The sequence below is a fragment of the Neolamprologus multifasciatus genome, chromosome 4 (genome assembly GCF_963576455.1).
Source record: "Neolamprologus multifasciatus chromosome 4, fNeoMul1.2, whole genome shotgun sequence".
Taxonomy (NCBI): domain Eukaryota; kingdom Metazoa; phylum Chordata; class Actinopteri; order Cichliformes; family Cichlidae; genus Neolamprologus; species Neolamprologus multifasciatus.
In genome coordinates, this window is record NC_140442.1 from 15,474,762 (window position 1) to 15,615,081 (window position 140,320).

The 140,320-nt window shown below is 40.9% G+C and overlaps 13 protein-coding genes and 1 long non-coding RNA gene across 15 annotated transcripts in view; 5 read left to right on the top strand and 9 right to left on the bottom strand.

The window, feature by feature from the left end:
- Nucleotides 1–12,720: 12,720 nt before the first annotated feature.
- On the bottom strand, nt 12,721–41,735 carry mosmoa (modulator of smoothened a). The gene is made up of 3 exons (XM_085156941.1): nt 40,628–41,735; nt 26,809–27,021; nt 12,721–16,404 (listed from the first exon to the last, which is right to left on the bottom strand). The coding sequence occupies exons 1-3, from the start codon at nt 40,731–40,733 to the stop codon at nt 16,220–16,222; spliced, it is 504 nt and encodes a 167-aa protein (XP_085013067.1). The 5' UTR covers nt 40,734–41,735; the 3' UTR covers nt 12,721–16,219.
- Nucleotides 41,736–43,131: 1,396 nt separating this feature from the next.
- Nucleotides 43,132–52,519, bottom strand: uqcrc2a (ubiquinol-cytochrome c reductase core protein 2a). The gene is made up of 14 exons (XM_085156939.1): nt 52,372–52,519; nt 51,295–51,396; nt 50,927–51,076; nt 50,699–50,763; nt 50,529–50,585; nt 50,302–50,426; nt 49,684–49,781; nt 49,503–49,560; nt 49,214–49,309; nt 48,925–49,124; nt 48,489–48,569; nt 48,337–48,413; nt 48,101–48,254; nt 43,132–43,451 (listed from the first exon to the last, which is right to left on the bottom strand). Exons 1-14 carry the CDS (start codon nt 52,402–52,404, stop codon nt 43,368–43,370), a joined length of 1,380 nt encoding a protein of 459 aa, XP_085013065.1. The 5' UTR covers nt 52,405–52,519; the 3' UTR covers nt 43,132–43,367.
- Nucleotides 52,520–53,922: 1,403 nt separating this feature from the next.
- LOC146520109 (kelch-like protein 24) lies at nt 53,923–58,768 on the bottom strand. The gene is made up of 11 exons (XM_085156938.1): nt 58,478–58,768; nt 58,240–58,374; nt 57,971–58,162; nt 57,700–57,843; nt 57,313–57,499; nt 56,738–56,884; nt 56,484–56,612; nt 55,409–55,585; nt 55,170–55,316; nt 54,917–55,082; nt 53,923–54,750 (listed from the first exon to the last, which is right to left on the bottom strand). The coding sequence occupies exons 1-11, from the start codon at nt 58,766–58,768 to the stop codon at nt 54,594–54,596; spliced, it is 1,872 nt and encodes a 623-aa protein (XP_085013064.1). The 3' UTR covers nt 53,923–54,593.
- Nucleotides 58,769–59,123: 355 nt separating this feature from the next.
- On the top strand, nt 59,124–60,864 carry LOC146520110 (uncharacterized). Its single transcript, XR_014873706.1, has 3 exons — nt 59,124–59,235; nt 60,367–60,469; nt 60,778–60,864. It is a non-coding gene; the product is annotated as an uncharacterized LOC146520110 (long non-coding RNA).
- Nucleotides 60,484–63,047, bottom strand: anks4b (ankyrin repeat and sterile alpha motif domain containing 4B). The gene is made up of 2 exons (XM_085156940.1): nt 62,887–63,047; nt 60,484–61,883 (listed from the first exon to the last, which is right to left on the bottom strand). The coding sequence occupies exons 1-2, from the start codon at nt 63,045–63,047 to the stop codon at nt 60,779–60,781; spliced, it is 1,266 nt and encodes a 421-aa protein (XP_085013066.1). The 3' UTR covers nt 60,484–60,778.
- Nucleotides 63,048–64,442: 1,395 nt separating this feature from the next.
- slc25a17l (solute carrier family 25 member 17-like) lies at nt 64,443–68,253 on the top strand. The gene is made up of 9 exons (XM_085156857.1): nt 64,443–64,875; nt 65,048–65,108; nt 65,423–65,489; nt 65,747–65,901; nt 66,167–66,283; nt 66,376–66,521; nt 66,690–66,785; nt 67,418–67,503; nt 67,611–68,253. Exons 1-9 carry the CDS (start codon nt 64,801–64,803, stop codon nt 67,756–67,758), a joined length of 951 nt encoding a protein of 316 aa, XP_085012983.1. The 5' UTR covers nt 64,443–64,800; the 3' UTR covers nt 67,759–68,253.
- Nucleotides 68,254–71,144: 2,891 nt separating this feature from the next.
- On the bottom strand, nt 71,145–75,451 carry dxo (decapping exoribonuclease). Its single transcript, XM_085156856.1, has 7 exons — nt 75,226–75,451; nt 74,244–74,703; nt 73,858–74,084; nt 72,426–72,645; nt 72,209–72,344; nt 72,026–72,120; nt 71,145–71,949 (listed from the first exon to the last, which is right to left on the bottom strand). Exons 2-7 carry the CDS (start codon nt 74,699–74,701, stop codon nt 71,808–71,810), a joined length of 1,278 nt encoding a protein of 425 aa, XP_085012982.1. The 5' UTR covers nt 74,702–74,703; nt 75,226–75,451; the 3' UTR covers nt 71,145–71,807.
- Nucleotides 75,452–75,509: 58 nt separating this feature from the next.
- Nucleotides 75,510–78,573, top strand: LOC146520114 (winged helix repair factor 1). Its single transcript, XM_085156858.1, has 7 exons — nt 75,510–75,625; nt 75,948–76,043; nt 76,134–76,276; nt 76,369–76,604; nt 76,918–77,015; nt 77,107–77,254; nt 78,115–78,573. The coding sequence occupies exons 2-7, from the start codon at nt 75,950–75,952 to the stop codon at nt 78,158–78,160; spliced, it is 765 nt and encodes a 254-aa protein (XP_085012984.1). The 5' UTR covers nt 75,510–75,625; nt 75,948–75,949; the 3' UTR covers nt 78,161–78,573.
- An 865-nt stretch (nt 78,574–79,438) lies between these two features.
- LOC146520115 (ras-related C3 botulinum toxin substrate 1-like) lies at nt 79,439–83,540 on the bottom strand. Its single transcript, XM_085156859.1, has 6 exons — nt 83,384–83,540; nt 82,769–82,840; nt 82,226–82,343; nt 81,888–81,950; nt 80,165–80,333; nt 79,439–80,059 (listed from the first exon to the last, which is right to left on the bottom strand). The coding sequence occupies exons 1-6, from the start codon at nt 83,416–83,418 to the stop codon at nt 79,929–79,931; spliced, it is 588 nt and encodes a 195-aa protein (XP_085012985.1). The 5' UTR covers nt 83,419–83,540; the 3' UTR covers nt 79,439–79,928.
- A 426-nt stretch (nt 83,541–83,966) lies between these two features.
- LOC146520116 (ras-related C3 botulinum toxin substrate 1-like) lies at nt 83,967–89,870 on the bottom strand. The gene is made up of 6 exons (XM_085156861.1): nt 89,721–89,870; nt 88,597–88,668; nt 88,225–88,342; nt 87,640–87,702; nt 85,656–85,815; nt 83,967–85,548 (listed from the first exon to the last, which is right to left on the bottom strand). Exons 1-6 carry the CDS (start codon nt 89,753–89,755, stop codon nt 85,418–85,420), a joined length of 579 nt encoding a protein of 192 aa, XP_085012987.1. The 5' UTR covers nt 89,756–89,870; the 3' UTR covers nt 83,967–85,417.
- A 1,080-nt stretch (nt 89,871–90,950) lies between these two features.
- On the bottom strand, nt 90,951–94,843 carry LOC146520117 (ras-related C3 botulinum toxin substrate 1-like). The gene is made up of 5 exons (XM_085156863.1): nt 94,726–94,843; nt 93,999–94,116; nt 93,397–93,459; nt 92,282–92,441; nt 90,951–92,179 (listed from the first exon to the last, which is right to left on the bottom strand). The coding sequence occupies exons 1-5, from the start codon at nt 94,824–94,826 to the stop codon at nt 92,049–92,051; spliced, it is 573 nt and encodes a 190-aa protein (XP_085012989.1). The 5' UTR covers nt 94,827–94,843; the 3' UTR covers nt 90,951–92,048.
- Nucleotides 94,844–100,546: 5,703 nt separating this feature from the next.
- On the bottom strand, nt 100,547–111,105 carry LOC146520118 (ras-related C3 botulinum toxin substrate 1-like). Its single transcript, XM_085156860.1, has 6 exons — nt 110,766–111,105; nt 109,678–109,749; nt 109,043–109,160; nt 108,742–108,804; nt 102,357–102,516; nt 100,547–102,260 (listed from the first exon to the last, which is right to left on the bottom strand). The coding sequence occupies exons 1-6, from the start codon at nt 110,798–110,800 to the stop codon at nt 102,130–102,132; spliced, it is 579 nt and encodes a 192-aa protein (XP_085012986.1). The 5' UTR covers nt 110,801–111,105; the 3' UTR covers nt 100,547–102,129.
- A 1,566-nt stretch (nt 111,106–112,671) lies between these two features.
- Nucleotides 112,672–116,642, top strand: smim10l3 (small integral membrane protein 10 like 3). 2 transcript variants are annotated; one of them, XR_014873695.1, is made up of 2 exons: nt 112,672–113,251; nt 114,277–116,642. XR_014873695.1 is itself a non-coding variant. In XM_085156864.1 (2 exons), exons 1-2 carry the CDS (start codon nt 112,876–112,878, stop codon nt 114,295–114,297), a joined length of 201 nt encoding a protein of 66 aa, XP_085012990.1. In that variant the 5' UTR covers nt 112,679–112,875; the 3' UTR covers nt 114,298–116,642. The 2 variants fall into 2 exon arrangements, 1 of the variants encoding a protein (XP_085012990.1); XM_085156864.1 differs by having other exon boundaries at nt 112,679–113,055.
- A 10,189-nt stretch (nt 116,643–126,831) lies between these two features.
- cyth3b (cytohesin 3b) overlaps nt 126,832–140,320 on the top strand; it is a 47,162-nt gene continuing 33,673 nt past the window's right edge. Inside the window, exon 1 of the mRNA XM_085155876.1 lies at nt 126,832–127,206. Within this exon, the coding sequence (XP_085012002.1) occupies nt 127,188–127,206 (19 nt within the window). The 5' untranslated portion in view covers nt 126,832–127,187. The remainder of the gene's footprint in view (nt 127,207–140,320) is intronic.

Below are 140,320 nucleotides of genomic sequence, written 5' to 3' on the forward strand. Positions count from 1 at the left end.
TTTCTACTACAAGTCTAATTCTCCTGCATTTTGCCCAAGGGTCCTTTGGCAGGCAAAACAAAAACATGAACTATGAACTATGATCGGTCAGTGGCACTGGAACACAGAGAGATAAATGTCAGTGAGTGGGGCGATTGGTCAGGTAAGTCAGAGTAAGCAAACTTAGAGTGCCTTACAGGTTTTGCAGGACCGAAGCGGTCCGGGTGAGTGTCCAGAAGCTGGGAGTCCAGACGGAGTGTTTTCCGTGAATCCTTTAATTGTGGCAGGGAGGCAGGCAGGTGAAACAGATTTCCAACAGAGCTTGGGCTGTGACTTTGATTACCAAGAAGACCAGCGTCGGAAGTGATGAGTATTGCCAAAAGTTTATCAGTTTTTAAATGGTAACAAAGCCATTTCTACGCTTTGGGACTCCAGTGAGAGACATTATCCACAAACGGAGAAAACTTAGAACAATGCCGAACTTCAGAGGAGTGGCAGCCCTATCAAATTACTCCAAGCATGTTTGAGTGACTCATCCAGATCACAAAGGAACCCAGAACAACGTCTAAAGACCTACAAGCCTCACTTGCCTCAGTTAAGGTCAGAGTTCATGATTCAACAGTAAGAACCAGCCTGAGCAAAAGTGGCATCCACTGGGAGAGTTCCAAGGAGAAAACCACTGCTGACCAAAAATAACACAAAGGCTGATCTCACATTTGCCAAAAAACATCTCAATGAAACCTTGAAACCTTTGGGAAATTATTATGTGGGCTGATGAGACCAAAGTTGAACTTTTTGGAAGGTTTGAGTCCCGTTAGATCTGGCGTGAAACTAACACAGCATTTCATAAAAAGAACTTCGTGCTAACAGTCAAGCATGGTGATGGTTGTGTGATGATCTGGGGATGCTCTGTAAGTGATGGAACCACCAGAAAATAAAGAGACTTAAAAGTTCCTCCACAGTGATGCAAAAGACTCATTGCCAGTTATCGCAAATGCTTGGTTGCAGTTGTTGTTGTCAAGGGTGGCACAACCAGTCTTTAGGTTTATTATTATTATTTTTCTCCTTTAGTATTTACAAGGTTATCAAAATTAATTTGCTCTGAAACATGTAAGTGTGACAAAAATGCAAGATAATAATTCATCAGGAAGGAGAAAATACTTTTTCACCTGACTGTATTTAAAAACTCTCATAGGCTAACCCAAGACTATTACACATAAAGACCGACTCCAATGTGTATTTAAAGATCCAGGCATTAGTTACATCAAATAAAATAACATGAAACATTAATCTGAAATTGTCCCTGAGTAATTTTTACTTTTAATACTTTCATATATTATAATATTGTTATAGTTGCTGCACATTTAATTGAGTAGAAGGTACATCGGAGGAAAAACAGAGTTAAAAAAAAAATAAAAGCAGCTGAAGTGAACTCTCGCACGCTGTTCTGCTTACTGCTGAACATCATGTGGGAGTTCAAACAGAGAGAGAGAAATGTCTGAAGGTTTAGAGGGCACGATCTCCTGATACAGCTCAATCAAGAAACATAGTGGGAAATAGTGTCCATCCTTCTGTAAGTGCAAGCAGGTGTTGTCCTGCTCAGCCGCCTCTCCTGTGTTGTTCAGCTTGAGTTTGAGTCTTGTCCTCAGTTCGTCATCACTGCCACTGAGGATGCCAGTGTCCACAGTTTGGTCTGAAAAGACAGATGACTCAAGAGAGGAGTAAAGGAGACCATCTACATCATCTTACAACACCAACTATCAGCCACCTGAAAGAGTCTGGAGATCCCCGCCCAGCTCCCACTCGCACTACCTCAGGTGACCTCAGCAGCTCACTCAGAGGTTTCACACCTTTCCATCTGCGATGGCAACGATCCACGTCTTTTTTTCACGTCTTAGCTCATGTGACATCAAGTATCCTCGGGACCACCGCCAAGGGGCCATCCCCCACTCTGAAGCAGCCTCTTGGATGAGAGGTAAAGCATCTTCAAGAGTCCAGTTGCCTTCACTTCAAGCACTTGAGACTACACTGTTCCAAAAAATAGTAATGTCAAAGTATCTTACTGTATATTTTACAGTTTTGTACTGTCTTTCTAGAATATCATGAAATCTACATAAGTAGACTGTGATTTTACATGTCAAAGGTAAAATAACATAACATCACTGTAAATATAGTAAAACACAATTTACTTGTTTTGTAAATATATTTTTTTGTACATATGCATATTTAGATTGTAAAAATACATTCAGAAATGTATCATAATTTCACAAATATTTGTCTGTTATGTGAGAGAATGATCTGTTAAATTCAAATGTAATACTATGGAAAAATATATAAAATGATCGGAAAATAATGAGAATAATCAATAATTAAAGGAGTATTTGAATTATAATTTTGCTGAAAATTTCATGTCATCTACGTCTGATTCAATAATTCAGAGGTAACAAGTGAAAATATAATTAATAGGAATAAAAACTAAAAAAAACCATAAAACATTGCACGACCACGCTGTGCTAATTATATATTTTAAAAAATAAATGTAGAGGTAGGAATTGCAATTAATATAAATCTCTTAAATAATAATAATTTAATGTCTAAAAGCACTTGGGTATAGGCAGAATCCCACGTAAAATTAGCGCAACAAACTCTATTTTCATTACTGAAAATAACTGTATTTTCATGAGAAAGCTATTTTCTGTTATTTTACGGTAGTATTTTGGCGCCCCAGCTGCCGGAATATTACCATTTTTTTAAGATGTTTTTTTTAACAGTGTACCATGACGTGGATGACTGAGAACTGGCACCGATATACTCCACCCTGTCCAGTTCCCTCAAATTTCTTTAAGGACACACTTTGCACAGTACTGTATTACTCTACTATTCTTCTAATGTTAGCATGGGATCTTGAAATGTGGAGCCTGGCTTATGTTTAGCATCTTCTGCATACTTCCTTTTATTAAACTTTTTAAAATTGATTTTCTTTTCCACAGACTGTTTTTGTTTTGTTTTGTTTTTTTGCACAAAGACAGAAGACTCTGTAACAGCTTGGCAGGGTCAGCATGCTAATAATCCTCAACTCTGGAAAGGTCTATTGATCACACAGTAGCATATAATCAGTAACGTATGCTCTTGCTGATCCATTCACCTTTGATCTTTTGATTACCTAGCTGGTGAACTTTCTAAACCCTCACACTGTCTGTGCTGTAAGTAGTGAAGATGTGTTTTTAAAAAAGATGAAAAAGGATCCTGGCATGTATACAGCGCTCACAGGTGCTCTGTGGGAACTGTGACAGCTGTCTCACTTCCATATATGTGTGTGTTTGTGTGTATGCACTGAGCAGGATTTGCTCAAAGACAACAAATGTCCTTTAAATCCTGGTGTCAATTGTGTGGTGGTTTATTTGTTGTGTGTTTACCATTGGAAATTCACAGTGACTGACAATGAAAGTCCAGCCGACTGCCTGAGACCATTAGGAAAACGAGAAAAAGATAAGAGAGAGACAGCGCAGGGATTAAATTTAGCAGCTGCTGGTTTCGATCTGGCGCTCTAGAGCACGGCTGGGAATTTGAAATTAAAGTTCAAGCAGCAACAACTGATTATGCTGCTCACTGGATACTTCTTCTGGATAGTTCTTTAGGTAAGTTTTAATTCAGTTTGTTAGATACACTTATTCAACTGCTCACTAACAAAAATATCTAATCAGGAACACTTTCAACAGCCAATGTATGCAGACGAGCATATATGAATGCATGAATGAATGAAGATGTACCTAATAAAGTGTGTGTCTGGCTTTGGATGGATCTGATGGGAACAATGAAAGGGAAGCAAAACTGTAAAATATGGGACAAAAACAAAATAATGAGCTGAAATAGGCCAAATAAACCTAAGAATGAACGACATCAGCAACATTTTTCACATTACACATTTATTTGATCGATTGTAAGTAAGTAAAAACTTCAAAAATGGCTTCATAATTAAGATGGAAACAAATCATCACCGTGAGTCTTGAAAACTTGTTAAAAATGGGTATTTGGATCGACTAAGAACAGCTGCATCAAGGCGTTTTGTATTGCAGAGTGAAGAAGCACCAATACATGTTACTCTGAACCTGAACATCTCCTGTGATCAAGGACAAACACAACCCACTGGAGACAAAAGATAAAAGTTAATGACATGCAGTACTGGCGTGTAAATGCATGGGGAGAAAAGAAGAGGCGTGGATAAATAAATGTTTAGTGCATCATGGGAAATCTTCAGGATGTGTCACCAACATCACATAACCGATGTTTCCTAAACTGAAGTGAAAAGCCGATCACAATGAATCCTTCAAATACACTCACACAAATTAAGAGTTCACTCTAACTTTAGCCTTCATTAGCCTCTTTGCCTCATTATAACACAGGTTAAAACACAGTCGTTCACATTACAGTAGAACAGGTACTGTTGCTGCGATGCTGGGATGCTTCTCCTGCCCTCCACTCACAGCCTTTCCTGTCTTGTTTGTTTTTCTTGGCTCAGCAGCAGCTCTGCTGTATGACGGATGCTGACGAGCAGCAGGCAGACATCCATCTGGGAGGAAACAGCACTGCATCCTCTGCTGGGCTCTATCGCCCACTTAAAGATCAATCAGTACTGAAGGCAGCTAAGGTTAGCACCAGCAAAGCATCCCCGAGGCTTCAGAGAAGCGTGTCTCTGTGAAAGCGATGTGTATGCTGCACTGTTACTGCTTATAAATAGCCTTTTAGGAAATGCGCACATTAACGTTAACAAAGCCACTAAATTGAATTTCTCACTCACAATATAGTGTGAGACGGGGGGATCGTTTTATAGTGTAAAATTCATGTTTGTGGGAGCCTGGTGTTGTCTTTGAGATAGCTGTCAAAAGTCATTACACTTTACAGTTTTAGATTCATGCTCAACCTTTTTTCTTTTTTTTTTTGTAGCATCAGTAGGTGGGATCCGGGTGCAGTATAAAACCTGAAGCCTTGAGGTTCACATTACACCCACAAGACTTTCATATGCAGGAAGCATCCTGTGTAGATTCAGCCGGCACTTAATTAAGTGTGCGCCGATAACACTGGGTTGGATCACCTTTTGATTTTGATTCATATTGACATGATGGCATCACACAGTTGCTGGAGATTTGTCGGCTGCACGTTGTTGCAAAGTGTGCAGAGAAAATATCACCCAAACCAACAACCAACTACGAGCATGTGCTGGATCTGACTGAGAAAACAGGGACACTGCAGACTCATAAAGTAGATAGTTGTCATTCAGACAGACAAAATACATGAATCTGACTGAGAAACAGAGGAACACCAGACGCCATGAGGCAGGGAGTCATGTGCTTTAGGGCTGTCATAAAGCACATCATTGTGGTTTTGTGACTCTAATAAGGACTGTAATTTAGAAAATGGCCATAATGTGTATTCAGTAAGACCTAAAATTAGTGACTGAGATGTCACTGTTTACTGATGTCATAGATCAAGGGTGCCTAAAGGTAGCTTTTCCATAAACTATGTGATTGAACTTCTTTGTACAATCAAATGGGTCACCCCCATTAAGGTTTAGGGAATTTCTCCAATGAGTGGGTGCACTGCGATCATAAAGGGATGGATATGTTTAGCAGTAATATTCAAGTAGTTGCTTTGTAAAGTTTTTTTTTTTTGTATTTCCTGCTTTTTAAAAAAGCAAAAATGCACCTTACATAACACAGCAGCCAGACAAACACATGACATTTTCATCATAAGGCAACTCTTCTCCACAGGTGGAGCTGGAACAGTCTCTCTGAGCAGATGGTGACCATATTTCCATCTAAGTGCACTTGGCATCGTGCTGTCACTGTAATCTGTCACACACACCCATGAGCGCACGGACATCCATGAAAGAAGCACGCATGCACACATTTGCAAGTAGGGGATATAAAATAAAGGAGTACGTGCAGCAGCAAAATATCCGCTGAGACTTCTCTCACCGCTTCCTCCACCCACACAACTTATGCCATGATAATGCACTTATCACTGCGTGTGCTGCAGTGAACAGGAATCAGGATTCAAGGACTCTGTGAGGTAAACCTGCTTCACGGGCTGAAAAGCTCTTGGTAGCCATGTTTGAAAGCAGACTGGAGCATTTCAAGCTTCCTGATAGATGATTTTCATTTCCAAATACTGAATCAGGAAGTAAAAAGTCTGCCATTACAATAAAAATGCAGTTTCATACGTAATAAAACTACAGCACAAAATGTGACACTCGTGTGGCCTCGGTTGAGCAGATGGCTGGCTTGTTAAATGACGCACATTTACACAAAATTACAAAGTGCGTTATAATGTCCAATTAACCACACTGAGCTCTCAACAGGAAGTTTAATATTTTCACAGGAAAAACTAATCAACTAATCATATCAGTCGTATGGGAACAATCCATCACCATGTACTACAGGGCTAAGGGCTTCTTCTGAGCTGTTTAACAATCCTCTGAAACTGAAAACTTTCTTAATTAAACCTCAGCGAGGTCTGGATAGTGAGTTGAAATCCAGCCTGGGTCACATACTGCGTGTACTGATGCTCTGTTCACAAATTCCTTATAGATACAGCTAATGATGTGCTTAACCTTTAAAGGCGAAGCAGTGCATATTGTATTTCAGTGGATTAGCTGGTGAGTTATACGCAGTGTTGGGTAAGTTACTTTAAAATAGTAACTTAGTTACATTACTAGTTACTTCTATCAAAAGTAACTCAGTTACTTCAAGTTACTCGTTACTTTCAAAGTAACTAGTTACTAGGGAAAGTAACTTTGGTTTTACTCAGAATTCTCTTGTTAATGTGTTGCTTCCATAACTTTGCCAGTCTTCTAGCTTGCTTACTTGCCACAAGTGCACTGTGCCACCTACCAATAGAAAGGAAAAGATAATGTGCATGTTTCCACGAGAGAAATCCCACGCCTGGACCGTCATTGACTGCTGCCATGATTCTAGCCTACGTCACAGCGTCATGTGCGCCTTTTACATCCAACACAAAAACTGCAGTCGTGATGCTTTGATTGTACTCAACTTACTGTACAGTAACTCGGAAATTCTGCCTTCTGAATAGGAAGATGTAGGTAACACCAGACTGCAGATGAGCTGCATACAGGGCTGGACGGGGACAAAAAATCGGCCCGGGCATTTTGACTAGAGACCGGCCCACCATTAAAGGAAAAATCATAAAGCCTTTGAATGAAAACAAACGCTGTTGTGACAGTGATGTTCACTGTTTTGATGGTATATATGCATCAATCGTTTGTTGTAAGATTGAGATAATTATTTTTTAAAAGCTAGACATTTTAAATGAGAATAAGAAAGAAAAGTATTTCTTTGTCCCCACCTCTCCCTGTTAATGCCCTACCTGGCCCCCCTGGTAAAACTTTGCTAGATCCGCACCTGCACAGTTACCAGCTGTCAGCTACCTAAAAAAGATCCTGGGGTTATTTGTCTCTCAGAAACAGTTCATAACTTCCCTTCAACTCATTCATGTCACCTAAAAGGTAAACCTGTTTCTCCATCACCTGTTCAGCTCTGATGATTCAGTAAGGACATCTCCTGGTTTCATCTTCATGTTTCCCCCTCACCAGATAACCAAACCGATATCATGACCAGCAGCTTTTTTGCAGCTGTGGCTCCAGCAAACATCAGCTGATACTAGAAATTAATATTAAATAAATTCTAACAACAGCTGATCAAGCTTAAACGTGCTGCTGTTGTTTAACGCGACATCGGCTGGTTTCCTCTTTCTGGCGCAAAGTGGGCGATAAACAAACAAGAGAGCCGATCAGCTGATCATTGATCAGTTTTCATGATTGAAGTAGAAACGGGAGAGGGAGGGGGGAGAATGAAAGAAGAAGAGGCAGCTGTGCAGCGTAAAGACAGAATAACTCCAGCTTTGTGTCTTTTTCATTGTACCTGAATTACGGGACAAACTGTTCCTTTTCGCCTCAATAAGAAAGGCCTAATATTTTCTCTGAATACCAGACGGGACGGTTGGCAACTCTAATAACTTATGAACAAAATAAAGTTCAACATCATTAACTTCATAGTACCCACCCAGCTGTATAGAAACTCCGTCATGCTAGCTAGTACGCAGTACGGAAAAAGTCAGAATAATGAAAATAAACTCCACCTAAACTTGGTTTATATCTGACCCAGATAGACTGCAGGTCACAACTTCTTACCCGAAGTTCAGTTCACACTTGGACTGGCGGGCGCCTCGGGTCTCTTTTCCTTCTGCGTCCCCTTTCCCTCATCCACCTGCTGCCTCCACCACTTGCCAATGTTACAGAATCTGTGGTGGAAGCTCCGCGATAGCCACCACACGAAGTAACGAGTAACGACCCTATCTAAATCCTAGTAACGACTAACGCGTTCCTGATTTTGGCATAATAACTAGTTACCGTGCTCGTTACCACAATAATAACGTAGTTACTGTAACGCGTTACTTAATAACGCGTTAGTCCCAACACTGGTTATACGAAGCGCTGACGACTCACCTCCATCTGGGCTGAGAGCGCTGCCGTTGGATCTGTCAGTGCTGATCTCTACTCTAATAACTCACTATTAAGCATCTGCTGCCGATCAGGAGGTCCAGAGTAAATCAAGTCAAGCAGCCACGTCTGTGAGTCCTCTTGGCTTGCTTTACTCTCACCCCCCTCACTTTGGCTCAGTAAATACAGGGTGATCTATCCATGCGTGCAGTGAGGGAAGGCAAAAACAGAGACAAAAGCACCTACATGAAGCATAGCCTGACTTTGGTTATTTCAGTTGTATTAGATTAATGAGAATATTTCTTCAGTCATTTTTAAATACACGTTACTTTTTCCATAATAGGTTTCCAACCTTTCTTTCTTTCCATTTTTTATACATAAGGTGATGTGATAAAAGAATACATCCTTTCTGCTTCCAAGCCAGGTGCTCATCATGATCATCAGATTGATGATCTGCAAAACGGGAGCACCTCTATAAAAGCAGAAGTTTGGGCAGTTTGCTGGTCTTGAGCATTCAGGTGTGTTTTAACACGATGTCAAGGAGGAAATATAAGCTCATCAAGAAAATGCCACATACCGACTGTTCAGCGTGGTGGAAGATGGGAGACGATTAGGATTTGTTTTGTAGTCACACGACCTGGGCACTTTGCAGTCACTGAGTCTACCAGGAAGTCCTTTGTGCACCAAAGTATTCTAGAGTCTTCAGTTGTCTAAAGCTAAAGCTTACCTAAAATTTGGTAACACAAAAGGTTAATGATCCCAAGCAAAGCAGCAAATCTCCAACAGAAAGGGTGAAAAAGAAAAGAATTAAGGTGTTGCAAAGACCCAGAGAAAGTCTAACTTGATTGAAATGCCGTGCTGTGACATTAAGAGATCTGTGCAAAAATCAATGCCGACAAACTTCAGTGAACTGAAGCAACATTTTAATGATGAGTGGGCCAAAAATCCTCCACGATGATGTGGGAGACTGATAAAGTCAGGCAGAAAATGAGCTGTTGCTGCTAAAGGTGGACCTACAAGCTAATAAATCACAGCGTGTGCTTAGTTTATTCACATTTGGAGACTCCACACGGTTCAGTGAAAGCATTCAATTTAACATGAGATGATATGAAACGATTCAATAAAACGAAAGAAATTAAGAAAATTGAGTTCAGAAACTGAGCTATAAACTGAATTAGCAAAATCGTTAGCATAATCAGAATGCTAACATCCTAAAATGATCAAAATCATAACTAAACATCGGTATTTAAGCTGATGTTAGCTCTGCTGATGTTAGCGTTCAGCTGTGATTGAGAACAACCTCACAGACCTGCTAACGTGACTGTAAATGCTCAAGTTTTATTTATTGTTTACGCATCTGTAATTAGCTTAGATTCATTCCAGGACCCTCCTGAAAGGATCTTGAAGCCAGGTAGGAAACCACTGCAGTAGCAGACAGCACTCATAGATTTCTGCTGTTGGTTCTTGACATAAATTTAATATTTCCAAAAAAAGCATCAGCAGCTGGTTCTTTCAGCCACTGAAAGAGTTAAATGGTTTCCAGCATTACGATCACTGTACTAGAGAAGCTTTGCAAGTGAAACAAGTGGGGAAAGGCACGCAGACTTCATTAATAAATTAATCTTATGACAGATGACTGAAGTTAGTCTATGCTGGTATTTAACTCAATTCCAGTGCTGTGTTTCATCAGTGAACTGTCCCATCAGACAAGTGGAAAAATTCAGGCTAATTAAAATTTTGTTAAATATCTGTTTATTTTCCTTCCTTTGAATTTGGTTTCAATGTCATTATCCAAACTGCGGCCCTTTTCTTACTTTATAGGAGTCAGCACGGTCCTCTGGGGAAAAAAACAAACATGCTGCCCACCACTGATTTTCGTGATACTTGAGATCAAATTTCCAGAAAATATATATTTTTTTGTATTTCTACAAACATCCCTAAGCTGTCATCAGAAAGCAGAGCAAAGTGGCCTGATGTGATGCACTGAGCTGAATTGCTGTGACCTTCTGAAATCCTAAATGGAAAGACCACTCGAGCTGAACTTGGCGCTGCAGGTCACAGAGAAGCTAATGGGGGGTGTAGTCCTGGGAGGAGCAGTGCTTTTTCATCTTCAGCTGTGCACCGACAAGGAGAAAGTGAGAAATGAATGAAGGAGACTCTTCCTGCTGAATGAATGAGAAACATGAATAGAAAGACCTGCTTTAATGGGCCTGGGTTGTGTGCTTATTTGTAGATTTTTGTGAATAGTCCTGAGATTGATTTTGTCAAGTAAGTGCCATTATTAGTGAATGAAAAGGAAATTCTATTTAGGAAAACCAATGAATGTCAATGCTGCTCGTGTTTTCCCATCAGCTCTAATCTTTTGTAGCAGGTGCTGGATATTCATTTAAAAAGATATATCTAAATCAAAGGCAGGAATCTATCTGCTACTTGTGTATATACACTCAAGGGCCACTTTATTAGCTACTTATTGCTAGTACTGGGTTGCTACTGCTTTAATTCTTCATGGCATAGATTCAACAAGCTGCTGGACTGTTCCTCTATGGAGATTTTGCTCCATATTTACATGATAGCATCACACAGTTGATGCAGATTTGTCGGCTGGACATCCATGATATGACTCTCCCGTTGCATCAAGTCCCAAAGGTTCTCTAAAGGATCTGTGTACAGTGAGATTGACATCTTCAAGACATCAGTTGTAGAGGATTAGAGCTCGTGACATGGTGTGGTATCCTCTCAGAAGCACCCATTAGAGCTGGTGTGTCAACCTCCAGGCCTGATGTCCTGAAACTTTTAAATGTGTCCCCGCTGCAACACACCTGAATAAAATTAGTAGGTCATTAGCAAGACTCTATAGGACTTGACTGCACCCCAAGGTGGCAACCCCTAATCCTACTCAAGTAAAACTAAATAAATGTAAATAAATGTAAGCATTTGGAAAAATTTACTTTAATTGCACCATGTTCATGCACTCATGAGCTGCAGTAACATAAATCAAATGGCTGAATTGCCAGTTGCCTGTTTCAGGACACCGGCCCTTGAGGACTGGAGTTGGATGGGTCATAAAGAGTTGGACCTGGTCAGTAATGATACTTAGGTAGACTGTGATGCACAAAGTGTGCAGAGAAAATATTCCCACACTAGCAGACCAGGATAGATGCATGCTTTCTGCTGTTTATGCCAACGACTCTGCCAGAAATCCTAGACTTATCAGACCAAACATTTCCATTCTTGCTGAGCCTCTGCCAGTTATATCCCGTTTCCTCTTCTTAGATCACAGCAGTAGCACTTAGTTTGGTCTTCTGCTGCAATAAGGTTCAATGTATTGTAACTATTGCCTTTCATATCAAACCAGTCTGGCCATTCTCCCAGAACCTCCGGCATTTCAATCCAGAGGACCGTTGCTCACTAGACATTTTTCCTTTGCCTGAGTAGTCTCTGTAAACCCCGAGGTGGCTGTGTGGGGAAAATATCAGTAGATCAACAGATCCCGAAACACGTCTGGCACCAACAGCCATGCCACATTCGCTTTATGTCAAGTTGAACTTCAGCAGGTCATCTTGACCAGGTATACATGCCTATGTGTACTCAAGTTGCTGTGATGTGATTGGCCGATTAAATAGTTGTGCTTGAAGACATTAGGGTCATGCTGCAATCAAACGATGCAGGGAGTAATGTTATGATCCATTATTTTTCTAATTTAATCCAGTCGGGCAGTCTACAAAGGTCAATATGTGACACAGTTTGAGTGAAATTTATCCCACTGCTTTGATCTGGGTGCAACACTTTGAGGGGGACTAATAAATTAGAAGGAGTAAAAGTGACTAAGCTCAGATAATTATAAAAATAGATTTCCAGGTCACTGAGGGGCGAGCAGAAAAAGTGAGACACGATCTTCACAGGTCCAGAGGAAATGTGCGCCTCTTGTTTATGACACTGCGGTGCTGGAGGTCTGGCTCGGCGTGAGAGCGAGAAACCATTGAGTATTTAACAAAATGCACTCAGAAAGCACTTCACTGATGCATCATGGGTAGCTGCTCTCAAATCACAGCAGGTTTGTGTCTGAGAACAAGCTCTTTTTCGATTTAATGAAGTAGGAAGAGGCGAAGTACATTTGGGCCACATCCTACAAAAACATAATGAGATTAAGCTCTGCTCCGCTTCGCCCGTCATCCTCCTCTCGATTAGATTCACCCATTTTAAATAAGCACAACACAGAGACCGTGTCAGAGTCACACACACCCACTTTTCTCTTTTTATTCAGTGATAAATAATTTCCTATGATCATAGGCTTTACGTGTAGACATCCGATCAAGGCAAGAGACAAATTAGAGGGCACACATGTTGCCACCATTAGAAAATAATAGCTGAAACAAAAAAAAAACCCCCAACAAAAAACCAAAAAACAATGAGGTAAGAAGTTCTCTTTTTTATACATTTGTGGTGCTTCTATGTCTGTTACCTATACTGTTGAATGCACAGTGCTTTCTAATACAGAAATCCTGCCTCTTGTGTCTGTACATTATTTTAAAAAAAGAAAAGAAAAGAAAAAAGAAGTAGGTCATGGCACAATACTGAACCAACCAAGACAGGGCACTGCAAAGTGTACAGAATAGCAGTATACATCATCAGACTGAGAGTAAGAAAAGTTGAGCAGGAAACAGAAAATACAAAACAAAAAGTCTAAGACTTGGCGAGTGAGCGACTGCGATCTGGTCAACACACACACGCACACACACACACTTTCCAGGACAGGTCCTAGGGTCAGCAGCTTGCATGCTCCCTACATTTACAGTATGCTATGAATGTGTGAAAGAGCTGCAATGACTGAAGGAGAATGAATCAGCAGCTATTTCAATAATAAATCAGAAATGCTAATCGGCTGCTGGTTCCAGCTTCAGCAGTGACACCTCTTTTCCCACCAGCACAGCACTGGTGCGGGGGCCAGCTCTGCCTTGGTGTATTTTTGAAGAACTGGCTCACATTTTGACAGGTTTGATGGGGTAATTTCCGTGGGAAGAAGATAAAAATCACATTGGACAAATCGGTGGGCTGCATTTGCCAATCACTGCTGAATTTCTTACAGTAGCTCCAAACGCGCCCAGTGGGAACAGTAGTTCCAACCATCCTGCGCCGACACCCCAGTGCTGGTGGAAAACGAATCATTTCTGCCTCTTGTGACTTTTTTTATTTTTATTTGATTAGTTAAGGAAAGGCTCTGTGAAGGCCAATGGAAGATAGGATGGATACACTGTATCTGTTTGAATTTGGTGCCGTGTTTAAACCAGAAGTGTGTGAGCTACGAGGTTGTGTCGATGGACAGAAGTCAGACTTATCAGTTCAATCTCAACATTCACTGATATTTATTTTTTATCTTTCGAGAGACTCTCACGTCCCAAGGATGTTATCCATAACAAATCAACCTTGATAAGTCCACTTCTAAATCCTAACTAAGAGCCTTCTAGTAAATTCAAAACTTGCCTGAGGATCATTGTGACTTTAAACCTTCGTCTGCCAACGTGTACGACAAAATTAACGTGACATCTGTTAGTGCAGGCTAACATATCCAGTCCTGGACTTCTCAATTTTTGTAGCATTACACTGGTGCTACCACTGCCCAGCTGGGCTGAAGACACAATTGTGTTGGTTTTTACTTCCTTTAAAGATATATCAGTATAAAAGTTCAGAAATTAACAGATTATTACCTTTACTCTTATACCAGTGCTGACGAGGAGGATGTGTCTGAGTGGCAACTACTGTAGTTGCACCCTCACTGTTAGTATAAATGGTACAGAGCACTGCAATATTGTCCCATTTACATGGTTCAAACCTCCTAAATGATTATATTTGTTAAAGGAACACTATTTTTGTTGTATTTTATGCAGTTTCTATTTGTAGGAAGAGACCAGAAACAACCTCAGATATCACCCTGATGAAGGCAAGACAGCTAAGAACTTGTGGTGAGCAAAGAGTGGTGCAAATTAATCTGGACACTGATAAAGTAATTACTACAATAAAACCGTGTTAGCTTGCACACAGTGCAGACTGCGTGCAGGGCTTTCCCCCTCACAGAGGACTTTTTGGGCTCCTTTAAATGACCTTATGCCAGAATCACCAAATTATTTTTTTAATTAAAGGTTTAATTTTAATGCGAAGTGTTCAAACCTACAGGAAAATAACTCACTGAAAGTTCACTGCAGGCCAGGAAAAACCCTGCAAGGGTAAATATATTTTTGTATTTGTGTGCGTTTATGTATGTGTGTGTTGCATTCACAGACATCACGAGCAGCAAACTGAGGCACAGCCCCCCTATGCATGGACCTGACCTGCAGTCCCTTCACTGATGCACAAAGAAAGAAAGAAAGAACAAACTGCTCCTGGCTCACTTACTTCCTGTCCAACATTAAAGGAGAATACCACTGATTTTTTTGCATTCGCATGTTATTTTCACACCACTTGTAACTTCCAGCTTCCACTCAGGGAAGCTCCCAACCCACAGAAAAATGCAACACTGCAGTGATCCCTACAAAATACTTTGAAAAGGCCACTAGGCGTGTGGCTGTGCTTAACGCAATTAAGTGTATTACTATAAATACGAGGTGCGTTTATGATGATTATTCTCTAAATTCACAGTCTTCTAGTTACTGGCTGTGGGAGTGTATCAGCATGATGGCGTTAGCTGATGGCTTAGCAGAGCTGTCTACACTCACTAATACTTTGCTGCTATTAATAACACTATGCAAGGTCTTACAGTAAGTGGCATTCTCCTTAATGGTGCTTGACCTTGTATTCTGCTGCCCAGGGAGGTCAGCCTCCCCTTTGGGGCTACCTGTTCCTCAGCAGTAGCCGGCTGGAGACAAAAGAGGAAGCACACCTGCATCTTCCTCTCATCCACAGCAGCCTGTGTGTGGCCCCCCGACAGCTGTGACCTCAGCTGCTCACCTCTCCCACACACCTGGGGCTGTGCAAATGTGACAGGAGAGAATAAACCCCACTCTAAAGCCAAGCTTTTGCAATCTCCCACCTCCCCCGAAGGGTTTCCTTCAAGGGTTCAGCTCAGTGAACCTCAGTAACACTCAAACAACTTCAGTGGACAAAGGTGGTGGGGGAGGAAGAAGAAGAAGAAGTAGAAAAAAACAACACAAATTGTACAACAACAGAAAAAACACAAAACTAAAAATAGCTAAGAGAAGCCAAAAACAGCAACAGAAGCGGTCGTGACGGCGCAGATGATGCTGAGAGCGGCGAGGTGGGGCGGGTGGCTGGAAATCATGTCTAGGAGTGACTTTAGTGGTCCTCAAGAAATGTGCGCCAGCGTTGTGGTCGCGGTTGCCATGACAGCAGCACATTAAGCACCCTTTCCAACAGAACAACAACAGAGAGACACCATTTTTCTTTTTTTTTTGTCTTCTTTTTTTTCTTTTAAATCAACAGTGGCAGGGTGCTGCAGCAGCCTCGGCTGCCCTCGCACTCCCCCAACCTTTTGCGTCCATGTCCCCTTTTAGTGTTTTGTTCATTTATTCGTCTTTTTAGTCGCTGGGTACTCCACGGTGCTGCGGTCCCTCGACACATATGCAGAAACTTCCCCCGTTTCAAGCTTCTGGCCAGAGTTAGTCGTTTTTGATTTTCAGTCATTTTTGCATGTGTGTTTGTTTGTTTGTTTTTAAATCCCATGACATTTTCAGAGCCTCTCGTGTCAGTCCAGAGGCGACAGCGTTGGAGTCCTCAGCCCGGGAGGCAAACTTTGCCTGCAAACAGCAGTCCCACTATGGTGAAGAAGATGGAGAGGACGAACAGCACGTATGAGGAGCCGACCACCGTGTTGTTGGGAAGCTTGTACGGCTGGCCTCCCACCTCGTTGATATAGAAGCCTATTGGGAAGATGAGCGCCGCCATGCAGAACAGGATCACTGGAAGCAAGGGAGGGAGAGAGGAAAAATATTAGTTCCTTAAAAGATGACTCGAATTAATCTGTAGCTTTTCCTCAATGCACTGAAATCTTGTGTGTGAAATAAGCTCTGGGGACAGACTGAACTGATAAATGACACTAAAGGAGTGTCAGCTCTTATTCTAGTCTTTGTTCTCCACAGTGGATTCAGAAAATTAAGCCTAACCTCATCAGCTTGAGCAGAAAGCATAGCCTCAAACTGACTTCAATTTTCGGGAGTTCATTAGTGAGATACAACACCGCCTTTCAAATGGTGTAATTGTCCCTTCAGAAGCAAACAGACCCATGGCATGCAGATAATTCTGCCTCGCATTTTCACAAAGATGGGAGGCAGAGGCAGTCAATTATGTAATGTTAATGTGCGTCATAGATTATACATTAGTCTGACAAGCATACACTAGCCTGAGTCCAAGCTCGCCCAAACCAAATTTCGTCTCCTGTAGAAATTAGACATTTCTATTTTTAGTTAAATCTTCCTCTGAAGAGGAAACAAAAAGGGCAGCTGCGCAGACATCACTGAAAATACCTTGAAAACTTCAACATTCAGTTCATGATCAGCAGCTGACTGCAGAAAATCGGAGAAATGAAACACTCAGAGAGAGACGTGTTCATGGAAGCAGCAGCTGGAACTTTCTATAGACAGAAGATTGAAGCAGGCACTGAAAACACTTAAAAGCACATCATATATGACTACAAGGTAAACGCAGCGCTACAATCATTAGAGTGAAACTTAACCAAGAAAGTGGAAAAGCAATAACTTATAACTTTTCGGTCACATTTTAATACACTGCTCAAAAAGATTTAAGGAGACACTTGATCCTCAGCAAACGTCAGAGATGTCCGTCTGTCCAGTGAGGAAGCAGAAACCCCGATTCAGTGCTTACTTATATAAAAAGTATAAGTTAAGGTGACAAAAGGATTTTTTTTCCCTTCATCTTCAATAAACCTGTGAGGTCATGAGATCACTGAAGAGCGTTTGGGGGACTGACAGTACGGAAAGGCTGGAAACCACTAATGTGCTGTGCATTTATACAGAGTAGCCGCATGCATGCACGCAGTAGAGGTTTGTTGTTCACAGATGTGCAGCTCAGCATCAAATTCTTGATAAAATACTGATTAACTTTGTTTGGACTTTGAGTGATGTTCTTAATAAATGTCCAACATTTTCTAAGGAACCATGTCAACGTCCTCTTCCAAACCTTTGTCTCAAATATCCCAGAAATCGTCCTCTTTGCCAGTTATGCTTGCATTCTGCCATCGTTTATATTTAAATAATATTTCTTACAGCACCTGAAGGCAGCATTTTTCCACAGTTAAATGTTTTAGCAAATCTCAAAAAAAAAAAAAAAAAAAAAAAAAAAAAAAAAAAAGAGCCACCCAGCAGTAACGGGCTTGATTTCAGCTTTCAAGTTTGTAAAGTTTGTGTGTGAATTATTTGTTGGTAAATCATTAACTTCTTCCCTCGAGCTTAAATGAATTGACACCATTTCCCAGACTAGCAGAATGTAGCATTAGTTTCAGTAAATGCTCCTCAGAAGAACCATAAACAAGCTCTTTATGCCACCTCAGGCTGATTAACACAGTACATTTCTCTACAAGCTTAAAGGTGCAGATCAGTAATCACGTTTTAAGCTTTCTAAACAAGCACACTGCAGCTCTGTTTATACGCTGCAAGTCAAGTCAAATCCAGAAAAGGGATTTACCAAATTTACAAATGTTAGAAGCTGCGGTAGAAATGACATGTTTGCAGATGTTGTAGTTTCCTGAGACTTGCACTAGATGTTACATGAGAGGTGTGATTTACTGATTGAACCTTTAGTCAGGCACAAAAAACCTGTTCATCAAAGTAGAAAAGATATAGTCTTAAGATTTTAAGTTAGAAAAGCAAAAGCAATGCTGAAGGAAACGCCATCGACGACCAACCAGAACAGAACAAATACACAAAGTTCTGAGAAAGAGAGAAGATTTCCAAGGCTGAGGTATAGGACAGTAAACTCCACTCCATCAACTACTTTACCCACAATGCAACTCAACCATAATATAGACCCAAAATAAACCCCTCAAAATCTGCAACAGCAAATACATTAATTGGATTTCATACAAATATTGACACTTTCGTCACTGAATAAAAACCGAGATTAAATTTGTTCTGGGGAGACTAGATCCACTCAGAAGTGTGGAAAGGCAGGACAAGTTTGGAGGCGATCCAATTAGTTCAGCTGACTCCTTTCCTCACAGTTGAATGAAAATGCGACAAAATGTCAACATTTAGGAGGAAGAGATGGGTAGATGCATTTCACATTTGATGGCTAGGAAAATAAGATGCTTTCTAAACTGTGTGGAGCAACTTTCCCTGGTAAAACACAACAAAGTTTACACTTTAGATTTTAGTCGCCTTCATCAACTTCCGATGACATTTAGTTGACAAAAACTAAAAGCATTCAGGAGCTTGTAAAACCACATTTAGCAGCAATAGCTTGAAAAGAAAGAAAGAAAGAAAGAAAGAAAAAAACTTTTCTAAATGACTTTATTGGTATCTCACATCATTGTGGAGAAATTCTGGCCCACTCCTTTTACAATGATGCTTCGGTTCATTGAACTCTACAGGCATTTGTTGATGCACGGCTCTCTTCAGGTCCCTCTGCAGCATAACAATCAGGTGAAAGTCTGGACTTTGACTGAGTCACTGCAACACCTTGTTTCTTTTCTTTTTCAGCCATTCGGTTGTATATTTGCTTTGATATTTGGGATCATTGTGCTGCTGTATGACCTGTGTTGCCCTCTTCTCTTTAGAGAAAAAGGATTTCTTCTGGTAACCCAATTCTGCTGCCATGAATTTTAACATCTAATTGGCCTGTAGAGTGAGATATAGCTCTTGGGGTTTCCCCCCCCCCCTTTTTTTTTTTTTGCAGTTTCTCTGAGCAGCTATGAAATGGATGATGATGAAGTAGAGCTGTAGCACTAAGGTTTAAAAAAATAAAAAATTACAGAGCCACTTGAATCACAGTATGACCTTGGGGTGGCACTTGCTGGGACAGGGATTTCTGGGAAGACTGTTGACTGTCTTGAATATTTTTCACTTGTGAATTATCTCTCGATGCACAATGATAAACTTCAAATTGTTTCAAAATGGCCTCATAACTCCTCCCAGCATCAGCAGCAGTGATGGATTTCTGTTGGCACCTCAATGCTACACATCTGCAAACAGCCAAAGCTCTCACTTGCTGATGATCAGTTAATCAACTGCATTTATTTCTTGTTAAATGGCGAGAGTGTAATATTACATATACTGTATTTCATCTACGACCTGCTAAGGACCAGATAATTTTCCTTGTTTTATTATTAAACAGCTACATATCGGAGAACTCTGTGAATTTAATGTCTCAGTGTGTCTTCCGAGTACATGATGTAGAGGTCGGGCCCCTACAGGAGCTGAGCTACCATGGGACATGTTTTTCTTTTTCTGTGTTAACCTGGTTTCCTTCTGCAAATCCAATTCCACTGATTGGTGAGCTCTGACAATCACCATCAAGCCCAGTGGGATCAATTAGCTCGGTGCGTTGACCGCATGCTGGGAATCGCTGCATTTGCAACAAGCACCATTCTCAATAAACAGTGAGATGTTCTGATCAACACATAGTGGGCAAGTCAGCGGCTGCAGAGCAAGCACAGCAGAGATCAGGGATGAAGCCATCGTGTGGTTTTATTCAACTGTCCAGGAAGTAGGTGAAAAATTGAATAACAAAGCTGTTGCCAATAGCAAAGGTTCCCTTTTCTCTTCCTTCTTTTGAAAGTGTTGTAACTGAAGCTCGAGGTCCAGTTGAAACAACTTATGTAACTCACAGTGACGTTAAGCAGCAAAGCAAACTGTGGCTTTTGAATCCAAATCAATGGCTGTGCAGAATTTGTGGAATAGCTTCAAGTAATTGAAAATAACTGATCTATCAAAGAGCTTTTCACCATTTTTGTGTATTTCTTTTGCTTTAGATCAACACTTCTTTCTGCACTGCCTGAAGCAGCAACACCGCAAACGGAAACTGCATTAGGTGTCCTTTCCTACATCAGTTCAGAGTGACTTCCTTGTTGTTTAGAAAAAGTTGTGTGTCCGTACTCTAGAAGCCCTGTTGACTTATTGAGGTTATGTCATAGTGAAATGTTGTGAAAGCATACAGAGCCATTTTCAGATTAGACAGACATTATAGGAGAGAAATGCAATGCTCAAAGCACCCTGAATAGAAATCAATGCCAGACGGCGAAGATGGCAGTTTACCCCGAAGAGCCAATAACAAATCCGAACTGTGAAATATATGAGCCGGTCCTGCTCTTGCACTGATGTGTGAATACAAGTTCAAAACAGCATTAACTGTGTGGTGACAGGCGTATCAACTCATTACTGTCACAAAGATGCAGATAAGTGGTGGCAGTTTGGCTCACCTGAAAAGGCAGGTGACCATGTGTCACGGAGGTTCGATGCAGCGGTTTGGGTTCGATTCTAACCCAGAGATCTTTGCTGTGTGTCTTCCCCAAAGCTCTAGCCGCACTTTCCTATTTAAAAAAAGCTTCACTGTCCAAATAAATAAATAAAAGGGAAAAATGCCCCAAAACATCATGTTTTAAAAACAAATTATAATACATGCAGTTTCATCCTTGTGAGCTTTAAAAATTAAAGTTTAGAAGGGCTTTAAAATAACTGCCTGGAGGCAACACTAGGATAGCTGCCCAGCAATGCTTGCTTTTAAAAATGACTGGGTTACAAGTAGCGTTGTCAAAGAATGAGAATTTCATACTTTATACCAATACCCAGAAAAATATTCAATATCATTTTCTATACCACGGGGTACAAAAGCATAGAAGATTTAGTTTAAAGTAACCAGTTAAATTTTTATTTGGAGGTTTTATTCATTTTAGAAATTATTTCCATAGTTTCATTTCAGATGGTGGAGGTAAAATATATTTTAAAACTTACTAATAAACAAATACCTAACGCATCTAAATCATTAAATTATTGCACAAAACGTATTACGGTAAAGTTAAAAAGGATCTTTGGATAAAGTATAGTATTAGTTATGTTAAAATAAAGAGGTGGTAGACCGTATCAGTCACTGGATGCATGTTAAAGCTGACCTGACACTTCGCTACAGCAAAAATAAGAAACGCATTTTAATCAATTATTTTAAAGTAGAAAAAGTAGAAAAGTTTATCATCCTGTCCACATCTGACTGCAGCCTTTTTCTCATCCACGGTTCACCCTGATCCACCTCGGTCTGCAGCTCGTCACATCCTCCGCTCTGCTTTTCGGGCTTTAACCCCGCGTAATCACTCTGCTCTGGATTTCACTATTTGCTTGGCTTTGTTCTCCACACTCTGGACTCTCTCCTCAGTTTATCTACGGCTTCGGCGCAGATCTGCACAGTCCTGGCCGCTTCCCCATGTGTCTGTGACACCAACAAGACTACACCACCAGGACTCTTCCATCCATGAGCTGCAGTCCACTAGCCGAATGTTAATAACAATTGGCTAATGTGGCTATCGGGTAACTGCTAATAGTTAAATGGCTAATGTTAACATGAGCTTTACTGGCCTCTTTAAATTCTTCCTGAAGTATTGTTCAGTGTTAATAGCATCAACTACTTCAGCTGTTAGCGAGAGAAGGAGCTGTGTGCTTTGTGTCAAGCGGAGGAGGCAAGACAGCAAAGTTAGTATCGATATTGTTGCAAATGAGTTTCTTAATGTTAATTTTAGTATCTGAGTCTCAATTTTTTGGGGACAAACCTACTAACAAATTTTAATGTTTCGCTATACAGTTTCCTGAAAAAGAAAAACTTGAGACTTAATTCCTGCAATTCACAGATTAAAGGTTTTACTAGGATGTAGAATATGCATAAAATAACAGACTGACTATAAACTGTTAAAATAAAGCAAAGAGTCTGTTTTTAGATTCTCCTGCAATTTAAATTTCAGACAGTTTAAAGTTTTATACGCTTTATTCCCTTTAGGCAAAGATATACAAATCCAATAAGTGAGTCGTGCCTATCTGTTTGCCACATTACCCCAAAAATATAATAAAACTAGGAATATTTATGGGTTGGCAACCAAGCTGTAACTGCGCCTGCATTTAATCTAAACAAGATTAACAGAGTGTGACATTCACGCAGGTATTTTACTAACTAATAAACCGGTTTTACAGTGTTGTGCTCCTATTAGCAGTTTTTCATCACAAATAAAAATTCCTGCGTCATCTGATGAGGTTTTACTCATAAACGTACCGGTTTGCTTGCCTCCCGTCTGTTAGCGAGCACAAAAGATCCCAGCAGAGTAAACTTGCATCACAATTCGAGTTTAGATTCATGCCCGCTCATTACTCCGGACATGTGTTTATTCGTGAGGCGAGCTAAAAGGCAGCCAAAAATACACGACTCAGCGTTATACCTGAAAACTTGAGCAAAGTGCACTTCACGGTCAGACCCTTCTCTTAAGTGTTTCAACCAGTGACATATGGAGCCTTCAGAGAAGCAGTCATTCTTTGCACTCAAACAAGAGAGCTGCAGCAATGATCAGATTAATTCTTTAGTTGATTGACAGAAAATTCATCTAAAAACAACCATCAGCTACTTAATCATTTATGCACCTTTTCTAAAATAGTAAATGCACAATACTTGAGCTTTCAAAGCACTTTCTTTCCACAAGGCTCATTTACCCATTTACACATACTCACTCATACATAAACCCCTTTCTCTGCCTAAATCCTTTTAACTTAATAATCTCTCACACACACACACACACACACACACACACACACACACACACACACACACACACACACACACACACACCCACCCACCCACCCACCCACCAATGGATGCATCCTAGAAGCTTGCACAAGGATACTTCAACACATAAGACTGAATGGGACAGAGATCGACGCTTCAGCAGCAATGATGCTTCCAATTAGCAGAAACCTGCTCAAATGACAAAATATGCAGTTTTTCTTTCTTATGGCAACAGAGCTTTAGAAAAATAATTTATGGTTTAATCATTAATACAAATACTTGTAAAGAGTAACAGTTACCACATTACTCATGCTACAAGTAGTTATTTTGCTCCCTTGTTCAACTTGCTTATGCATACATTTTCTTTTCTATAGGATGCTGATTTGATTTTTTTAAATACTATTCAGAATATTATTTTAACATATTTATATTATTTCTGTGAATTCACCGGTGCAGCGTTTTCCCTACATCTGGGGAGAAGTGTCACGGTTTTCATGCTGTAGACTGAAGTGTTAATAAATCCAGACGATCGAATATACAGGTCTAATCTGCAGCAGTAACCACTAACAGCAACTATGAGAGTTGCACTTGCTTGTTAGTGTATCACTACAGAGACCGATGCTGCTCATTAACAGATGACTCTTTGCATCAGAAATGTGACATATTTAAATAACAAGATACTGCAAAGATAAGTTAGAGGTCATTTAGAAGCAGGCAGCACAGGTTGAGCCAACCAAACAGCAGATAACGAAGATTTTCATGCACAGCATATACTCTATATTTCCATAAGTAAGTCCTGATGGACGAGTCTCACTGCTCGTGTAAACTTTGGTGGAGGGGGGATTTTGTGTGGTTGTCTTTCCAGGAGTTGGGCTCAGCCCCTTACTTCCAGTGAAAGGAACTCGTAATGTTTCGGCATAACAAAACTTGGTCTCTCAAGTTCATATGTGTGTGAAGACAGATGAGAGAATAATTTTGGCAATATAGTGCATCTTTTGGGCTCTAAAAGGATAATTTAGTAGCTCTTTCTGTGAAATGTTTCAGTACAACTGTTGTATAGGGAGTATAAGCACATGCTAGTTTTTCAGATAGGACTGCCTGAATAAATCAAACCTGAATTTTGATTCCATTAAGCTTGTTTGATGGTTCTTCTTTCAGCAATCAGATTCTAATAACTTCTTGTGCTCTGCAGTTTTACCCCTGGAAACATGTGTCCACATCAGAAATGGTTCAGTGCTCCACCACCAGTGTGAGCACCACTGGTTTATGTTGCTGGTAGTCTCTGACTCTCCCTGAGTGCTAATGTTTTTTGTTTGTTTTTAATTCAGGTCTTTAAACAGTATCTCTTATTGTGCACCAGCAGTAGTCACAGATTACGTTTTAATCAGTTAGACACAACACAATTCAGCTCTGACATTGCAACTCATAAACCTGAATCACATAAATGTGCAAATACCCAGAGAAGGACCATAAGCAGCAGTTTAACCCCCTTTAAGAATGAACGCAAGATTTCCTCAACTCATATATTTGAAACACGACATTGATGCCTTGACTCACTTTTCTCAGGATGGATCACAGATTTTTAATTCAAAATTTGCAGGATCTGGGTGGCTTCTCTTGCAAAACAAACAATTAAAAAAGGATCAATAGGCTATTTAATAAAGTTGGCATCCATGGAAACCAGTTCAGTGTTAAATCTAGAAGAATGATTCTGTTTAAAGTGGTAAAAAAAAAAAAAGAAGCTGTAAATAGTATCTAAAGAGAGAGAAAAGGCAGCTTTGTTCATTTTCTAACTTTATTAATTAGCGAATGGTTTGCAGTTACTGTTAACGAATCTTAACAATGACATTTTCTATAACTCTACATCCACTCCACCCCCACAGATGACCTTCATACTTTGGGGAAAACGCTGCTGGTGTGCACACAGCGATACACAGAGGCGGGCCTGTGCCAGTTACACAAAGCTGTCCATTCACGTCCCGATGGCCTGGAGCCAGTAACACTACACACTGCCCACCTCCTCTCAACCTTCATCACCTGTTTTGCCCAAAATGAACCAGCCCTGCCTTCTTGCTACCAGCTTCACTCTATTCCTCTCTTTCCATTTGCATCCTTACATGGGCAACAACCTCTCACTTTATGTCTAAAAACAAGATTACTCGCTCAGCTTGCCATCTTTACCATCACACCAGTTTTTTTCTCACTTAATCCCCCCCCCTTCTCTCAACCACATGAAATATTTTAGACATCACAGCAAAGATTCAGCAACATCAAGCACTTTTCTCCCCTTTTCATCCACCTTACCCGCTCAAGAGTTACAAGAGAATCCCAGGTAGACCATCAGTCTCTAAAGTGCCAACTAATGGGGGTACTAAAAATAGAAAAAGTGATGCTTTTCTATCACTTCTCCCTGTGTTGCCACAGGCGTAGCTTCATCTCTCAAATAGATCACAAGTCTTTTCCTCCTCCAACCTTTTTTTCCCTCATTTATTTCCTTGCTGGTAAACGTTTTCATGCTTTTAAAGCTGAACTAAAAATATACCTCTTGTCTAATATGCCCAGCAGAAGCTGTACATGGGAAGGGAGGAGGATGGTGGTGGTGGGGGTAACAACTGCTCACAATTGCCATGGCAACGCTCTTACTTTCCTTTGAGTACAGTCGTTAAACAATGACTCGACTGCTTTCATTTTAGCATGTAACACTGTTTTGTGATTAGCAGACAGGCAGTTTGTGCAGTGGGGAAAAAAACATAAATCGGGATTCTGAAAGGCGGTGATTCATCACATGATCGGGAAAAAAAATATAAAAATAAAAAATATGACTCCGCAATCGGCCAGGCAGGCAAAAGAAACGTCAATGTTTATGGAGAGAGAAAAAGAAATACACAGGCTTTCAAACAATTTTTGCAGGGCATTGTGACTTCACATACCACTGCAGCATCTGTACGAGTACGTTCAGTTTGTCTTTGTCTGACCAATCAAATACCACCCTCCTACGCGGCCTTATGAAACCAGCCCAGCCACAGTCAGTACGCGAGATGGAAGTTCTTATCGAATGGTGGAAGCGTACCTTTACAAAAATCATGTCTGGGGGGGGGGGGGAGAATACAGAGGAGCTGCGATTTCAAGGCAAAGAGGGAGATTTAAAAAAAAAAAAAAGAAAAAAAAAAAAAAGAATTGCCGTGGCACATAAGCCACCCACTCAGGTATCAGACAAACTGCATTACTCAATATCGGCTTCAGGGAGAAAGCATAATCGATAAGAATGCAACAAAATAAAAAAAATTAAATAATTCTCATAAATGTGCAAATGCAACAAAACACACACACACAAGCAGGTCCTCGCATCACTCTGAAAAACACAAACTGACTGATATCCTGTGCGTAGCCTCGGATGTTTCTGCTGCCGTGCACATTATCGCACATGTAAATGAGGAAGTGCAAGACTCGGCTAAAACCAAATTTCCACATCGATTCAACCTAACCTCCTCCCATTTTATTATTCACTGCTCTGCACAGATGCATAAATATACTGACATGGTGAAGGGGAATTTCTAAAGGTCGTCTCATCAGTTTCAGGGAAAATGTTCACTTACTGCCAGTGAAGGCGATCCAGCGGGCATATTTGGTGGCTTCTCTGCGCCAGTGTGATGCCACCAGCAGTCCACAGGTGACTGTGAGGGAGATGATGCCCATGATGATGAAGAACAGTGTGGTGACCCACTCTGGGGGCAGCCTTGGTGGGATGCAAGTCCGGTCTCGTCCGTGGATCGTTTGACATTGCCGGACCAGTCCGACTGTGAGGGCTCCTGCAGAAAGACGACGAGGGTCAGTGAAGCAGACATTTTAAGTCACCCTTCTCACACAAATAAATAAATAAAATGAAACAAAAGTATTTGCCGTTTTCAGATGATCTGCATCAGGACTCTTAACGAATCCAAAAATATATTACAAAGCTATGGGAGGGGGAAAGGTTTCAGCTCCACTGCTAATCACTCGCACAGCAGGGTTGCAGTTAGGAGGGAGACAGAGACACACTGCAGACTTCATTTCCCACTTCCAGCATAAAGAGGATGTAATCTGTAAATAAGACAACGGGAAATCACAGCTACTGTCATTCACATACAGCAATAAATGATAAATGATGTGGAAACCTGACCTCACAGACCCACAGTCCTGATTCAGACTTCTGTAGTGAATCTTCATAGAGGCTATAATATAAGCTATAGAAGTGGATGATAAATCAAACTGGCATTTAGTTACATTGACAGCACAGGGTTTCAGAGAGGTTTGCAGTTAGTAGAGTTGGGTGGATTGACGCAAATATCGATAGTGCCAATGCTGGTATCGGTATTGGATCGATACTAGTGCAAGAGGATCAACTGTTTCAAAATACACAAAAAGCTGAAAGGTGTTTTGTTGTATTAACTAATTATTGTGGAAAGTAAAAATTATTTTGATTTAGTAATCATTAAAATATGCTCAGAATTTGCAAATTGATGACAATTCATCTCATTAATCATGACACGCTGCTCCCCCTACATATAGAAGTATCAGTATTGGTATCTGTATCGGCAATGTTGGCCGTGCTGATAATGGATCAACACCAAAATTTGTAGTATTGCACAGCACTGACAGTTAGGGTGTAAATTTAATGCTGAAGCATAGATCTCCAGTAACTGTGCCTCTAGAAGTCCCAGTAAGAAGAAGGACCGAAACCACAGGTGAAAAAGTTGAGAAAAAAGAAAGTAAAGAAGTAACAAATACTGTAAGTACCCCCATCACTGACTGCAGAGGAAAGTGTGACGCAGGTAAACTGAGAACACAGTGAACAAGGAACAGGTGAAGGTACGATGAGAGGAAAAAAAACGTAAATCCTTAAAATGCCACTAATTCACCCACGAAAATGAAACAAGGACTAACTTTCTTCACACTGGTGGGCCCAATTATTTCAGTGGCCAACATTTTTTTTCTTGCATTTTCACACTCAAGCAGAGAGGGTGAAGACTAAATCAATCCAGCCAATTACTGGATGTATCCCACACAGGTTTGTTGCTAATCGCAGACATGCTGTAAGAAACTGCAATAATATCAGACAAATTTTGAGCCGCTTTAACACACTCAATATCACACAATTGGCAAACAAGCAAAAGATCCCCAGTTTTCCCTGGGAGGAGACAGAAATCCTTTTGGGGTTGCATTGGAAGGCCATTCAGTGCAAAAATATGAGAAAAAAAAATCAAACATACAGAGCTACCCACTGTGTCGAATATGAATAAGGTTTTTTAAAGACTAGAAAATATACCTACTCTTTAAATCCACCCTCTCAATCTTTCATCTTCTACACACAATTAGAGCCCAGAGACTTTAAGTAGTGCACATCTGCTATCAGAAACATGACATTGCCTAATGTTCCACAGTACCTATCCATCTTTGATCAGGCATGGGAGACAAATAGATTAGCTCCTCAGGCTGAGTCATTAGCAAACCTCTGCCAGAGTGTGAAGGCCAGTACTCAGAGCGGGATCATGCTCCAGCAGTACAGCCACTTTGGAGACACCATTCAATTAAAAGCACATCCTCGAGGGGATTTTCTACCTGAGTAAGCAGAACAGCGTCACACTGCTCAGGTCTTTGCTGATCACAGGTTCAGGGCAGACGACAGACTGCAGGGCTAAGTAGTGTCTATCTGGAAAGACTTGTGGGGTGGAGGGGGATTCAGGGTGGGGTTTCATCAGAGGATAGTGCACACTGGCATAACGTGATGAGCTGTCATGTAATTTCTTCCATGTGTAAATAACTGAACGGGGATGTGTTTAGAAAGCTGACAGCTCATCAGAAATCAGACAAGCAGGGTTTTGCCAGCATCCAGCAAAAAAGAAAAAGAAAAAAAATACCCAAAGAAACCTCCGAGAGAGGTTTTGGCTTTGCACTAAGGAAGAAAAAAAATCAGAAGGGTTTCATTTACTCAAGCACAAAATACATATTTATTTATTAAATGGCCAGTAATAACAGAAATTTTGCAAAATAAGGTAGCACGGGGTTACTGCAACTATGTGGACCAATCATGCTTTCATGTGTAGTCACCCCCCCTAAAGACCAATTATGAGCCAGGAAAAAGTACTTCAAAAGGAAGTGAAATAATATTTGTTCTTCCCTGTGAGCACTCTTTGTCCGCCAACACCTTTACAAATAACAAACACTGAGACTTCTTTAGATTTAAGTCATCCAAACAGCTTTGGGTGGGTTTTTCTGTGAGTTGGGTTTCTGGAAAAGATGACTGTTTTGGTGAAAATAATGATTTTTTTTTTTCCCCGCAAAAAACAGCAAACACTGAGATTTAACTTTCTGCAACATGGACAAAATAATTGTGTAGTTTACCTTTTTTTCCTTTTTAACAAATAAACTGATAAAGCACTTTAATCAATGCCTTAAAGGGATTTATACAATCATGCACACACTCGCACTTCATGGTTTTTGGGTTAAGAGTGTCGCCCAAGGACACTTTCACGTGTGGACTGGAGGTGCCTGAAATCAAACAACTGGCCTTCCGATTAGTAGATGGCACATTCTACCTCCCAAGCCCCGATCAGTGTTCCTAGCTCATTATGGCTACAGTAAGCCAACGATACAATAATCACAGTTACGTCTTTACTAAAATAAATACAAATGCCTCAGTATGGGTTTCCCAGTTCGGTGGTTGCCTCGCTCAGAGTTCTGCCACAGATTTGTCTTCAGGATTATTTGTGTGCCGTGTCTCTCGTTCATGTCTTTATAAAACTTCCTCCAAAAAGTGACTGTGAACTGAGCACCACTGTAGGCCAAATCTCTCGAGAGTAAATAAAAACACCATTTGTATATGTAAAACTGCTAAAAGAAAGTTAAGTAATTGTTAGCTGAAGCTCTGGTGGTGAAAAGTATGCTCAGAATAATTCTACGATAATTTTCTCTGCTGTTTTAGGACATAATCTGAGAAAAGAAAAATAAAGCAGTGGTAAACACTGACCACAAAATAACCCCATTCAGTGAAAAGGCAAGGCTGTGTGGGCGACATCATAAAAGTTCAACAGTGGCTCGGCAGGTGGGCGGACGCGAGCGTGAGACAAGTATGCAAGCTGGAATTTCAGAAGGTCAAGTGTGGCACTTTGTTCGTCTGGCACCCAAATCTAGACATTTTCTAACCTTGGTACATATTAAATATATGATGCTTAAGTGCTTGAATCCAAACAGCCTGTGTGAGAGAAGTGCTCTTGTTGACCCTGGGGGCGTAGTAAGCTCTGCAGGCTGTCCAGAGGAAATCCTGTACCCTTTTTAACAGCAAACGAAAGCATAGCTTTTACGCCAACAACCAAACACAGCCCAGCCCACACAAACAATGCCAGTGGCTCAAAAGAAACGCCTCTGGAGTCTTTAAGTGTTGCATTATAAAACTCACAGCTCCAGAGAGAGAGATATCCACACTGGAACACCACCGATGAAACATATGCCTCACTCCACCAAGTAAAAATGTTGTTTTCTGCCTTCAATTTTACCCCGCAGTCTGCCTTATTGCTTTGGCAATTTAGTTCTCACTGTGCAGAACACTTACGTAATAACAGCGAAAAGAAAAAGAAGAAAAAAAGCAGGAGGTCGTGGTTTATGACAAAACTGGCACCTGAATGACTCACAGCTTACTCAGTCTATTCCTCAAGTCAGCCCAGTATTATAGAGTAACCTTGAACAAATTAAAGAACAGAAGGTGAGTGAGGACTGGTGCTGGGAACAGCAGAGCATTAGGCCAACGTTTGATAGCACATCTTAATGGCACCGGTTTACGACCATTTCCCCAGGATCCTCTGGCCTCCTGCTGTTTCACAAGCTCTCTGTGGAATTTCTGCCCTACAGCAGGCAGGCACGCTATGGTACATGGACACAGGCAAACAATTCAACAAACAGGCGCACAAACTGTTCTAGTTTAAACTTTTACAGTTATAAAGCAACAACAACAACGTGTTGCGCAGCTTTTTTCTGAAGATACCACATGATGTTCTACCTCAAACTTTGTCCAAACACACCAACAAGAAACAAATTTCAGGTGGATCAACTGACGAGCGGCACCAAGATAAATAAGGATCGCTGTGAGTTGTGAACAATGCAAAGCTTTGCTAACAGAGCTTATGGAAAATGGAGCTGGAAATAAGTACAGTAGGCCTCCTTTTGAAGTCAAGAGCTGATCTGGGTTCAGCGAAAAACTAACCTGCTGCAGCGTGGGTCTACGTGCCCTATATTGTGATGCTAAGTACACCAACTTCAATCAGTCTTGTGGGTGAAAAACTAGTTGATTTAGTCCATGTCAAAAAGTTCTGCAAACAACCCCAAAAGGTTGATTCTGTTCATCTGGACGTAGCATCCAGATTCTGATCTTCTGGATGCTCCGTCCAGATGAAGTTACCTTACTGAGTACGCATCAAGAAGTTCTACAAACAACGTTTCTTGGTTGTTACAGCCAGCATATCTGCAACTTCAACTCGAAGGTTTTGTGGGTTTTTTGTGTGCGTTTGATGTTAAAAGAAATGTGACACAGTAGTTCAGCTTTGGCAGCTGTGGAAACCACTAATCAGACCTAAGGCTCTTTTCAGCCAAAGCAATGTTTCCACATGACCTAGACAGCAAGTCAAAAAATAAATAAATGCATTTTTTAAAAAAAAAAAAAAAAAGAGTCCTTGTTCTCCGCTGTGGAGCAGCACATGAAGTGTTCTCCACTTGCTCAAGGTTCTTGTTAGTTCCCAATAATTCTCCTGTACAGAGCAAGGACTGTCTACAGATGGAGTCCAAGATGGTGGAACAGGAGATTTGAGTGTCTCACATATTCTGAATATATTAGCTATAATGGCCAGGACTGGCTAGCAGAGGCTAAACTTTCAAAATAAGAGCAAAGGGGGATCATCCACTACTAATACTAAAAGATGACATAGTAATAATTACAACAACAAAAAAGAAGAAGAAGCAGCTATCTACCTAAGTAAGTCCATGTGTATAAAATCCTGCAATGGCAAGATAAGAACAGGTCAGAGTGAGGATTAAAAAACTTGAAGGTGCTATAGGAAGGTAAAGTCACATTAAACTTTCTTTAAAACCAGTGCCAAAAAGTCACAGTTCTGCTGGGGGTCATAAATAATGCTGAGCAGAGAGATCGCAGTCTAAGAACGAAGCCTGAGCTGCTGTAGTTTTTGAGCCACATAGCGAGTGCATGTGCGTTTCTTTCGGCTGATTAAGCACATCACAGCAAGACAGCCCGGTGGGCTCTGACTTGAGAGCCCACCGGAACCAGAAGATGATTACAACCAGACAGGAAACGGAGGTTCGAATTCATGAGTCACACTACATACTTCAATTAAAAGTGAATACAAGATGGAGCAAACATTCACAAGCTGTAACGTGAACACATCCTCACCCTGCTAGAAACAGGCATAAATCAAACGCCAACAATTCTCACGTGGCTTTTGCCCTCTTTCATTAGCGGAAAATAATGGGCCAATTCTCCATTTGATGCCCTGCTTACATTCACGCTCCCATCACGCCCTGTTACCCCGCAGTCAGCTCTGTGCTCACTATGATCAAAACACTCCTCTCGCCATGTCTCGGGCCAAATGAGAGGAAATGAGCGCTGTGTCTGCTTATCTTCAGCATGATGATGCTGTCATTAGTAGAGCACAGGGGGAGCTGATGTTTGTAAGCTCTGGAAGGATGAGTCAAACAGGCCTCTGAACTGTGGTGGGCGTCAAATAGGCAAGTCAAGGCAGTCAACAGCTGCTGCTGCTGCTGCTGGAGGCTTTTCCAGTGCCCACTTACATGCAGGGGCAGTGGAGCACAGCTGTGTGCGGCCCAAACGCACATGTAAACCAAGGCAAACCGACGACAAATGGGATACAAACACCGACATGAATGAAAACGTATGACCCAAAGGGTAAACAAAGAGAAAAACACTTCTCAAAATATAAAACGATGCTCGTAGCTGCAAAAAAAAAAAAAAAAAAAAAAACCAAAAAAAAACAAACAAAAGAGAGAGAGAAATTAGAGTAAACTACATAAATCCCCAAACTTAAACACCAGCCTGACAAAGCAGTTTTCATGAAGACCTTCCTCACTACCACAGTCAACAATGACTGTATGCTAAATGGACAAACCTTACCATCCAGAGTAAATTTAAAAGCATTTAAATAATTTAAAAAAAAAAAAAAACATTTACTAAACACTCACTAATATAAAAAGGACACCATCAGCCCACCAATAAGTGATTGCTAGTGTGTTTTTATTATTTGGAATCATTTTGACTTTTAACCAGAACACAAGAAGGACCCAAGGCCCCAGAAACCAATCAGCGACTCCCTGATAACTACCAGTTGCTAGGAAAACACCTGCTGGTTGTTGTCGTCGTCGTCGTCAGGTGAAACTGGTTGCAAAAAAGTATACAGTGCTGCACCAAAAACCTCTTTGGATTGCTTTGGCCACTGCCGCCCATAGCTTGCAATTACGGTGACTTGTCCCCAGACACTCTCCAAGCTGTAGCAAAGCTGAAAAGAGTAAAAGCAAAAGTTGCGTCTTACTGATGTAACCACCACATCTCAAAAGACGCACCTTTTACTTTTAATTTGGCGTATTATTCCAAGATTTAGACTTCTGCAGGAAATGTACGTCATCACTCAACTGGAAACCCCTTTTTAACCTCCTGCAGTTACGTTCAGTGTTGGGGAGTAACGGAATACATGTACCGCCGTTACATATTTAAAATACAAAATATGAGTAACTGTATTCCGTTACAGTTACCGTTTAAAAAGGTGGTATTTAGAATACAGTTACTTTGTTGAAATAAATGGATTACACGGCGGTACTTCCCTGTTTCATATTGTGGCGGGTCAGGAATGTTGGGTTTTGTTTGACAGCTACGTTCTGTTGTTCCAGGTGGCAGCGTTACAGTTGCCATGGTTACAGGGTGACGCTCTCTCTCTGCGTGTTTCCTGGGTGAGAGAGCGCCTGTTGTTGTTGTTGTGCTAAGCTAATAGGCAGAATGCTACAGGTATAGCTCTAAAGAATGTAGCATCATAGGCAGTGTAGTCCGTGCTGCAGGGAGAATGGACTGACATACACGTTATGTGTCTGTGAGCGAGGGAGGGAGAAAAAGGAAAAGTACGAGCTGTCATCGAGCAAAAACGGGAGCTGGAAGCATGTAAATATAATAATAACCACTGCAGCCAAGAAGAGTGCCTGACGAGCCCAGTTGTAAGTAAGCTATTAAGACTCGACTGTACACCGTGTTCGTGTTTTCCTCCAAAAACAATAAGTTCCGTTGGAGCAGCCTTTCAACGCCTCTCTCTCTCTCTCGCTAGCAAAGTGACCCAGACAACAAAGTAAAGCTAGTTTTCGGCTACGAGCCCGACACAGAACCCACCGTATTAGCCAGAGGTCCCTTTACTACGGTTCGGAGCCGCGAACCTTCAGTAACAGTAATAAATCACAGCAATAGTACATTCATGTAGTTGTAAACAGCATGATAATATATTAAGTAATCCAAAGTATTCAGAATACGTTACTCTTATTGAGTAACGTAACGGAATACGTTACAGAATACATTTTGGGGCATGTATTCTGTAATCTTTAATGGAATACATTTTAAAAGTAACCTTCCCAACACTGGTTACGTTCCACATCATTCAGTCGTTGTGGGCTGCGGCAACCCAGTGTGTAGTTAAATGAGTTAGGTGCATGTCAGATTAAGTGTAAGGTTGTGTAAGAGACAACGTAGTTTTTTTTGAGAAGAAAGAAAAGCTGTGTGCACAAAGGGAGCGATGCCAAGGTGACAGTTGGATACTGCAGACTCTGGTTGCCAAGGTAACCCTCTAACGTATTTAGTACAAGGTCATATGTCAATCACTGGTATTCTGCACTGTCACTAGTAGTCACTTTAATTGCTCACTTCATATTGCTAACGTTTTGGGGTTTTTTTGCAGTTGCATGTAGTCTCTTAAAGATCTACATGCAACTGCATCTACATACAACGACATCTTTAAGTCTCTTAAAGATGTCTAATGGTCCTCCACGTTACTGTGAATCACTTCCTGTATGGACATAGCTTAAAGGCCATAAACTGATCGGGGCTGTGATGTAATTTATAGGGTGCTGCTGCTTTGCAGCACAACTCAGCTGTCATCATCCAAAAAAAGTTTATGTAAAGTTTTGTGAAACAAGTCACTTGAACAAGAACTGCAGCTGTCGCATCCTATATATACACTTTATTTGTTAATAAGTTACCATGTCAATTTCTCCAGGAAGCAGGTCATTAAATTATAAAAGAATAAGTAGCCATGTAGATCCTTGTTTACAAAAAATGTATTGCCTTCAGTTATATGCCTCAAGACTACACATTTGGTGCTTGAAGGTGGTGAACATGGTCACATCTCCCACCTCTGCAGCTGTGTTTGTGTCCTTCCAACATTTCAGGTAAACTGCAGGTCAAATCTGCTGGCACTGCAGCCCTGTAACTAGATAATGGGACAGACCGGTTTCAGTTGCTCTGTATCAATGACACTGTGTGCCCTTGTGCTTTGAAAAGAGACACCTAAAATAACAGGATTCAATAGTCTCCCATTTCATCTATTTTAGGTATTGTCAGAATTACAGCAGCAGTTCTTCAGCACTTGACTCACTATACTGTAATGTTGCCAAACGTTGCTGTAGCCTTTCAGTGTTATGTAATTGTTTGTGGTTTTACAATGTTTTTTTTCATGATTTTTTTTGCAAGTTGCTGAAATCAGTCCACTTTAAACCATCATCAACTACTCTAAACATAGTCCATTTAGATTTTCGAGCACAATCAAAACCCACAGAAGCATATTAAAGCTGATGCAGTCGAAAATAAATTTGTCTGTTTATTATTACATAAGTGATACTGAATAGCAGGCACTTAGGGGTAATATAAACATCTCATGCTTAAATGGAAAATTCCTGTAGTGGGTAGGTTATTTACAATAAGTGATGAGAAGATGATAAAAATGTAAAATGCATGTGTCAGGAACTTACTTGAAGATTCTTGATAAGTCATTACTACCGCCTTCTGAGCACATCAACAGGACTTTTTGTTTATTTCAGCTCATTCAGTAGCTCACTGCATGCAATAAAACACATCCAAAGTAATCTCAGGAAAGAGTTTTGTTGGAACGCTAAGTGTTGGTGCGCTCTACTGACAAGAGCACTTGTACAAAATAGATTTTGTGAAGTGGTTGCCTTTAAGGTTTGAGACTGAAATTAAAGTTAAAAACGATGGTACGCATGTCATCAACGGCTTTGGATCCAGCATCCTGAACCACAGAGGTGTTATGCATTTTTAAGTGCGAGTTGCACACACTCTTTCAGAGGTTACTCAGGCTCAAGAGAAAGACATCCACTGTAGTGACGAGTTTCTGCAGGAGGGCAGTCGTTGGCGGAGCTCTTGAGAGTCACAGTTTGTGTCTGACATTGCTATAACAATGGCTTTGTCTTCAAGCTCGTTGCAGGAAATCAGCCTCAGCTGTTACAGCCTGAGAATATCACACTGAGGTGAGGACAAAGTCATAGATCCACTCTCTCTGTCTGCAGTGCTGAGGGAGAACAGTGGTCACCCTCGTACTGGGCACTTTTACAGGGGGGTTGTCTTTACGTGAACCAAACCCAACTGCAATCACTGCAGGCAATAACAAGAAGAGGCAATCGGTGCCAAATTATTTTCTGAGGACATGTTAAGTCGCTTATTCGTCATGCCTTCACACGACAGACGGAGGCAAAACTTCAATATGTCTTGAGAAAGGTCAATGTGACCGTTTCTCAGTGCTCCGAGTACAAATACACTCGTGTGCAAAGATGGTGATCCGAGGTCCTTTAAGGGAAGCACTGAGCTTTCGGATAAGACAACAACAAAGCTGAAGGACACAGCTGGCTGGAATGCGAGGACTCTCACTCCTTAATAGATTCAAATAATGCCACAAGGTATTGTACGAGGTAGATCAATTAATGGCAACAGCTCACAATACACTGATAAACTCAGGAATTACTTTACGTCTTCTTTTTTTTTTAAATACATAAATGAAAGGTTATGGCTGTGTGAAGCTACTAGAAGATCTCTTACATTTTCATCTCATTTTCATAGTAGCGCTGTCCAAAAATATTTAGTTTGTCCAGGTTTTTTATTTTTTGAAAATAGGAAGGCAATGGTTTAGACTCCTGGGAGGTCCCATCGTTATATATAGGGATCAGTGTGAGGCACTGATGTTAAAGAAAGCTCTGCACTGCTAGCAAGGCATGGACAAGTTGGCTTAAGGCGTGACAAGTAGCCCTAAGGCAAATTAACGAACACCAAAAGTCAGATAGAAATAGAAAAACCACAAAAAGTAATGCTGCATATCTTCTTCATGAGACCATTTTCTTCCTAAAATATTTTTTAACTGGTGCCTGGAAGGATGTTAATGATGGCTAGTCAAATAGTTCCCAGAGAAAAATCAATGAAAAATGATGATCCCTAGTTTGTGTGGGCGAGAATGAAGCCAAACTAGGTAAAACACCACTTTTACAATACAATTTGTTCTGCATTAATTTTTCCAGTAATTTCACACACTGAAGTTTTATATGTGCAATGCAAGCGTGTGTTTATATTGGTTCACTGTAAGGATGGGAAAGAGTAGTTTGAACATTTTTTTTAATCTTTGAGAGGGGAGGGCCTGCAGAAGAAGTCTGAGAACCACTGGGCTAAAAGGGGTTTGATTTGTGTCTATGATGACAAGCATGTTCAGTTTTCCCACATACACTGAAAGTGCCGGCGTGGATGTGTGTTCATTTTTGTAGTTGGTATAGTGAAAGAGTTGGAATAATGCACTTTGATATAGTGATGTGCAGTTAATTATAACACCATTGTGGTAATGAATAACTGTCTCATTCTAAATCATAATATCAGGATTTACATGACTACCGCAATTGGTTCTATTGGTATTATTCTCTGTACCCCAATAGATAACAGCAAATGGTTCCCCCTTCCTGAGTATAACTCCTTAAGTTGCTAAAGCTGCTAAATCCAACCAATCCAATCCAAGTAAAGCTTAATACACACATCTGAAATGAATCTATATAGAACTTACAAAATAGCCTATGCAAGTGGGCATTATAGATTTGGAAACAGAGACATAAATCCACTGTAAGGCTGTGTATTTAATCAAATTAAATTCTAATGAAAATGACACTGTTTTGCAATCACGTGCTCATTTTGCCTTTAAGTTTTTTAGTTGTGTTGAAATATAATTAAAAGACTAAGGAAATTGCAGGCAGCACAGCGGTGTAGTGGTTAGCAAGGTTACATCACAGCCAGAAGTTCCTGGTACTGAACCCAGTCTGGTTGGTGGTTCTCTCCAGTCACTCTGATTTCCTCCCACAGTCCAAAGACATGCATGGGTTAGGTTAATTGAGGATTCTGAATTAAATGTGAGCATGAATGCCCTGCAACAGACTGTCGACCTGTCCAGTGTGCATTCCTGCCTGTCATCCTACGGACAGCTGAGACAGAATCCAGCCCACTCACAACCTCGAATTGGATAAACAGATTAAAGCTACATTTTCCAACGCCTATATGATGGTAAATAACTGCAATCCCAACACTGAACAAAATACTTCAGATTATGATTACCATACCTTTACCATAATCAAGGAGCCCTAATAAACAGAGCTGTTTAATGTGCTTGTCCCTCCTCCATTGAAACACTCACAAAACTGTGCTACCCTCACAAAGAGAATTCAAATCTGTGGGAAACTACTGAAAAGACATTACATAACATTGACTAACACTCATTGTAAACCTACGTCAAGCTCCTATTATGCATTTCAAATGCTTCATATATTATTAAAATGACAAGAGAAAAAACAATTTAAAAGGTGTGAAAAAGATGAACACGAGTGGTTTATCACCCACATGCCACATAAAACCATCCAAGAGTGGCCACATCTCAGTCATCAAAGAGAAATGTGATACCTGTGAAGGGAAGTGAGAAGAGTGACAGCAACAGGGAACCTGATCACTGTACAACATCCACCCCAATAACAACGCCCACACTCATCACAATCCTCCACTTCAAATATAGCAATGGCTCAACTTTCATCACATGCAGGTACAGAAGTGAAGATCTCAGCGTGCAGTCACCATGCACACTTCTTGTGGCTGCAGTGTGCTAAGTTTAGATGAACTGAGACAAAGTGTCCAGAACTAAACTGCACTGGAGACCAATTACGCAGCTCGATCAAATTGAAGTCACTGTAGACAACGTCCTCATTTCATCAGCATCCTATTAAGACTTTTTTTTTTTTTGCAGATTAGTTATTCCACCAAGCAAACGCAGTGTGCATGTGTACTGGTGGATGATGAACCCTCCATGACCCAGTTACTAAGCTGTCATCCTGCAGAGGGAACAAAGAGTAGCAGCTGTCTGTCAACTGCCCGAACAGCACGTGCTTCCATCCCAAATCAGCCGGAGCGCCACAAATAAACATGCTGGCTATGGGACTGATCACACGGAGGTCGCTTCAAAAGTCAAGTCAACTGCATTAACTCAGGATTACTTTTAGTGATTTGTGAATCTTCTTAATGTCTGAAAGTAATATGTAAGCAATAACATGATTGGATTTTGTTTTTAATCTAAAGATGCTGAGTTTATAGATGCTGAAATCAAAAAAATGAATCCTTGGCTGATTTTACAAGGTGGTCCAAGCAATAATTTGTATTTTCTTCCTTGATAAATTACTTTAAAAACACACTCAGTTCACCATTTCATCGGCCAGCTGTTCTACAGCTTTCCTAAAGAAACAGTCTCCAGCTCTAGCTTTTCAAATATGAGGATCTTGTACTTTCTTTGTGAATTTCATGTAATTGTTTGCAGGTGGGTTTTATGCTTGGAAAACAATGTGACACACTATTGTTAAAAAATGTTTTTCTGTTACTTATTTCTCCTTTTGTCATAAAAAAGGGAAACATTCACTACAAAAATGACTAAATATAAGCCACATCTATGCAAATATCAGCTGTCTGTCAACAAGGTAGATATTGATGTACACAGGAGCATCCCTCAGTCTCATGATGGACATGTTTATGACACTATATAGGCTCAATGATTGATTGAAAAGAACAAGTAGTGACAAGTCTATGTCAGAGGTCCAAAGTGCTGATTAATCAATTGTGAAACAGATCAGCTTTACAAACAATGCTGCTGCTACTGTGAAAGACAAAAGATGCTCCTGCAGATGAAATCCTTGCACACACAATGAGATATTTCTCTCTTTAGATCACCTCATGGCACACACTGCTGCAATGTAAAGACAGAACACGCACACACTCCCACGAAAGTGCTTTAAATGGCCAGCCTTGTTTACCTGCTGATTCACCGGTGTTGATCCAGTCCGGGTTTGCAATGCTGGCTATTGCAAAGATATCTGCTGCCAGAAACAGACACCCTGAAATGATCGTTAGTTTATCCATGTCGCCAGCCGAGAAAGCTGTGAATGACGTGGGAAAATGTCCAAAATGTGACTCCGGGGGTGCTGAGAGACACCGTGGCCGTTATCAGTCCAACCTCGCCCCCTTCAACAGGAGCCTGCTGTTGTGGTTCTGCTGTGCATTTTGCAGCAACATTAGCTCCTTCGCGTCAGCCAAGCGAAAGCCTCCAGCTACAAAAGGCTCAAATACGAGGCACAAAAGCATCACATCTCAAGTGCTTGCTGTAGCTCGCTAATGTAAAACGATAATTTAATCAGCACCGAGTCCCCAAACAGCTTGAGTTGTTTTTTGGATCCGTTTTAACAGCTGCAGCCGCAGCAGCAGCGGCATCGGGGTACAGCTGCGGCTAGCAGGCAGCTAGCTAGCTATTTCCCAGATTCGGGCTCGGTGTGCCGAGCTGCGGCCCAGAGGCTGCTCGACGGCCGAGACCGCAACTGCGCTAGCATTTCAGGAACAATGTCACACAAACGGAGGTGCCGGAGAACAGAAGAAAGCTCCCCTCACTTGGCAATATCCGCGTTTATTTCTGTCTTTAGCTCAGGTTTGTTGTTACCCGTCAGGGAAACGAGAACCCATCACCCTCTGCTGCTGCTGGGACCCCGTTCTCCTTCTCCGCTGGAATAGCATCTGGTGCTTTCGGTCCTTTAGCCTGCCAGCCTCTATCCGACTCCTGTGGTCTCCTGCTCCGGACCACGGTGGTGGGAAGCCCGGAGTTTAAAACGCTGCGTATTTCAATCCAAAAGCAACGCTGTGAGTCCTAGCCTGGACGTTATTGTTATGCTTTCCACCCGTATGCCCACCGCTAGCTCAATCCCCCCCTCCTGCTTAATGACATCAGGCGGACACCCCCACGCAGCGTCACAAACACACACACATACACACACCTCGGTGTCTTCACGTTCGGTGGGGAGGTATCTCGCGATACTGTGTGAAGACTGGGGGTCTTTTGTCCTGAAAATAGTGCTGTGCGATCCTGCAAATGCTGGCATGGACCCGATACCAAGTAAACACAGAGCGAGTACTGCCGATACCGATACCGATACTTTTAGCCTATAATAGGCAGCTTATGATGTATGAGAGGAATCATTTGTTTGCAAACTGTGAACATATTTTAGTAATTACTAAATCACTGATTTTTATTTTCCACAATAATCAGTTAACACCTTTCAGCTTTTTATTTATTTTGAAACTGTTTGGGGTTTTTTGGGTTTTTTTGGAGACCTTGAATATAATTGTGCAGGTCTCCAAAGCGGCTCAACTTCTCTTAATTGCCCCAAAGGCTATAAATAAAATATACCTGACAGTTAACACAAAAGAACATCCGATTTTTTTTTTTCATTTCTAAAAATAACATATTTAACACAAATCTAACCATATAAAAACACTTTTGTCTTAATAATGACCAATAATAAGAGAACAAACACGGTCTTTCATAATAAACTGCTCATCGGTTTTCATTTGAGAAATTTCAGTGTTTTAATAGTTATAACTGCACACAACATCTGCTAATTTTTCACATTTTAATTGGCCTAAAAGACCTTGTGGACTTATATCGATACTGTCACGCTAATATCAATCCAATACCAGCATTGGTATTAATACTATATAACTGCTGTTAGTCTTAGACTCCCTTTTCTAAATGTTCAATATTTAAGTGCAGAAAGGATTCATCTTTTTTTCTCCTTTTTGATTTCATAGCCATTTACTGAATGGAAAGTACAAGTTATCTTAGAGTGTGCAGGGACAACATGCCCAGAGGGAAGTTTCTCATTTAAATATCACATATTCCACTAAATAATTACAAATTTCTGCTACGTTTTTGCACAAACTCCACATCTTGTGTGCAACTATTCATCTGACAGATACAAGTCAGTCTGCACATTAATAGGCACCTTACAGAATACACGGGGGCATAAAATAATGCATTTGTTAAATTACAGAAAAATGTTGAGCGCATGATGAGAGCTGGCAGATGTTAAACAACCTCAGTCATCTCAGGAAGTAGAGATGGCTTAGGCCTTTACTGTAGAGGGCTTCTATGTTTTAAATGAAACCCAGTTTATTGCCAGTATGGTATTAGCTCTTTTACTGATGATCTACAAGACAACCCTCAAACGTCAACTTCTGTTTGTGCGCTTTTGGGTCCCCCCACTGGCTGATGAATGAAACAAAACCTCTTGGTGCTAAAAGTGCTCATTACCTAAAATAACAGCTTTTTGCTGCCAGTGTTGGCACATAGTGCTAACGTCATCCAAAACCAAGCACTCTTCAAGATGATGGTGTGGAATCATCAATCTCATGCAGAAGGCCGCACTTGCGCACGGCACACATGCCAGAAACTTGTCATTCAAAAATGCAAAATCAAGCAACAACCCAAGTGTTTTACTGTAATTGTTTTAATTTACACTGATGTACAGTTACACTGATGAATCCACCCTCTCCCCCCCAACAGACATTACAATTCTGCAGCTCTCTCTGTTGGTGCTCACACATACTGCAGGACAAACTACAAATGACAGGTGACATCCAATGAACTGCTGCAGGAGGCAACATCCAGGCACAACATGCCCAAGCAGAAAGAAAAATCAACTGTTCTTATTATTCTTATGTGCATTTTCATACTTCATCCACAAATGGTGTATTAATGAGGTGTCCACTAGCTGACATGGTCTTCTTGCCATCCACAAATTTCTTTGCAGCCTGTAAAGAAAACAGAGCAAATTCACTGACGGGCAGTATTTCCAAATATACAGTGGGGCAAAAAAGTATTTAGTCAGCCACCGATTGTGCAAGTTCCCCCACTTAAAATGATGACAGAGGTCAGTAATTTGCACCAGAGGTACACTTCAACTGTGAGATACAGAATGTGAAAAAAAAATCCATGAATTCACATGGTAGGATTTGTAAAGAATTTATTCGTAAATCAGGGTGGAAAATAAGTATTTGGTCAATAACAAAAATACAACTCAATACTTTGTAACATAACCTTTGTTGGCAATAACAGAGGTCAAACGTTTACTATAGGTCTTTACCAGGTTTGCACACACAGTAGCTGGTATTTTGGCCCATTCCTCCATGCAGATCTTCTCAAGAGCAGTGATGTTTTGGGGCTGTCGCCGAGCAACACGGACTTTCAACTCCCGCCACAGATTTTCTATGGGGTTGAGGTCTGGAGACTGGCTAGGCCACTCCAGGACTTTCAAATGCTTCTTACGGAGCCACTCCTTTGTTGCCCGGGCGGTGTGTTTTGGATCATTGTCATGTTGGAAGACCCAGCCTCGTTTCATCTTCAAAGTTCTCACTGATGGAAGGAGGTTTTGGCTCAAAATCTCACGATACTTGGCCCCATTCATTCTGTCCTTAACACGGATCAGTCGTCCTGTCCCCTTGGCAGAAAAACAGCCCCATAGCATGATGTTTCCACCCCCATGCTTCACAGTAGGTATGGTGTTCTTGGGATGCAACTCAGTATTCTTCTTCCTCCAAACACGACGAGTTGAGTTTATACCAAAAAGTTCTACTTTGGTTTCATCTGACCACATGACATTCTCCCAATCCTCTGCTGTATCATCCATGTGCTCTCTGGCAAACTTCAGACGGGCCTGGACATGCACTGGCTTCAGCAGCGGAACACGTCTGGCACTGCGGGATTTGATTCCCTGCCGTTGTAGTGTGTTACTGATGGTGACCTTTGTTACTTTGGTCCCAGCTCTCTGCAGGTCATTCACCAGGTCCCCCCGTGTGGTTCTGGGATCTTTGCTCACCGTTCTCATGATCATTTTGACCCCACGGGATGAGATCTTGCGTGGAGCCCCAGATCGAGGGAGATTATCAGTGGTCTTGTATGTCTTCCATTTTCTGATGATTGCTCCCACAGTTGATTTTTTCACACCAAGCTGCTTGCCTATTGTAGATTCACTCTTCCCAGTCTGGTGCAGGTCTACAATTCTTTTCCTGGTGTCCTTCGAAAGCTCTTTGGTCTTGGCCATGGCGGAGTTTGGAGTCTGACTGGTTGAGGCTGTGGACAGGTGTCTTTTATACAGATGATGAGGTCAAACAGGTGCCATTCATACAGGTAACGAGTGGGGGACAGAAAAGCTTCTTACAGAAGACGTTACAGGTCTGTGAGAGCCAGGGATTTTCCTTGTTTGAGGTGACCAAATACTTATTTTCCACCCTGATTTACGAATAAATTCTTTACAAATCCTACCATGTGAATTCATGGATTTTTTTTTCACATTCTATCTCTCACAGTTGAAGTGTACCTCTGGTGCAAATTACTGACCTCTGTCATCATTTTAAGTGGGGGAACTTGCACAATCGGTGGCTGACTAAATACTTTTTTGCCCCACTGTATCCCAGTATTTATAGTCCACTGAAGCCCTGCCGCAGCTCTGACACTACACAGAACCCCACGCAGCGACTAAACACAAATGCAAGTTTAAACATATGAATAAAAAGCCTGCACACATAATTTAATAACTTTTTGTTTTTGTTAGTGTAGTCTTCAGGGATATATTTTCAAACTGAGGCTGCCACCAGTGCTCAGAGGAACTACAGTGTTTCTTACTATATTTGAAATGAGGTTCAAATGTGAAACTAAAACAATATTTACTCTGTAATGATCTGTATAATCCCAAAAGCCCTTCAGTAAAACGCACTGTCAACATGATCTATCGCATCGCTTCTTAATGAACTGTTGTTTTATTTGGTCATGAACAAACTAGTGAGCCTTTACTGGATGATTTATGACTCCAACCCATGCTCTACTACAGATGGGGTACATAAAGGTAAGACTGCTGCCACTGCAACCCAGTAATGTAACAATGACACAACATCAGATCTAAAATCCATAAAATGGGTTTAAATTTGACATGTATTGAATCTAAAAACCACATGTATATAAGTGTGGTCAGAAATTTACAGGGCCATGGATGTCATGGTCATTTTTAATGACTTTTTAAAACTTTTTCAAGGTGGAATGATTGTACAGTATACTTTAATGACTATTTCAAGTTATTCTGGATTTTCTCTAATCCACACAGGGTCAAAAGTATGCATATAACCTCAAATACTTACCTAAAAATAATTTTTAATAAGTGGTGCTGAAGGTTCTACAATGCCTTTTCATTTGATAACGCCTATTAACTTCTCGTTAGTGAACTAATGAGAGAGACTGACTACAGCTGGTAGTTTCTCTTTGCCAACATAGAAAGGATTTGTTTAACAGCACTCACTGGACTGACCAATACTCAGAATAATGGAAAAGTCTAAGGAACCAAGGAAGAGTGGTCAAATATCCCCACAGAATCATACCAGAAGCTTGTTAATGATGAAAAGCAACTGGTTGAGGTGCAACTTGCTAAGGGACATTTACCAAATATTAATAGGGGTGTATGCAAGTATTTGTATATATAAGCAGGGCTCTAGACAAACTTTTTGCCATGGGCGCACAAAAGCTAGACACACTCAAATTTTTCAACCGCATCGCTTAACACCGCAGTTTTACATGTGCACTTTTTGGGGGGGGAAATTGCAGTCCATACAGACAATATTCATTTCTAAATTATTAACTAACAATCTTGTGCTTAAAGTGCTTTGTCAATATTGTAGAAAATGTTAAACTTAATCATCATCTCGGCCTCCTCTGACGACCTGTTTGCTGTTGCATGCTGCTGACAGGCAGTGGGGAGAGGGGACACTTGGGCAGTGCATTTATTGCAGCATATAATGTGTCTTCTGGATACACTGTGCTTTTTCAGCATTCAAAGATTGATGGCACCGTGTCAGAGCACTGGCTATGAATTTCAGACGGATCAGGCCTTAACTTAACAAAAAAGTTATCAATGGTTCTTTTCATCTTTTCTTATTACCCACAGCTACATCCACTTCTGTCGGGCCAAGGCTACTCACTAGGGCTGGGTATCATTACTGATTTCTATAATCCATTTGATTCTGGTTCTCAAAGTCCTGATTCGATTCAATTTAGCCTCAGACAGTCAGAAATATTATAATTCTGATCATTTATCAGTACTGACTTCATCAGAATTGTGAACATCACAGCAGATGCCTTTGTGTGAAAGTAACTGAGAATAAAACACAGAAAAACATGAAGGAGATTTTTCTGGTCTGGCTTTTTATACCAGATAACCTTAAAAATATTCTGCAATATTCTGCAATTTTGCATAATTTTAAAAAGTTTAAATTTCTTCAGTATTGAACAGCGGAAATTAGGCTTTCTTGCCCGAGGTCATTTAAGTGAAAAAAAGAAAAGAAAAGAAAAAGACAGTGGCCGACAGCGCTGTAAACAACGGTAGACTGGTGGGTAATAAGCGAATGAATAATGCAGAGAACAGAGATTTGAGACGGGAAACTGTTCTTGAAGTACAGAGAGAGGGAGAGCTGTGCATGAAGTGTGATTTTTATCATGGTGGAAGCAAAACAACAAAACTCAGAGGGAATTCATGACGATATTTATCAAATGTGAAGCGTAGTTTGTTGCTTCTTTTGCTGCTGGCTCGGTGAATTTTGGTTGGAGAGAGACAAAACCTGCAGCTCAGAATTTAGCGCATAAAGACGTAAACACAGAGCGGACCCGGCGCATCAGAATCGGTGAGCTCCAACGGTGTGTCCGTCTACGGGCCGTCAGGTGAGAAAGCCGAGAAAGACAAAGCTGATTCTGATGCGTCGGTCCACTCTGTGTTTACGGCTTTGTGTGGAATCCGTGTACCTGCTCTCATTTGCTGTTTGGTTGTTGTTGAAATAGTTTTGTGAGCTTTAATCTGAGAATCTGGCATTTCTGGCAAAACACAGTTATATTTAAAAGTCCATTCAGGATTTAATGAATCGATATCGCTTTATTCAAGCTACTCACCTCCCTCTATCCACCTGCACTTTCAACTGGACCACAGCCAATCAGAGAGGTCCCACCCCTGACTATCTCTGATTGGTTTAGTCCACGATAGGGGCATAATGTGTGTCTGTTATTGACCACACGGAGAGTTGCAGAGATTTTTTTTTTTTTTTTGTTACCCGAACAGTTGTTTATTTCTTTTAGTTGCACCACTGAAAAATTTGGTCGCATTTGCAACCAAATTGGTCGCACACTAGAGCCCTGTATAGGTATTTTTTAAAGTCTTTAGGATGATATATAGATTCAATGTATGTAAAGATGTATGCTTTACAAACATTCCACCCAGTTCAAAGAAATCATTAAAAGCCCCAAATTACCAAGACATTCATTCCCTTAATGAGCTGATGTAAACGTTTGACCACAACACAGGAGTTTGCTTGTTCTTCTGCAGCTGTTTGTTAAGTCATGCTATTAAAATCTCATTGAAAGCACACACCTTAACCACATCATTCTGGGTGATGGCATCTATAGCCTTGAGGACAGCGTCAGGGGCCTGGTACACTCCAGCAGTGAGAGCCTGAGCACCAATCTCCTCAAGCAGCCCCTCTGAGGTCTCCATCGACATCAAATACTCCGCTTTCAGCTGGTTCCTGCACAAAGGTGTCAAACACAGACAGGAGTGAGCAACAGACCAGTTAGAACTCCACCTGCGTCATCTTTGTATGAACTTACTTTGCTCTGGTGATGTCAGCCTCAGACACGCCTCCCTCGGACACACCCCTCACCTGTGCAATGGCGGCTTTGATCACCTGCACAGAGAGAATAATTCTGGCATTTCTGCAATTTTTTTAAATCAAGTTAGACACAGAAAACTTGGCAACTACCTCTCCTGCAGAGGCAGCTTGTGCAATGGTATAGACCCCAAACAGGCCGGAGTCGGAGTACGAGACGTTGAAGGCAGTGGCCTGAAAGACAACCAGCGGTTATCTGATGTAGAGTGAGAAACTGTGCATTTATAACAAGAACAGCCAAGCATCCTAAAAAATAAAACTATTCTAAATACTCCAATTGAGGCAAATCATTCTTTCAGCAGATTTCTGGAGAAGTTTCCCTGAGAGATGTCATCAAAGGAAAAGACCACTGAAGCCTTTTCTTTGTCTGTCAGTTCCAGACTGACTGAAAACATCGTGCACCAGTTTTTGGCTTTTCTGACAGATTTCTGCGTTAAATTGGGGGAACAGCTCTCAGAAAGACTCACTAAAAATGGACTTGAACTGTTACGGCTACAAAAACCAGTGTCGCTGTCCTGTTTCAACTCACATCAAAGGGCTGTGTGGTAGCTTTGGCGATCCCCTGGCTCAGTTTGCTGGTGATGCTGGAGCCCCTCTTTACATGCGGACCAGCTCCCAGGATCCTTTGCAGCACACTGAAAGCATTAGCCTCGGCACTACCTGTCACAGCACCTTCACTGGCAATCAGAGCGTGGACAAGCTCATCCTTGTTCTGCACTCGCAGCTCACCTAACACACAATATTTCCTCATGAGAACAAGGCAGCGGCGGATTGCAAAAATAATTTAAAGTTGCTATTTTTAAAACACAAGCTCCTACCTCCACGGTACACAGATTTAGCCACAGGGGCCCCAACCCCACTGCGGGCACTCAAGAGCCCCTCACCCACTTGCCTCAGGACCGAGTGGTTTACACCTGAATGGGTAAATAAGATTACATAGTTCTGACATGTCAGCAGTGACTCACTATCCCATTGAGATTTAAGACAAGCGTAAGCACACACGTAAGCAAGACTGCTTAGGCTGGAGATTGCTAACTACCTATTAGGAAAGCCAAATGAAGAAGGGGGGCAGCTGTGATGAAGCAATCAAGGCTGGACAACACTCACCTAGTCCTACTAGAGCCATTCTGCCAGTGGTGAAATGGTCCTCAACAAATGACTTAAGCTACAGGGAAGGATGAGGAGGAGGACAGGTGTTTAAGTGCATCACAAAAAGTACTATTTTGCTAACTGAATAGACCCTTTAAGACCCTTAAGATTAAAAAAAACATGTAATGCATATCCTTACCTGTTGAGAGGAGATATGGCCGACCATGTAGTCAGGGCAGTACAGAGAGTTGGAAAGGGTGTTTTTGTATGCTGCTTCATGCAACTTCTCAATTACACCTGCAGGAGAAAATTGAACAGGACACAATGAAAACTTTAAATATGGATAATCAAAAACTGCGGCATCTAAAAAACAAACAAACAAAAACAGCAACAATGCAAAGGACCTTTTTCAGAGATCAAGTTAATTAAACAACTTTTGCACAAGTATTAAAGTATGTCAGAAACCATGCAGAATATAATATATCTACATTAATATGAGAGGGACTGGAATGCTTACTGCTCAATGAGGCTACAGATCTGACTGGAATGGCACAAAAAAACCAAAAAATGCCTCAATCCCAACAGCTCATGTTAAGCATTTCTGAAGTGGCCACAAAACTCAGAGCAAAAACATTATATAGCCTTGAGGTCTACCGCAGCTTAGCGAGAAGATTTTTGATGTTTTACGTAATTATAGCCAAATAAAATCATCAAGGATCTTCTTTAGAAATTAAAAATCACTTTCACATCTGATAAAACAATTTCCTCAGTAAAAATACAGGCAATCAGGAGATGAACTGTTGCTTCTGTTACACACCTATCTGAGGACACTGCTGAGCCAGAGCCTTGTCAACCTTCACTCTGGGCGTCAATTCGTCCACCTCCCATGGCCGAAACTCCTGAGCTGTAGTCACATTGACCAGAAACTCCATTAATGAATCTCTGGACACAAATAGGACAGCGAAGTGTCAACACAGCCTGACGAGTTTTAATGAAAATAGAGAAGAGAACAAAATAACTTGACATTAATATGGGAGCACTTACATGTCATCTCTCAAACAGTCGGCAGTGTAGACCATTGTCTCTCTTGACGATGTCGCGCTGCATGGATAGAGATGACAACAGAGCTGATTCAGTGTGATCCGCTGCATAATTTTGAGCAACAAAAGCAGCGACGGTCAGTGTGTGCATGTGCATGAAGTGTGCTCACTGACCTCAGGCTGCCCCCGATTGCTTCCACACTGCGACAGATCTTGAAGGCAGACGCTCCCTTTGTAGTCTACAAAAGCAAAAATAAGATAAGTAAGCAGCGTAGGCTGTCAGGCTAGAGGTAGAGGTGCTGATAAAAACAAGTGCAGTCATGTCCTTCTTATTGTGGTAAGAATAACCTCAGGAATAATTCATTTAGCTATCACACGCTTACAAGCTCATTCACAGTTTACCAGGTTCGCTGCCAGTCGTAACACATGGGAGACACCCTGGTTCTCCACAGTCTCATAGCGACTCCCAGCTTTCACAAACACACCAACACTTGACACGGGGGAGTAGTTTTCCAGCGAAGTTATCACCAGGCCGTTTGGGAGCTTGGACACCTGAAGGAGGAAAGAAAAAATGTTACACAAAACACACAACTTTCACAAAGAAACAAAACTAATGGTACACTGCAACTTAAGATGACACCAGCAATTAGAAAAATACTGCAAAAGCTCACAAAACACAGCAGAAGTGTTTTTTCGGAAGAAAATATCATGACAACCAGCTGTGAGTTAGATTTCCATTGTGTTTTGTTCGATTCGAGAGCAGCATCTACCTGGGCATCCTGGGGAGGAAGAGGTGCGCCTTTGGACGGTTTCAGACCTGAGAGGGGTTCAGCCAGACTACCGCTCCTCCTGGCAGCTGCGTAGCAACGTTTCTGCAGGAAGGTGACACCATAATTAAAGACAATGATTCATTAGCAGCTAAAATAAGAACAGGAAGTTATTACTGATTTATAGCCACAATCCCGTATATATTGTGCTGCTTTAAACTGTGTGTAAACACTAGATTGGCGAAATCTTAATCCAACAAAGAGTAACATGACCTCTATTGTTACATAATAGCTGCTAACACATACAAGTAACACGCAGATTACACAAATATCACCAGCTAGGGAAGTCACCACCTTTCTATCTCACATGGAGCTGCTTTAGGAAGGTCTTGAGACAACAACCTAATATAATCTGATACTGCAATCATCTAATATTATTTTTACTTTTGATTGGGTTTGCATAACTGATAATAGTAATTTTACTTGCAGAAATGCCCAAAAGTATGATCTAGGCCCCCTAAAACCAGGCCGTCTTAATAGGACCACAAAATCAAAACAGCAACTGTGTGTGTGCAGGCTGAGAGCAGCTTGACCTGACGTGACCTGTATGTGCACATTTATGTCCCGGCAGCAAAGTCTGGGACTAATGTGGGAATGCACTAGCATCATAAATGGATAACACCGAATTTATGACCAGATAGGGGGCCTGGTTCGCTCAAAAGAGACGCTGGTGGACTGGAATTCAGGGATGACCTTCAGGTTACATCCAGTTTACCACAGCAATGCAAAAGGCGACATAAAACAGCTAAGTCGAGCCCACACGCTTTTCAAATTGTATTTATATTTTTTACTGCACACTTGATGTTTATTTTATTGTTTTCAGTACGTGTGAATGATGGAATGACAACGTTGCCCCTAACTCGAGACAGAAACCGTTTTACGGTAGGTAAACTTGGAGAGCTAACCGGCTAGCAGGCTAACTGCTACAGCGAATGTTCGGTTTTTTTAGACCGGGGCGAGCAGGGAGCAGATCCGGCGGATGACACCACTCAGACCGCACCAACACAACACAGGACTCACGGAGATAGTGTTCAGAGACTGTATTCCTCTCATGACTCCTCACTCTCTCCTTCAGCCGGTACAGAAAGACAGATATGGCGGCGGACTGACGTCTTACCCACAACTCACTGCGCCGTGTAGTCGCTAAACCTTTCAAAATAAAAGTATCACAGCGTGTCTCAAGTTTCCTTGAGCTAGTGAAAACTGTTCGGCTTGTGGCTCATTAACAACATCAACAAATAATAATAAACATCATTCCTCCCCTTTTTCCTCCTGCTTGGCAATTCGTTCTTCAACATCCTTTGTCCAGTATATCCACTCACCCCCCTTAGGACGATTAGTGCTCAATTTGAGCTGTCCCTCAGATGTACTGACTAACCCTGTTAATTACAGTCACTCACCTTCTATCTTTTTGTGACATAACAGCAGGTCTCACTACCATCCTGTAAACCTTTCCTTTCAGGTTTGCTGCTATCCTTCTGTCCCACTCCATCCTGCCTACATCTCTTTTTTTGCACTGTCCATCACTCTGGATAGTGTACCCCACACATTTCAACGTTATTTGCCTCTTTAAAATGTTTTTCATCATCTTACAACTGAAAATCATTCACGATTTCGTCTTAAATTATTCTTTCGTTAACGCTGACTTCCATAGTTGCTACCTGTAAACACTTTTAGTCTAAATTTCTTCGCATTATCCCCCAGATTTTATGAGGTATCTGGATTTTTATTATTTTGTTGTTGTTGTTTTTATCATCTCGTGCTAAAAGATCACGCGCTTCTTGTCCTCCACCCATTTTCTTCTTTTTCTAGCGGTCGGTGTTTCTCCGCTTCACCTGGAGGTGAACGTGTCTCCTTAAATAGATAAATGTGGGTGTGGCTGTGTGGAGATCGCGCGTAGGCAGCACGAGCCCGTCTTTAAATGTTCGTGGAAACTTTTTTCGCCGTGCGCAAAAAAAACAAAAACAAAATGTGCGTAAAATTAATTATATGATTATAAAACGTGCACACCGCCGTACGTATGTTAGGAAGTCAGACTGATTTTGAACCAACAATGTTCAATCTGCATGCAGCCACGCCCTCATTTCTCTAAAGACGGAAACACGTTTGTGTCCAGGTGAAGCGGAGCAAGCGGTGACAAGAAGCCTGAACCAGAAAAGAAAAAGAAGAAAATCAAAAAGAAATTTGACTGGTAAAATTAATTCTATAGACAAGAAACACATCAAGAGCCTCAAAGTCTTCTGTGCAACTGAAAGATTTCAAGATTGTAATATTAAACAAACAAATCTTAATTTTAAAAACAAAACAGCATTAAACATGCTGACTTTATCTACTGCTGCTATGAGATTGTCATCCATCCCTTATTTATTCCAACATCTTCACACTGAGCCATAAATATGAAATACATGTTATTGTCTGCATCATGTTGACAGTATCATCTGCTGTCTACATGTACTTAATCAATAAAGCTGATTCTGATCTTAGGTATTTGATCCTCTTTAAAAATGTCAATGTAGCAGGAGTGCATTCATCAATACTTTCAATTGTTTTCAGGCTTCATTTGTAAAAAGAAAAAGAAAAAACTAACCCACCCGCATTCACAGTAAAGAAGTAAACATCTTTATTACAAGTCATTTTCACTTTAATTCACCAGTATGCATGACGCACATTACAAAAATATACTCAACATATAACAGGTAGTCAAGACAATCACTAAGAAGTTCAATGTGTAATTACAAAAAACACTCACATGTACACCTTTGCCCCGCCCACACAGGTAACCTTCAAAAACATTCATAACTGACTCTTTGGCCCACAGAGCTTTTTAAGAGGACCACTCTAATCTTATCAACCTCCAATAAATACAGTCACAAAATACAAAAATAACCCCATTGGCTGGGAAAACATCCAGATTGTGGCGCTCGGACAATAAAACAACTAAAGAATGTTCACATCATACAGAGCGAGTTTAGACTGCGGACATCAGATCATTTATGTTAAATCACTGCACCTCTGCTGCCAAGCCACAAAAGAAAGGACCCCAAAGTGATTAAGACTTATTCCACAGGCTGTCACCAAACAGGTCCCAGAAACAGCTCAAGCAGCTCAGTGCCAGTTCCAGGCATCACTCCCCAGCACGCTAGTCTTCGCAGCTGAGTCTTGTAGCGCATAATCTCCAAGGAGAGTGCAATTTAAAAAAATAAAAACAAACAAAACCACAGGAGATTTCCCATTTGTTGTCCTCAATTTTCACTGGGCGTCCCGGGACTGCTGCTCACTTGGATGTCCTTTCTAAGCCGGAGAGAGACGCAGCTGAGCCAGCTGCGGCTGGTAGGCATCTCCCCAACAATCTCCCACGTGTCCATCTCGTCACAATACCTCTCGATAGTGTCGTGATATCTGCACGCAGAGCGGGATCAGCTTTAGACAACCTCATTGACCTTTCCTGTGTTTAATCCACAGGAATTTAAACCCCTTTTCATAATATTTCAAATAAATGTGAGCTCTGCAATCGCCTGGAAAACACGAAATTTACAGGCAACATCTTTTCTAGAAAGCTCCTCACCTGTCCCAGCCCTCTTCTCCTCCCAAGACGTAGATTTTGCCATCCACGACAGCAGCGCCGGGCCGATAGCGTCGTTCCTTCATGGGGGCACACATCGTCCACTGGTTGGTCTTTGGATTGTAACACTCCACTTTATCTGTGTTCTCTGTCGAGGCATGCCATCCGCCTACAAAAAAAGGATTTAACAGACATGACTGCACTTTTAGGAACCAGAACAAAGCACAGTTAATGGGCTGGAGGATAAGTTTGTTACCTATGACGTAAATCTTTCCTTTAAGAGTACAAGCAGCTGATCCAGAGCGGGCAATCTGCATGGGGGCGACCTCTGTCCATCCTGCCGTTTTAGGGTTGTACACCTGTGCCAGATCTGTGCCGTCACCATCCTCTAGGACCGCACCACCTGCCGTGACACATCCCGAGTGAATACTTAGAATCAAAATGAACAAGAAAAAACAAACAAACCCTGCATGCGTAAAAACCTGCGTTTCCTACCAGTAACGTAGAGCAGGCCGTCCAGAGCCACCACTGCTGGACTTGTGACGGCCATCTTCACAGACTCTGTAAACTGCCAGGAGTTGGTGTGGGGGTTGTAGCACTCCACCGAGTCCAGACGTGAGCGTCCCTCCCACCCTCCGACTGCGTACACAAAGCCATCAAGCATCACCAGGCCTGTGGGGATAAGGCACAGCGGCTAAATAAACATTGCTGCTATTAAAAACCGTCCTTCAGGTTACAGTTGGACATCTCATGCCCCGGTCTAATTTTCATGTTTTCTGTCCTATTCATTAACCATTACAATGACAGACGCTCATTAACATAGGTCAACATTTGAGTTAATAAAGTCAGTATATGTAGAAGACATCACTATTAGCAATATTAAAGTACATTTAATGCTCAGTTTTAGACTTATTTTCCACTTATGGAGGCGCATAGATCATAAGGGCACAGCTATGGCCACCTCTATCATTCTATTTGGGAGGGGCAGCCAATCAGAAGCTGGGTTAGATGGAGAGGAAAGGAGATAAGACAGCTCATTAAGGGTCAGTTTGAGATAAAGATTTTGAACTGTGCATCATGTAAGGTAGTAGTGCCAAACATGAGGCCCAAAGGACAGAATTGGCCCAGCAAAGATTGCAATGGGGGCCACTGGAACGCTTTGGGAAAAAAAAAAAAAAAAATGTGAATGAGTGTGACGATTTTGAACTTATAGCTGTGTTGTCATAAGTTTTACAGCTTTTTCTATTGATTAACACGTCTACTATTGCCATTCATACTGCACAAAGGCACTTATATCAAAGCACTTTCCTGCTTCTCAGCACCAAACAGCAAAAAAACCCAAAAAACCCCAACAATTAAATGGCAGAAAGGGACCTATTTTTCTACTATCTGCTCTGGAAATGTCTGGATTCTCTTTTTTTATTTTTTAAAGTAGGATTATAACAATCAAAAGACTCCTTTTGGAGCTACTAGAATCAAACAAAGTTAGGATAGTTTATAGAGTTCTTGAGAAGCAAAATAGGGTAACGTGGCTGAAAGACAGAAGCTGTAATTACCAAGACTCCCTCACCTAACTCCGAGCGAGCTACATTCATGGGTGCCATTTCCATCCAGGAGTCAAAGCAGGGGTCGTAGCGCCACATCTCTCTGCTGGCTGAGCCGTCGGGAAACTCTCCACCTGCCAAATACAGGGTCGAATCTACAGGCGAGGACGGGGAAGAAAGGTGATCGGATAAGCACAAGTATACATTTTCAGCACTTAAGTTTATCTGTGCATTTCAGAGTGTCTTAACCCATCAGGCTGAGTTTTACTGACCCCCTCACCTGAGACCACCAGCCCGTGTTTGCTCACGGCGAAGGGCAGGCATGCCAGGTTCTTCCACTGGCTCGTCACAGGATCAAAGCTCTCGACGCTGCGCAGCACCACCTTGTCGTCCTCTCCGCCAACTGTGACTATCACTTCAGCGGTTCCTGTTTCCGTGGCAACAGGAGTAGAGGAAGAGAGGAGTGAGCCACATATGTTAATGTAAAAGAAAAAAAAGCAGCCTGTATGGTACAACATAAGAGTGCGTGGAGCTGCCAGCCATTTAATATTCAACTTCCACTATTCTCTTGATTTGTATCTGGATTAGGCTAAAACTGTTTGGTCCACAGTTTGATAACACAAACCGGGAAAACCAGCAAACATCTAAAAACCTGGAATCCAAAATCTTTCTTCAGATAGAAGAAAATAGACCCAAATAATCGTCTCTCCATTGAATAGCCGAGCATTCTTAAACCCTTGCGGAGTATGAGGACGGGGAGACAGATACACACTAACAAATCACCACGCTGACAGAAAATAGTGCAATGCTAAAAATTAGCTCTTTGATTCAGACGCGAGTGTTTTTTATTTTTACCAGTGGACCTGCGAGGCCTCGCTCTCGGGCAGTAGAGCTCTCCACGCCGGTCCTTAAGCAGCAGATAGTCCTTGGCCTCAGAGATGAGCCTCTGGCAGACCTGGCTCTCCTTCACCACGTCCAGAGACTCAATCACATCATGGAGGTAATAGGGGCTGATGAGAGGCAGGCGGATGTGCTCCAGGACCTTTGAGGAACAAAAATGGAAAGGGATCTGATGGGTGGTACTCATGAGCAGCTGCTGTGGTCATGAATTTTCATTCATGGAGTATGGTGCCCCTGATAACACGATAGCACCAGACAACAAAAATGTATGAACCCCCCCCCCCCCCCCTTTTGATTTTTAAAGATAAGCCTGAAATTACCTGCTAATAACTCTCCTCTCACCTTTTCAAAGCTCTGTTTGCGAGAGGAACATTTATTCAACCACAGCATGGCGGCCTCAAACACAGTCTCCTCTTTGGGCACGTTGAGGAGATCGCTGGCAAGGATTTCCGTCAGCTTGTCCACACACAGAGACAGAAACTCCTCCTGGAGGAAGACAGGAAGCGCCGAGAGTTTGATTATTTATGTGAGGGCACAGCTTTGCATTAACAGTAGGTGATACAAGATTACCTCCTTCACGACTCCCTACTCTGGGTTTCCATCACACCCTCACCTGCTGACAGACCGTGCTGAAGTGCTCGAGGATGTAGTCCATGCTGCGTTTCTCCAGCACCTTACAGGAATGCGCCTCAGCAAAGCAGTGAATCCCCACACAGTTCATCTCGTCCATCTGACGCTCCATGAAGCGACAGCAGGCCTCTCGGACCGCCATCACATCCAGCAGGTTGGCTGCTGCCAGCAGCGCCTGGACACAGATCACTTTCTAAGCACGCACGCGCTTCACGAATGACGGCAATGAAGAGGTGTGAGAAGATTCACTACCTGCACGTTGGCTTTGGAAATGTAGACCTCTGATGTGTAGGCATAGCTCACCAGCATGCCAATCATCTGAGGCTCAACACCATTGATGGCAACACGCTCCTGCTTGGACTCTATGAGGTCAGCGGAAAACATCGCCTAAGGATAGAGAAGGATGGAGAAGGATGGAGAAGGAAACACATGATTCTAAAGGTGGAGTCGTTTTCAGTATGGACATACCTGTGAGGAAAAGTGCGTTTACCTGGAAGTAGGAGCTGAAAGATGCCAGCACTATGCGGTGGCAGGGGAACTCCTGTCCTCCGCAGCACAGAGTCACATCGCAGAAGGCGTTGTTGAGCCGCAGGCTGTTGAGGCCCTGCAGGACTGTGTTGGGGTGCCTGGTCTCCACAAACAGGTAATCCTCGCTGCTCTGGGGAGCAGGGACAACGGCAGCAGTCGGGCTGGCTTCCTCCTGGACCTTAACGGTGGCGTTGATAGAGGAAGGCAGGAGCAAACCGGCGCTGACGGAGATTATTTCAGCCATGTCTGCCATTGCAACCCAAGCCTGGGAGGCAAAATATCACAGTTAGCACTCTTGGACGCAAACTAAGACAATCAGAAAACGGGTTGAGACATAGCTGGCAACGCAAATCAGCCTCGCAAAGCACTCATTTGAAAGTGAAATGCGTGAAAGTCGCAGAAGGCAGCAAAGCAAGGCGGGGAGAGAGGACCCGAGATTGTCTCACTAATGAGGCTTAGCTGTGAGGCAGCGGCCAAAAGAAGCGGCTTTGTGCCGAGCCAGACTACTCAGACAGCTCAAGAACAGATATGCGATCCACACACAGGTGAGATTAATCACTCAGCAGCGGAGAGACCAAAACAACTCACCTGTTACACATAGTCGTGACTGCTGCGGAGGACTACTCGCTCTCCCACATACCAACCAAACCAGCTTCCGGCAGTCCTGAGCAACATTAAACGCCTCTCGCTGCAAGCCACGCCCACACACACCCGGCAAACGTAAGAGTGTTCACCTTATGCACTTCCTGCTTTGTTTGTTCATCAAAGAGTGACACACAATTTTTCCCTACTTTTTTGTTTTGATATTGCAGAGCAAAATCTGATCGTTTGCCAAAAAATATGATTTCCGGTATTTTCTAAAATGACTTATTGGCCTACAATCTGTGAAACATGTCAAAATCATCTCTCGTGAATAATATCACGTCATTTCGTGTGTGTGTGTGTGTGTGTGTGTGTGTGTGTGTGTGTGTGTGTGTGTGTGTGTGTTGTCCCTTTTTTCACCTCCTCCTAAATATTTCATGTACTTTAATCGGTGCTCTTTGTATATACACTCACTGGTCAGCAGTGACAGACTGCTGCATCTTAGATGCAAGAAGGGGCGTTTCCAGAGGTCCTTCCTCCCTGCAGCTATCAGACTGTACAATCAAAACTGCTCTCAACAAACATAGATGTTTACATCAGTGGTGTAACTTGCACTAATCAACCGAACAAATACTACTTTTATAACTTGCACATTACTTTTTCTCAATTTATATATACTAACTTATTGTAAGTTACATGTCTACTTTTTAATGCACAGGTACAATACACAATCTGTACCTTTCTAATTATTCTAAATATTCTTAATTATTTAAACATCTTGCAGTATCCTGCTCTGTTTGCACACTACAACCTGGGTTTGGCACTTATCTGTACTTTAATTTTAATAACTGTACAGTACTCTGTTTATAACTATTATCCATGATGTAAATATGTAAAAAAAAATCGTGTGTACTGTTCTGTTTGGGTTTTTTTTTTTTGTTGTTGTTTTTTGTTTGTGTGTGTGTGTGTGTGTGTGTGTGTGTGTGTGTGTGTGTGTGTGTGTGTGTGTGTGTGTGTGTGTGTGTGTTGCTGTTACAACCAAATTTCCCCTTGTGGGACAATTAAAGGACTATTCTATTCTATTCTATTCTATTCAGGTCACTCCGTTGTGTTTACTAGTTCACCAGTTTTAACCTGCCTGTGCTTGTTTTCCTCTCTTTTTTGTTGTGTTCGTAGCAGCTGTTGTTCCTGTCAGGGAAATTTTAAAACCCATTGGGAAATATTAAACTGGAGAGACTATCGTGCATGTACGTTTTGTTTATTTAACAGGTGTGTTATCTGAGGTCGACATCATTACAATAAAGCATCCAGCTGCACAAGCAAATCATCTGTGTGCCATATCACCTCATATGTGGAGAAAGTCAGCCAGCAGGTCAATACCAACACTTTATTATTTATTATTCTTTATTTTTCTTCCCATAATTATTCTTTTCTTCTCTTGTTTTAAAACCAAATGTATAAGATATTGTTGATATTGTTGGTTGATGCTGCCATGTCACTTTTAACTTGATATAACAGGTATACACGGAACATATTGTCATAATATGATCAATAAAGTTCAATCTGTAGAAATGTTGGAATTTTTCGCTAGTTTGCTGAATCATGTTTGTTTTATACAGAAATTGAACTGACAAAAGGCTTATTTTAAATTTGGAGGATAAATAACTGTTTTTATTTCAGATCACAAGGAGCTGTCCTTCATGACGCCTGCATTTTCCAGGGCCTTTCTTCTGCGAGCAACAGCTTCTAAGATCTTCTTCCTGGGTCCGAGCTGGATGCGGATCCCTTTGAGGTCTTCATCAGAGCAAAGCATGAGTGCCTCCAAGTCAAGGTGCTCTCTGTTGAATGCGGGCGTAAAATCTGGCAAGGAGATAGAGGACAGGAACACATCCAAAGGAGAGGTTTCCTCATCTTCATCATCATCCAGTCCCAGCTCTTCCTGTTCCCACGGCAGTGCGTTGTCACCCGTCATCAAGCCAGAGGTGTCTTCGTCTGCCTCAAACGGCTCGCTTTGAACGAGGTAACCAAGGCTTTCATTGGCACTGCTGGGGATGTCGTCAGAGTCTAGCCCCATCTTCTTCCTGAACATCAGACCTCCAAGGCCGGGCCGATTGAAGATGGATTGTTTCACTTGGCCTCCATCGTCGTCGTCATCTCCAAAGCTGTCCATTTCTTCTAGCATGTTCTCGTCCTGCTCGTTGAAGACGTCCACAAAGTCTGGGTTCTCAGATCCGCTCTCTGGTTTGAGGAAGATAACGTTCCCACTTCCTTCTGACCTCTGCAGCGTGCCTTTGTCCTTCTTCCCAAACTTCTTCAGGAGTGTGCCTTTAATAGAGCCAACTTTATTGTCAGTGATGAGCTTGGAGAAGTGTTCGTTGACGCCCGTGATGGTGCCATCATTTGACAGTGACGAGGCCGTTCCTGCATCTGAAAAGGAGCCGGAGTTGCTTCCACGCTGCATTCTATCCATTTTGGTCTTGTGTTTTTTCTTCACCTTCTCACAGAGTTTCACACGTTTCTCTGCCTCTTTTTCTGCCTCTTTCTTCAGATTGGCGACCTTTTTCGGATTTTGGTTGGTCTGCTTTGCAGCAGCAGCGTCGAGGAAGCGCACACACTCCATGTGGTCGCGTGAAGCGGCGACATCCATTGGCGTGTGGAATTCATTGTCCAGAGCAAAAAGGTTGGCGCCGAAGTTGACCAGGAAGCTGAGGATGTGCATGTGGCCGTTACCTGCTGCATGGTGCAGGGGTGTGTTTCCCCAGATGTCACTCCTGTTGGGATCTCCTCTGTACAACACGAACACACACACAAGATTTTTCATCATTAGTGTTGATATTTTCATTATTTGGCTATTCTGTATTCCTGATTTATACCAAACTCCATGCATAGTAGTTTTTCATGAATTTAGGGAAAATAATAAACTGATAAAAAAAAAATGACATTTAAAAAAATGTCAGTCCAGGATCAGTCCAGGAAATTAAATTAAAACAGAGAATAGATCCACATCCAAATCTAGCACATGACAAATTAAAGATGGGTGAAGTTAACTGGTGAGCTATTAAGACTTAAAGTCCTTTTACTGCTGCCTCCCTGTCAAGTTTTGATTGCTGTGTGAATGCTACACCTTGTCATAAATCCCAGTTCATGCTGCGTAATGACCAAAGAGGAAATGGTTTAGATAATCCTGGCCACGTAGACAAGACACGCTTTATGCCCATTGAAATATAAATAAAATTAAATAAATCTTATGCATTCTCTAAATCTCAAAAGTCTGTAAGAGCACTGTGCCAGATTTTGTATGGTCTTGGTTGTAGTGAAAGAGGGACGGCGGTACATGTGGAGTGGTGGCGGTGGTGGCACGGCCTGGATGAACAGCTCTTTTGTTTTTGTGAGATAGGTTGGGCTGGTTAAACTTTTGGCTCAGCTAATGGGAAATAAAGTCTTAGCTCATTAAAATGGAGTGAACAATAGCTGTGGAAAAAATCCAGATGAAGTGCCAAAAACAAACAAAGTACGTATGAGAAATCATAAAACACACTTTATTTCATGCTGGTCAACCTTTGCTCTGTGAGCACTGTTCCTGGTTCCGCTGTAGATCTTAATCTTATTTGGTTTTATAAAATATAATGTATTTAAATGTAAAGATTTTATGTCTAACTGTATGTTTTCTTTAGAAATGACAGAAAAATTACACAGCCTGAAGAAAACACTTGACGACAACTCATATGTTCAGGTCGTTTTTGTCTCAGTGTAAGATGTGAGATGAAGGACAGGCGATAGAAAGCTTACTTTCTGCTGCATATGAGCTGAAGAGCACTGATATGTCCATGAAAAGCAGCCAGTATGGTGGGAGTCATGCCATCCTCATCCGGCGTGTTCAGGTCCTTCACCGTGGCCTCCTTCAAGAGTTCCACGTATCCATCAATCGCTGCTTTGTGGTACCTAGACATCTCTGGTAAGAAGGGAAAAGCTTGGAGAAAAATAAAAATCGAAGTTTCTCTGCGCCCCACCTGGCTAACGTCAGATGAGCAGAAGCGACTGCAGACCCAAGCAAACAAAGCGATGACTGGGCGTCAACGCACCAGCAGCTCGGGGCCATAAAACAAAAGCAAAGTTCGCTTCACTGCTGTGAGCTGCCCCATTTCCTCAACACTGTAAAAAATCCCTTACTGCGATTTCACCCAGAAAACGTGTTCACACACAGCAGGAGTTTCTGCTGTAATCACTGTTTCTTCACAGGTTTGAAGGCAAAAGCAATCTTTATGAAAGAATAATATATTGTTGTGGATTAGAATGACCGGTAAAATGAAAATGGAACATTATCTGTTATTTCTAGTTTTCAGGTTTTAGCTCGTTAGAACTCTAAATTCTTCATCAACATTTGTAAGCTGATGTTTTTATGATACATTTTTATTCTGTAATTTGTAGAAAAGTATTTAAACGAGTAAAAAGCGACATCAACTCCCTCTGTTACCTTGAATCAACTTAAAACTTGGAACATTCAACTTTTTAACTTAAAGCGTTTATACCTAAAAACTGTCTTAAGTATAATACATGATTAAAGCTTTTATTAACAAATTATTGCTCTATTCTATTTATATATCTATTTATCCATCTAATCTAATTAGATATTGTTAAAATCTTGGCAGACATGCTTGATTGGGTCATTAATTACAGCAAAAGTAAAAATAACACACTATACTTAAAGTATCAAATGTAATAAAAAACAGGAAAAATAAAGTATTTTTTATTATTAATTATTGCAAACAGCTTGTGATTATTTAAATCATGTGTTAATCTATTTTCTTGATAAATTCATTTATTGTTTTGTTTGGAAACTGTTTTAGCAAGATGAATATATTTAATCAAGGTACACGTTCATTTTTTTTATACATGCAATTCAATTGTTTTCTTTACTTTTTAAAAAACGGCTGATTAGTCACATGTTCTAATTTTGCTATTTGTTTAGGTTCAAAATAATATTGCAGGATAGTTTTCTTTTTACAAGATATTATATTCATCATGGGAGCTCATCCTTAGAGCTTAGCGTTAAAAAGAGAAATGTCTCCATGAAATGAATTGGAGAAACTCTTGATGTGAAGTAACAGAAGTGTATGCGTACAAGCCCAGATACAGTCCAGCATTTGAGTATGTGTATTTTACATAAGTGTACTAAAAAAGCATTAGTGTAAGTCTCTTAGATCTTGTGTTGTCATATCTAGATGATTATGATATCTAAGTCTGTCCGTTTGGGGGTGTGTCAGAAAAAATCTGGAAAATCGCACATGCTGTGGTGACCTGCCGCAAATAAGGGCTGTAAAATGTTTTTGCACCACTTCTCCTTCCAGTCCAGTAGGTGGCTAATAAATTCTATGCTAAAGTTAACGGTTTACCAAAAACAGAAGAAGAAGAAACAGAACCGGCAGAAGAGTCAACAAAAGAAGAAGAAACTGTCCAATCAGCGGCATCTTGGGAGGAACATCCCCCCGACCAGAAGAGAGTGAACCCAATCTGACAGTTTTCCACTCTCTTCTTTGGTTTCTGTTTCTTGTCGCTTTTCAGCTTCCTATAACATGAAGTTGTGCATAATTATTGTTTAAAACGTTACCACTGTTCGGAAAACCCGGACATCTTCCATTGGGTTCACGGCAGTTACTTCCCGGTGTTTAGCTTGTGTGGTTGGACCGGGGAGAGCCTGCAGAGATGTCCGACAACGGTGGCTCGGCTGTCGGCCTCCTATCCTATGAGACGCTGGTTCATGCTGTGGCAGGTGCAATGGTGAGTAGCCTTGTTTCTTATTTATTTATTTTTATGGGGGTTGGGGTATTATCCTTCTAATAGCAGGATAGCATGGTGTTGAAGAAACCACTTTAAGATGAACAATGGTGTTAGATGTTGTGTTTTCAGGTGTCAGTATGGATGTTAATGTTGCAGTGCATTGTCTTTTTAGGGCAGTGTGACAGCTATGACCGTCTTCTTTCCTCTGGACACGGCCAAAAGCAGACTCCAGGGTGAGCTGGGGGGCTTTATCATCTTGGACAGAGGTTACCTGATAAGCTGCAGAGTTGAACGAGGTTTAACGCTGGGGTCATTATAGAGCAACCGTAACTGCATCTCAAAGAGTAGCGCACTGATAAATGTAGTTTTTATTTTACCTCATAAACAATCCATTTCTGTTTATGTTGTTTCACGTGTATTATTTTATTATTGCAAAGCACGCTCATGTTCAGCTCTATATAAGACATAAAAAGGTGTGTCATGCCTGATCTTTGTGTGTCCAGAGACTCATTACATGATTTCTGGTATATTTGTGTTTGTTTTTCAGTGGATGAGAAGAGAAAGTCGAACTCAACTCCAGTCATTCTGGCTGAGATAGCAAAGGAAGAAGGCTTGTACGTATAGTTTGGGAATTTAAAATCACTGAGGCTTCTGGTTAGAAATTACACAAGTTAAGCCTCGTTTTACTCTTATTTGACCACATTTATAATTTAACCAAATGTTATGAACCAAAACAAGGTAATCCCAGATATAAACAGTTAATGAAAATAATTGGTAGCTGCAGCTGCAATCTAATCCATGGTTTAGGATGATGTTTTGGCCACATGACTGAAAACACAGTACTCAAATGCCTCATCACTACCTCTCCCAGTCTGTCACTGTACAGAGGCTGGTTCCCAGTTATCTCCAGCCTTTGCTGCTCCAATTTTGTCTACTTCTACACGTTTAACTCGCTGAAGAAGCTGATGGCATCTGGTCCAGGCCAGTCCAGACCTGGGAAAGACTTGCTCATTGGAATTGTGTCAGGTAAGTACTGACCTGATGGAAATTGTCTGAAAGACTTAAATGGATGCAAGGTGTCCAATTAATAGAGAAGCCTGTAGCACAAAAGGCAAACTTTTCAAAAGTGGAGGGAGTGACTGTGTGACAGATGTCTGGATTGAATGGATGAATCCTGGATTTGTGTGTGAAACGTTTGCATGCATGTATCCCATAGACTGTATGCAAAAGATGGTGATATTATCCTCTGGTTTGTGGATTCAAGAAACTTGAATATCTCTTGTTCATGTAGGAGTGGTGAATGTGATCCTGACCACTCCCATGTGGGTGGTCAACACTCGACTGAAGATGCAGGGGGTGAAGTTCAGAAACGAAGACCTCCACCAGACTCACTACAGAGGCATATTTGGTGAGTGCTTCATATCTGTTAAACAGGTCAAAACTTCTGACGTGCTTGTCTTGTGTCTGTGTGATTTTCAAACCTCACTGCTTCTCTTTCAGATGCTTTCTCACAGATCATAGCCAACGAGGGGGTGGGAACTCTGTGGAACGGCACTTTGCCCTCTCTCGTCCTCGTACTCAACCCTGCTGTGCAGTTCATGATTTATGAGGCCATGAAGAGGAAGGCAGGAAGAGGAGGGAGAAAGGTAAGAAGACTTAAAGAGAGCCAGTGATGTATGCAATATTGCATTATTGAAGCTAATCAGTCAGCATCCTGTCGTTCCATAGCTGAAGGGCTGTGATCTGGAGGGACCCTGTTTAGACCAATCTAGCGATCAGTCACCTGACCTGTGAATTTTCGTCTTTTACCACAGATATCCTCAGCAAAGATTTTTCTCATTGGAGCCATTGCCAAGGCCATCGCTACCACTGCCACGTATCCTCTGCAGACAGTTCAGGCCATACTGAGGGTAAATACTCTAATACAGAAAATGTTATTCCTGTATTCTGTTTTTCAAAGATTAAGCTGATGAAGTTCAACATTTTTGCAATGACAGTAAACAGACAAAAACAACTACAAATTGTATCTGTGTAATTTTATGCGTGCCAAAAGCCGTCTATTACACTGGCAAAATGATGTTTCCTCAAAAACTAAAAACTAAAGTGGAACTCCTGGCTGAGTCTGGGACACAACATTGTGTAAATTTGACTTAATTTTGTGTACACTCCTCAGAAACTTTATTAGGGAAAAAAAATTCTGATCCGGTCCCAGTAGATAAGAACGGCTGCTACCAAAAACCATGCTACATTCACTTAAATCACATTTCTTTCCCATTCTGATGCTCAGCAGCAACTTTGCTATATCAATAAATTAGCTGGGTTGCTGCAATGTGATTGGATGGTTAGATATTTCTATTGATCAGCAGATGAACCGGTTTAAACAAAGTGGCCGGTGAGTGTGTATTAATAGAAAAATTTTAGAGAAACCAGAGCATCTTTATATGGTTAATACCATCAAACACTCATAGCGAATATGCATGACTGGTAAATGATATTGAATCTTTACTACACATGCATCACTTGTTTTATGCTTTTTCATCAGTTTGGCCAGTATAAAAGTGACGCCGAGGGTGGTGGTGTGATGGGGAGCCTTTCTAACATTTTGTTCCTGCTCATGGACCGGATCAAGTGAGTGCAGCATCTCTAAAATTACACTATCTAGTCACTCGACTCACAACAAGCACATGTGCGAATATGTAGCAGTGGTCACAGTTGTATACCCATGTTTATCGCAGGAAGCACGGCGCTCTCGGTTTGTACAAAGGCCTGGAGGCCAAGCTGCTACAGACGGTACTGACGGCTGCACTCATGTTTGTTGTGTATGAGAAGATCGCTGCAGTGACCTTCAGAATCATGGGGATGAACAAGAAACTGAAGCACTGAAGACGGCTACCTGAACACAGCAAAGCATCAGTACACTCATCCTCAGTAGGTTTTAAAGCCTGCTGATGCTATTACTAACATTATGAATTGTTTCTGTCGCATAGGCACGATAATATGATCCCGCAATGGTGCTTTGGGAGCCCCACATTCCTATTCCATTCCCAAATTATATAACAAAACCAGAGGGGGGTTTAATTATTGCTATTGTTAACCTCTAACTGTGAACATCTGTGCATACACATCCTCTCCACTGGTGCATTTCTCTTGGTTCAGCATGGTCCTGCAGGGACTAAAGTTAACTGAGTTTATGTGACAAAGAAAAACATACAGACATCATTTATTAGTTTGGTTTGCTGTATAATATCTTCTAGTGTGAGGTGAGTTAAACAGGTCCTGTATTGAGTAACTGTTTGAAAAGAACACCTTTCAAAGAGCTGAACTTTCTACTGTTAAAAAACAAAACTCTGTCAGGTGATGATTTAAAAAAAACAAAAACAGTTTAGGCAAAAGAACACAAATACACCTGTTTGGCCTCTTTCTGAGAGATGTTGGCTGCACTGAAAGACTGATACAGCTCTCGTGGAAATATACATGCTCTTCAAGAAATTACTGGTTCAAATCAATGGGCTAGACTAGCTGCTTTCCCCTGGTCCGAGTTTTTGTCATGAGTCTGCTGTAGTTTCATATTTCACTATAGGAGATGAATGATATTTGTCTTTACTAGGGATGGGTACCGGTATCCGGTGCCATGATGGCACCGGTTCTGACATAAACGGTAGTAACCAGACCGAAAAGCAGCGCACATTTCGGTGCTTTATTTCGGTGCTTTTTTTTCCTGAGATGTGATACACTTTGAATTCTAGCCAATCATTTTACGTTTCCGGGGATAGTAGGCGGGTCCAGGTACGTACGTTCTTTTAGAGCAGAGCTACAGATTAAAAATGCCCAAGGCGAAGCGGTCAAAAGTCTTGCTGTACTTCACAGCAAAAGATGCAAACTCAGCAGCCTGCAACAAGTGCTTTAAGGTGATACTGTGGAAAGGAGGTAACACCTGAAATCCGATGAAACACCTGGCGACGCATAGCGTTTTTTTTAAAAGCCGAAAAATGCGCCGTATTTGATAGCTTGCTGCGAGACCTCACACCGAGCGCATCTACTGCAGGTGTGGTGCCTGTTATCGGACGAAGAGTTAGCAACATCCCCCAAAAAGCTGAAGAGTAGAGTCCTGGCCCCTAGCCCTGCCAGTGTAGCAGAAATGATGAGGATGATGATGGCAGCAGCAGCCGTTCTTCTCTGCGTGAGTAGCTTAATGTTGTTCGTGTATAATTTACGTTGAGTAGGCTAACCACGTTATTACATTAATGTATGTAAGGTGAACTAGCAAACACCATCATAGCTACATGCGGCTGTCTTCTTGTTTGATGGCAGATACTCCCTTCACCGTGGCCAAAAAGGCAAAAATGACCAAATAAAAAGTGGGAAACAGTTAAACATGAGAGGTTTTTGGATAAAGTTTTTGTTTTTTCCATTGTTAAAGCACTGCTTCCAGCCAAGAGTGATACCATATATGCCCTATAGCTGCAGAAAAGGCTAACATTGTTATCTTTTTACTAAAAAAACAGCTGAACATGAGAGGTTTTTGGACCAATTTTGTGTTCTCCATTCTTTAAGCACCGGTTCGAGCACCGTTTAAGCACCGGCACCGTTTCAAAAGTACCGGTTTGGCACCGGTATCAGATAAAACCTAAACGATACCCATCCCTAGTCTTTACATTTACATTTTCATATAAATTTGAAAAAGTGTATTTCAATTTAAGACTTAACATTTGAGCTTTATTGCACGTGATGATAAGTTTACTGCTGCCTTAATCTAAACCACTGGGCCATTCTTTACATACACTTAAGTTTTTAACTGTGAATTTATCCAGTTGTGAAATCCTGCAAGATGGAAACCTCATTAAATTAATTTAATATAAATTGAGGGAAAAGCACAGTAAATATGTGTCTGCACGTGCTGCAGTAGTTGTAGGTAGCACGTGCCTCTGATTGTAATGCATTATGAAAAAGAAACTGTATGAACTGACATGCAGATGAGTGACAAATTAAAGGAAAAAAAACAAGCTAAAATCTTAGTTGTGTGTCCACAGCATCAGTGCACCTCAGCATGTATTCTTCAAGTCTTTGAACCTTTAAAGGGATAAACAGTATTCCTCCAAAAGACACACCCTCATTATGTTGCTGGTGGTGGAGTACACCAACTAACACCTACACACAACGTTCTCTCAAATTAGCTTGTTTTGTGATCTTGTGACTGCAAAAGCTGTAGCTTCTGATTCTTACTGTTGTGTGTTCATGAAACCACTCAGAGTATAATATTTCCTCACTGCAGGAATTTGAGGTTTGTTTCCCCCATAGACTGAATATAAAACGTGGATGGAGCCACTATCAACCACTGATTAGCTTTATACTCTGCATTTTAAAGTTTTGGCTGCTAAAATGTTGTTATCAAGTTTTGGAGGGTTTATGAGCCAGAAGTGACTATTTATGAATGACTTGGTGGCAAGACTGGAACATAAGCTTCTTTGATAGTTTACTACTGGTGAGATTATTACACGACAGAAGACACCAATGCTACGAAAACTGGTTAAGCTGAGCAGACATCTGTGTCGGCACGTACCTGTAAGTCAGCGTAGCCACACCTTTTACTTTTGAGCTTTTGTAAAGTTTATATAAGAAAGCAACCATGACTGGGACTAACAGGTTATAAAGACAAAAAGAAACTGTATCAGGTTGCAAACACATTTATTTTTGTTGTAAAGCTGGGCATTTTAACATCAAAGGTTATAGGGTTTTGACTCTTTTGAAGCCAGTCTCACTCTAAAGAGCTGTAGGTTTTGGCACTTTTTTCATTTTTATGCTTGTCGATGGTTTAATTCTTTTTTTTGTCACTCGTTTGTAAGTTATTCAGTGACTGTTGATCTACACAAACACTTGATGCACTGAGTTTTTTCTACTGTTTTCAATATCGCAGTGTTCGACGTGCGCTCTTTTTCTTTCACACAGATGTCTTCCATTATTTCTATCAGTTCCCTGCGAGTAGTGTAAACTCGTCGGGGATCGCAGTGATTCACAGCATTTGTCACAGTACTTTCTCTCTGATGTGGCAAATGACAGTTAATGCTGCCTTTCAACTTGACGCCGGTTGACAGTTGATCCACTCCTCCTCCTGCTGCTGTTGTTAAACTGGTTTTTCTCTCTTTACGTCTTGGTTATAACCAAGAGAGGCGCTTCCCTTTAACACCGCAGCCTTTAGGCCTTTTGTTGTTCTATCAATACTTTAGCCAAGTGACACATTTACCAGATTTCACCTCCTCTGCCAGTTGTCACTTATATTTGGTAGCAGTTAGGAAAAACAGCTCCAACTGTTTGTTTTTTTTTTTTTGATTAAAGCTTTCCAATTTAGCTTTTTATATTTTACAAAATGAACTTTGTTTACATCCAGTTCTTATTTGATATCATCTTGACTCATTTACAACAACAACAAAACAAAACACAGATTTTCTAATTTTGTTTAAATAAACATAACACTGTTTGTGGGTTTTAAATTATTGTTATAACCAGGGAATAAAAACGATTGAGAAACAATATTGATTTCTTTAATTGTGTTTTGTTTAGAACATTACATGCCAGATGAAATGTAGTTCATCGCTGCTTTAAAAAAATAAAAGAATTCCCCCAGAAGACTGATGAGTAGTGATTGGTGAGCTCATGCAAATGTTTACCACGTTAAATGTCCAGATTCTGATAGAGTCCTCCACTGGAGGTCTACAGGATAATGATGCATTCGTGACCATGCCTTAGGTGGAATTTATACTTCTGCAATTCAGTTTATCAGAGCCATACGTAGGGTTAAATATTACGTCACAATAACCTATGCTGACGTGCACCTCCCTTCCTCAAAACAACTGTGATTGGCCTGTTTCCTCCTCTTCTAATTGACTGGAAGGGAATGAATCAACTCCAGGCTTTCAGACTTCAGTGCAGAAGAATTATGCTTTAGGCTCATATTGGGAGTCTTCACTTCTCATCATCTCCTCAACATACCAGTGTGGCAGGAAGCAATACTGAGAGTCTCTGTGGGCAGAGTAGGTGACATCTTTGTAGGGATCCCAGGAGAACAGGTACACCACTCTGAAATAACAACAGAAAGAGATTAACATGTATTTACCCCAAACCAGAATATTTTAAAAGTGTTGTTATAGCTCACCTAGGACTGTCTTCGGTAACTACACGCTTCACAAAAGACAGGAAATCGCAGCAAAAGTTCATGCATACTGTCGGCTTCCAGCAGTTGTACTCGTTCTGTTTAAAAGATGTACAAAAGGCTCATGAAGTGTGTTCATGGTGTGCTACCAGATGTTTTTAAGTCACGAGTTATTTATTGCTTTACCTTGATGAGATGGGAGATCTTAGAAATGTGAAAGGTCTCCACGGACACAACGACACCTTCCTGATCTCGGAAACCTGCCACCACTCTAGGGACTCCCGGGAGAAAAGACTGGGCCCACCACTTAAGCAGTTTGAACCTGAGGAGCGCCAAAATAAAAGCGTTACCATCCAGCCAACCACATAACATGAAAATTATGAGGCTTTACTTTATCCTGTACCTGTGGAAGTTGCTGCGCTGTTTGGGGGTGCAGATCTCTGCAGAGGTCTTCAGCTCCACGTAACAGGCAGGAGCAGCCGGAGCTTTGGGATCTTTATCCCGACAGTCCACCTCGCCGGAGAACAGCAGTCTGTGATCCGCGAGCCGAGTTTGCACCACAGTGCAGAAGGCCTCGTTGGTGTTAACCACTCCACCAGGGTCAGGTAGACTGTGGGTATTGTCTACAGGAGAGACAAAGGTGAAACTTTACCACTGTGCTCTATATGATCTAGGTTTAGTTTTCATATCTAATATAATGGACACACGGATATGAACAAAAAAAATAATGATTTAAAGTCAGTGTTGGGCATTATAATAATCATGTTACATTTTTATAGAGTGTAGAATTTTTACTTAATCATGGTAAGATTCATACTGCATTTATGAGTCTTTGCTGTTACTCGAGTTCTTCAATTACATGAAGACATGAAGATAACTTTTTAAAAGGACAGCTGCTGGAAGCGGCCTTTAAAAGATAGGCACTGTGGTCATAAAGGGATGAACATAATCAGCAACAATACTCAGGCTGTGTCATGTAAATGATGCTCAACTGGTACTAAGGGACCCAGCAGCCTGGATTGCTGACACAAAGCAGCATGGATCTGTGTTTTCCTGTTGTTTATCCCCAATTCTGCCATTACCAGTGCAGCACAAATCAAGAATCATCAGACAGGCAACATTTTTCTAGTCTTCTATTGTCCAGTTTTGTTGAGCTTGGATGAATTATAGCTTCCTTTTCTTAGCTGACAGGAGTTGCACCTGGTGTGGTCTTCTGATTACCTCGATTGTAGTTGTTTGAGTTACTCTTGCCTTCCTATCAGTTCCAAGCAGTCTCTCTTTGATCTTTGGTACCAATGAGGAATTTTCACCCTGAGAACTGCCCCTGACTGGATGTTTCCTCTTTTCAAACCAGTCTCTGTAACCCCTCGAGATGGTTATGTGGGAAAATCCCAGTAAATTAGCGGTTTCAGAAACCGTTACCCAAGTGTGAAATGGTAAAAGGTGAGGTACAACCTGGACAGGCTGCCAGTCTATTGCAGCATTAACACAGAAACAGACTCCACACCAATTACCCAACAAGAGTGCCTGGAGAGAACTCACACAGGCAGCAAAGCTCACACAAAAACAGCCGGTGAAATCAAACCTGGATCTTCTTTTTGTGAGGCAACAGTACTGTTTTTGTTTGGGGGGTTTTATTATACCATTAGCATTTTTTTTCCCATAGTGGAAATCTCACATGTTGTGAATGGACTGTGAATATAAAACCAGTTGATTATGAGGTATGCCTGTGAATCATCGGCTGTGGGTAAGGCAGTTTTAATCAGTACCCAAAGTTTCAAAAAAAAAAAAAGGAAAAATAAGGTACTTGTTTACTGCTACAGATACCCACCTACCTGCACATGTGTATTGCTCAAACTTGTATCCCCAGTACATCATCTCTTCATGCCTCTCGGTGCGGTTCTCCCGTTCCCTGCGAGCAGCTTCCGTTTCCACCTCACTGACGTAAAATGTGCCCCTGAACCTGGTGACTGCTAACAACCAGCCTTCCCTTGTCTCATAAGGAGTGGTCAGCAGCTTGGTTAGGTGGCCCCGCCATGTCACAAAGTCGACATCTAAAGCACTGGAAAGAGTAGAGGTTGATCAAAGAATACGTGTCCAGTAGGAACTGTTGTTGTGGTTAGAGATCAATAATGTTTATCTCTCTCTCTCTCTGTGTGGGACCTACTTGATCACCTGAAGAGAAATACAATAAAAACAGGAACCTCACAGCTACACTTACCGAGGTGAGGCTGCTGCCCCTGTTGGGTTAATCTTTGATTTATTGGCTACAATCCAACGGAGAATATGGTCCAGCCTCTCCTTCACACTGTCGTCTCTTTTTATAAAGCGATCCCTGTATCCATCCCTCAGGTTGAAATTTGGATTCTTGTCAGGCTCCACGTAGTACCTCATCTGCCTGCTGTCGTTGAAGAATCTACGCTCAGAGTCGAGGGAAAAACATCCCACTTCCACAGGCTGTTTGTAAACAGGAAAGTCTCTTTCATAAAGCTCTCTTCTCGTGCTTAAAGTCCTGCAGCTCAAAGGGTTTTGACCCAGAGCCGACTCAGACCGATACTGGTGCTGTGTGTTCGTTCTGAAGTGTTTATTCTCACGAGGATTTCTGCCACTGTCGTCTCTTTGTCTTTTGTACGAGGACTGATGGCTGTGATAGCTGATGCTGGATCTGTGGGGGTCCATAGCTGGACAGAAAGAATTTATGAGTTTTTTTTCTTTAAGTGCATTTTTTTCAGGGATAAGTTACGTTAGGGTTAATGTATATGTGCATATTCTTTAGCTAACTTTTAAAAATACTTTTCCCACTATCAGTTAATTCCACCTACAATATTGTGTAAAGGGCTTAAGCTACTCCTCATGTCTTTTTATTTTGCTTCCAAGAAGGCACTTTTGCACAGTGCTGCATATTTAAAATTAGAAATGTGTTCTTTCCTCTCTGTAACAAATTGTGCACAAACAATGAATTAGTTTAAGTTTAAATGTAGCATGTCTGGACCTAGAACCGCCTGATGTGCTTATAACAGTTTATGTGTTGAATGTTGAATGGAAAAGAGGCAGGTAATGTTTGGCGTGTGTCTGCACTGTTTCTCAATTAAATGCATGTTTAAAATTAACAAAGGTTTCCTAATACCGCTGTTACTAACCCCACTACGAAAACTAAAGAGTACTTTCATGAATAAATAAGAGGTAAGTAAGTGATAACCTACCTCTTTACAGCACAGCGAGCAGAGGTTGCTAAGCTAACGTTAGAAGTTCCCTGTTTATATTATGTCAGAGGAAATAAAATAACAGACTTGGCACAGGAACAACAAACATACGTTTGTTGCATCTTTACCGACTAAAACCAAGAAGTAGCTGAGTTAGAAAAACGCTGCCTTGTTTTTGTAGCGGGACAGCTAACTAGTCATACACGCTAACAACAAGCTAACGCCACTTCCGTGTGCAGTTTTCCATCCAATCCGCTGCTCGTTGGTAGTGGCGACACTTCCTCTAAAAACACTAAATATCCGTGAAAAGAAGAGTTGTAACAGTTCCCTGTAGCTGTTGGGCTCTGGCAGGGAATAAAGTGATGAAAAAAAAAACATTATTATTGGGTTTATTCATCAGGTAAGGACAAAAATTATTTTCGAGTTCAAATAGCTCGGTCTAATGTTGATAAACGAGCTAGCGTTAGCATGGCTAACGGTGTAGTGTTTTTAACCTAACAAAACTTGTTTTCTGAGGGTACTTTTATGGAAAATATGAGATTATGTCTTATAATTCATTCATCAGAAATTGGCAAAGGAGTGGATCTTGACTGTGGGGCATTGTTCTTAATTAGTAGGAAATAATGATATGATTGACCATTTAAAGGTCTTTTAATAGGCTCTGCGTTGTGTAGCGAGGAAAGCAGCATCTTGGAGTGAACAGGTGCAAATTTCTCCTTCAGGTATGAGCAGGAAACGGGCTCTGATTTCAGACGCTTTCAATCTGAAGAAGAGAAGAAATGGCACAGAACAATTTGGAGCTACTGCTGCTGAAGAGGGTGGGTGTGTGACTCCTAAAAAAATCGACAATAATGTGATCAAAAAACTCTTCATTTGAAGTTCACACTGTCATTTCTTCACTTTAAAAGGACCAGCTGACATCAAATCCAGTCTGGAGTACCTCATGACCCTATTTCCCAGAAAGCTCTTCAATGATGCACTGCCTCAAATTGTGCTGAAGCACCAGCTCTACAGCATACACAGTGACAAGACTTTGGTGGACAAGGAGGTGGTAAGGTGGATTTTAAGTGTTAGAAATGTATGTGTAATCATTTCTGCAGATTCAGATGTGAAATACAACTCGCTGCTGTCCCTCGGTAACAGAATAAGATGCGTGAACGAGGAGATCTGCTGATGTTCCAGCTCGGGTTCGACGCAGAAGCCTTTGGGTTGGTTTTTACTTCTGACTACAAGGCCAAAGTGCTGGCGGGAGAAGAGGGCAAAACCACAAGAGCCACCGTGGAGAGGTTCTTGGAGAAAGTGGTGTCCGCTTGCACAGATCTGAGCTTCACGAAAGACAAAATGCTGAAGGAGTTTCTCTTCACAGACTCTGAGATAACGTATGAAAGACACCCATATATTGCATGCGTTTATTATTTAGCTTTATCATTCCTAAACCTTCTATCTTAGACATAGTTTAACATTTAACTTCCTAGATAAATAAAAAGCAAAGCCACACTGCTGACAATGACTAAAAGAGTTTGAAATTTATTTAAAGGGGTAGCAGAGAATAACATTTTCTATGGCATTAAAGCTGTTTATACCGATTTCCATAACTTTGTGCTTGGCATTATTGAATGAATGTGTAACCTCTGACTTGGCCATTCTGAAAGATAAAGATCAACTCAGAATCTGTTTTCTCCCCACACACAGGCAGCTGGTTAAGTCTGGGGTCCTGACTGTGAGGGATGCAGGCAGCTGGTGGCTTTCCATTCCCAACTCTGGCAAATTCACAAAGTACTTCATAAAAGGTTGGTGTTGAATTTCACTTGATTGAATCGTAACAGCGATTTCCTTTAGTTACGACACCCATTAATGTCTTTGTTCTCATTTTGCCGTTAGGCCGTAAAGCAGTGGTCAGCATGGTTAAGAAGTCCAAATACGGCGAAGTCTTAAAGGCAGAAATCGAGGAGCGGCGGACGAATTCACAAGTGAAATTCCATATGAAATACCACATTCATGACATTGTTGGCGCAGAGCTGGTAGAGAGGTAATAAGACTGGATGCTATCACTTCTGAAAATGGGCAAACATTTGATTTTATTTATTTTTTTTACCTCCTTTCCTTACCTTTATCTTAGTAGGTCAGTTTAACCACCTGTTAAGGCATTAAATACAGCTGCTCTCAATCTTATTTAAGTAACTGGACTAAATTTAAGAAAAATTCCCAATCCGACCATCTTTGATTTCTCTGAAAAAAGTCCAGGGAGATTAGACCTGTGTCTTTCAAAACTTTTTTAGGTCAAGTATCTGGTACTATGACTTCAGCAATGTGGAATTTCAAAATAATCTCACATTCAGTTGAGCGATAATTAGCTTAAAAATTTGCTAGTATAGCTTATACAGGCCAAATTTAAAGGGCTGTAGAAAAAACAATTCAAAGACAGGTGTTTAAGTTTATAACACTTTCATGTGTTAACCTCTTATAAATGTATCCCCTCATTAAATTTAATGTGTAGTTTTATTATCACGAAACTACTCTAATCAGATGAAGTTCTTTGTGATGTACCAACAAATGGCATCATCTGACATTTCCAATCTCACTTTTCTAGAAAGATTTGGTGTCTGGTGGTAACAGATCCAAAATGTGTGATGGTTTACTTTCCCAAAGGTTTCCTTTTTCCCATTTGGTCTATTGACATGGAATAGGATTATTAGTCTTTATGGTCACTAATGTGTGCGTGTTACTGTCAAACAGTTTTAAAAACTCTTGATCTTTAAAATTACGTCTGTCTTCAAGTGTGGTTCCTTTTCTTTAACGTCCAAAACAATCTGACTTGTTTTCCGCCTAACTCGAGTCAAGTTTTCGTCTGATCCCGCTGATTTTAATGAATGCTTTCTTTCTTTCCAGCATACCGACAACTTCCGGGACCCTGTTGCGATCTGTGGATTCGTGAGGCTGATGTCAGGCGCTGACGGACGATGAGAAGTTTATGAACAGAATGAAAAGTGTTTATAAAAAGACTGAATGGAATAATTTAAGTATTCAAGTGCAGATTCTGTGCCAAATGTGCTACTAATGACCTATGATGACGAGACGTTATCAAGTTTTGGTTTATCTTGTAATAAGATTTATTTAAATTTCTTTGCATCACATATGAGATTCCTTGTCTACATGGAGTTCACAACTTAATGGCAATCATTGCCTCTGTGCTGAGTGTTTTCAGGAAACAAAATGCTTTGTTACAAAGAAATGAGGTTTCCCAACATCCTGTTTGAAACTTGAAGGCCAGTTTTCCAAAATCAAATAATGTCCCGCCTGTCAAAGCTTGAAACTGTGTCACCTTGAAGTAAAACGGATTACATCATTTTTTGTTCGCTGCTTCGCTCATGTTGTCTCTTCTGTTTTTGTGCTCAGTCAGCATCACTTGTGTGCAGCATTCATCCTTTGCCCGTACTGAACTGTATTTCAAACCCTTAGAAGGGTCAAGCTCATTATCAATTGTTTTGAACAGGCCCCTTTTCCTGAGAGCTTCAGACAGAATTTTTCATGTCCCACTAATAATTCCCAGGAATTGTTTTTCACTCATCTTGTCCAATTCAAACCTCGCAGTGTATGTATGGAATACAAGTGCAGGACTGAGCTTGAGATCATTTGGGTTAGAAGTTCTATTTTTAAGCTAAAATTAGTTTTTTTCCTTCTAGGTTTTCCCCAAAGTGACTGCTCCACTCTGTGCGTGTGTGCAGATTTGCTATCTTTTGACTACATTGATGTCATAGATATTATAGTTACATTCAGTCCACTTTATTTGGAAACTTCCTTGTAACCTTTTGTAAACAGTTTGGAAGTGTTTGTTAAAAGAATAACTGAACAGTGATAACTGGGGGTTAAATTACACTGTAAAATTGCACAAAATAGTTGTGATCATATTTTGTGGAGCTCTGCTCTACCAGCTGATTGCACCGCTATGTCTGTCAACCCATCCCCACAAGGAAATATCAAACACAAAGGGGACAGTGTCTGACTCCAGTGAGCCACAAATGCACCAAAGAGGCTTTCCCCAACACAGTCCTCATTTATAGTTCTACAAAACTCCCACTGACAGGTGGATTCTTCTGTTTCAGTGCAGCTAGCCAACAATGGAGAAAACTAGTTGTTGCTGTCATATGCAGTACAAGGGTAACTCCTCTAGATTGCTTTTGTAGTTTTAGTATCCTTCTTTTCTTCAGAGTTATCAGTTCTGTGACTAGTTTGATGAAACAATGTCTGTTAGCACCAACCAAACCTATTCTATACTTGGACAAGTTGGCATAAAACATGCTCTAAAAACCAAACTTAAATATAATTTTACAGAAAGTGTCAAGACTTTGAGTTTATTTTAAGACTGGGGCTCAATACATTTAGTGCTCCACTTTAATTCTCAACTGTAACAGTTACAAATTGGTGACGACAAATTGGCGTTTTTAACTTGTAAATGCTTGATGTGGTTGAGCAGGAAACAGCAGCAGACTCTCAGCTGTGTTTTAAAGAGACAACAGATCAAAGAATTTCTTTTTACAGCATGTGTACAGTCTATTTGGAAACATTTCTACTACCAAAAATCAGTATACACTTTTAGGAAGTGTATACTGATTTGTCTCCTAAAATTGACCTTACAACTGTATAACTGATGCAGCTACACACATTGAAGGACAGAATCTGAAATACACTGTTTCAGTGAAGTCTTAGAGGAGAGAGCACTTCTTTGTCTTCTTGGTGATAGGTGGAGGGGACACGGCAATCCTGATGACCTCATCAAACAGAGTTTTAACGCCACATTGAGTCAAAGCTGAGCACTCCAGGTACTTGACAGAACCTGAAGACAGGAAACAGAGAGCCAGATTCCAGGCTTATTACTGGAATCTGCCGTCTTCCGTGATGATTTAAAAGAAAAAGTATTAGAGATAACTGAAGCCATTACCAATCTCTTTGGACAGGGCCAGTCCATCAGGGTAGTTAATGGGAGAGAGATTAGTCTTCTTCTCCTTCTTGTGCTTCTCTAAAGCGTCTTTGTCATCTCTCAGATCCATTTTGGTCCCCACGAGGATAATGGGAGTGTTGGGACAATGGTGTCTCACCTCTTTAATCCACTGCAAAGAGACAATGTTTATGAGTTTAACTTCCCAGCTCGGCCTGCACCACCTTGAACACTTTATTTTATTGAAGCTGCAGCTACTTCCTATTTGCATTGTCATTCTTTTGATTTTTGGTGAAGGAATCATGTGGAGCATTCCTAAATGGAGCTTGTATGTTCTCCCTGTGCTTTTGAGGGTTTCCTCCTACAACTCAAAGACATTTATGTTGGATTAAGTGCTGAATCTAATTTGGCTGTAGGTGTGGATGTGAGTTCGACTGGTTGTTTGAAGGCTTTAACTCTAAATGTTACAAAATAATGCTTATTACCTGGCTACAAACATACAATGCCATACAGTTGCTACATTATTTAAAAAATAAAAAACAAAAGAAGTTTATTTTAAAGGGGGAAGAAGGGAGTAAGACCCCTTTGAAATCCAAAGCCAGAGCAATAGGTCGGCATTGGTACACATTAGATGATCTAAAATAACTGTGATAAAGTAATTGCCCCTAAACCTAATAACTGGTAGTACCATCCTTGGCAGCAAGAACTGCAATCAAGCATTTGTAATAACTGCTAATGAGTACTTCACATCACTGTGGAGGAATTTTGACCCACTCTTCTCTGCCGAATTGTTTTCATTCAGCCCCACTGGAGGGTTTGCAAGCATGAAAGCCCTGTTTAAGGTTACCTAAGCATCTCAGTCAGGTTGAAACCTGGAGTTTGACTAGGTCACCCCAAAATCTTCATTTTGTTTCTTTGAGCCATACAGAGGTGGACATGCTGGTGTTTTTTGGATCATCGCCCTTCTGTATAATCCAAGACCTCTTGAGTCTCAGGGCATGAACTGATGGCCAAAAATTCTTCCGGATTTTCTGGTAGAAAGCGGAATTCATGGTTCCATCAATTACAACAAGTTGTCCAGGTCCTGAAGCAGCAAAGCAGCCCAGACCCTCATACAAGCACCACCATGTTTGACTGTTGGTATGATGGTGTTCTTATGAAATGCTGTGTGTCTTGGGGATCATCCAGATGCTTTTTGGCAAATGTGAGACATTTGTGTTCTCAGCAGTGATTTCCACCTTGGAGATCCAGTCTGCTACTCCTGGCTGCTTGCAGTGGGTTGCTAAGTTGGCATACGTCACACTTCAGATTAATCACACTTAGTAAAAAAAACAACTTTGTTTATTAAGAGAAAATATGCCTAACATAATTTTGATGGCACATTTTAAAAGTAAAAAAATGCTAAATATTTTGTCGCCCTTTTCCACTTTCTTGTCGTTTTCTGGTTTTATGAAAACTCACTACTTAATAGAAATTAACTCACATTATTCACTAATAAAATTAATTTGTAGTTGCGGGTCTACTTTCCATCATGTTAGAATCCTTTGGAAAATATAGTTACATTTTTCCATTGAATTTATGGTTAGGTCTTGATCCACAGCAGCTTGTGCTTGCTTTGCAGCACAGGCACAATATAAGTAAATGTCATAATATTGATATGACAGTACTGACACTGTCAGTACCTGACATTGTGCAGCCACCTTTCCATAATATAGCACCTACTCACCTTATGACGGACATTTTCAAATGACGCAGGAGACACGAGGGAAAAGCAGATGAGAAAAATATCCTGGTAAGACAAAGAAAGCAAAACAGTCAGAGCCTCAATTCTTTATATTTTGAAAATCAGTGAAAAAGCTGCCAATGTCCAGCGGAAAACTTAAAGACCTTCAGAAAGCATGGAGAACTACTGCTGAAGACCACTTTTAAAAAAAATCATAGGAACATCTTACTTCATTGGAAGTGAAATATAAAGAACTAAGGAGTGACTCAAATCTTTTGCACAGTAATGTAAGTGAAGTATAGCACAACATTGTGTGATCTTTCTTTTTGTGGTTGTTGTACCGTCAGTGGGTAGGAAAGGGGGCGGAGTCTGTCATAGTCTTCTTGTCCTGCTGTATCCCAAAGGTTCAGGCTCACCGGCTTCCCATCGAACAAAACACTGGCGGAGTAGTTGTCGAACCTGACAGAAGTGATGAAGCGCAAATAAACCAAACCCTTCTGGCTTTATATAGACTGTCAAAATATAACTACTGAAAAAAACAACTGAAGTGGAAGTTGATATCTTATCTGCCTTATTGTAGACTTTTATGGCGTCTGCTCTCTTAAATTTCACTCACTCGGAAGCTTGTTTATCAATGACTTCATGCCACAGTTACAGTAACAGCTAGGATCAGAATGAGATAGGCTGAAGGGTTTCCTCATAACATCCTGTAACATGTATTTCTGGTCTAGTTACAGTCCACTGCTGTGATTGTAAGCTCCTCTGCAAGCCAAATTTTCATACAATGCACTGATTTTAAAGGAGGGTGGAGACCGATCACTGTTTGCTAATCTTGCTTTAATAAATAAATAAATACTCACTGCACTGCAAAGTGCGATACTCACACTGTGGGGACGTACTCTCCAGGAAAGGCATTGGTGGTGTAGTTGATGAGCAGACAGGTCTTACCTACTTCTCTGTAGGGGAGAAGAAGCTGGATTAGCATTTACTGACAGAAGGCAAAAAACACAAAAACAATGCTGTGTCTGAACTGATGGACATTCAACTTTGTTACACTGGACTAAGGTTGCCAAAACTATTTAGGCAGGCTCACAGCCAGCCCCCCCTCTCTGGCAGCTGAACATATGAACAGTAGCTGACATCCACATCACTGAACAACACTTATCACATCACAACAGTTATCAGAAGTATCACCCTGTCTGGTACACATGTGAATGGTAGCTGTTTAACTAGCAGTAAATGTTAGCATTAAAGTAGCAGCTATAGCTAATCATAACACAGTAACTTTAATGACACATCGGAGAGCAACTTGGATTTTGTATCTTGCCTAAGGGTATTTCCACACAAACAGGAGCACCAGGGGTTAACCCAGCAACCTCCCAATCAGTCGGTGACCTGCTCTACCTGCTCTACCTGCTCTGAGCCACAGCCATCACATTTTACAGGTAAAAACCAGGTGTAAAAAATAAAATAAAGTAATATTGAGTAAGTGAACTCACCCGTCTCCGACGACGACACACTTAATGGTCTGCATTGCGCTGCAGCAACTGGAGGAATGCTGTCAGCCCAGGAGCTCATTTCTTATCAAGCTTCTTTGCTTTTTCCCTGAAAGTCGGATGCTGGGTCTGGGGCTGGGCGTGTCGTCAGTGTTACAGTCAAAGCTAGGAAAACAGGTTTTTTGCTCCATGGTAAGGTGGAGCCCTCCATCCATCCATCACTAGTTGTGCGCTCAAAATATAACCATTGAAGCCGATATTCAGCAGCAGTGGTACTACAGAGAGTATTGCCATTTTAATACTGTTTGCATGCACTGTTGTCCATCTTGGGTTCTGAAGTTGAGAGAGATAGGACTTCTCCCACCTTCTTCCTTCTGCAGCTCCTTTTAGCGGTCTCCATTTGTTGCTCCTTCTACAACTTCCATGCATCTTCTCTGCAGTCTTCCTCTTTTCCTCCTGCCTCTCAGCTCCACATTCAGAATCCTTTAACGTCTCTGACTTTCCAAGTGGAAATTCTGACTTGAGGGAAATTCCAGTTGAAATTGAAGTGTTCCTTTTTTATTATTATTATTTTAGCAGTTAATACAAATGTGTATGTGTGTAAACATATAATATAGCTGTTGTTGTGATTTGGTGCTGTATAAATAAAATTGAATTGACTTGAATATAGTTTATGAATTTTACACTTAAAGACAGTACAGCGAGCAGCTAGACATAAATACTGACAGCTTACTTTAATTAATACATTTGACTAGTATAATCAAATGTCTAATCCCAACTCACCAAAAGCCCAGCAACCTAAAACTATAGGTGTTATTTTTTATTTTATTTTATTTACACTACTATAAATTATCTTTGTTATCGAGACCTAGATATTTCACTAGAGTCACGAAAAAAAAAAGGCGTGAAACATAAACTAACATTAAGTGAACTCACCCGTCTCCGACAATAACACTTTTAATGCTCTGCATTGCGCTGCAGGAGCAGTAAGACACTGTCATAAATACACAACTGTGCTACTGCAGAGACTTCTAATATTACAGTTTGACGCGCACTGTTGTCAGCTTGAGTTTTTAAGTCAGGGTTAGTGGGACTTCGGCTAGTTTCTTTTCTTTTCTTCCTTTTTCTTTTCTTCCTTTTTTAAATTTTTTATTTAGAGGTCACCATCTGCATCCATCTCCCTCTCCAGCTGGCATCCTCACCTGTCACCCCAATCCTCTCCACTTCCTCCTTCGCTACATGCGTGGATCTTCTCTGTGGTCTTTCTCTTTTCTCCTGCCAGACAGCTCCCTATTCGACATCCTTTGACTTCTTGGACATTCCGAGTAGCAAATCCAACTTAAGGGGGAAATTCCTGTTGAAATTCCAACTCAGAGCTCCAGATATCTTCATAACTATAACTTGAGATAATACTATCTAGCATTTAACATGAGTTTACTCATAAATTATGAAGCATAACAGCAGCCACCACATCTGAGGTATTAAAAAAAGCCAAAATAAGTGGACAGGTCGATAGTGTGACAGGATTGAAACTTAAATTTGTTTTTCTACTCTAAATTCAACATTTTGTGTTGATGTTTCATCAACACAAGCACACTTTCCAGGTAAGCACATTTAAATTCCAGGTCTCCAAGAACGTTTCAATTTTATTTGTCACATACACAGTTATAGAAGTACATCGTACAGTGAAGTGCTCAGACTGACTGTACAAGTAAAGAGGAAGACATAATAAAGATGAATTCAAATAACTTTTTGAATAATAGCTATCTAATATAAATAACTAGAAGGGCATACATAGTTTCGGGGTGAGTACTGGGTAGCTGAGTAACTGGTGGGGTGGGGCAGCCAACAAGTGGTCCCATCGAGCAACCAAGTATTAGTGACAGTGTATTGGTATAACTGTTACATGGAAACTGTTATGGAAGGACAGAAATACATTGTTTTTGTGCATGTGTACTAGTGTTTTTCTTGTATTTCTTCAGCCACCCTCACCAGTAGCAGTCAAGTTCCCCTGTAACAGTTCCAGTGAAGGAAGTTTTAGAGGACAGAGCATTTATTTGCCTTCTTTTTGATGGGTGAAGGGCACAGGACAGCCCGAACGACCTCATCAAACACAGTTTTAACGCCACGTTGCGTCAGGGATGAGCACTCCAGGTACTGGACAGAACCTAAGGACGGGAAAAAGAAGGCAGCTGGTTTATTACTGGAATCTGCTGTCTTCCATGAATTATAATTAACCATTTAAAAAAGTATCAGAGATAACTGAAGCCATTACCAATCTCTTTGGACAGGGCCAGTCCTTGAGAATAAGTAATTGGAGAGATTTTATTCTTCTTCAGCTTCTCCAGGGTGTCCTTGTCATCTCTCAGGTCCAGTTTGGTGCCTACGAGGATTATGGGAGTGTTGGGACAATGGTGTCTCACCTCATGGCACCACTACACAGAGATAACATTTACAATTTAGGGATATGATGTTTTAGATCGTTCAGTGTTATCTTGAACACTTTATTTTATCAGTGCTGCAACTAATTGCCATTTGCATGAGAAGCCTGCTAAAGATGCAAACCAAGAATCCCAGCTGTGCACAAAATATTTGAAAACCAGATTTTCCAATATTTCCAGTGTTTGTTATCCTAACTTCTGTAAAGATCTCTCAAAACTATCTCTGAAAATGTAATTCAGTAAACACTTTTTGATGGAACTGCAAATAAACAATGCACTATTTTGCCCCAAATCCTGATCCAGTAAAACTCGTGGCTATAAGGGGGAAACTTCTGCGCAGCCAAACACACTAGAGTAGGGGTGTGACTTGTGCCATCAGCCAGTGACATTTGCCCACTTGGTGATATGAGTGACTTTTCTGTCTTTAGCCTGTGGTGACAGGCTGTTTGGATTGTGACTAATTGACGGTTTCTTGTAAACCTAGTGGAGGTCCTATTTTTTTTTTTTTGGGGGGGGGGGGGGGGGGGGGGGGGGGTGAATATTTATCTATTTGGTTCATTACTAAGCTACAATAATTCAAAGAATAGGCAAAGTTTGACATCTTCAAGTTAAAAATTTATAGAAAACAAACAAAACTTGGTCTTGTTTGGTGTTGGTCTCTTACACCCTTTCCAATGGAAAGTGGTTATACCGCACATGGTGTTAAACTTAAGTGGGAAACAAGTGTGACACACTGACAAATGTGTCTAATATCAAGCTAAATAATATGTTGTCTAAGAAGGTATGATAAGTATGGCGATAAATAGGCTGTGAAATCACCAGCAGTAGATTTGTAGACCTCAATCCCCTCTTTTTCGTCTTATTTGGACTCATGGTTATTCCCGTTTAAGTCTAGTATTTTTTTTTCCCGCTAACTACTGAGAAACTTTCAGTCTCTGTAGCTCATAAATACTCTGTTATATTCATGAGCTTGTTGCTGCCAACTTATGTCTGCAAAATGAACTGAGAAAGTAAAGTTGTGTGCAAGAAAAACAACAGCAACGATGTTGCTGTGATGCTGAGGGGATCTCTTCAACACAGCGGACCAGTACAACATCCATACAATATATCCATACAGATGAAGCCCCTCCGTCTGTCACTTTCCTCCACCTGGGGAAACAACTCATCCTTGACCCGGAATGGCCACACAACCTTTTTCTGTCTGAGAAACTATTTTTCATTCCTGTCACTTCACACTCAGCTGTGAGGCACTCCAATGCGAGCAGGAGGCCATCACCTGATGGAGCCACCAGAACCACATAATCTGCAAAAAGTAGAGACAAAATCTGCAATTGGACAGGCACCAACCACCTTGCAGCACCAGCAGCAGCAGCTCAGTGCATCGACATAAACAATGAAAATACAGAAAATGGTCCATTCAGACTCAATTTTCTCTGCCTTCCCTCTGCTGTTGAAGTTCTACTGGAGGTGACAGCTGAAGATAATGTGGACCAGGTCCTCTACCAGATCTCCCAACACACCTTCACACATTGGGTAAGAATTTGATGACAAGTTCTTAAGCAGAAATGATAAACATTTGTCAGCTGTCTCCACTTTCCTGTGTTCCTTTCATTTTATGACAAGTTGGAATCTGTACTATAATTACCTATACAATGTCTTGTTAGTTACAACTTTACTTTCCATCATATTAGGATCTTTCAGGAACTGTAGCTGCATTTTTCCAATGAGCTCATTGATTAGTTTTCCATCTACAGCTGCTTGTGCCTGTTTGGCAGCACAGGCATGAAATGAATGAACAACATGATGTCGACTACTCACCTTATGACGGACGTTTTCATACGAGGCAGGCATCACGAGTGAAAAGCAGATGAGAAACACATTCTGGTAAAACAGAAATACCAAAGTAATCACTGCCTGTAACAACCACTTCCTGTTCAGAAGAGTTTTTGAGTTTTATGCCAAATCTTTAGCTAGTAGCTCTTTGGAAATCACCTTGTTTGTGCAAAAATACTCTTTTTATGTCTGTTAAATTGTTATGTTTGAGATTTTTAGTCAATTCAACGAAAGAAATGGGAATAAATAATGTTTTTGCAACAGGTTTATAGTAACAAAGTGCTGGAAAACACAATTTAAAATCGGTTCTTTGCCATGTTGTCTGTTATCTGTCGACACAACAGTGGTTCATCCCTCAGCTTAAGTTCGTTTTTATACATGATTCTTAAATGGTTTAAATAAATAAATAAATAAATAAACACTGTAGAACTATTGCTCAAGAAGACTTAGAAGTGAGATATAAGGAAATGAGGGGTGACTTTTACACAATAATGTAAGTGAACTATAGCACAACATTGACTGATTGCTGACAATCAGAACGTAATCATGTTTTTGTTGTGGTTGTTGTACCGTCTCTGGGTAGGAAAGGGGGCGGAGTCTGTCGTAGTCTTCTTGTCCTGCTGTATCCCACAGGCCCAGGTTCACTGACTTCCCATCCATCATAACATTGGTGGAGTAGTTGTCGAACCTGATAGAAAATGAAGTGCGTAGAAGCTAAACCTTCAGGCTTAATATAAACTGGTAAAACATTACCTCTACTAAAATAAAAAACAGGAGAACAATGGAAATTGATTGATTTATTGGTTCATTATTCCACTTCTATGATTCTAAAATCCTCTGCAAGGCTAATTTTAATATAAAAAATTCACACGATGTCAAGCAATGCCAAGCATGATTGTGTAAGGATTGTGCAGGAGGATGAAAAACCAATTACTGACTTACACAGAGGGAATTTCCTCTCCGGGAAAGGCGTTGGTGGTGTAGCTGATGAGCAGACAGGTCTTACCCACTGCTCTGGAATGAAGAAGAGGCTGGATTAGCATTTATTGAAAGAAGGCAAAAAACTCACCAAAAGTTGTTACTGTTCATCTCAACGTAGCGTTTTCAGTGGGAGAAACGTTTCGACACTCATCCAAGTGACTTCTTCAGTCTTTTATAAGTTTTCCCCAAGCTTATAAACACTCTGTGATGATCAATGATCAAGTAGTTAGTTAGGATTATGTGTTAACTAATTATTTCCACAATAATTAGTTAAATAAAATAAATAAATAAATAAATAAAACAAATAATTAACCACAATTCAGTGGGTACCACACTGAACTTAGAGGAAAGAAAAGTATTGATCCTATTGCGCTAGTATCAGTCCAATACCAATAACAGAGTAGGTATCGATATTATCGATGTATGTCTTTCTAATCTTTCTCCGAGTGAAGTTAGCTCTTTCTTTTCTCCCTGTGACATACAACAGCCGGACCTTTAACTAGCAAACACCACTTGTGAGGACAAACTGCACATATAAAAGTTTGTGGGTTTGCTGATGTTTGCTGAGCTGATAGAAACGTTTGCATTTGAAATGATCTGCTAATTAAACAATATTACTCCCTTTATGCTCTCTCGTCTTCTGTAGGGCTAGTTTAGATGCTGAAGTAAATCTATGTACATCAAAAACAAAAAAGACTTTAAACCCCTGACTTCACCACCTTTGCCTTATATTCATCTCATTTTATGCGGACATCCCTTGTATTAAATTTGCCTTTAATGTGTCACTGTTTAGGCTCAAACCAAAAATAAGGAGCCTGTTCTGAAAACGCGCGGAGTAGAAAGTACAGATATTTGTCTGTTAAACCAAACAAACAAATAATAATAATAAAACCTATTCATCCCCCCCCCCCCCCCCCCCCCCCCCCCCCCCCCCCCCCCCCCACCCCCCCCCCCCCCCCCCCCCCCCCCCCCCCCCCCCCCCCCCCCCTAGTATCAACATGGTATAAAGTATCAGCATCGAGTTTGCAGCATCGCTAACCACCTGTAAAATATCAGTATTAACTACTTATATTAAATGAACTTACCCGTCTCCAATGACAACACACTTAATGGGTTGCATTGTGCTGTAGCAGCTGGAGAAATGCGGTTAGCCCGGGAGCCAGCCAACAACAGCTCATTCTCATCATGCTGCCTTGCTTTAACCTTGAAAGTTGGATGCTGGTGCTGCGCTGGGAATGTCATCCGCGTTCCAGTGCTCGGAAAACAGGTTTTTTGCACCATGGCGAGGTGGAGGCCTCCGCCTATCAGGAGCAACGCAAAGCATGTTTTTCGTTGTTGTTGCTGTTGTAACATATTCCTGGATAGAGCCCGCTCGATCATAAGTACACATCAGGTGGTACTAGAGACTTCAAGTATTACAGTTTTGTTATATACTGTTTGCACGCACTGTTGTCACCTCCAGAGTCGGGGTTGGTGGGACTTCTCCCACTTTCTTCTTTCGGCTGTTTCCTTTAAAGGTCTCCATCTGCCCCTACACCTTGCATCCTCTCCTGCCACCCCAACCGTCTGCATGTCCTGCTTCGCTACATCTACGGATCTTCTCTGTGGTCTTCCTCTTTTCCTCCTGCCAGACAGCTCCATATTCAGCATCCTTTGACTTCTCGGACTTTCCAAGTGGAAAATCCGAATTTAAGGAGAATTCCAGTTTCCCATTTGGAGGAGCTCCAGATAACGTCATAACTTTTAACGCGAGTTTACTCATAAATTTCCTGGATATATTCCCATATTTTCATGGGCTGCTCCGGAAGTAGTAGCAGCAACCGCTTCTGAGGTTTAAAAAATTTGCCGCGCTTGTATTGTTTTTGTTTCAACTGTGTAACAGTGTTATTATTCCTTATTCCTCCGATAAGTCAAGTCTCTTAATGAACCTTTCGGGCTTTCGTCCTCAACCGTGATGTAGTTTTTTTTTTTTTTTTTTTTTTAACTTTATGTAATGAAGAACATGAAGGAAAAGTGCACCTAAAAGATTAACTCCACGCTTAAAGTCACATGCTCATACAAGATTTTATTGGCTTTTTTTTTTTTTTTTTTTTAAAGTGAGGTAATTGAAAAAGGATATTCCTGGTGTCAGATGAACAAAGTGAGTGAGTCTAACTTCTGTATAAACAGGTTATGGCACATGAAAAGTGGAGGCAAGAAAACTTCACAAATGGTTACTTCAAGCTTTTTGTTGACAGCAAGGTGACACGACTGCCTTCACAAAGTGAACACCTGCTAAATATGGTGGAGCTGAATGAACAGCAGCAGGTGGTCAGCTGTGTTTTAAACCTTTGAGATGACAGAGCAAAGGTTTTGAAGTTTTTTACTTGTAAAAGCTTGAGATACACACACACATATATAGTCAAAACTTTCAAGTTTTTTTCAGAAGAACAAACGATTCTTTGGTCAGTTCCAACTTAAAAAAGTATGTACCTTTATTAAATAAAATCTCAACAAACTGCATTGTATCATATACTTTCTTTTGCATATATTTGTATATAAACCATTTTAAATTGTTGGGAAACAATCTAACAACTGAATAGACAAAACCCCACTCTGTATATATCCTCAGTACAAATCTGGGAAATTACATATGGTAAATGGCCTGTATTTGTATAGCGCTTTTCTAGTCCCTAAGGACCCCAAAGCGCTTTACACAACCAGTCATCCACCCATTCACACACACATTCACACCCTGGTGATGGCAAGCTACATTGTAGCCACAGCCACCCTGGGGCACACTGACAGAGGCGAGGCTGCCGGACACTGGCGTCACCGGGCCCTCTGACCACCACCAGTAGGCAACATAAAAGTATATAAGACTGACATTCATCCAGCTTTGGTTTGCTTGTCTTTTAAGGCAATAAATAAACGAATAAATAAATGTTAAAAAAAATAAAAAGACAGGCTCAAGAAGTGCAGTATTCTCCGTGAAATGGGCAGTGAGGCTCACATATAGATGCTTTGTTAGACTTTAAATAGACAAAATATCTGTTGAATGTCTGTTGGGGACGAGGAAAACTTATTTTGCAGTAATTATATTTATCATTTTGTAACCCTGCCCTACTTCCACTTAAAACAAACAAAGCAACTGACTGTAAGCACACACACACAAACAGTGGGGGGACAAAAGCTGAAGGCAGTCTGTGGTGTGTCTTACAAACCATCCAATACATATTAGAAGGCCTCGAGAAATTCATGGTCTCCTCTATACAGTATTGTTAGGACAGAATTAGGGTCTAAAATAGTCCAACTTCTTCTCGTAAGCTTGACCCTGCGTTGGTATAACTGAAGTTTTGTGTGTGTATACTGGTGTGTTTCTCCCTCACCACTAGCAGTCATGTTCCCCTGTAACTGTTCCAGTGAAGGAAGTCTTAGAGGAGAGAGCATCTCTTCCCCTTCTTTTTGACAGGTGGAGGGCACAGGACGGCCCGGATGGCCTCATCGAACAAAGTTTTAAGACCACGCTGAGTCAGGGCTGAACACTCCAGGTACTTGACAGAACCTGAAGACAGGAAATGGAAACCCACTAGTTTATTATTGGAATCTGTCATCTTCCATTAATTACATTTAATTGTTAAATTATCAGAGATAACTGAATCATTACCAATCTCTTTGGCCATGGCCAGTCCTTGAAGATAGGAAATTGGGGAGAGTTTCTTTCCCTTTAGCACCTCCAGGGTTTCCTTCTCAGCCCTCAGATCCAGTTTAGTGCCCACGAGGATTATGGGAGTGGTGGGACAATTATGTCTCACCTCAGGATACCACTGCACAGACACAGGGGTGTCCTTTTTCAAAACTGTCTGTTATCTTAAGCACATTATTTTATAATAGCTTCAAGTGATTACTGTTTGCAATGCCAGTCTACTGTTTTGTTTTTGGATGAATTAATTATTTTGGACCTTTCTGCATGTTCTCCTTGTGCTTATGAGGCTTTCCCCCCACCATTCAAAGACACTGGTGATTCTAATTAGACTCTTGGTGTGGATTTGAATGGTGGCCTCCAAGTTAGATAAAGTTCCTTCCATATATTTTCTGTCACTTGTCCAGACCTCCCACCCCAAAGCCACCTCTTCAGGCTTATCTGTGGGGAACACCTAGGCATTTCCAAGCCGGCCAAGAAATGCAATCTCTTCAGTGTGTCCTGGATCTACTCCAAGGCAGTACATCCCTGGAAGACTTTGTCCACGAGGCACCCTGGAGGCATCTTAGTCAGGTTGCCTTAACTACCTCAGTTGACTCCTTTTGATGTAGAGGAGTGGCAGCTTTACTCTGAGTCACTCCCAAACGACTAAACTCTGCACACTATCTCTAAGGGTGAGGCTAGCCTTCAAAGAAAGCTCATTTCTGCTGCTAAAATCTGCAATCTCATTCTTCCAGTCACTACGCAAGCTTGTGATGATAGGTGAAGGCAGGGACACAGAATAGTAAATCAGCAGCTTTGCTTTCATGCTCAGCTCTCTTCACTACAACAGACAGGTACAGTGTCCATATCTGCAGACACTTCACCCATTATGAGACATTTCCAAAATTTCCACTCTTTAACATGTCAGGATCCTTCAGGCAATATAACTGTATTTTTCTATTATTGATCAGGTTTCCATCTACAGAACAGGCATAAAATGAGTAAACATCATGGTACTGACACTGAGAGCTGGACTAGTAAAATCTAAACAAGCTAACCCCATCAAAAAGTCTTTCCATAATACAGCCACTACTCACCTTATGACGGACGTTTTCATACGAGGTACAACACACAAGCGAAAAGCAGATAAGAAAAATGTCCTGGTAAGACAAAGAAACAAAGCAGTCAGAACCTAATCTCTTTGTATTTTGCAACAAAATTGGTGCAGCAATTTATTTAAATGTGCATGCATACACTTGTGGAGTTTACATACTCTGATTATGAACATGACTGTCATGGTAATTTGGGGCTTTTAGTATTTCTTGGAACTGTTATTTTCCAAAGTGGAATGACTGTACAGCATACGTCTTTGGATACTGGCTGTCTTTTCTTATATTTCCCATCAAGGGGATCCCACACTGCTTTAATAATGTTCTGTCAGGAAAGGTTTCTTGACAACCACCCTTTAACTGAGGTAATTTCTGATGAGGCTTTCGTGAATGGCCGATGGATCATCCTTGAGTTAGGTGCCTTTTTTTATTCCTGAATGATTCACGCGTCAGTGTTAAATGGCTTAAGATATAGCCAAACCAAAAAAAAAGAAACATTTCTCTAAAGAAATGAGGCAAGGCTCAAGTACTGTAAGTGAACTTTAACACAGCATTGTGATCTTTTTTTGTATGTGATCTTTTTTTTGTACCGTCTGTGAGTAAGAAAGTGGGCGAAGTTTGTCATAGTCTGCTTGTCCTGCTGTATCCCAGAGAGCCAAGGTCACTGGGTTCCCATCCACCATAACATTGGAAGAGTAGTGGTCGAACCTGACAGAAGTGATGAAGTGTGAATGAGCTAAACTTAGTTTAATATAAACTGTTAAAACATTACCTCTACTAAAATTTAAAAAACAAAAAAACAAAAGAGACAGAACCTAAATGGAAATCAACCTTTCCTCTTATTTATTGTGCCCTTTAGTGGCTTCTGCTCTCTCTAAAGAAATATTCACTCATTTTTTAAATCTAACTGAACCAAACGCCTGTGTATCATCCCACAGTTACAGTAATGAGGATCAGCACTTTCCACAGCTGAAACAGAATCAGATTAGGTGGAGTTTCCTCATAACTTTCTGTAACACATATTTTTCTTGGCTAGTTACACTCTCGACCTGTCCAGGATGTACCCCACCTCTTGACCTATGACAGCTGGGATTGGCTCCAGCCCTGATAAGGATAAACAGAAGTGGATGGATGGATGGATAGTTAGAGTGAACTGCTGTGATTGTAGCCTCTTCCACAAGCCAAGCTTTCACATTACATGATTCTGCAACATGATCCCAGCTTGATCATGAAGTGAAGAAGATGGAGACTGATTACTGACTGCTAGTCTTGCATAAATAAATAAATGTTCACTGCACTGCACATTTGGATACTCACACCGAAGGGATTTCCTCTCCGGGAAAGGCATTGGTGGTGTAGCTGGTGAGCAGACAGGTCTTACCCACTCCTCTGTAAGGGAGAAGAGGCTGGATTAGCATTTATTGGGGAAAGGAAAAAAAAAGTGTGACTGGGCTCAGATCTTACAAATACTGACATAAGCAACAATCGTTACAATTTCATTTCTACAAACGGTGTTAAGATCAGTGAACTGAGGAGACTGCACCTTTTGCGTGACTGGGGTCAGGTCAGTACCAGTTGTGCTACTTTTCCAAATCCCTGATCGATCTAATCATTTGGAATGTACAATACCTTGAAACAGTATTTGTACAACCTGAACTTTTCCACAATTTGCCACGTTACAATGACAAAATGAAAGGGATTTTATGTGATATACCAGCAAAAAGTAGTGCGAAATTGCTTCCATAGTATTCTACATAATATTGTACATTTAAAAATATCTTAATCTAACATACAATGTGTCATAATAGAATTTTCCATTCTGAAAACACCATCACCAAAACAAAGGAATCCATCAGACATAGTACTACACGTTGCTGTGTTTGTGTCTACAAAGTGTTACTACATGAGACAACCTAGAAAATAATGCAAAAACCACAACAGCATAAAATGCTGTCGATTTAAAAACTAATAAATAAATAAATATTCCTCTATATTCTCAAGAAAACTTCCTGCTTTGATTATTTTTCTGCTGATGCTTCTCCTCCTTTATTAAGTTAAACTGTAGTTTTTCCTCTGAAACAGCGCTGCTTAGTGGCTTCATGAAAGCTGAGGTGGAACGGGATCAGGTGTTCCCAGCACTGTCGTCTATCGCTTTCCCTTTCAGCACTGAGTGAAGCACTTTTGAAAGTGAAAGTCAGTTTGTGGATTTAACATTTGAGCACACTGTTTGGAGATGCAGTGCTAAAAATCAGAGGCTGGGATGCTGAAAATAAAAATAGTGTATCTTTATATTCCCGCCGAGGATCAGAAATTGTTTAGCATATTTATGATTTTTTTTGTTCCAAAATAAATTAAAAATAAATAAATAAATAAATAAATAAAAGATATGGCATCGAAAATTGTTGCCTATCCCCCCACTATCAAGTTTGAAATGACGATATCATGAAAACACCAAACCTTTAGCTAATGTTATATTTAAAGGTAAAAATCAGGTTTAAAACATGAACTAATACCGATTAAATAAACGTACCCGTCTCCGACGACAACGCATTTAACGGTCTGCATTGCGCCGCAGCTAGCCCGAGAGCCAGCTAATCCCAGATCGATGCTCATCATGCTTTCCTTTTAACCGGATGGTCGGAGCTGGAGATGAGCACTCATCAAGTCGAGGTCAAGCCAGCCGCACCTTCAATTTTCCTGCTCCTCTATTCTTAATATTACGGTACTGGTGCCGTCCAGAAATCCAGAAACCCAATGAAAGACGTCTTTATCCTGTAGCTTTAAATCAGTTTTCATTTTATTTGCAAAAATAAACCTTTACCTTGTGGTTAATAAGTAATACAAGTTATTATAATAACGTATTAGACATACATAACAAATTATAAAGCAGTTTTAACAGGATATTTAACATTGCGACATTGAAGAAATATTTCAGTAAATTTTCATTCACGTCTCCCAGCTCACAGTTAGTGTCATAGCATATAACTAAAATAAAACAAGACAAAAATAAAAGTCCGTAAATACTCCATCTAATCAATTTATATACAGTATTATCGTATTGCTTCCATAATATTGTACATTTAGAAACATAGTGTTGCATATAATGTGTTATAATGTTATATAATTTTCCATGATCAATAATTGTAATCGAACACTTGTAATTTATATTCTAGGGTCTTACAAGTTGAGAGAACAGTTGCTGTGGATTGGATCTATATATATGGAATTGAATTGAATAGTTCTGGTGATGTATTAGTTTCACTGGACTGCTATTCAGGTTTACCCCAATTACTCTAGAGTACTGTACAGTCATTGGTTTACCATGACTGTACACGTGGTGAGTCTTACCTCATATCTGTACAGTTTTAGAAAAAATAAAAAAATAAAAGCAAAGTTCACTTATATTACATTATCATGCAAGATGCTTACATAAATCCAAGAGATGGCCAGTCCCTTTTTTTCAGTGTAGTCTCAAATTTAGTACTTTTAGAGATGATTGAACAAATCCACTATTTCAGTTGACTCTACCTGTGGTTAATGGTATCTCATAGAACTGTATATGGCTTGATAAAATAAATAACTAAAAACAGGGAAAGTCCACTCAAATTACATAGTAATATGTTTAATACTACAATTTGTGAACTGTAATTACAGTAGCTTTCTTGTGGTTAGAGTTAGTGTCAGCTTTCATGGGAATCCAGTGAAAGCTTTGTGTCACAATGTAAGGAACTGCAGGAATTATTGTTTTGATTGGGTTTTTATGAATATCGTCAAATACAACCCCAATTCCAAAAACTATGAGAAGCTCTGAAATGCAGTTAAAAATAATGCAATTACCCGCAGGGTTTTAAAAACACTTTTTAATTCAAAATAAAGAAGAAAAAGATAAAATAATTTCCAAACGCATGGCTGAAAAAAATAGGAGTAGTTAAAAAAAAACATTAAAATCGCTTTATAATTTATTACATATTTATTTATTTATTTATTGCGTATGTATAATTTATTGTATTTATGTAACAGAACCTGTTACTTCCACAAATAAAATGAAAAAACAATTTAAAAGTTGCAGGATAAAGACTTCGTGCTGTTCTTTCTCAGAGTATCTGGATCAATCGGCACTCGTATTTACCGCGAACTTCACGGCAACTTCTTAGACGACAAAAGAACAAAACAAAAACACTTAAAAACACTGGTGTGGATTCTGAAGACGGGATTGATGGGAAGTGTCCGACTTTCTTTTTCTTCTTTCCCTTTAGGGGTCGCCGTCGCTCTGCACCTCTTCTCTATCTCCCTCTGTCAACCCAACCCAAGCTGCTTCTTAACTCAGATAAAACTGAGGTCATTGTACTCGGCGCTGAAAAGCTTAGAAATATGGTATCTAACCAGATTCTTACTCTGGATGGCATTACCTTGGCCTCCAGTAACACTGTGAGGAACCTTGGAGTCATTTTTGACCAGGATATGTCCTTCAACGCACATATTAAACAAATATGTAAGACTGCGTTCTTCCATTTGCGCAACATCTCTAAAATTAGAAATATCCTGTCTCAGAGTGACGCTGAAAAACTAGTTCATGCATTTATTACTTCCAGGCTGGACTACTGCAATTCATTATTATCAGGATGTCCAAAAAACTCACTGAAAAGCCTTCAGTTAATCCAAAATGCTGCAGCAAGAGTACTGACAGGGACTAGAAAGAGAGAGCATATTTCTCCTGTTTTGGCTTCCCTTCATTGGCTTCCTGTTAAATCCAGAATTGAATTCAAAATCTTGCTCCTCACATACAAGGTCTTAAATAATCAGGCCCCATCTTATCTTAATGACCTTGTAGTACCATATCACCCTATTAGAGCACTTCGCTCCCGCTCTGCAGGCCTACTTGTTGTTCCTAGAGTATTTAAAAGTAGAATGGGAGGGAGAGCCTTCAGTTTTCAGGCCCCTCTTCTGTGGAACCAGCTTCCAGTTTGGATTCGGGAGACAGACACTATCTCTAATTTTAAGATTAGGCTTAAAACTTTCCTTTTTGCTAAAGCATATAGTTAGGGCTGGACCAGGTGACCCTGAATCCTCCCTTAGTTATGCTGCAATAGATGTAGGCTGCCGGGGGATTCCCATGATGCATTGAGTTTTTCCTTTCCAGTCACCTTTCTCACTCACTATGTGTTAACAGACCTCTCTGTATTGAATCGTATCTGTTATTAATCTCTGTCTCTCTTCCACAGCATGTCTTTCATCCTGTCTTCCTTCTCTCACCCCACCCGGTCGCAGCAGATGGCCGCCCCTCCCTGAGCCTGGTTCTGCCGGAGGTTTCTTCCTGTTAAAAGGGAGTTTTTCCTTCCCACTGTCGCCAAAGTGCTTGCTCATAGGGGGTCATATGATTGTTGGGCTTTTCTCTGTATCTATGAAGCGCCTTGAGGCGACATTTGTTGTGATTTGGCGCTATATAAATAAAATTGAATTGAATTGAATTGAACCTTCCAAACCAGTTCAAATTTTTTGCTTTTCCGACTTTCCGAGTGGGGAGTCCGACTTGAAGGAGAATTCCAGATTAAAATTCCGACTCGCGATTCGGGATAATTTCTTAACTTTAACTGGATCACTTTATTTAGCAGTTTAACCTGATGTTATTCAGAAGATCCCTCCCTACATTCCCACGCCTTCGTGGGTTGTTCTGGAAGCTATGAAGCAAAACAGCTGTCACCACTCCTAAGGGAAAATAAAAAAATAAAAATGAAGTTAGCCTGCACCACCAGCAGTTGGTGCATCCGGTGCCCTGGAGCCAGACGCCCAGACAAACTCTGGGTATGTGAAACATCCTAAAAACAAACCATATATGCAGCTGAAACAATGTATTATAATGTAATACATGTTTATCTTGGTCCTTTAAAAGAAATAACACACTGAATGAGGAAATGACGTAATTTGTGCATTCCTATTCATTTTTTTGGACTTTCGCGTCAGAGAATTTCCCCCTGAACTCCGACTTTCAGGTTGTGGGTTAAAATAGGATTTCAAAGATCTCTCAGGCTTTTTCTTGGTAATTTACTCTAAAATTCGAAGACGTTTATTGATGCAGTAAAACAATATTGTGGTTTAATCGGTTTGAATCCATGTGAGTTTTTACACACGCAACATAGTAAACTTAATGGGTGGCATTTTTGTCAAATAATCAAAAGATTCAGGCTCATCCAAGCAAAGTACTTACATCAGTGGTTGCTGAATTTAATCTGTATGACTGTGAAGTTTTTATAAATGTTCAACGTAGCTAATTTCTTACTTTATGACCTGATGTTTGTGTCTTGTATTTGTTTACTCTGTTTAGTCAGAGTTTCCTTCTCATGCATCCCTTGCAAGTAATTTTTGGTCATTATTCTTTTGATACAGGTCTATTAATAGGGTTTTCTGGCTTTGCTCCTCATCTGTACTCTACATTTACAACTTTATGTATTTTTTTATTTTTATCTTTTATCATTTAATAAACAAATAATTAAAAACTAAACTTTCCCAATGGGAAACTTTTTCAAATGAAAGAGCTAAAGTACAACACAGTAACCACAACATTAATTAGTTGTTTCTTTATTTACTTGCATTCATATTTATTTATAGTAAAAGATTTGTTGTTATCTGTTAGAAACAAGATGAATTTTAACTCAGTTTAAAGGAATTAACAGCTTAATACGTACAACTACCTAAAACTAAAGCAATCTAATACAATCAAACCTTCACAAATGGTGACTCTGTTTGCGACTATTGTAATTTCTAGACAGGCAGTCAACAAAGTGTCCTGGCCAGGCATTAAATGTGATTTAACCCATTAAAAGACACCACATCAACATTTTAATAGAGATTTAAAAATCTCAAGTATCCCAGTGTCTACAAAAATGTCCTGTGAAAAAGGATCTTGTGAAAGGACTTGAGTGAACATAAGCAAATATCCAAAGGCAAATATTTAAAGACCAATAGAAACCCTAAATAACTTTTTTTAAATTTTTTTTTAAATATAACATTAAACATGCTGGACTGTTGGGCTGTTTTAACTGAAGTATTTTGCCAGTTGAGTATGGCAATAATCTTCCATTGAGTAAACTGCACTTAGATCCCTTTTGTTTCGGATCAAAGAAAAACAAGCAGAGCAGAGTCTGTTTTACAGGAATTTATTGGCTTTTTCAAAAAGTGACAATAGCTTTTGTCCATAAAACTAAAGAGTCACAACATTGGCTTGAATTAAAGCACAGCTTGGAGTCTGAATACAATACCGATGAGCAACATGTATTTAACCCCTGATCTAGTTCAAATACATTTTGTAAATAGGCAAAAAATATAACTGTAGCAAATTCTAATCTTAGTTTTCAGTATATGATACATGTACATGCTATCAGCATTAATTACAAAAAGCTAGGATTGTGGGGAGATTAAAGTAGCATTAACTGCAGAGGTAATAAACAAAAGATATTCATAGTGTTAGTTTAACAATACAGTGAGTGAGTCTAACTTCTGTGAAGAAAGATACAAAATAGTCAAATCACATGATTATAACAAAAAGATGAGTACACTGTATACTACACCATAACCGACAGTAGCTTTGTTACTGTTATTAGCAGGCATAAATGCTCTTTTAGTGACATTGCTTAGCCAGTAGTGATGCTAAAAATAAAAATAATAACATATAAATCAAATGTGCTCCACAAAAAGGTTTCGGATAAATGCCCACAGAGCATTAAAGGCTCTCTTGTTCCCCATCACCAAAACACCTGAATATTTCTCTTCCAAATACAAAAATCAAGTTTTCAGCTTCGCACTCCTGGGCAGCCATACAGTCGACACTTCTAGGGGGAATATTGCAAAGAGGAAAGAAAAAAAAATAAACCCCCACAAACACAACGGGTCCAATTGGAGCCAAATGCATAAAATACTGGAGATTTTTCAGGGATTAGTAGCACTGTTGGTGTCAGCAGACCTTTTTCCCCAGTCTCAATTTTCTCTCTGTGCTTCAGGCTTCATTCGTTCCATAAGAATGAATTAACATGAATCATGTTAGGGCCAAAATTTAATTACTGGCAAAAAGGTTATGGTACATAAAAAATGGAGGCAATTAAATTTCACAGATTGTTACTTCAAGGTGTTTGTTGATAGCAAGGAGTGATGACTGCCTTCATAAAGAGAAAGTGAAGTTCTTGACTTTTAAATGGTTGATATGAACAGCAGGGAAACAGCAGCAGACTGTCAGCTGTGTTTTAAAGGTTTGAGACGACAGAACAAAGGATTTCTTTTCGGCTAAAATACAGCATGTGTGCAGAGTGTATTTGGCAAAATTTCTTCCACTTCAAACAAACTACCAAGACTGTAAACAAAAAACAAACCAAAAAACTGGACAACCAGTGGAAGAAAAAGTTGAAGACATTCCACGGTCCGTTCTACAAAACATCCAATCCATTTTAGAAGGCCTCAAGAAATTCAGTCTCGTCTATACAGTATACATTGTTAGGAAATAACTAGGGTCTAAAATAGTCCACTCTTTTACCCTAAACCTGACCCTATGTTGGAGTTTTCATGGAAACGGTTGGTATAACTGTTGCAGCTACACATATAGAAGGACAGAATCTGAAATACATTGTTTTTGTGTGTCTGTGTGTGTGTATACTGGTGTGTTTCTCCTGTGTCGTTAGCCACCCTCACCACTAGCGGTCATGCTCTCCTGTAACTATTCCAGTGAAGGAAGTCTTAGAGGAGAGAGCACTTCTTCCCCTTCTTTTTGACAGGTGGAGGGCACAGGACGGCCCGGATGGCCTCATCGAACACAGTTTTAAGGCCACGCTGAGTCAGGGCTGAGCACTCCAGGTACTTTACAGAGCCTGAAGACAGGAAACAGAAAGGCATTGGTTTATTATTTGAATCTGTCTTCCATGACCATTTACAAGAAAAGGATCAGTGACAACTGAAGCCATTACCAATCTCTTTGGCCATGGCCAGTCCTTGGGGATAGGTAATGGGAGAGAGTTTCTTCTCCTTCAGCTTCTCCATGGTATCCTTGTCATCTCTCAGATCCAGTTTGGTGCCCACGAGGATTATTGGAGTGTTGGGACAATGGTGTCTCACCTCAGGATACCACTGCACAGACACAGGAGTTACAAGTTAGTGGTGTAAATTTTCAGATCAGTCAGTGTCAACTTTAACACTTGTTATCAACATGATAACAACATGTTATCAGAGCATTTTTAATCAAGTGAAAGATATTTCTGCTCATCCAAACTCATATAGGGCCTTTCTGTGTGGCATCTGCATGGTCTCATCATGCCTACGAGGGTTTCCTCCCACACTTAAAAGGCACATACGTTGGCATAAGTGGTGATTCCCAACTGTCTGTAGATGATGTGAGTTTGAATAGTGAACTTTAAACCCTGTCACTGCGCCTGTGTCCGGATGTTAAACTCAGCCCACTCTACAGATAATGACAGAATACTCAGAGTGACTTTATGACATCTTGAATAAACAAATACATATTACCACAAAAAAAACAAAGGTGCAATTTAAGGGGGAAGGCAGAATTAACACAACTGTCAAGCTGTGTGTCACCAAGAGGAAGTGTGAAACAGCCAGGGCTTGCTTCTTATCAGCACAAATGAGGCTTAATGTTTGCATTCTAAACCGTTTACTTCGCTCCCGTCCACTCTGAAAACTCTGGACAAAGCAGTATGTTAGCATTGCTAAGCTAAAATGACTTTGGATTAAAGCAAATGCGTTGGTCACTTAGACCCCTTCCCAATGGAAACTGGCTAATGTGGACCTGGTGTGAACTTAAGATGGTAAAACAGGTAACAAGTTGATAAATGTGTTTAGAGTAAGGCCTAATCCCATGACAAGCCTAGAAATAAATAGGTTGTAAAATCACCAGCAGTACATTGATTATGTGGACTTATGGTTATTTCCAATTCTTTAATTTAAGTATATCATTTTCTTTTTTCACCAACTCCTAAAAAACTGTCTTTTCAGCTCATAAATACTCGGACATTTTCATCAGCTTGTTGCTACCAGCTTGTCTATGTTGTTTAGTGTGGAGCGGGCAGTGTAAAATGGGTTTACAACTACCCACAGCATCCACATTTACCATATACTGTAAGAGAAGTGAAAGTGAACCAAGACAGTAAAGCTGTGGGCAAGAAAAGCAACACAATGTTGCTGTGTGACGCTGAGGGGAACTGCAGAGTCAGATAGTAATTTCCTGTGGTTTATCATTCCCTTTGCACTAAATGCCATGAATCATATGACTCATGGCATATATAGTGAGGTTTGTCACACTGCTTCAGCTCGTTTGTGTAAAAATATCCACAATGTTGAGCAAATGTATCTGTAGTCCAGCCTCCATGTTATTGGTCCGCTAACTATTTTTAGAACAGCAAGGAGCACAAAGATTGTTGACTTTCATACAGTCGTTTAAAGCAAGGAACAAATTCTCAAAGGTAAAGGTTAACTGATAACATTTATAAATTCTTTTAATCAAAATCAACAGATTAACGTCAATCTGCTCCTTCATCTCACAATAAACACACTGCTGAAAAACAGACCCTAAAGATGGACAAACAGCACAACATATTGACAGTAGGGCTGGGCTATATCATACCTTTCACGGTAATACTGGTGTAATGTTGGGCAATGATAAGAAAATGAAATATCGCGATAGAATATGGGTAAAACGCGCATGCGCAATGCCTTTGTTTACATACGCACATGGTGGCGACGCAGAATGATAAGAGCGAAAGCGGATCGTTGAATGAAACGGATGAACCAGAATTGGTTTGTAAAAATGCTGTAACTTCAGTGGTGTGGAACTGGTTTAGCTTTCGTCCGTCAGATACACAACAAAGCACTATTTTTGGTAGAGCATGCCAGCGGGCCGTCGTTATTTTCGTGTTTTTTGGAAAATACGGCACACTTAAAATCAATCCTGTGATTTTTCTGAAAATCGACAGTGCCCCTTATAATCCCGTGTGCCTTATGTATGAATTCTGGTTGTGTTTACTGACCTCGAAACGATTTTATGTGGTACACGGCGCTCGAAAATCTGTCAAATGTTTCAGTATGACTTTGCTAAGCTACGAACCCGCACCGCTTGATGGATTGTCGGAGCAGGAGCATTACGGCTATCGTAGGCAGGAGCCTTGCAGAGTGATACGTACTGTGCTTCAACATAATATTACCGCATTGTGTGTGTATAACCTCTTTTTAAGTTTTGTGGATATTATACATGATTATGCTGAGAATATGTCGGCCAATTTCCACTGGAAATTTTGGTTTAACTGTCAGCAAGGAATTGCATTTGCACTGTTATTTTTTATATAACTTTAATGCACTTAAAAAAGCTGCTTGTTTAAGTGAAAATACATTGTTTTTGTTTTTTGCACTAATAAAGTTGTGGAGTTGTAAAGTATTTTGTCTAGTGTCAATTATATCGTCAGTTATATCGTTATCGTAAATTTTCAAATGTATATCGTGATAAATATTTTTGGTCATATCGCCCTGCTCTAATTGACAGCTATGCTTAGTTGACATACTTTGCTATTGCACTGACTTCATCAAAAATTTAAAAAAAAAGCAAAAAGCTTCATATTCACAAAGTTCTTGCACATTACCCTAAATGGTAAGCTCAAGCTCAGATCAAGGTCTAAATATGAAATGAATCATAAAAAAAAAACCAAAAAAAAAAAAAAGACCTTAGATTTTAAAAAAACAAACAAAAAAAAAACCAAAAAAAAACCAAAACACACAAACAGAAATTTCCAATGTTTTTTGCTATTCAGCTCATCCAAAGGAAAAAACATGAGGTAGTGCCCCAGCTGTAATTTTGAAGAACTGCTACACCCTTGTTGGGGGGGTGTAGCAACATAGCAACAAGATGCAGCCTCACTGAGCCTTTCCAAAGTGTGGACTTGAAACTATATAGCAGTTTTTAAATTCTGTTGATAGGCTGAGTAAAAGCAAACTTATAATGAAATAATGTAAGGCATGTTTTTCCTGAATGCTGTCAGCACATTTGATCCAAGAAGAAATGGTAAAACAGGATTTTCAAAGAAAAGAGCCCCACTTTCTATGGTCAGAAAAATACATCACATCAATCAAAACAAAAAAAATATAAGACAACACGTGGCACTAAGACGTGGGCAAATTTGAGCGGTTTATGAAATGTTTCCATTTGGAGTTTAAAGTTAGTGTGTAGTCTACACCCTTTTCTTGTTTTGTGCATCAGAAACAACTGCTAAATGTCACAGATGCTAGCTAAAAAGCCACCAAAGGCAGATTGCAATGTAAACGCTAACTCCACCAAGGGGTAGATGTATCGAAAGTTTTTCCTCATACAATGGTTAAAATTGCTTTATCGTAACCATCGAGTATAGATTGCCGTGGCAAAATTAAGCTGTCTGCATGTAATTCAGTGTGAGTTTTTATTCTCCCACATGCTGTGAATGCATCATTAATTCCCCCTCTTCCAACAGGAAACATTTCTACCAGGCACACTGCACTTCATATACTACCAGATAGGGAAAAATATGGTGACAGCAGAAGTTTCAGACGAGCGAGGGTTTGGATTTCACAAGGAGGATGTCGAACAAAATGCAGTTATTTGCAAAACATGCTGTAAAACTATTGCCATGAAAGGTAACAGGACCAAGAATTTATTCCAAATCAGTCACTGCAAAACTAAAAATGTTTTAAATTCGGCATGTCAGCATTTCTCCACACACCAAAGAAAGCGTTAAATAAACCAGCTGTGATACCTGCGACTGTTCTTGCTCAGTCGTTTTCATAGTCACTATTTGTTCTGTAATTTGAGGTGACTACATTTTTTATTTTACAATTTCTATACGTTACAAGCACAAAACAGCACCTATTTAATTTCAATTGTTTTATTCTTTCTAACTATTGCTTTTTTGTAGCTATGATCTTTTGTTTGTAAAAGCCGAGTGTTGATGACAAAAAGACTTACTGTCGCAATATTGTCATTTATGAAAAATGTCTGTGTGCAACTGATGTTTGCAAAAAAAAAAAAAACAAAACGTTAAAATAAAACATTTCAATTCATTCAGATTTGCTGCATTAAAAGAAAACAAAATATTGAATTGTTGATTTGAATGAGCATACTTGTGCAATTTTAGGCATTGTACGTTTTTTAAAAAAAAAATCTGTTTCTGAAGGTTATTTAAACATACAGTGGTAGGGATGGGTATCGAAAACAGGTTCTTGTTGAGAACCGGTTCCCACTGTTTCAATTCCTTGGAATTGTTTGCCATTTTTGCAAACAATTCCCTTATCGATTCCAGTTGCCCCAAATGACGTCACCACGTTGCGGAGCGTCATTTACCTGGCAGGAAACACGGCACCTAAGCGGCTCAAACGCTCAAAAGTTTAATTATACTTTACGAGAACGGATGACAACAGGGCAACTGTTAGATATTTCATTTAAGGGAGGAAACACTACGAATATGCAAAAGCATTTGCTCACAAAACACACGATAACCTTAAATGAATGTTGTATTTTTAATTCCGCTCCGGACTCGTGAATCTCAACCCAGCAGCAGCGGTAACATGCATGTCCTCTCCCGTTATTGCAGCAGGTAAATAATCAACTAACAGTGCATATTATGTTAGCGCGATCTGCCTCATTATAAAACCTGTCATTACTGTGCATTTAGGTGACCATGATGAGAGAGACAGGCAGAGTCTGGCTGGCGCTCGCTGGCAGTTCTCGCTGCAGTCTACCGGTAGCGTCTCCTTTCAGGCCAGGATAGACGAATGTCACCGAGCAGTGACTAAGTTTGTGGTAAAAGGCTTGCACCCATTTGCCACAACAGATGCCCCCGATTTTCGGTAAGTGAATCTGTTTAATTGTAGGCAGGGACATTACTGGATATTCTTGTGTAATTGCTACAGAATAATTTATGTTATACTTTGTTATTGCTACAGAAGAATATTTATTTTATTATTTTACATTTACAATTTTTTTCCCGGGGACCCCGTGACACCCCATTGAAGAGCCGTGGGCTGGATCTCTTAAAGATCTCACTGTTGGGTTTGTAAGGCCATGCTACTCCTAAATTTCTATCTTGTTCAAAGAGAAGATGTAAAACAAAGTTCTAAGCTAATCAAACTTAGTGTTCTCCTTTTTTAAAAAAGAATCGATAAAGAATCGAATCGTTAAACAAAATCGAAAATGGAATCAGAATCGTGAAAATCTTATCAATACCGATCCCTATACAGTGGAACCCCGACTTACGAATACCCCGTTTCACGAAATTCAAGTTATGAAGGCACTGAACGGCAATATTTCTGCCCGTGTTACAGCAAAATGCCAGAGTAACGAAATCCGCTGGCTCTGATTGGCTGAGCCTACAATGCCTTCCGAATCATGTGACAACCCCTTGGCTTCCGTACTTGGGCTTCGCTGTTCCACTTGAACAATGTATTGTTGTTCTAGTTAGAAATTAGCCTATAGCCTATTGTTCAGCATCGCCTCACTCAAAACGCGCGATGGGTGCTTCGACTTACCAAAATTTTCGACTTACGAAAGACCCTCAGGAACGAATTCATTTCGTAAGTCGGGGTTCCACTGTATTATGACATACATCATGTATTGTGATATAGCCAAAAAAATATTGTGACATTAGATTTTCCTGATATCACTCAGCCCCATCTCCAGCTGAACAACAGGAGGAGTGATACACTCTCCAAGTGTCATGCCTGTGATGTGCCCCTCCTTCTTGTGGTGAACAGGAACTATTTTTGGGGGCGGGACAAATAATTTGTGTGGCATTTTGTGTGTGATATGTTACTCTGTTGTTTGCTAAATTTGTACGTTTGTAGTTTTAGAAATGTGTTGTTTGTGGGTTTCACAGTAAAAGAACAAAAACAAATCGAACTTTTTCCTACTCCACTTTATGTTTGTTGTGTGGTTTTGGGTCCATCATGTTAATACAGTGTGTCAAAATGAAATAACTGCTAGACATGGGGGATTGTGTCGTTTTTTCCCCCCAGCAGTTCAAAGTGAGTTAAAAACAACCAATTATGTCCTTGAAGGGTATAATGCCAAGCAAGGACAAAGGTTTCATAATGAACAAAGTTTTATTGAGCTGAAACTCTTAATTTCATCTCTACTTTCCAGATTTTTGCCTTCATTTTTTCATTTAAATTTACTGATTAATTTTCTATCTACAGTGGCTTGTGCAGCACAGGCAAAAAATAAGCAAACTTAGAGACTACAAGAGCACCAACTGGACGGATGAAACATAAATAAGCTGACACCTTTCCAGCCTTCACTTGTTCTGACATACAGCAATTACTCACCTTGGCACGGACGTTTTCAAACGAGGCAGGACTCACAAGTGAAAAGCAGATAAGAAACACATCCTGGTAAGACAAGGAAAACAAAGCAATCAGAGCCTGTAACAATCACTTCCTGTTAAGAACACTGGAAGGGGTGGAGGGGAATCCTGTGTTCACAAAGGTGTGCGCGTTTCTTTCTGGGGTTTTTTTTTCCTTTTAACTTCCTCATTCTCAGAAATCAGACTCTGGTTTATGCATGGAGGATAATACATGAACTGTAGCACAACACTGTCTGATTATGTTTTTGTTGTGGTTGTTGTACCGTCTGTGGGTAGGAAAGTGGGCGGAGTCTGTCGTAGTCTTCTTGTCCTGCTGTATCCCAAAGACCCAGGTTCACCGGCTTCCCATCCACCATAACATTGGCGGAGTAGTTGTCGAACCTGACAGAAGTGATGAAGTGCAAATGAGCAAAGCCCTTCAGGCTTAATACAAATTGTTGAAATATAACTACTAAGAAAAAAAAAAAAAAAAGAAAAAGGACAAGAAATACGCGGTGATCAACCTATCCCCTGATTTATTGTGCCCTTTTGCAACTTCTGCTCTCTCTTAAAAACAATTGCTCATTTTTCAAATCTGGCTGAACCAAAAGCCTGTTTGTCAACTGCCTGCAGAGCCAGTTCATGCCACAGTTAAGGTCGATAAAGATCAACACTTTCCACAGCTGGTCTAGGACCAGATTAGGTGCAGGGATTCTTCTCGACTTTCTGTAACATGTATTCCTGGTGTAGTTACAGTCAAATGCTGTGATTGTAACCTCCTCTGCAAGACTATATTTAAAAAACAAGGTGCCATGCTTGCTCATGCATTGATTGTGTAAGGAGGGTGGAGACCAATTACTGACTGTTATTCTCACATAAATAAATAAATACTCACTGCGCTGCAGTCTCAGATACTCACACTGTGGGGATGTACTCTCCAGGAAAGGCATTGGTGGTGTAGCTGATGAGCAGACAGGTCTTACCCACAGCTCTGTAGGAGAGAAGATGTTGGATTAGCATTTATTGAGAGAAGGCAAAAAAAAGTGTGACTGGGCTCAGATCTTACAAATACTGACATAAGCAACAATCGTTACAATTTCATTTCTACAAACGGTGTTAAGATCAGTAAACGGCACTGCTTACAACAAAACAAATCCCTGGTGTATTAGTCTGGGAAAACGGAATTGTGTGATTTTCTAAGTTCTTCTTTTTGCAAGATAAAGCACATGAGAGCAGTGGCAGAGGCACATTTGCCAAATATGAAACTTTCTTGGTTCCCTTCAGCATGCTACCCTCATGTCTACTGCACAGTTCCCCTTACACTCAAAGCAAAATAAAGAGATTCAACACAGCCACGGGCTCTGAATGGGTCTTGCTGCTGCAGTATCTACCACACCCAGAGAAAGCGGTTATGAGTGCATTTAACTCCCACATATTGTTAGCACATCTTAATGTCACTGTCTTAGCTTGTGTGTTAATCCCCTGCTGCTGAGGAAGCCCTTAAATTTTGGGAAGCTGAAAAAGCGCTGTGTTTGTAGCTTTAACAGTGACTTGCTGGAATACAGCAGCGAGATGATGGACACACAGACACACACAAAAGCTAAATTCCTAAGTAATAATAGCGAAACTTTAATTTAAGCTGTGGATGTACGACCTACCCTGTGATGTCTGACTCACCTAAGAGTGAAAGATTAGTCAACCACTTGCACACTGGCCAGCCTGTATTACCAATACTTACTCATACCACCAACCCTAATGTATGAAAACTGCAGTCTAAATAAATAGATAAAAATATAATAGTCAAATGCGAGTACCCATGTCGGCAAAATTAACAGGTAGTAAAATATTAGCAGCTAACTTTACCCGCTCGGAAATCTGTTGCAAAGGGTTTTAACGTCAGCTACTCGGGTGACAGCCTTTTAGCTACAATTACATTTTTAAAAGGTAAAAAAAAAATAAACAGGTGTTTAATATAAACTAATACCCGGCTGGGTTTAGCGAACTTACCCGTCTCCGACCACAACACACTTTATGGCCTGCATTGCGCCGCGGCTAGAGGAATGCTAAGTTGGCCCGGGAGCCAGCTAACGTTAGCTCGAGTCTCTTTTCCTTTGTCCGGGATTGCTCGCTGGTGAAAAGTCCCAACGAGCGTCTTTCTCCGCCGACCTGTGCTGCTACAACCGAGCTCCTGGTACGCGAAACAACTTAGGGGGAACTTACACTAACTTTATCGAGCAGTTTACGGCGAGTTTACTCGTGAATTTCCCTTCCTACATTCCCATGCTTTCGTAGGCTGATCTGGAAGCTATGAAGCAAAACAGCGGCCACCACCCCTGAGTTAAAAAAAAAAAAAAAAAAAGTTACAACACCACCAGTAGATGGCACATCCGGTGCACTGGTCCATACGCCCACACAGACTTTCGTCCTAAAAATCAACCGGAGGCAGCCGAATTTCAGGGGATTGAATGAAATGTATTATAATATAACAGATTTAAAGTTTATTGTTTAATTTAGTTTGTGAAAACAAATAATACAAAAAAAGTGGAGGGACTATTTATGGAATGACACTAAATGAGGAACTGACGTCAGCTACACGATCCCTGTCATTTCTATGGACTATGGCGAATTGGAAGTTTTACCCTCAATTATGTCTTTCAGGCTAAGCTTTAAAAGAGGATTTGAAAGGTTTCTCTGCTCCAGCTTCATGTTTTTGTGTTACAAAGCATACCAGGCATCTGTCCATACCCTAAAGATCTTTCTTATGTCGTGATTACCCCAACTTTTGTTTATCATGACAAAATCGTATTTGGATGTAGTAGACAAGACCAACTGATCTCTCAGTAAACATAAATTGCTTCTTTGTTTTTGCTTTTGTTTGTAATTCACTAAGAGTTTTGTTATTAGAGCAGGAACTTTTACACTCCCTACTCTCACCTCCACGTTTTCTTCTCTCTCACTGGCTCCTAAAATACCTCCTGTCTGTCTTCTTCCTTTGTCTTTGGTCAGCAGTAGGATCATTTACATTTGTACCCTGTTGGCCGATATCACTGGAGGCAGACATTGTTAACCTGGGCCCTGATCAATTTAGTGTGGAACTCTCATTTTTGAGCCACAACAAGAAAGTGTTCAGAGTGCTAGACTACAGAAAAAAAGACAGTATACAAATGCCAACCCTTGCTTCGGATTGTGGCACATTTGTTTATTTATTTGGCTCGTTTCTCACAAACACTTGTCAGTTTTGTTTGCTTGTTTTACTTCAATTTTTACTTAGTAATATGTGTGTTATTATTCTTCAGATGAAGGACATTTCTTTTCAAAGTCAGGTTTCCTTCCTCATCAGCACTATACTTATTGCATTTGGACAAATACAAATAATTAAAAACTAAATAATTTTGTCCGACCATTTCACTTAATTTCACATAAATAAAAATTAGACCTAAAAGATCATTTCCACACTTGCAATCAATTTTAATCTTATATATTTAAGCTTTGTGTATATTAATCTATTAATGTAAAACAAACCATTGCAACTACAGCATTTGTATGTTGTCTTGTATTTTTTTTTACCTACTGTCTGGATAAATATGAATGTAAATGGCCTGCATTTGTATAGCGCTTTTCTAGTCCTTAAGAACCCCAAAGCGCTTTACACTACATTCAGTCATTCACCCATTCACACTCACATTCACACACTGGCGATGGCAAGCTACATTGTAGCCACAGCTGCCCTGGGGCGCACTGACAGAGGCGAGGCTGCCGGACACAGGCGCCACCGGGCCCTCTGACCACCACCAGTATGTGAAGTTATGACACTTTATGTGTACTTAAGCTGTGATTTGTTTTTTTGAAAAAACGAAGAACCATATACCTGAGAGTTTATCCTCGGGGTTCCAGTTGCCCTTTATTGCCTCTTACTTCCGTGTGTCACACCGTGATGAGTCCCCGGTAAACAGCTATCGGGGTGGAGCAGATTTTCCAACACAATCGATGTTAAAAAGGACAAAAATGGGGCTCGGTGTCGACGAGTGATATAAATATGAAGTGTGACACCTTTTCCATCGCTTCGCCTTACCAGATGACAAACTAACCCTGGAAACCTGCGGACGGACTGGGCTGTATGGCGGGTCTGTCATATTTAGTGCTCCGGTTTTCGGGCTCTGCTGGTCGGACGTATGGAGTATTTTCGAAAGGCTTGACGAGGACTTTGTTGATATTTTTTGATCTCGCATGGCGGCTGCGAATCAGATTCCCCTATGTCTACCTCGTCGCCTCGATGATGTTTAATGTGAGATTACAGGTAATCATTCAGCCGCTGTAATCGGTCATCAACCCTCTAAACGGCACAGAGACAGCTGCTGATTGCAAAGGCCCCTCATGTTGGATTCATTACTGCCTTTGTTTTTGCCTGAATGAGCGACGCGTTGTAAAAGATTTATCCTTAATGGACGGATAAACGATCAATTTTAACTACATTTAAAGCTTAAGGATTACAGGTACTTAAAACTAAAGCTGCCTAATACAAGGAAAATTCTCCCTTTATCTTGTCTTTAATGCTCACTTTTCTCAATTAAGGAGGTGCCGATTTATTATTACCAGCTTTTTATTGGCTTCCATTTTTAGTGCCTTTAACTTTCAATGAAGATCTATTATCTTATTAATGGGTTTAATGGATTATGTTGATTATTATACTCTGCCAAATGTGTTAATGTTATGCAAACAACACAACTGTCTTTTGTTAGCGATACATTGAGAAACTGTAAAAAAAAAAAAAAAAAATTAAATTATTGCCAAGATACACACATCTTGGCTGACCAGTAACTGATATATCTGAAGCAGGCAACAGATATCCTGGTCAGGGACTTGAGATTTCATCTGTCTCCAGATTAAAATGAATATTGCTTCTAATTTGCTGCCCTTTTTGGGTCCTGTTGCGTGACCCAATTTTGGCCAAGCTACAGCTGTCACATTTGACTCAAGAAGACTTATAGAGAGGAGTTCATAACCGACTCAATAACTTAAAGGCACCCAAATCATCATCCCTCCACCACCTTGCTTGACAGCAGGTGTGAGGTGTTTGTGCTAATATCTTGTGGTTGTTTTTTACTTTGGTCTCGTCTGTCCAAACAACATTGTTCCAGAAGTCTTTGGCAAATCTAAGCTGTGCTTTCATGCAGTGGTCAAACTTGCTGATGATCAGTTAATCAAGGGCAGCTGATCGTCAGCTCCTAGCTCCTACTTACACACTTATATCCTGTGGAAGCGATAAGGCTGACCTAGTTTCTCACTGAAGGGGATAAAGTCCTGTGAAAACTTTATTTTTCACATAACTGCAGTTCAAAAGTAGATATCAAAATAATAAATGAAGATGAAAAAACTAAGAAGAGATTGGATAAACACACTTTGCATTGTTTGTCCACCAGAGGGCAAATATCCAAATATCTAAGTTGGTCAAAAATCCTATCCTACTTCTCATTTTTTTTATTTAGCACTACCTAACAGAGTTCTCATATCTTTATAGGTTCACATCGAAATCCACTGAGTCTTCAATGGCTGCATTAACACTTAACAATGGATAGTGTGCACTGCCACGTTGCAGCCATCAGAAAACACCGGCTGACCACACACAGCGATGTGAAGAAAGAAGACACTTCAAGACACTTCAATCCAACACAATAACGTGGCTGTTCGTTTTTGCCGCCCGGTGCCAGTTACACTGCCCGGCGCCTTTGCAGGTGAAGGGAAGCGGTGATGTCTGCAGATATGAGACAGGGTGAGCGGCGATAGATGGAGCAGATGGAGCGGGGAAAGAGCCCAGCAGTCACCGATTCAGGAGAAGCTCGTCAGGTGCATGAAGATATTTCCCCCGCCTTTTCTCTCTGATATTGAGGACTGTAGCATGAATGATTGTTGCTGTGAAAGCTTATAGTTTCTCTTTATGTCTTACATGTACAGCTGACCTAAATTAACAGTATTAGTAATCACCCAAATCCTTTTTTATGTTTCTGTAATGGTTAATCCACCAGTATGCACACGCTCTATAATTAAAATTATATTTTAATGCTAAAACATAATTATTGTTATCCATGAATTTTCAAATTTATGCCCTTCAATTTTTCTGTTTCATCAAAGAAAAAAATCAAAGCATTTTTATTTAATAGAAGGTGCCAAATTACAGTTATTTACTTGCATTACTAAACAGAATATTCAGTTTGAGTCGTTAAGTCCAGTGTGCGGTTCAAATCTGGGTGTAAAAACATGAATTTGGTTTGAAGACTCAAAATGGTCAAAGATCAAGAACTCACCAAAAAGGACCGAGTTCGCATTAAAGTGCTTCACGATGCCGGATGGTCTTTCAGACAAATAGGACAAGACATAAAATGTTCTCACAGTGTGGTCAAGTACGCTTTGGAGTCAGTTGTAGAGACCGGTACTTACAGAATGCGCCAAGGAAGAGGCAGAAAACAAAAGCTGACTGACGCAGATGTCCGGCACCTCAAGATTTTAAGTACCAGTGACAGAAGGAAGACCATTGCTGATCTTCAAGTAGAGCTAAATGCTTCTAGAGCACAGTCTGAAAAGGTCTCCAGAATGACCATAAGCAGACGACTGAATGAACAATGCTTAAAAGGGGAGAGTCGCTGCTAAGAAGCAGTTATTAAGGCCCACAAACATCCAGAAACGTCTGAGATTACCCAGGGAGCGCAAACACTGGACTGTAGATGACTGGAATAAGGTACTTTGGACGGATGAGTCTGAGTTTGAAGTCTTTGGTCAGAATAATCACCGAAAATCTGGAGAAGGTTTTGATGCTTGTTGCACTGCACCCACAGTAGAGCACGGTGGAGGTTCCATTATGGTTTGGGTTCCATTTCTGGAAATGGCGTGGGCAAATTAGTGAAAATTGATAGTATCGTGAACATAAAGATCTACCACAACATCTCGGTGGGTCATGGAATCTCTTCTGGACTGAAACTGGTTGTGGGTTCATATACAAACAACACAGTGACAACAAACATACTTCATAGCTGTGCAGAGAGTATTTGACCAAGGAGAAGGAATCCGGAGTACTGGAACTGATGGACTGGACAAATCAGAGTCCAGACTTGAATCATATTGAACAAATTTGGGATTTGGTGTATTTGAAGATAGATTGCACAAAAGTTTCATCCACAGCAAGTCTCTGGGAACAGCTGGAAACTATTTGGAACTCGGTAACAAAGGAGACTGTGGAAACGTACATAAAAACAATGCTAACAAGAATGCAAGCCGTTATCGAGGCCAACGGAGGCCGTACAAATTAGTTTTTCTGTTTGTTTGGTTATTATTGGTGAATAAGGACTATTTAGTTGTTTCAGTTTGTTATTTGCCTTACAAATAACAACATTTTTTAGTTTTAAACAATTTCTTAAAAATTTCTAAAACAAAATCGGGTTTTAGGCCATCTAATGAATTTGTCAAGCACCATACATGTATAGACATTCAGTGTGAGGTATAAAGTAAACATCAAATTTTTATTTGAAGAGGTTCTTTTCCCTGCATGACGCACAATGTTTCTTTTGTCCTCTATGATCTGGACTAATCATTTGTGGCTGGGTTTAACTGGATGACAGATGTACATCAGATATCAGCAGGTTTATTGTAGGAGAAGTCAGTAAGTGCAGTAATGGTTCTCACTCTCATGCTCAGGTGGTCACCGTTTCTATTGTGTTTCTGCTTACCAGTGGGATCAGCAAATCGATGCTAGTGAAAGGTGTTACATTCAAAATTATTTATTACTGTTTCAAGTTTTTATTTCTGTGAAATGTGTGTGAGTGGGGTTTGAAGTTACAGAGCAAATGCTGAGAATGAATGAACTCTGTGAGAAATAAACAAATTACACCACGACTCTGAGCCATTTCTATGAGTAAAAAGTAACAGTTGTCTCGTTTGGGTTTATTAAACTGTCCTTTAGAAACAGATCATCTTCTATAGCATGTTCCTGTACCACATAGAAACAGCGACACGTGTGGCAAAACCACTTATTTTCTGTTGCTATGTTTCTGGTTACGTGGACAATGAAAATCTTAAAATACAATGGAGTTGTTTTGATCAAAATTTTATTTTTATTTTTTCTAAACAATGGCAATGAATTGAGTTGAAGATGATGAAGATTGAGTGTCATCGTGGATGTGTAGCTGACAAATCTACAGCAGCCGTGTGACGCTATCATGTCAATATAGACCAGACAGAACCAGAAAGGTGTAACTAATAAAGTGTCCTTTATTAGTAAACTGATCATCCATCATATATCAAAGGTAAGTAAGAAAGAAAAATGTTTTTTTAATTGTTAGTTTTCAAATGAATAACAGTATCAATAATTAATTCTATAATACAATGTTTTACACAATAATAAAGAGAAAATTTGCCGAGCTGTGCTGACAGGTTTCCATGATTTACTACATCAGCCTTTCTTTATCACGTGGAACATTCGAGACATGTTAAATTTGATCGTCTGTTCACTGCCACTTTAACTGGATGGTCAAAATGTGAATTTTAAAGGAACTGGACAGTTTTTAAAGTTAAACTTCTTTGCACTGAACATAAAGGTTCAGTTGGAGGTGACTGGTTTATAGTTTATACACCATGTATTTACTGGTTCAGCCCACTTAAGAGGAAATAAAGAGGATATCAAATTAATCTGACACCCCTGCTGTAAAGCATCATAAAAAGCTGTGATCAGACAGCTGTTTGCTTTTCATGTGGGCAAGAAAGTAAAGAATGTTTAAGGCTTAATAACTGTTCTCTTTATAGCATTTTAATCTCACCGTAAATCCATGCAAGAAGTTGAAAGGTTCCTTGAATTTCATACATGAAGCCACCAGCCTGTTTGGATACTTGACACCTGCTTCCTCTGCTGGGTAAGTGTGATGATTGTGTTGTGTTGTGGTGCCCGCTGTCCACAGGGGGGAAGCAGCTTACTGAATTTCCTTTCCTATCTGTTGGAAACGGCCACTGAGAGCTGTCAATCTCTTTGAAGCTGATATAGGCTAATAAAACTATAAATATAGCTCACGATTATTTAGTCCCACACTGTGATCTTTTATAAAAATCTGTTATTCAGATTTAGTGCACCTGTGAAGGAAATGTTTAGTGTCCCTTGTATGATGTATCCGTTCCCTCATTCTCTGATCTAAATCAATTTTAAAAAATCCTGTGTGACTAATGTCTGTGTTTGAAGAGGGAGTGGGTCTTTGCATTGGATCAATCTTAGCCACCAGATCCATTTGACACGTCCCTTCAGTGTGCACTTCCTTCAAGTCAGTTTCCAAACTGCTGACACCCTCCTTCAGCGCAAAATGTTCCCAGTAAACTTATCCTAGCCAGTCGCTCTGCAATGCCAGGCTGCAGTGTAAAACCATAAGGGGTTGCCAAGGCAACTGTATTTTTCCATGTGACAGACAAACCATCCCTCCTGCCCCCCTTTTCTAAAAAAAAGAAAAGAAAAGAAAAAAAAGAGGATTTATTTTTCAGGGATTTGCCAGAGGAAATATTTTAATAGGGTTATCATAGAGAACTGGCAGAGAGAGGGAGAGATGGTGGATCACCATCTATAGATGGTGGATAAGTCGGGTTATCTTTACCCTGATTTTACTATTTGTACCCTTAAAAAAGAGGGGGTAGTGGTGTAAGGATTACAGAGTTTTAGCCTTTGGCATGTGCAGCAGCTCGCATGTGTTGTTTGACTGAATGTTAAAGAGTGATAACACTGCAAATGGCAGAGGTTCAATTACAGCTGCAATGCAGTATTTTAATGTACAGCTCACGTCCTTACTCATTAATTTTAAGAATTTATTGGTGTGGAAACTTGAGATTTCTTGACTTGAATTCAGAACTGAGGTTTCTTCAACCTTGGTTTAACAATGATTTTGTAAGATTGGAGTCTCTATGTCCAAGTCAAGATCATTTTTTCCGTTGTCCCTTTTGCTCAATTAATCAGCAGAATCTATTATTCTGCACAAACACTATTAAACAAAATATCCCGAACCTCCTAAAATCTTCTTCTCCCAGACTTGCCAGACTGTTGTGTTTGACCTCATAACCCACTTTGAGAGATGCACATTACCGAGCACTATGTTTTGTTTAACTGTATGTTTGTTTGTTTAAGTCAGAAAGTGTGTTCATTTCTTTCTCACTTTTTTCTTTCTTCATGGAGGAAGGCTTTAATTTTAGGAAATATCCATTATCACTTTATCAGTTTCACCGTACTAATAATGCATGTTCTGGAAACCTTCCACACAGATTTCGCTCCATCTTGAAATGCTAGCATCACACAGTTGTTGCAGATTTCTGGGCTTCACATCCATGATGTGAGTCTTCTCTTCCACCACATCCCAAAGATCCTCTACTGGATTGAGATCTGGGTACTGTGGAGGTCATCTGAGTACAGTGACCTCATATTATGTTCAAGAAATAAAGTTCGAGATTAGCTGAGCTTGTAGCTGGTATTAACTATCAGAAAATGGGTACACTAAAAGTTGCAGCAGAAATCAAGACTCACCAGACCGGGCAAGTTTATTCCAATCTTCTGTTGTCCAATTCTAATGATCTTGTGTGAACTGTAGCCTAATTATTCTGTTCTTAGCTGACAGGAGTAGCACCTGGTGTGGTCTTCTGCTGCTGTAGCTGAGATGCTCTTCTGCATACCTTGGTTTTGATGTGTGGTTGCCTTCCTTTCAGCTCAAAGCAGTCTAACTGTTATCTTCTGACCTCGGGCATCAACAACACGTTTTCACTGCTGCTAACTGATATTTTCCCTTTTTCAGACCATTCTCTATAAACTCTAAAAAAGTGATGGTTGTGTGGAAAATCCCAGTAGATCAGCAGCCCATCTGGCATCAACAACCATACCACATTCAAAGTCACTTAAATCACCTTTCTTTTCCATTCTGATGCCCAGTTTGAGCTTCAGCGGATCATCTCATTCATGTCTACATGCCTAAATGCATTGAGTTGCTGCAGAGTAGATATTTGTGTCAACAAACAGTTGAACTGTACCTAATAAAGTGGTCGGTGAGAGTATTTTGTAATTGTCTTTCCACAAGCTAAATGAGAAGATCAATACTCCTCTTGTGGGTGGGCGGCAGGTAAGAAGCTACTGTCAGCAACTAAAATAACAGCGTAAAAGAAGTGTTTCACAGTTTTGCTGTCAAGCGTATCTTTATTCCTGGTAGAATTTGTTTCAGTACACAGGAGATAGCTGTTCAAAGTCTTTTGTTTGGTGTTGTTGGTCAGTCAGTTACTTGTAAACCGTCTGTCTGGAAGTCACATACTATAAGTCCTAAAAACCCTCCACAATTTCCTGTGCTCAACAAATCTACTTTGTTTTGTCCTTATGAAAATCCCCCGTATAAAGAACCAATCCCAGTGTAACTAGATATTTGAACCTCTAGCTCATAGCTCTCCCAAACTGTTTATGTGTCAAACTGTTTATGCCGATTGCCAAACTTTGTGTTTTGCAACCAAACAGGAAATGGGACCCAAACTGTAGCAACTAAATGTTAAGTCTTGTCGGAAATCAGCTGCTGACAAACCTGCACTTTCCAAACCGAGTCTACAGCGTGACTCACAGAGTGTCACAATTCTTACTTTGCTTAACATGTGATGGACTTTCCAATAGCTTGGCTGAGAGCCGTGAATATTTTATATGACACGCATTAATGCACACCTCGATGTGTAGCCAAACAATAATCCACACGATTTTAGCTGAGATGCATTAAACACTAAATTGTGATTTATGCTTAGTATTTTGGCACCGGAGAGCATTACTGTGTGAAATATCCTCTTCCTGGTTATTTCTGAGTTTCTTTTACAATTTTAAACGCTGTTGACCAGGGAGGGGAGACATATGCAAAGCGTTAAAAAAGATGAGATCAAGTGCTGAGATGAGCTCCGAGCTGACCTGAAAACTGAATGAAGGGGGGAGGAGAGGTGCAGGGGGAAGCAGCGGAGGAGGTTGGGTGGTGCATTTGCTGTAGTCACATCGCAGGACTGAAGCGGGTAATGCAAGCAAACCAGTGTTCAAATGCATGCCTATTTTTGGCAGGTGTGATTGTGACATTTTTCTGCATCAGTTTTTTTTTCTATCTTTTGCATTAATTTATTGAAATAGGACAGTTTCATGTTGTGCAGAGCCTCAAGAATCTGTCAATGTTTGTTTTATTCAACACATTCGTCTTCATTTATATAATTTCTTTGTTTTGTTTTTATTGTTAGGAGAAAAAAAAACAGGTTCATGCAGGAATGTGCCAGAAAAACTGCAGATTTTACCAATGATTTGCATCATTTTGTTTAATAGAAGGACACTGTAATATTTTTGGGGTAAACTGTCAGCTGTATTGGACTCAAAAGCTTATTTTCATAGTGGTATTAAAGGATCACAGTTTAGCTGTGAATCCTTGCTGGGATCGTCATGCTTTTATCTGTGATCCTTTTATCTTTGATGTTGCACCCCCATGTTGCACTCTTCAACAGGCTTGTGTGCTGTATCCTGCATCAATAATCTCTTATTTATAATCACTGAAATTGTTTCTTGATTAACAGAAGAGCTGGGCTTTCTTCAGCGTGTTTTGAACGTTACACTCATACTCTTAAGTGAAGTAACCTTTGCCACAGGGTATTTAACTGCAACAGGTCTTGGAGGATTTTTGCTTCAGATGTAGGGACTCACTTACAGCTTTATGTTCAAGTTCTCTGAAACACACTGCCGTCTTTGTGAGCCCAAATAAAGACTCTACTCATATGTGTCCTTGGATCCAGAATATCAACTCAACTTTGCCCTTCAATCAGATGGTGGCAGGAAAGAAGTGGCCGAGATGCAGGGCTGGATATTAAACCAAAGAGCATGAAAGGAGGAAATCCTGCTGCCCTCTGCTTCCTGTGACCTCTGTCCCACACGCCACATCACACCACGGTCAACCTCGTCAACCTACACAACAGGAAGGACATGCAAACCCCCGTCATATCCCCCAGGTTTAGGTTTGGTCCAGCATTTTGGATATAAACACACAGAGGAAGATGGATCAGGAACTTCCATTCATCAGTAGAATAATAACCTCCCATAAGGACAAAATCCATCAAAATAAGGATACGAATAAAATTGTCACTGTCACTCACTGATACTAGATACCAGAACACATAGTACTCCTCAGTAAGTCTGTTAATGCATGTACCTATACAGCAAGCTATGCTATTTGTCAGACAATAGCAGTAAGAACAAGAATAATGCCACTAATAATGCTAGTTTTAAACTTCATAAGACTAAATCAGATGAAATTCACATGGGGGGGGGGGGGGGGGGGGGGGATTACCTAAATTAGAAATTAGAGATCAACAGTTTTTTTTAGGTAGTAAACATGTTTTTTATGCTCTAAATTTGGACTTTTGACCATAGACAGAATAGAAAATGGGTATTACTACCGTGGCATCCCATATTGCTCTAAAGTCCAATTACGAAGCCTGGAGATGAGCGTTTCACCACTGTGACACATCATTTCTTCACGTATTGAAAGCAGGTGTGATAAGTAATGGATGGACTTCACTATACAACTGCATGACCAGTCAATCACTAATCACTAGCTAATTAGTGTAGATCCTTTTTATCACTTAGAATGACCAAAAAAAATCTAAAATATACATAATGTTTCTGACCGTGTCCATAAACTCATCAGAAAAGTATTTTATGAAGGACCACAGGCTCCCTGCTGACCAATCAAAAGAATGTAGATCTAAGGCACTGCCGTGTTAGGCTCCCCTTTAACACCCCCAAGCTATTGTACTTTCTAAAAGTTTCGAAATGTTTCTCTTGTTTTCTTTATGTGCTTGAAAGATGAAAAATGAGTTCAGTGATTTACTGAAACATGTAAACATATGTGGAAACATGCAGTTCTTCAGGATTCTTTAAGGAGATGTAAATCTCTTCTATGTGTTCTGGATTCTCTGTCAAGATGATCCCAAAATGCTCCTGTAATGTTAAAGTTCAAGCTCTGGGGAGGCCAATCCATGACTGATAGTTTTCCACTGTGAGTTAAAGGCTGATGGTACTTTTCTGTGTTTATATTTCCAACATTTTTGACAAGATCCCCAACACCACTGGCTTAAATGCAACAAACAAGACCCTCCACTGTGTTTTACAGACGGCAGTGGAGACTCACTTGGTTCTAATCCACCGTCCAGCTGGGGTCTTTTTGTGTGTAGTTTATATCTTCTCCTTGCTTCTGGGTTGGTTCTCCCCGGGTTCCTCCCACTGTCTCAAAACATGCAATGCTAGATTAAGCTAAATTGACCATAGAAATTAGAAAATGGTCGTCTGTCTCTCTGTGTCAGCCCTGAGAGAGATGTTAACCTATCCAGGGTGTACCCCACCTCATGTCCTTTTATAGCAGGGACAGGTTCCAGTGCCCCCGTGACCCTGAAATGGATAGGTGGAAGAAAATGGATGGATGGATATTTGATGGCAGGGCTCGTGGTGGTTGCAGAAATATTTGGGTATGGACTAAAGGGTAGCGCAACTCCCATATATCAAAATATTACTCAGATTACTCACAGAGGGGAAGTGAAATCCCTGGAAATGGTGGGTGAAATGATGGATCCAGACATTTCAGGGGGTTGGGTTTGCCGTGTAAAGTGATTCCACTTGATTGCACTGTGAAGGATTGGAGTTTTGGGGAGATGGAGACTGAGCAAGGTTAGGGATGTGAAGGGGGTTGCTTATTTATGTAATTACATACGGCAGGGTCAGGAGTTTTTAAGGGAGGAGGTGAATGCCTTCTAGGCATCGCCGTGGCGACTGGAGCATATAAAGTGGTCTGACTGCTCAATCAGGTCACGTGAAGTCGGTCAGGAGTACCACAGACGTTTCCCATGATGGTTGGCCTAATCTACCAGACGTGGTCCTCCCTGGGGGCATGCACCCTTTGCAGCACGAGACACAACTCCACACATGCTCACTTCAAGGCATCATGTTTTTTGTTTTCTTTGGGGGGGGGGGGGGGGGGTATTTTATGGCTTTTATTTTATTATTGAATAAAACAAGTAAATACATTCTGAGTCTGGGTGTTCAGTTGGCTCTTTACTGAAGCTATCTGGGACACACCGCGTTTCCTCTAATGACTCATAAACACATTAGCCTGACATTTATGTAGAATAGAGCGTACTGAGGGAGTTTGTGTGCCAGAGAGACAGACTCAAGAATCTAAATGCTTTTAATGCAACTACTCTGACTTTCAATGAGGATGCTCTGCTTGACGGGTCCAGTGATGACATAAATGGACAGTAAAACTATATTTGTCAAACCATATTCCCTAAGCTATCACCAACATTATGTATATGACCCATTTTCCAGTTGTAGCGCAGAGAATATTCAAATCAGAGCCTTTTTGTGCATGTATGTGCGTGTGTGTGTGTGTGTGTGTGTGTGTGTGTGTGTGTTTTTGTGCATGCTATTTCACATCAGTCTACCACATATGCAAAAACTTCATAGCAATTGGAGCTGAATAACAAAGCCTCTTTCTGGTTTGATCATTGGAGGGGCTTCACCTAGATTCCCCCTTACTAAACATTCCCTATTTCCTGTTTGCTATTTCTCAATCACCACCAGACAAAAATGTTCCAAAAAAGAAAAAAAAAAAAAAAATCCAATCCAAAGAAAGTTTTTCACTTTCTTTTCTACTGCAAAAGCTGAAACTGGCACACATGTCCAGGAGTTGAGCTTTAAAACACATGGTTAGGTCATTAAAACACTTTGTGTCAGAGTGCAGAGAAAACAAACACTGTCTGGATGCCTGTGCCCAAGAGTCCTGTCCACCCCACATCTCACTGCACTAAACTGGACTTTGCTGGATTGAAGGGCTTCAGCAGGTTGTGTAATCTGCTGGCCCTGCTGATGAGCAGAAAAGGACTCTTTTCTCAATGTCCGCTCAGGACTTTTTAACCATTACTTTGTTGGAAGATGGAAAAGCACCATTAGAGTGAAAAAGAAGAGCAAAGACACAGAGCTGCAGAGTCACAACAATGATTATGTTTTGTATGCATTTGTGGTAATGATTATTAGTCAAACTGAGCCTCATTCCATATGAAACAGGAGGGAATTTGGGCCTTTAACCTCACGGCGACATGAAGCAGCATTAGGAAAATTGACTGTGTTATGGCTGGAAAATGGCACTTTGTTTAGGACAGATCACCAAGACGGAAACATTTGTCTAAAAGAGACACCTATGAATAAACAAATGAATGAATACATTAAAACATCTGTTCGTGCTTGACCACTGGAGTAATGCACACAGGAAGCGGGACCTCCTCCTTCTCTGTGGAGGCAGGAATGCTATAATTGAAACCACGTGTGTCGTAGAAACAGAGTCTGCCAATATATCTCTTTCTGTATTCTTCACCCCCCTGTTTCCTAACCTGATGGCTCTTCTTTCTTATGCCCTCATCCAAAAGTGAAAATGATCTGAACTGCTCAGAGAGAACAAAATGCTGCCTCTAAGGGTTTTGTGAGGCCGCAGAGCTCACTGGATAAATAGATGAATCCCAATTTTGGGCACATTGGAAAGGTGGGCATTTCCGGCACACAGCAGCACTCTCCATGAGCTTTTCTATTATTGCTTGACGATTTTCTGTCTGTGTAATGATTGGATCAACACTTTTTATCCCCCCTTTTTTGGAATTTTAAAAAAGTCTTGGTCACAATTTAAAGTAAATGCAATTACATAAAATTAAGAAAATACAATAAAGTAGTAAGATTTTTTCCCAATGTGTAAATAGTATTTAAAAATACACTAAATATTTAAATTAAATATAAATATTTTAAATATTTTGCTTCCAGCGAGACAGATTTTCTTCTGTTCTTGAGCGCTTCCTGAAGATCTTTTAGATGTAATTTTCAGCCCAGTCCTTGCAGGGTGGAGGAATTTTATTTATATATTTTAAGCCACTTCACACTGACCTTTGAATCATGAACCAGTGTTGTGTCTACACATAACATCTCAGCAGAGACATAATTTTCAATTGTATCTTTAGGCACAAACAGCCTGTTCACTATTTGTTCCCATTTCCTAGTTGAATTTGCAAAATAATGCCAAAGATAACACAGTTATGACGAAAATCATATTTTTGAGAGATGCATCTGGGTCTTCAGCTGGTCCATCTACAGTTCACTGAAGCCTCATCAGAAATGGTCTGAGAGGAAGGTTAGCTGTCAAGAAGCCATTCTTAAGGAAGGGAAACAAGGGGAAAAGACTGAGGTATGTCTTATGGATTGATGACTTTTAGGTTCAAATCATTGTCAATGTGTACAGAGGAGGTCAGGGGAGAGGTGGAACAGTGAGTGTAAAACACAGAGACTCTGTTATGGTTTGGGGCAGCATTTCACCTGGAGAGTGTATAAAAAGCCTAAGAGGTTTCAGGCAGTATTGGAAAATAAAGGTGGTCATACCAAACGTGAACTTCCAAGCTCATTACTGTACAAACTGTTTGTCTGCTTGTATGTGTTTTCCTTGTATACTGTATTTCCATGTATGCTTACATACATGCTACAGCTATTTCCCATTTTCCTCTGTGCAGAATAATATTTACTACAAACCCAGGTTATAATCGTGGAATAAAAGTAACTTAAAACTGTAGTACCAGTAAATTTCCAGCAATAGTTTTATGCCTAAAATGAAAACAACAAAAAAAGCACCACGAATTCCCATTTTTTCCAGATGATCCGCATATTTTCCGCATAACTTAATTAAATAAATAAATAAAGTGTCTGTATATCTGGTAACCGGTGCTCTCTGTAGTCACGTGAGTGCTGCTCGGCGATGAATGCTGACTCGCAGCAAGCGCAAGCTGTGCAGCGGAGCCGGGATGCGATTAACACCTTGGATCTTTCCGTCTGCGCAATTATACGAGAACTACTTCCGGTTGTGAGTTCCAAAAATAAAACTCACTCTTCAATTTACCCCGTGTCTCACCTGTGCTCGAGCATGATTCGTTTATTTCGAAGTCAAAATAACAGTACTTCCGGTGCTTGCATTCGCGAGCCGACCAACTTGACCCAGCCGTGTGAAAGGCTCTCCTGATACTACTGGAGTGAAGGCGTATTTGGAGGGATAGCGATAACACGCTCGGCCGGCGGTGCGGGCTAAAAGACGAGCAGCTGCCGCCGCCGCTGCATCACGGACACACCGCTCAGTGACCGGCGGACTGAAGGAGGCCCGGGGAGATTCGGAGAGGCGTGAATGGCAACAACATTTCCTAAAAGAAAACCCTGCCCGTGAGACAACCTGTATGCCAAATGCGTCCTAGAAAATAGGACGCGCGTTTGCCGTAAATTAGACGTGGGCTCGCACGGCGGAAGTTTCTGCGATCGATTTTTTGGGGGGAGATCTTGGTTTATTGGCTGCAGTCATGGACGAGGACAACCAAGGTATGATTCATTGAATCGTTTCATTCCCGTGATTTGTTGCCATTTCCCTAATCAGAAGACATGCGCCTCTGCCTCCTCAGTTTGATGATGATAATAACAACAATAATAACAATACCAATGCTATAATAATAATACATTTGGACCTGTTTGCCCTCAATTTCAGTAATCTAGGACTCTAAACAGAGTTGATTTGACACCAAAGACATGCCACAAACAGTATTTTGTGACACTAACAAGAAGTTGGCTTCTAAATGTGCAGAAAGCCCCTCACTAATGTTGCTGCTTTCAAGAGCAGTTTAATGTCTACACTGAGGAGGGTGGTGATCGACACTCAAACAGATTATAGGGCTCGAAGCGTGGATGAGAGTCAGCGCATCAGTGTCGGTATGAGATGCCGTGAGTATTGTGTTTTTCCTGTGCCTTTGTCAGCTGTGGGCTGGTGCCACTGTGGCCCAACAGGTCCTGTCACGGTCAGCCATGCATGGCCACCGAGTCGTTTATTGACTGAGGCTGAGCTTTTGTTGCAAGAATTTGTTGGCACGGATGCATCTCTCCAACAGGAGCCTGCTCATCGTTCAGCACACGGGTGGGTTTAGAAACTTTTGAATGGCAGGGCAGACTTTGGCAGGGTTATTTGGGAGTTGGCACAGGGAGTTGAGTAGAAACGCGTTTACAGTATTGCAAGCACTGTTCGTTCTTACGTTATTACTGTGCAATGAAACTATGTAAATAAATACTTGCAAGGTAACTCTAAGTAGCCTGGAGCCATTAACAGAGTCATGTAAAGGCTCCTTCACCCCTCCTGCATATAAGATACACTTAAAGCAACACAAAGCAGCTACACACTGTAGTTTCTATCCTTCTGGTTGTTTAATTTAGGGTTCTGGCAACCTGGGGTTAATCCATGATACCTGTCACCGGCTGACTCAGGCAGAACAGGCCAATCAGATTCCAGAGGGACCACCCCCTGTTAATCATACACTGCACAAAATCACACTTTAAATTGGCCAAGACCCCTCCAGGTTAAAATGCTCACTCCTGTTGTTTCAGGTCGGTGGTATTCAGTCCCACTGGCTCAACTGCAGGATGTGACTAATTGCTTGCGTACTGCATGCACGAATGCACACACGCATGCATGCATGGCACCTGGGTATAAAGCAGCCATTGTGCTGGGTTCAGGCAGCCGGTCCTCCAGCATTGGGAGACGTCAGCATAGCCACACAGGCAGACATATGGTGCTGTGACACCAAACAGAGGTAGCTGTCAGCAGCCTCACAAATTTAATGTCTACTTTTCCCCTTATGGCACTTTTTGCTGTGAAGATAGATAGATGGATAGATGGCTGGACACAGGGAGTAAAAACATCAACAGTTTGCTGCTTATTGTCTGAACAAATGAGTGCCTACACAGCTGTACACACGGGCCCAATGCAAGGTGACAGACTAAAGTAGAGAATGAGCAGCAGCAAGTTAGTCAACGAGGTCCACTGTGCGACTGTCGCTCCTCACAAAGTGACACACACGCAGAGACTTTGCCAGGCCACAAGTTAAGCAGGAGGGAAGACTGGAAAGTGGCGGGTGTAATGACCGAGAAATGCGCAAGCAGGGAAAGCACGTGTGACCACAAAGAGAGCGAGAAGCAGTCGTAGTAGCGGCGATGGTGAGATGTCTGAAAGGGAATGAGAGAGCAAGACAGGAGCAGTGTATGCGTGTTTGTGTGTGAGAAAGAGCGTGTGGACGGGCTGGATGAAGTGCCAGGACAAACTTGGAGAGTGGCCAGAGAAGTGTGGAACGTCGCCAGTGAAAGACGACGAGGGAGAGTGGCGGCGGACTGGATATTCTTTCTGAATCAATTCTCCGGCGTGTCAGTGGAGTTTCTCTCAGCAGAAAGTTCTTCTTTTCTGTCATTATTAACTCACTTAACAGCAGGTGGTCTCAGCCTCTCTGTGATTATCTATTAAACCAGGTCGCCCTCTTGATGGGGACTCACTTTTCATTTCTTTTTCCATTTTTTCTTCCCCTTATGTTGACATATTCTCTTTGCTCTGCTCAAACCTCTTAGCACATGCTTTTAGCCATGCTTGGCTAAAATGTCAATTTTGCATCCTTTTCAGACATTTTTCTTACTTTTTTTGGGAGTCTATGCACCATGATAAGGTTCTGAGTTTTTGTTTTGAGTGAAATGCTCAGCTATTTAATGCATTGTGGTGAGATTGTGTGCACTTTTTTATTTTTTTACTTTTTATTTTTAAAATTAGAGAATGTGGAGATTCGTCTGTGCCCGCTTGGACATGCTGTAAAAGGCTTAGCGAGAACGGGTGTATCGTAATCCAGCTGACACACATGACATTCAGCAGTACAATGCCTACTGCCGCAGTACTCCCCTCAATGGACAATGGGCCAACAAGAGGGCCACAAAGCTCTGCTACAGTGAAGCCTGCCTGACCGCACTGACACACTGTAGCTCGCTGTCAAACATTCCCATTTTGCAAGACCGACTTTGTCAGGCTGTCAAATGTACACCTGCATCATCTCCGCTTCCCCTGCTTTCGCTCTGCAGGTTTTTGTTAGTCGATGAGCTGTTTTACCGCGCTTTCAATCAAGTGATGCCCATGTGGTAAGAATCGGAGCATTAGAGATAGACTTTGGCTTTGCAGCGTACCTTATGATTTTGGCTGCAGATCCTCTCTATTTACACACTGTGAAACCAGCCATTTAAACTTGGCAAGGGAGTACGTGAGTGTGTGTTGCAGCGTGTGGTCTGTGGGGTTGCGGCACGCTGGCGCTCAACTGAGGCAACAACAGACGCACACAGCGAGGTGGGTTTTAAGATCGTAGAGCCATTCATCTGGCTGCTGCAGGACGGCGCCTGCTGTGTTCAGGATTTGCGATTTGGATCGTGGGAGTAGTTTTGCAGCTGCTGTCTTCTTCCCCGCAGCCCACACACTGAGAAGTGGCCTTCAAAAAAACACAGGAACAAATTACGGCTTAATTGTGCCCACCTGTTATTAAGCTAAATCTTCCCTGTTTGTATTTTAACCCTTTGGAAGGGGCTCACCTGTTTCACCTGTGTGATAGGTGGATATAGAGAAATGGCTCTGGGGAAATTGATAGGTCATGGCTTTTGATGTCAAGTCTGAGGAGGCTCCGGCAGGCAGGCTGGCAGTTAGCGTTTGTACGCTGCCTGTGTGACAGTGGAGAACCTGAGGGCCCTGCAGGATGTCAGGGAGCAGCAGTGGGGTGTGAAGAAGAGGCTTGGATCTCTGATGTTTGATGGAGTTCTGCAGAAGACACGTGTGGCCCTTGCAGATTGGGTTTTTAGTCTGTTTTCCTCCGCGTACCATCAGCTGCGGCTCATTTAAAATATTCTTAATTTAAAACCCAAAGCTGCAAAGCTACATTTGTACTGGGGTTGAGTCCAGCAGTTAATTGAAGAAAAAGCAATAATCGATTTATTCTTATTACTGTAAATTTAACACATACTAAGAGTTGGCTGTTTACAATTTCTTAAGTATAAAGACTTTATGCCTTTTTTCAGGTTTTATCTTTGTGCACACAAAGAAAGTAGATAGAGTGTAGTATTGATGAGTTCTGTCACCAGTAAGGATTTTCAGATACACCACCTCGGGCTGGCTCTGTGGAGTTGACGCCGTTGAGCTCTCACCAGGCCCCTCGTTTGTCATGTGCTTTATGACTCAGTTACACTAGAGTAAAAATAGTGTGACAACTTCATTCCAACTAGAAGAAATTGGTGGTTGCTTGGTGATTGTATCATTAAAAAAAGTTGCTGTTGTTGCCCAGAGGCTGAATATGCAACACCTTTAATCTGTGGGTCACCACTTTTGATCACAAGATTATTGCACATTGGTTGCAATCACTCTCAGACAGATTGGCAAAGGTTTGCAAGTAACTGCTCTCTAACCTATAAAAGCAGACAGATTGCCAATACATTGCAATTTATCTGAGTCAGTCTGTGACGTGCCTGTTTGCAATAGACTTGACTAAGCTCAATGGTTGTATTCTGGTTCTGTTTCTATATATACGCAAGTTTGCCCAAAATCTATATAATGTTGCAGTGGCTGTCTTGTATGTTGCCATCTGCACGCTCAATTCAGGTAGCTCCTTCTTCTAAACCACACAGAGCTTTTTCTAGTTGTGCAAAATATTTCTGCTTTGTGCTTCATGCGAAAAAGGACAACTTTGGTAAATATCCTGACCTGATTCCCCCTGAAATTGCCAGAAGTGGATGTGCAATAACCTGATTCATTGTGGTGGATTTCTTTTTTCCTCCCTTAAATGGAGCAAGCTCGCTCTTGTATATATTATGATTCAATTGGCCGTCTGTCACAAAACCAGTGATGCTTTTAAAAAGTTGGTCTTTCGGAGTGAATAAAGCTGCATTGTCAGGCGGTGAAGGCTCAACTAAGAACTGCCACAGCTAACCTCCAAGATGCTTAAAAATAAGACAAATGAGACTCAATCTCAATCTTCTTATCTAACTCTTGGCAGTTATGTCTATATCCCAGCTACTTCTTTATATTTGATGTTCTCATGAATTTCTAATGGCATGAAAGCGCAGTGGGATGTGTACTTTTGTTTTTTGTTTCCAGTGTGTTTTGGTATCATAAGCTCACATTTTCTGATATTGTTTCAGCATTTCTGCTCAGTCTCTTAGACTGTTTTGCTCCCACCAGTGTGACTCACCTCTGTTAAGGATTGTGTTTCTTCCTCTGTTGTGGCTGCCGAGTGCTCTCATTGCTGTCAAACACTGGTGGCCATGCACAAGCAGTCACACTTGCATTGGCTCAGTAACTTCCTTGAGAAATCAGTGGGGAGATGGACTTCTGGGTTCTACACTATGCTGGCCATTACTGTATAGACTGAAGTGTGTATGTTTCATCTTTGAGAGGATGGTGAACACAGTGGTCTCTTGTCAACTTTGGCCTTCCAGAATATCAGATAGCACGTTATGTTTAACCTTGGCGTCCCCTCAGTGGTTTAAGTTGGACTCGGTACACTTTAAGAAAGACTGACACACATGGAAATTGACTTTTTGGATTTAGTCCGTTCCAGTGCCTCAGCTACCGTAACAATAAGCGCTAAGTTTCAAGTGAACGCGAGTCATTTGCGTAAATCCTCTTGGACCTCCGCTCTGCCTTTAAAAACAGGTTTGAGGTTCTTTATAAGAGGCCGTGACGCTGATGGCAGACTTAACTTTTGTCAGGAGAAGTGGAGGAAAGTATAGCAAAGGGCTTTTTAAAGGAGTATCCAGTTTCCCCTTCATCACCCATGCAGTAGTGTGCAATAAAGCCCTACCGCTAAGCCTAGTCACAGATTGGAATCTGTCTTTGTAGCATTAAACCATCAAGGGGCTTGTAGTGTCTCTCCCCCCCCCCCCAAAAAAAAAAAAAAAAAAAAAACCTCTTTGGAAAGAGAAATCACAGCATGCATGCTAGGGGTCCCAGGACTCGGAAGTCATGTGCTGAAGTGAGTTTTAGCCAAAGGATGTCCTGCTCTACTTGGGCCTTTTGGGAGTCTGGGTTCATGGCTCATTGGTGGTGGTGGTGGGGGGTTCAGGTCTGTAGGAAAGGGAAGAGAAAGCTGACCAAAGTGGACAGGAAAAGGGAGGTTTGGAACAATTATGTAAGCACAGAAAGATTGTTTGACCTGCTGAAGATGCAGGAAAAAGGTGTATCCCCCCGTGACTGCAATTCTTCACAGTTTACACACACATCACACTATACTTTACTCTTCAGTTACAATGTGCAACTATGATTTGTCAGGCAGACGTACTAATTTTGTTTTATTAAAACAGATGCTGCATATTTCTTGGTGAAGGCTTTAACCTGATTACCATCCCCCAACGCTTCCTCTGTCTTTGCACTTAACGACTCTGTTTTACTTCCCTGAACTCACAAGTCCTCTCTGTCCCTTTGTTCCACTGATTCTTACTTTTCTATCCATCTTTTTAACCATCAGGCAGCACTGTATTCTTCATTCTTCTGTACATATATATATATATATATACATATATATATATATATATGTATATGTATATTTCTACAAGCAACAAAAGCATCAAAATATAACAAAATATTGATAATGAAACAAATGTTAAAATGTAGTTCCTTTTTCCTGATTTACATGCATACACCCTGTAACATATAAGACTGTAGTACTTGTTTGACATATTGGTTCATTTTAAGCTTCAGGCTTCAGTCACACTGGATTGGAGACCACTCTGTGACCCCCTGGAAACCCAGCCAGTAGAAAATCCATTGAGTTGTGACTCAGAGCCAGGTCACTTTCTAAACAATATTAGAACTTGTGAGATGGACTTTGGCCTTGGGGGAAGTGCTCCTTTATGCTGACAGCAGCCAACATTTATATCGAACTGAAGTCTCGGCTTGGTTTGAAGTAGAAAATGCTATAATGTGATATCATACTACGGTTGGACGTGTTATGGAGAGGCTTTAGTTTTATGAAAATTCAAAGCATATAGTCATTTCTCTTGTCCTAATGCTTCTTCCCAGCTTAGCTGCTGAACAGACAAGGGAGAACTATGAAAGTCCAGAACACCTTTCTTTTTAGCTCTGTTGTCCACTCTTGGACACTCAGTGTGTGTGCGTGTGTGTCTGTACGCACGTGTCTGTGTGAGTGTGGAACATTTGGCTAGCCCCCAGCCTCTTACAGACCTCTTGTCTTTCCCTAAGGGTTTGTGGCACTGCCAGCCCAGCTTTTAGGAAGGGATTTGTAACAGTCAGTGCCTTTACTCACGAGGTCAACGTGTCAGTAAACTGCTACAGCGAACCCCCGGTCTTTGCTTTTTTTTTTCTTTCTTTTTTTTTGCAAAATGTGCATGTTTCCACCTCCTACCCCCAATGCCTTTTTTGCTGTAAGATGCTGCTGCATCATGCAAAATTCATTCTTCTTTCATCGTGAGAGAAAACGAGCTGTGACTGCGCTGCTGGTGCGGTGGAGGAGGCTGAGTTTGTTGCAGTCATGTAGTCTTGGCTCTCACGTCCCCCATCATCAGCCCTGTGCAATTCAGACTAGCAGCAGTGCTCCGTTTGGCTCAGAGAGAGGCTAGAAAAAGTGCAGCAGGATGACCGTGTGACACACGGCACACGGACTCTTGAGCAACCTGTCAGTGTGTGTATTGGTGTGTGCATGATGGTGTATTTGTACAGGGAGTCGGTTTGTATATGTTTAGGCGAGGGAGATGGAGACATGCAGCTGTGGCACAGTTTCAAAGAGAGTCTGATAGGGAAGTTGATGCTGCAGTCAGATACTCAAACTAGGTTAGTGGTGCAAGGCTCAGCCCAGCTGTGTATACCTCATATTTCTACAGAAATGTGTTTAAATGACTGTGAATGTATGCATCTGTGTAGACATTCTCACGCAGAGGTTTAGTGAGTCCTGTAAGTCCTCTCCACGCTTAGACAAATGGAGATCAATCAGGCAGAGATAACATGACATTTAGTGGATTATAGGTCATGGGTTCGAGTCACTTGCTGCCACTTTCCTACTTGAGTGCTGGAAAACTTACAAATGCACATATCTATATAAACAGGATTCAAGAAAGATGGCAACCCTGAATGGAAAAAGTGGTGTTTTCCTCCAAGTCTGTCATGTGAATTGTAGTGTGATGTGTCACCAGGATTTTCTGCACTTCATGCCACAGTTTAAGGTTCTTTTCCTTTGCCCTGACCCTTGAATTGTTAAATTGTTTTCCAAGACAGGATGTCTTTTGTTGCTGTAGTGAGGACTGCGAGTCGCCCTGACAGAGCAGGTCAGGCTGACAGGCTGCAGAATAGTCCACAAGTGCTCTGATAAGCAGGAGCATCTATGTGGACAATGGTAGCTCGACTCGTGGCCGCACTTAAATACACATTCACACGACCCCTACGGATAAAAACTCACACTTCTTGTCCTTGTCCACAATCTTGCATCCACAGCATGTAACTCGTGGCACATTAATGGCACAGCAACCACTTCTAATGATTGGGCACGCTTGATCAACCAGCATACTCACTACTAAAATCCACACACACACACACCGGTAGAGAGGGGCCCTCAGGGTTATCTCAGGGGTTGAGTAATTTACAGTCACTCTCAGGCACAGGTTCATTCACTCTACTTGTTGGCCTTTGCCACATTAAATATCTGTCATCATCAAAGGGAAACTATTGTGCTTTTTCTTAGTTTCTGTCAGTGCATGTACAAGTAATCCCTGTGAGACAGAAGCTGAGGTTCAGACTGCTTTAAATGCTCCATTTCAGGCGGTTTATTTATTTTAGCATCTGTATTATGTCAAAAAGAGCAGAAGCTCTTTCACTACAGGCACATGGCTCTGACTGAATGCACAGAAACTCCACCCACCTGGTGTTCAAATACTTTATTTGTAAAGGGCAGCCAATCAAAAGAAAGTCAGCTCAAAGTGTGAGGTGCTGATGAACTTAATATGAAATGAATATAAAATAAATAAGGATTGTTTTGAACTTTAAATTGTGCAAAGCCACTCTAGTATTCAACGGGGTGTTTTTTGTCTTAATTATATAATGTGGCCAGAGGAGCATGATGCAAATGCTCTGTGATTAATTTCCTCATCATAAATGGACTCAGCTGATACACAAACTGAAGCAATAATGAGTAATTATTGTTATTTTCCTCGTGGTAAAATCACCAGCTCTCCGACGCTGACACTCCCAGGGGATATGTTGCTGTCATAAATGCCTGCAAGCCATCAGGAGGCAATACATGTGTGTAACTATGTAGTAAAACATGGGATTTTCAGCACTGGTCTGTATAAAAGGAAGTGGGAAACCAATCTGCTAGTTTTCAGTTAGATTAGAACAGCTGATATTCAAATGTGTCCTGTCTCCCCAGTTGCTATTTTCATATCTTCCAAATCATTTTCCTCATGCACTTTCCCTGTATGACCCTCATTAGCCACATCTTATATGTACAGGACACATACAAGGAAGCATGTGTGGCTAATCTTTCATGCACTTACAAAGAAGTTAAACGCAAAAATCAAGTTCCCCGGGCGCACTTCGGTAATGCTGTTTTTTCTGTACATTAAAGGTTAGTGCATCATCATTTCCACAGGCAAGCTTCATGAGCTCACAATTGGTCTTGTTGATTTGGGCTCCACATGTTACAAATTAATCGACCCTGACAACCAAAAATTATGTTTATATCCAGCACGCAGTTCTAGGCACTTGTCTGGACTCTCATCCATCATGCGCCACCATTAGAGAGGCGTCCGATTGGGCCCAGTTTGCAGCAGGACAAGTGAGGCCAAACACATCAGCCAGTCCTAAAGAGATACTGTATCTTCAGCAAAAAGGCAAAGAGAACATCCTGCAACAGAAGATGTGCATCAAACAGAGAACTGATCTCTTCTCACAGTATTACAAGAAGAGACAGTCGACACTGAGATGCTCTAAATCCACATAAAAACTGTGGCGAGCTCTCCAAGATGCTACGCTCAAGCTCATTGCCAAGTGTTATGCTGAGACACCTCAGTGTGTCTAAACATTATCATTATATGGTAAATGGTAAATGGACTGATTCTTATATAGCGCTTTTCTACTCTCTTGGAGCACTCAAAGCGCTCTATACAACATGCCACATTCACCCAATCACACACATTCTCACAAGCACTTTATCTATACTTAGTGCTATCTAATTACATTCACACACATTCATACTCCGATGGACGCATCGGAGAGCAACTTGGGGTTAGTATCTTGCCCAAGGATACTTGACATGCAGACTGGAGGAGCCAAGGATCGAACCACCAACCTTCCGATCAGTAGGTGACCTGCTCTACCTCCTGAGCTACAGCCACCCTGGGTTCTTATATGAAGTACTTGTGTCAGATCTTCCATTTTTACCATTTTGTGCACCTTCTGCACAGCACAAAAGCTTAACATGCTCTGGAAAATATTATAAAAGCAAACATCATCCAGTTATAACAACAATTATGCTTCCAGCAAAAACACATTACAGCAGCACATAGAAAAGAAACAGGGTTTAATTAATTTTACCGCTAATGCAATGCGGAGGCCACATGAGCCAACACGGTCATCCCGAGTGTTTTAATGCGACTTTCATCTGATTCTGTATGGAAAAACAAGCGTGTGCTACTCTGTGGTAATGATGCAAGAATCAGAAGCATTTTCTTCTAATCAGCGCTCAGCTAGTGGGATTTAAAATGAGAGGTTAAATAAAGGGCTCTTGTTTGCAGAAGCTCAGATTCTGGAAAAACCCTTTTACCCAGAACCTGGGAAGGAGTGATCGTCTGAACCTGAACCACCCACATATTTTGTGTAATAAAGGAGGAAAAAAGCTCAGGTTTTAACTTTGTTATGAATTTCTTTTTCCCCCTCTCCACCTCTTCACATGCCTCTTGTCCTTCCTGCTCTTTTGCAACAAGAAAAGTGGAAATAAAGTCCAACCCGTCAGCTGGAGTGTCTCTTTGCTCTACTGACTGCCTCTCCCTCTCTGTATCCCTGTATATCGTGTATACTTTTTTCACGATTTTTAGGCCTGAACCCAATATAAACAACCTGTACTGCTGCCTCCTCCACTTCTGTCTCTCTGTTGCTGCTCATCTGCTCAAGGCTTGCATATCAGACAGTGTGTGCTGTGTCACACTGCAGTCACTTCCTGGGGTGAGGGGACTGAGGTGCAGCTAAGGGTGTCTAGAGGACTTGTGTGTCGTGACAACCTCAGAGAAGATGGACCTGCATGGTTTACTGTGTTTCTTCTTCCAATCAGGCCTATACCGCTGACTTTTAATGGCTAAAATGGGCTTGCTCAGCCCTGTCTCCTTGGCTAGTTTCATGCCTGTTAAGCTGTCATTATTATTGTAATCTCTTTGATCATTCTTGACATTATGGACCACTGATTTCAGACTGTGGGTAGCAGAAGCAATTAGGATTCAGATTTTTACACCACAGACATTGATCCTGGTGGCTGTCAGTAGCAGATTTGAGTTCCTTTACTGAGGAAGGCCACATGTGGGAACTTACAAATATCTGACATTAAAGTACAGACAGGAACAGACTAGCAGCGGTGTTGTGACCACAAACCATAGTGGCAGTGGAATTCTGCGTGTTACAGCACTGACAGGTGAAACTAATGCACTGGACTAATGTCAACTTTGTGGTGAGCAATTGAAGTGACTATCCGTGCAAACAAAGGACACCTTTGGCTGATGTGATGGGATGTGAAATGTATTAATGGACTACCCACACAACCTCAGCCTCCATCGTCCACGAGTAATAAACTTTCAGCTTCGAATTGATGGGTGACGAGCTGTTTGCCTTATATTAGGCAGGAGCTGTAAAGTCAACAGCAACGCATAGCCGAACTGAGGGGTCAAATTCTGATAAACAGATCCTTTTCACGTGGTTGGTGATGCTCAGGGAACATTTATTCACCATTTTGAAAGAGCCGCTTTTCTAGTGATTGTGCACGGGGAAGTTGGAGCTTTGGTTGAGTAGATTGATTAGTTTGTACATGCGTAAAAATGCTGTCAACTTCCATTTATTTTTCATTATGCAGTCCTCAGCCACCCCAAGTTTACTCTGTAGTTTGCACAATTCTAATGAGCTTGAAGGTCAGTATCTGGTGTGACCACCTTTATTTTTCAACACAGCCTGAACTCTCTGAGACAGCTTTCTTGCAATTTCTTTAAGTAGTCTTCAGGAATAGTTCTTCAGGCTTCTTGAAGGACACTCAATGCTCTTCTTTGGATGTTTTTGTGCCTTTTGTTCCATTCTCTGTCAAGATGATCCCAAACTGCTTCAACAATGGTAATGTCTGAGCTCTGGGGAGGCCAATCCATGACTGATATTGTTCAATGGTCTGGACTAAAAATGAATGACAAAGTAGCCAATGTCCAAAGAAAAGCTTTGAAAGAGCTTCACAAAGCCTGGAGAACTATTGCTCAGGACTACTTTAAAAACATCTGGCTCCTTGAAAGCAAATTCTAGAGCAGTAGTTCTTAACCTTGTTGGAGGTACCGAACCCCACCAGTTTCATATGCGCAGTCACTGAACCCCTCTTTAGTGAAAAATAAAATGTGATTTTTTTCAAATTCAAGACATAGATATGTTTTTTACTGGTGCACAAAATGAGCCTTGCATGTCACGGCGGAGGCTCTGCCGAACCCCTGAGACCGACTCACCGAACCCCAAGGGTTCGATCGAACCCAGGTTAAGAACCACTGTTCTAGAGAGACTAAGGCTACGTTCACACTGCAGGCGAAAGCACATCAAATCCGACTTTTTTGACCCTATGTGACCCATATCCGATCATGGTATGACAGTGTGAACAGCACAAATCTGATATTTTCAAATCCAAGGTCACTTCGTATGTGGTACAGAATCCGATACATATCCGATGTTTTAGAAAGCGACTGCTGTTTGAACGGTCATGTCCCTTTAAATCCGTCTTTTACATCACTGACACAAGACAAACGCCAATTATCAGCGCCGGAGAAGCGCCCGATAAGACATCACAAATGCTTCCTGGCCATCCCGTGTAGATGTCAGTGAAACTGTTGGGACGACAACGTTGGAGAAACATGAACATTTTATTTGTACTGTATAATCTGCAGATTCTGACAGAAATCTGCAACTATCCTTTGAAGCACCGCTCCTCTCTAAAACAGCAATAAGGATAATTATTAGGCCATATGTAAATAACAAAATAACTTTATAACTTAAAGCAAAATTGGGAAACGTAAAGTCCGAAACAAGTTTTTATATTAAGGACCATCAGTCAAACAATACTGTTTGTTCTGGGTCTAAACAGAGCACGTTGTGTGTGATGTCTTCTTTTGCGCATGCGGGCCGCTTTGAGGGTTCACACTAGAGCGCGTTTGCTGTCACATTTTATTTGTAGTGTGAACAAGCAGACAAAAAAATCAGATTTGATCAAAAAATCGGAATTGAGCATTAAGACCTGCAGTGTGAACGTAGCCTAAATGTATATCTATAGAATAAATATACATTTCAACTTATTTTCTTTGATCACTCTTCTTACGTTTGAAGGCAATACCGCTTAATACTGAGCACAGAAACTGAAGATCTAGAAAT

Bases quoted from the DNA above. Each gene is read 5' to 3' on its own strand.
- LOC146520118 (XM_085156860.1), bottom strand. From the start codon at position 110,800: ATGCAGGCCATAAAGTGTGTTGTGGTCGGAGACGG. The intron at 109,161-109,677 runs GTGAGTATCTGA...CACTTCTGTCAG, and splicing joins GGAGAGTACATCCCCACAGT to GTTCGACAACTACTCCGCCA. The intron at 102,261-102,356 runs GTAATGGCTTCA...TCCTGTCTTCAG, and splicing joins GGCCATGGCCAAAGAGATTG to GCTCTGTAAAGTACCTGGAG.
- LOC146520116 (XM_085156861.1), bottom strand. From the start codon at position 89,755: ATGCAACCCATTAAGTGTGTTGTCATTGGAGACGG. The intron at 88,343-88,596 runs GTAAGTCAGTAA...ATTTTCTATCAG, and splicing joins GGAGAGGAAATTCCCTCTGT to GTTCGACAACTACTCCACCA. The intron at 85,549-85,655 runs GTAATGGCTTCA...TCCCGTCCTTAG, and splicing joins GGCCCTGTCCAAAGAGATTG to GTTCTGTCCAGTACCTGGAG.
- uqcrc2a (XM_085156939.1), bottom strand. From the start codon at position 52,404: ATGAGAGGAATACAGTCTCTGAACACTATCTCC. The intron at 51,397-52,371 runs GTGAGTCCTGTG...ACCTTCCTGCAG, and splicing joins AGTCTCTGAACACTATCTCC to AAACGTTGCTACGCAGCTGC. The intron at 43,452-48,100 runs GTGTGTGCTTTC...TTTTCTTTACAG, and splicing joins CCCAGAATGATGTGGTTAAG to GCTGCAAAGAAATTTGTGGA.
- LOC146520109 (XM_085156938.1), bottom strand. From the start codon at position 58,768: ATGGCAGACATGGCTGAAATAATCTCCGTCAGCGCCGGTTTGCTCCTG. The intron at 57,500-57,699 runs GTGAGAGGAGAG...TGTTCCTCAAAG, and splicing joins GCAAACAGAGCTTTGAAAAG to GTCCTGGAGCACATCCGCCT. The intron at 56,885-57,312 runs GTAAAAATAAAA...CCACGGAAACAG, and splicing joins GAGGCCTCGCAGGTCCACTG to GAACCGCTGAAGTGATAGTC.
- LOC146520114 (XM_085156858.1), top strand. From the start codon at position 75,950: ATGAGCAGGAAACGGGCTCTGATTTCAGACGCTTTCAATCTGAAGAAG. The intron at 76,605-76,917 runs GTATGAAAGACA...CCCCACACACAG, and splicing joins TTCACAGACTCTGAGATAAC to GCAGCTGGTTAAGTCTGGGG. The intron at 77,255-78,114 runs GTAATAAGACTG...CTTTCTTTCCAG, and splicing joins GGCGCAGAGCTGGTAGAGAG to CATACCGACAACTTCCGGGA.
- slc25a17l (XM_085156857.1), top strand. From the start codon at position 64,801: ATGTCCGACAACGGTGGCTCGGCTGTCGGCCTCCTATCCTATGAGACG. The intron at 64,876-65,047 runs GTGAGTAGCCTT...TTGTCTTTTTAG, and splicing joins ATGCTGTGGCAGGTGCAATG to GGCAGTGTGACAGCTATGAC. The intron at 67,504-67,610 runs GTGAGTGCAGCA...TGTTTATCGCAG, and splicing joins CTGCTCATGGACCGGATCAA to GAAGCACGGCGCTCTCGGTT.
- LOC146520117 (XM_085156863.1), bottom strand. From the start codon at position 94,826: ATGCTAATCCAGCCTCTTCTCCCTTACAGAGGAGTGGGTAAGACCTGT. The intron at 93,460-93,998 runs GTACAAAAAAAA...TTGTCTTACCAG, and splicing joins CACTTTCTTACTCACAGACG to GACATTTTTCTTATCTGCTT. The intron at 92,180-92,281 runs GTAATGATTCAG...TCCTGTCTTCAG, and splicing joins GGCCATGGCCAAAGAGATTG to GTTCTGTCAAGTACCTGGAG.
- dxo (XM_085156856.1), bottom strand. From the start codon at position 74,701: ATGGACCCCCACAGATCCAGCATCAGCTATCACAGCCATCAGTCCTCG. The intron at 74,085-74,243 runs GTAAGTGTAGCT...TACTCTTTCCAG, and splicing joins GGGGCAGCAGCCTCACCTCG to TGCTTTAGATGTCGACTTTG. The intron at 71,950-72,025 runs GTGAGCTATAAC...TTGTTATTTCAG, and splicing joins GTTACCGAAGACAGTCCTAG to AGTGGTGTACCTGTTCTCCT.
- anks4b (XM_085156940.1), bottom strand. From the start codon at position 63,047: ATGTCTAGGTACCACAAAGCAGCGATTGATGGATACGTGGAACTCTTG. The intron at 61,884-62,886 runs GTAAGCTTTCTA...CGTGTTGTACAG, and splicing joins CAGCTCATATGCAGCAGAAA to AGGAGATCCCAACAGGAGTG.
- LOC146520115 (XM_085156859.1), bottom strand. From the start codon at position 83,418: ATGCAGACCATTAAGTGTGTCGTCGTCGGAGACGG. The intron at 82,344-82,768 runs GTGAGTATCGCA...CACTTCTGTCAG, and splicing joins GGAGAGTACGTCCCCACAGT to GTTCGACAACTACTCCGCCA. The intron at 80,334-81,887 runs GTGAGTAGGTGC...GTCTCTTTGCAG, and splicing joins TTGAAAATGTCCGTCATAAG to TGGATTAAAGAGGTGAGACA.
- mosmoa (XM_085156941.1), bottom strand. From the start codon at position 40,733: ATGGATAAACTAACGATCATTTCAGGGTGTCTGTTTCTGGCAGCAGAT. The intron at 27,022-40,627 runs GTAAACAAGGCT...GTCTTTCTGCAG, and splicing joins CAACACCGGTGAATCAGCAG to GAGCCCTCACAGTCGGACTG. The intron at 16,405-26,808 runs GTAAGTGAACAT...CCTTGCTTCCAG, and splicing joins CTGGATCGCCTTCACTGGCA to TGATCCTGTTCTGCATGGCG.
- smim10l3 (XM_085156864.1), top strand. From the start codon at position 112,876: ATGGCGGGTCTGTCATATTTAGTGCTCCGGTTTTCGGGCTCTGCTGGT. The intron at 113,056-114,276 runs GTAATCATTCAG...ATATCTTTATAG, and splicing joins TGTTTAATGTGAGATTACAG to GTTCACATCGAAATCCACTG.